The 144,179-nt window shown below is 39.8% G+C and overlaps 4 protein-coding genes across 6 annotated transcripts; 3 read left to right on the top strand and 1 right to left on the bottom strand.

Annotated features, from left to right (window-relative positions):
• The first annotated feature begins 45,393 nt into the window (after window positions 1–45,393).
• LOC127446269 (cytosolic iron-sulfur assembly component 2B-like) lies at window positions 45,394–46,979 on the top strand. Its single transcript, XM_051707043.1, has 5 exons — window positions 45,394–45,708; window positions 45,870–45,947; window positions 46,072–46,197; window positions 46,289–46,334; window positions 46,437–46,979. The coding sequence occupies exons 1-5, from the start codon at window positions 45,580–45,582 to the stop codon at window positions 46,535–46,537; spliced, it is 480 nt and encodes a 159-aa protein (XP_051563003.1). The 5' UTR covers window positions 45,394–45,579; the 3' UTR covers window positions 46,538–46,979.
• Window positions 46,980–48,010: 1,031 nt separating this feature from the next.
• LOC127446226 (uncharacterized) lies at window positions 48,011–51,739 on the bottom strand. 2 transcript variants are annotated; one of them, XM_051706975.1, is made up of 2 exons: window positions 51,641–51,739; window positions 48,011–50,562 (listed from the first exon to the last, which is right to left on the bottom strand). In XM_051706975.1, exon 2 carries the CDS (start codon window positions 50,520–50,522, stop codon window positions 49,719–49,721), a length of 804 nt encoding a protein of 267 aa, XP_051562935.1. In that variant the 5' UTR covers window positions 50,523–50,562; window positions 51,641–51,739; the 3' UTR covers window positions 48,011–49,718. The 2 variants fall into 2 exon arrangements, with proteins under 2 accessions (XP_051562935.1, XP_051562944.1); XM_051706984.1 differs by having other exon boundaries at window positions 48,011–50,645; window positions 51,641–51,736.
• LOC127446191 (GTP-binding protein RAD-like) lies at window positions 51,401–54,203 on the top strand. Of its 2 annotated transcripts, none has more exons than XM_051706930.1 (5): window positions 51,401–51,550; window positions 51,652–52,023; window positions 52,460–52,533; window positions 52,720–52,924; window positions 53,162–54,203. In XM_051706930.1, exons 2-5 carry the CDS (start codon window positions 51,666–51,668, stop codon window positions 53,437–53,439), a joined length of 915 nt encoding a protein of 304 aa, XP_051562890.1. In that variant the 5' UTR covers window positions 51,401–51,550; window positions 51,652–51,665; the 3' UTR covers window positions 53,440–54,203. The 2 variants fall into 2 exon arrangements, with proteins under 2 accessions (XP_051562890.1, XP_051562882.1); XM_051706922.1 differs by having other exon boundaries at window positions 51,447–51,550; window positions 51,656–52,023.
• A 9,027-nt stretch (window positions 54,204–63,230) lies between these two features.
• On the top strand, window positions 63,231–122,430 carry LOC127446113 (cadherin-17-like). The gene is made up of 15 exons (XM_051706782.1): window positions 63,231–63,316; window positions 63,621–63,750; window positions 64,712–64,870; window positions 78,448–78,644; window positions 85,373–85,498; window positions 86,959–87,109; window positions 87,214–87,426; window positions 88,150–88,226; window positions 99,920–100,111; window positions 104,210–104,451; window positions 107,132–107,262; window positions 110,434–110,673; window positions 120,474–120,590; window positions 121,775–121,891; window positions 121,985–122,430. The coding sequence occupies exons 1-15, from the start codon at window positions 63,296–63,298 to the stop codon at window positions 122,083–122,085; spliced, it is 2,214 nt and encodes a 737-aa protein (XP_051562742.1). The 5' UTR covers window positions 63,231–63,295; the 3' UTR covers window positions 122,086–122,430.
• Window positions 122,431–144,179: the final 21,749 nt, after the last annotated feature.

Here is a 144,179-nt window from a genome sequence, read left to right as displayed (position 1 = left end):
CATGGTTGCCGTGGCAATCCTGGGAGGAGTTTCTTTAGCATGTGGTTTTATTAGACATGTGATGAGTTAAGTTGGGGATTTCTGATCAACAACAAAGACCAACATGTTTCGTTGTGCGTCCCCTGATCTACCTCTGTTTTATAAGGCAGCTAAGATTTTCCAGATGCGACAAACTCAAACTTGCTGGCACTAGTGCGAATTTCTGTAGCTCAGGAGAATGTCAGTGTAGATTCTGGATTATTCTGCATAGAATTGGTCAATTTCTCTTATTTCTCTTCCTACAAAGTCCTACAATACTTTAAAGCTACTCTGCATTGCTGGTAAATGTCTTAAAATTATGCAGAAATTCATTCCATGCACAGTATCAGAGATACCATCTTAAAAAAAAAAAAAAAAAAAAAAAAAAAGGCTTAGACAGAGCCTGTTCACAGATTCAAATTCAGCCAATAGGAAATGTTACTTGTGCAAATCTGTAGTTCTTTGCAAATGCACATCATCAAACTGTGTGAAGAATAAAAAAGAATCAAAATCTTGTGTGTATGTTAGTGATTTTTTTTACACAATGTGATACTTTTGCCATCCCAACTCTCAATAAAAGAAAGGCATATAGTTTTTCCAAGACCTGCCCTTTCCAAAATATGACTCTCAAAAGTGTGTGTGTGTGTGTGTGTGTGTGTGTGTGTACATGTTTATATTACACTGTGGGGACCAAATGTCCCCACAAGGATAATAAAACCTTTTATCTCCTACCTTGTGGGGCCCAGCCAGCAGTCCCCATGAGGGAAATGTCTTATTAAATATACTAAACGATGTTTTTTTGAAAAGGTAAAAAAGCAAAAAGTTTTCTGTGAGAGTTAGGTTTAGGGGTAGGGTTAGGGGATAGAAATTATCGTTAGATCTGTATAAAATCCATAAAATGCACGGAAGTCTATGGAGAGTCCCCACAATCAGTGTTGGGGAGTAACGGAATACATGTAACGGGAAAACGTATTTAAAATATAAAATATAAGTAACTGTATTCCACTACAGTTACAATTTAAATCATTGGTAATTAGAATACAGTTACATAAAAAACAAATTGATTACTGAAGAGATTACTTTGCATTTTATTGTCATTTGTTTCATTTAATATTTAGTTCTTTCAGATGGAAAACATTTATACATATAAATGGTGTGATCCAAAGTGCATTTGAACAGCGATGAAACACTTTCTTATGATGTGTTACATTCATACGAGCAGACATAAAGTTTGAAGTTTGGAGCAGAAGAAATAGAAATATACCTTGTGTAAATTGTCAGCTTTACGCTTAGCTAAAATGCTATTTCTAACCATTTTACGTGCATATGTTACCAGACATGATCATATTGTTTTATCAAGAAAATTCACGGATAATAATTTCTTTTTTTCTTGTAAGACCTTTGATATTAGGGCAAAAATCGTATTCTTGATAATAATTTTTATATTGTTTTCCTGTAAAAATATCTAAAAATCCTTAAAACAAGATCAATTTCATTGATCTTGTTTTAGAAACAACACTGCATAAGATATTTAGGTTTTTCAGAGAATGTATTTTTAACATGTGTATTTTGTCTTACTGTACTGGCAGAGTTTTTATAGTCAAAACAAGTGAAAAAATCTACCAGTGCTGAAGAAGTAATCCAAAGTATTTAGAATACGTTACTGACCTTGAGTAATCTAACGAAATATGTTACAAATTACATTTTACAGCATGTATTCTGTAATCTGTAGTGGAATACATTTAAAAAGTAACACTCCCAACCCTGCCCAATTATATAAAATCAAGTTTATGTGTGTATGACAATAAGAACTCCAGTCACACAGCTCAGCCAAAAGGAAAATGCTTCTTGCCAGTCTGTTTATGAACAAAGGCAGCTTGACTTTCACCACAAACCAACTGTCATCTCTGTATGTCCATTTTGCCATATGTCTGAAATCCTACAAAGATCTAAAGAAAAAAAAAAGACAGACTCTGGGGAGGAGCAAAGGGAGGCTCTGGATCCAGCCGAGATCAAGGCAATCAATGGCTGACCGGTTAGAGGGATTTAAACAAGGGAAGAAAATGTGTTCGGGTGTATAAATAATATATTTGGGAGTTTGTGAAGAATCCTGGTTCTGTGAAATGAAGAGAGTATAGGCACACTTAAAAGATACACAGACACAAAGCCTGTTTATACACAACATTGTACTGTGTCCCTATGTTGTTGTTTTGGTATAGTGTTAATGCTGTGAGTACTGTAAACAATTTTTAGTTGGGTACATGAGGGTAATCCTCAATATACTAAACCAGCAGAGATTTATGCATACATTTAATTAGAGTCCTTCTAATTAAATGCATGAATAATGGTCCACACATTCCCATGCATATGCAAGCATCATGTACTTAACAACCATTTTCAGGTTATGATTTTCTTTTTTCACGTTTGTGTTTTCCTGCGTGATTCCCAAAGACAAAATGCCCTTCATCTTCAATCAGGCTAAAACTCCTTTAAAAATATTTCAAACATACTGGCAGTGATGTGCCATTTTTATTTATTTTTTTATGGAATTTACTGTAGACATATAGCCACATTTAATATATTGCCTAAAAATATTTATTTCTCTGACATATCCACATAATCCACATAGACACAAGACCATACATAAAATGTGCCTCACCAAATCTCGTTTCTCACCTTTATGCACATTAAAATTACACACTGCCACATACAATAGTCACACATGAAGTGGAGATTCGCCTTATATCAAAAGGCATTTTTAATGATGAGAGGAAAATATTACAGATTGGGTTTTCTGTGCCCAGCCAGCTGAACTGCAGTATTAACTGGCTGAGGCTGCCTCTCTGCCTGTCTGGCCTCAACCCAGTGATTCGGCCTGTCAACCCTGCTGGAGAAAGACCCAAAAACACAGTGACATCTCCGCTGCCAACAACACCCTCAGCACTTTCCCTGAGAAGCCCCACATCAAACACATCTCAGTCCAAACTGTGGGTGGCATACAGCATATTTGGCACACTGTCACAACTGTCTCAAAGTACATCATTCAAGCTTGAATGTCAAAAAAAAAAAAAAAAAAAAAAGTTTTTAGAAAAGATTAAAAATACAGTCCTTTGTATTTGTATTTTTTTATGGCATTTATCTTTCATAACTCTGTATGTTTTAATATCAACAAAAATTCATGACAGTGTCAATAGTCTTGTTTGAGATGCCAAATGCCCCACATTTAATATTCCAAAAGGCTGCAGTCATTGGAGCGAAATAAGTGCTGTCAAGTCTGAAAGTTCTCACTTCAAAGAATCAGTTTTCTTGTCCCTAAAAATGCATATTCTGCAGAGGAGAGTGTTTTTATATGAACTGCAGCAGTGCTCATTTCATCATATCATATATAAGATGAACAATCTATTAATGTACAAATCAAACTCACTCAGAATGCTGACAATTTCTTTTCCACCCATCATTTTTTATTATACCTATGTACAGTATGTGGTTACAGACAAATCATACAGAACAGTGAAATCGCTCACAGAAACTTCTCCTCTGTCTTGCCTGCACTTGACTTCATTATCTCAAAGGAGACAGGTTACGTGAGCTCCACTGACACCCTCTTCACTCCTATTGGTTGTCGCTCCCAAAAGTCATTCCTTATTTGCATAAAGTGAAACTTTTCTAAACTTTGTCAAGTCGCTGAAAATGTCCACATCTAGTCGCTCATGGTGATGGAAGTTGGCAGCTCTCACTGAAAATAAAGCATGAATTAGTCGCTTTGTCACAGGAAGTCGCTGCATGTGTGTACGTGGCTTTAGATATTTTAGAAATATGATAACAATCATATACTGTATATCCATAAAGACATCGCACTCTCAGAGTGTTTGGAATGTTACACATAATACATACACATAAAGACATTATATTAGGCTTTAAAAAACAAACATTTTAGGCTAGAACAAAACATCACATTTGTTTAAAAAAATGAGCATTAAGCTAGTGTAGTCAGCAAGTTGTTTCCCAATAAGACAAGATACAATCACACCATGCGTACAGTAGCTGCCAACTCTCTAAGCCCGTGTGGCAAGCTTATAGTGGCGCACAAGCGAGCTAAAGAAATTGAAATCTCAAGAACTTACTCCTGATCCAACAGAACTTGGGAAACGGGAGTCAAACTCTCGTCCTAATTATAAAACCTAACAAAAGAATGCGGAGACGACCCTCCTGCCACCATACAAATGTCTTTCAAAGACACACCTCTAGCCAATGTCCAAGAGGATGCCATGCTCCTCGTAGAATGGGCTCAAATGCCCAGAGGCGAAGGCAAACAACGTGCCTTGTAAGCACTCGAGATTGCACCCACAATCCAATGAGACAGTCACTGCTTGGACACTGAAACACTCCTGTTGTGGCCACCAAAGCATACAAACAACTGCTCTGACTTACGTTATTGGCTAGTAAGGTCAACATAAATCTGCAGAGCCCGTACTGGGCACAGCATATGCAAACTTTTCTGCTCTTCCGACTCAAATGGTAGGACTGCAAATTAAAAATCTGCAAGCAAAAGGAAGTAGAGATCACTTTAGGCAAATAGCCCAAATGAGGTCTCAGTACAAACTTAGGTAAAATTGACGCAAATTCCATATACAAGGGATTGATCGACAGGGCATACAAATCACCAACCCTCTTAAATGATGCAAATGCTAATAACAGGGCAATTCTAAGAGTCAGAAATGTATCAAATACTGATGCTAAAGGCTCAAACGGAGCAGCCAAGAGCGACTCTAACACCACAGATAAATTCCATAAAGGGACGCGAACGGGATGAAAAGGTCTAAGCCTTAATGCTCTGCGCATAAAACGAGAGACAAGAAGATGTCTTCCAATAGAACCTCCATTCACCAGCTTATTTTGATTCGCTATAGAGGCTACATACACTTTAATCATTGCTAGGGTAACCCCGGCCCCAAAACGCTCTCGCCAAAAAATCCAGCACTGAACCAACTGGGCAGTGGACTGGATCCTCACTCCGCGCTGTGCACAAAGAGGCTAAAATACATAATTTACACATATATACCCTTCTTGTTGATGGCGCTCTAGCATTTAAGATGGTATCAACTACCACAGGGAATAAACCATCATTCAAAAGAGGGGCCAAACCCACAATTTCCATAACTCAGGCCGGGGGTGACAAATGCTGCCAAATTTGTTCTACAATCTGTGGGTGTAATGTCCATTCTCCAGGAATCAGAACCTGTCTGGACATGAGACTCGCCCCCAAATTCAACCAGCCCGGAACATGTACTGCTCCTAGAGACAGCACACTGTCCCGTGCCCACACAAGAATGCGACATGCCAGCCTAAGCATGGCACGAGAGCGCACCCCTCCCTGACTGTTGATGTAAGCCACCACCATCCTGTTATCCAACCGGATGAGGACGTGACTGCCCCGAATTTCCAGAAGAAAAAACATCAAAGCCAAAAGCAACGCTAGCATCTCCAGACAGTTTATGTGCCAATTCAGCCTTTGACCCATCCATACTCCTTGATCAGGACAGTTCTCACACACAGCGCCCCAACCCAAAGAGGAGGCATCTGCTGTTATCACTTAGCAGCAACACACCTGTCCCAACGGAACACCCATCTGCAGAAAGTGGTTCCATTTCCATGGTAACAGAGCTTGGTAGCACCCATGCGTCACTCTGAAGGGACAAAACGTATGCATCAGTGGTTGAAGTCCCTTTACGGAGCTCACCCAACACAGAAAAGGTATCACATGCAACATTCCCAGGGGAATGACAGCAGATGCCACAATCAAAAGCCCCAAAAGCCAATGAAACGTTCTCACAGGGAAAATGAACATTGAACATCGCTAGACACTTGCGTAATGACAGAACATGAGTCGGAGACAGGCACGCCTGCATTGTCCGCAAGTCTAGCTCCACCTCGAGAAACAGAGTCTGTTGCCTCGGCAACAAGATACTCATGTCTAGGTGAACTCACAGCCCTTGACTGCTTAAGTGACTGAGAAAGACATCTTGATGTTGGGCAGCCAAACTCTCTGAGTGAGCTAACACCAAACAATCTTTGAGATAAATCAAAATGTGAATGCCATGATGCCTCAATGGCATCAATGCTGCATCCATACATTTTGTGAACGTACGAGGTGCTAACGCAAGTCCGTAAAGAAGGACGCAAAATTGGTATGCTTTGCCCCCAAAAGCAAACCTGGGAACACGCCTGCCTTGGCGTAATATGAATGTGGATATAAGCATCCTTAAAATCTTTTGTCACACACCAGTCCCTCGGCTGCACTTGTGACAGTATGTTGTAAGAAAAAAAATGCATTCTCTCTGGTTCGGATAACCCAGTTGGGAGTGCCTTGTAACTGCTGCCAAGCTGTAACATGGGCAGACAGAGGAATTAATGCATGATTCTCTATTGCAGTGCAATGAGTAACCACTAGATGGCGCTCTTGGCTTACCTTTGGCAGCCACCTTGCAACCAGCGACACAGTGGAGGGAAGCCCTCGTGCCTCCATCATTGTGGCTGATTGAATGGGGTTTAACAATTTCAAACTTAATTGTATTTCGACATAATGATTGTCTTCCTGTGCTTACAGCAGGAATGCTTACAGAAAAAAAATCTCTTTCCTGGTGTTTTGAATGGAAAAGAGTGTATGAACACTGGGGAATTTGTGCTTCCTTGTGCTTATTGTACATAGAATTCTGATATGATTGTCCCGAAACACTTGGCCATGGGGATAGAGGCTGAATTCGATCAGGCTATTATAAAAAGAGGTCACTCTGAATGTATTTACAGAAGAAGATGCCAGATAAACCATCTTCCCTAGCATAGAGCGGGAAAGAATATGCAAACATGGAGGGAACTGAGTGCAAGCAGGTTTGCCACAATGGCCCCAGCATTTATTATGTGGGGAACATTGCATGACATTTATGAAAGTTTGATTTGTGAACACTTGAGCTTATTATACATTGAATTCCATTGTGCCAGTGTTGGCTGCTCAGATTGTGTCCGAGAAGCCAGAGCAGCAAAGATACAGCCAATTACACCCCCTAGCTTCTAAGGTTTTAAACACTGGATTCTTTGTTTGAAGTGGAACAGTGAAACTCCAAGACTCAGACAACATGGGTTACAAGAATACACATTTTATTTAAATAAAAGTAAAAAGCATAAAAATGGTCCTTGCAAGACCTTTTCTTAAAACCCAAATTCAATTTCATCAATGACAGTTCAGTCCATTAACGACATTAGACAGTTTGCCACACCAACGCACACACAGGGCTAAAGTCACTCCAGCGATATCAATGGCGTCGCCAATTTGGAAACCAGTAAGCAGTGCCACCTCCTTGCAGCTGAGGAGACAAGAGAGGAGAGAGAGAGAGAGAGAGAGAGAGAGAGAGAGGGGAGAAGGCAACCAGGATCCCAGATACAACAGTCACTTCAAACTAATAAAAAGATTCCACCTTAAAGGTTAAAGGCTGTAAGATGGCTTTAAACATTCCCATACAGTATCAGCTAGCATAGACTTGTAAACAGTAGCTCTGATGTCATCACTTCCACCCATCTAGTATCCAAACACCACCAAATGATTAATGTCGTACTCACACTTTGCCTGGGCAGCTCCCTTGTCACCACCCAGTATAAGCAAGCAGAATGTAGCCTTGGTGGTAAAGGTATTACACAGCATCGTCTGCTTATGTACGCTGATAACACCACTTCCTGCTAGTGTTTGCTGGTAGTGCCGCTTTCTCTGCTCCCTCTATAACTCGTGATCGCCAGTTACTTCACCCCCTCATAGAACAGTCTTGTGTTACCGTAGCCGTTACAGCAGCGTCAAACACTCGTATCCACGATGTTGGTATCAGAAGCAGGCTCTTTTTATACTCGCCCATTCTCTGTTGTCCCGCAAACATACACACACATTTCCTCAACAGGTGCTTTTTTTTGTCATTACCAATTTTTATTGATACATACTCAAATTAACACAAAGAGCACATGAAAACATGGAATCAACTTTTATCAATATATTTTAACATTTTCATACATGTCACCCAGTGTAGCAACTCCCTTCTCAATTCATTCTGTCCAGCAGAAAGGGGACTTGTTAATGCACAATTTAGGGTTTAAAAAAATACTTGCGGCAACGTTCAGGTAAATGGCTGAATTGAACACGCATGAAACTTTTGTCCACACTAAATGCATGTACGAGATAATGGGATGTGTCTTTACTTCTCCAGGCAGCTTGGTAGAAAGACTTTGCAATGGCAAGATAGGGGCAAGGACCTCCTGTTCAATAAAGAGCCAGGGAGGGGCTCTCTCAAGTGGAAGTGACCATTGTGCCAAATGTCTGACACCAAAAGCATAATAGTAAAACAAAATCTTGGGTAGACCTAACCCACCTTTGTCAACTGGCCTGTGTAACTTATTAAAATGCATCCAAGGACTTTTACCATTCCAGATAAAGGATTTAGCTATACTATCAAATTGTTTAAAATAAAAGAGGGGAACTTTAATGGGGAAAGACTGTAGCAGGTAGTTGAATTCTGGAATACAATTTATATTTATAACATTAACCTTCCCAGTCATAGATAAAAGTAGTGAAGCCCACCTGTCCACATTGCTCGAAAACCTTTTAATTAAAGGGTCAAAATTAACTTTTACTAAATCACATAAATTTGCTGGGAATAAATAATGCCCAAATACTTAATGCCCTGTTTGGGCCACTGGAAGGTGTCCACCTGAAAAGCCGTTACCGGGCAGTACACTGTCATAGCCAAAGCTTCGGATTTAGACAAATTAACTCTGTATCCCGAGAATTTAGAAAAGGAATTAATAATTCTGTGGAGGCAAGGCATATATGTAGTAGGGTCGGAGACGAGTAATAAAATATCATCTGCGAAAAGCAAAAGTTTATGCACCACACCTCCCGCCACCACCCATGGAAAATCATCCTTCTTTCTTTTCTTTCTTTAATGGTTCCAGGGCAAGACAGAACAATAATGAGGCTAGAGGGCAACCCTACCAAAATAATCTGAAATTAATCCATTTGTTTGTGCCACCGCTACTGGGTGTCTATAAAATAACTTAATCCAACCAATAAGAGTATTCCCGAACCATACATTTCCAAAATCTTAAAAAAACAATCCCATTCTACCATATCAAATGCCTTTTTGGTGTCAAGTGAGATGGCAGCGACCGGAGTCTGATCATTCGCCACTGACTACATGATATTGATGAAACGCCTAATGTTACCAGAAGAGCTACGTCCCCAAATAAACCCACCTGATCTATATGTATAAGAGATGTCATAACTTTACTTAATTGGTTAGCCAAAATTTTGGACAATAGTTTAATGTCTAGCTGGATCAGGGAAATTGGATGGTAGCTCTTACACTCGCATGGATCTTTGTCCTTTTTAAGAATCAGACTGATCCGGCTTGCGTTATGGTTGGCGGAAGCTTTACATTCTTTAATGATTCCGTATAAACTTCTAGCAAAAGTGGAGCCAGTTCTGTAGCATAAGATCTAAAATATTCAGCGGCAAAGCCCCGGAGGCCCGGAGCCTTGCCTGTAGTCAAGGCCTTCATTACCTCGCCAAGCTCCTCCAAGGTTATCTCAGAATCAAGAGAATGTTTTGCTCAGCCGTCAGTTTAGGAAGTTCTTATGGTTCCACAAAGTTTCTAATATCCTTATCAGTAGACGAAGACGTGGAACTATAATGATCAAGATAGAATTCTTTAAAAGCATTATTAATATCAATGGCCAAGGTAAATATTTTACCACCAGCAGATTTCACTGAGGAAATGGTAGAAAAAGATTCTCTCTGTTTTATACATCTAGCCAGAAGTTTTCCTGCCTTGTCCCCCGACTCAAAGTATGACTGTCTTGCCCTGAATAGCCAAAACTCCAACTTCCGTGACAAAATATTAGTATATCTGTATTTCAATCAGGTCAATTCTCTGAGGCGATCAGATGACATTCGGTGCTTCAGCTCTGCACTTTTAATATTCCCTTCCAACTCCACGAGTTCTCGTGCTTTGGATTCTTTGGTGAATGAGGCATACTGTATGATCCGGCCCCTAAGAACCGCCTTAAGTGCCTCCCAATCCATGCCCACAGAGGGTACTGAGGACCAGTTGGTCTCCATATAAACATTGATTTCAGCCATTAACATTTGTTGGAATTCAGGATTTTGCAAAAGGGATACATTAAAGCAGCAACTATATGATTTCACTTCTAAACTCACCAGGGCATGATCCGAGACTAAAATGTTTCATATTGAGCAATCAACAACAGATGAAATGAGGGACTTAGATATATAAAATAAAATCTATTCTAGAATAAATCTTATGGACTGATGAAAAAAATGTATAGTCCCTACCAAATCAAAAGTCTCCAAATATTTGTAAGACCAAGATTTTTACACATCCTGTGAAGAGTCAATGTTGCTCTAGGGGGCTTGCACATTTTTGCTTCACTATGATCAAGGACTGAGTCCATCAAAAGATTAAAGTCTCCTCCCAATATTATATCATGAGGGGTACCAGCGGCTTGCAACATCCCTTCAAGATCTATAAAAAAGCCCTGATCATCAACGTTAGGTGTGTAAATATTAGCCAAAATAAGACTTTGCCCCTGAATTTTTGCTAAAACAATAATGACTCTTCCTAATTTATCTGTTTGAGACATTTGAATTGTAGATGCTTACTTATCAGTGTAATGACTCCCCTGCTCTTACTCGAGCCAGCAGTAAAGAAAACATGTCCACCCCATACCTTCCCAAATTTTTCAGCTTCCTGCGGGGAAAGATGCGTTTCTTGAAGAAACAATATATCATATTTCTTAGAGAATTAACCTTTCTTCTATTTATGGGGTGCCCCAACCCATTCAGATTCCACGTGGAGAGAGACAGTCTGCTCATATTAACACTTGACATTTTGACATATGAGAAAAAATAGACTGTGTGTCAAAAACAAAATTATAAAAGACTACATTCCAACATTAGTGCAACAATCAAATCTTGAACTTCCCCCAGAACCAAACGAACAGACAAAAGAAAAACATGTTCATTAACCCCGCGTCCATCCCTCTAAACACAAACACTCTATGTACGCCTACAAGAGCCCCCTCGACAACTTTGCCATGGGATTGCTCAAGTCCGGATTTCTATAAAAATTTTGTGAGACAGTTACATAACAAAGATAATCTATAAAACAAACTCCAGCCAATAACCACAAAGAATGTGTAGTTTCATCCAAATAACTGTCCTCCACAAAACAAGCTCCAGCCACTAGGCGGAACCAGCAAAAAAAAAAAAAAAAAGGCGCTCATTTTCCTTGGACAGTCAAACGAATGTTCAGTGAGCCGGCCCATTCGGCTGCAACATTAGTGCAACAAATGACCTAATCACTCCAATGTCTTGCAAGAAATACTCCACAAAACAAACTCCAGCCAATAGGATGCATAAGCACAAAGAATGTGCAGATTCATCCATAGCACTGTCCCAAAGAAGTGTTACTACACAAAACAAACTCCAGCCGCTAGGCGGAATCAGCACAAAAAGATACAAAAAAGGCGCTCAGTTTCCTCGGACAGTCAAGTGAATGTTCAGTGAGTCAGTCCATTTGGCTACAACGTGAGTACCACAAAATAACTTACTCAATCCATTGACTTTATGAAGGATATTGCTTGCTGTGGGCATGTAAATGTTTTGCGGCCATCCTTAGCATCTATTCTTAATTTGGCCGGGAACATCAGTGCAAAAGCGACCTTCCGTTGATGTAAGAGTTTCTTGCATTCCTTGAATCAATCACATTTCTCTCGTCGAATTCGCAAAGTCTGGGAACAAGAAAATGTAGTGGTTCTTCCAAGAAAGCCTTCCTTTACTCCTCGCCTCCCGTAACATGAGATCTTTAACGGATGATCTCAGAAATTTGGCCAGAATTGATCGGGGCATGTCTCCCTCAGCGGATCGCCGAGCCGGAACCCTGTGAGCTCACTCGATTTCCAGCTTATGGCCTGTTATGTCGAGCAGACTCAGAAAGAGCTGTCCAGGAATTTCACCATATCTTGACCCTCTTCGGCCTCAGGAATTACAACAATACGGACGTTATTCTGCCGGCTACAGTTCTCCAAGATTAGCAGATAATTCCCTCTCCGATGACTCCAGATTATTGATCCGTTTCTCGACATCCCCCACTCTTGTAACCACCTCAGTGAATTTCGTCTCCATGGCAGTGATTGATCGGTGTATTACAGCAAGATCCTCCAAGTCAGCAACAACCTTCATCAGCATTGCCGACATGTTCAACAATTCTCGCCGAATTTCCCTCACTTCTTCTGCCAAATCGGCTCCCTGTCTTGCGGCCTGCTGCTCAGGGGCGTCAGCTTGAGCACATAAGTGTCTTTTAATGTCTCCAGAGCTCGAGGGTTTTTAATTCTTTGACATATTGTCTTCCTAGAACAGTTACGGAACAGGGTGTATCGAATCTCACCGGTTTATGACATGAAAAGTATTCAAACTAGCAAAGTGCGCAGAGTTCACGTCCGAACCTCGCATGGCATCACGTGACTCTACCCCTCAACAGGTGCTTTAAATTATCCAGTCCCTGCCTACTGGAATTCAGGTCAATGTTCTCATTTGTCCATCCATGTTTAAGTGAAGCATTTGATTAATTAGCAACTATATGAACAGGGAAACAGCTAGAGAAAATATACAAAAGAAACACCACAAACAACAGTACACAGCAAACAGGTTTGTCACAACGACCCCAGCATTTATTATGGGGGAATAGCGTGTGACATTTATGAGTGTGTGATTCATGAATACTTGTGCTTATTATACATAAAATTCTGTTATGCCTGTCCCTTGGCCATGGGGACAGAGGACGAAATCAATTAGGCAAATCTAAAAAATGGGTCATTCTGAATGTATTTACAGCAGAGAATGCCAGATAGTCCATCTTTCCTAGCATTAGAAAGGGGAAGAATTTGTGAACATGGGAAATAAATCAACATTATTCATATTTTTTTAATTCGCTCCCCAGCGTAAGTCAGAGGGGAAAACTGAACCATAACCTACCTTTAATAGGCACATTTTTAAACCAAATTGTCTCCATAGACTAATTTTGATACCATTTGGACTCCATAGGAGAATTTTGCTACCAATTTATAAATTATGTCCCAGTGGTTTCTTAAGCAGGAAATATAATCCAATCCATACATAAATTATGACATGTTTGGTTCTCCATACACAAATCATGACCTACTCGATCATCCATACACGCTAAATCTCGAATGTCCAATGTGTATCAAACGGCAGACTCGCACGAGGAGAAGCAAGAGCGTGACCGATGGAGAACTCAAAATACAACTCCTTAACAATGGAAAGACTGCAAAATCCGTGAGTACAGAACTAACACGTCTTAAAAGGAGCGAGGAGCGCGAATTATGTGCCGTCATTGAACAACGACATAGATAGCATATGCATCTCTTCACCTGTCAAAGAAAAGATGGCCGCGCAACCATTTGAGTTTCACACATTTGTCATCTCCTGATGCGACCCAGGGAGAATTATAATGCCGACTAAGCACCCTGCGCTTCGGTTCACAATATTGTAATGGAGAAAAATGCTCTTTTGTTTAGCCTCTTAAGTCCTCGGGCTTGAAGCACCAATCATGTTGGAGCTCGTCTGCCAGGCAACTGCGCTCCAGAAAGAAAGACTGGGGCCAGGCCACGTGCCTCATTACATTTCTGTGAACTATCTAGGTTGACAAAATAGAACAAATTAGGCATTTTTAAACAAGTGGCTACCGTTTCCATCATTCCCGTGATGAAACACCTCCAAACCAGCGTTTTGCCTAGTTCGCCACCATTAATCATCACGCAGGCCGTTTTCCATCAAGGAATGGCCTGCGAGACACGTAACGGCGGCGAACTAGGCCGCGCATCAGATAAAGAAGCATGTCTCACTGGGGAGAATGGTGCATCCGTCCAGAGGGAGAGAGAAACACAAGGAAAAGTCTGATGCCCATCCTCAATCCTTCTTCATCTGACAAGAGCCGGAGCCTCAAAGCTCATATGGCTCCTTTCAGAGACCGCATGGTTTGACAGAGCCTCGATGAATTGCCATCGGGCCTGTTTAACAATGCGGTTGAATCCGCACATGACCTGCTCATTTCCAATGAAGTCCACACATGTTGTCACTCAAAAGGGAGAACTTAGTCCTCGCTTCGGCATGAGTCGCTAATAACCAACACTGGCAAATTTGTGCACTGAAGTAAGTAAATCTGACAAAATGGTGCCAAGCATTCGCCTATATGGATTCTGTGACGCGGCTCCCTATGGGCGTTGCTTCAGAGCCATCAGCCAATAAAATGGTGTGATTGTATACAGGCTCCAGACCATGTGATTCACTGACATAGTCCCATTTGTGTAATTATACAATCGTTGATGTTTCATTGAAAGGGAACTGCAGCTGCCTCCCTCTCGCAAAATTATTTTGACATATGTCTTCATGACATTTCATCAAGTCAGACAGCATTTCTAACCTGCAGGTAATCACCGGTTATCAGTTTTGCACAGAACTTGCTCATCTCCAACGAGCCTTAATATTCAGTGGAGGAACATTGTGAATCATCATGCTATGAGTTTGTTTTGATGGACACAAGCAAGTTAAAACCAAAGACAAAGCACAAGACAAAAGCAAGACACAGCAGTCTACATCCCAATCTACATACCTACATAGGGGCCAGTTAGACAGAACACGTTCATGCACGAGATGCTGAGAAAATATCGTGTTAAGGTTCGGTCAAGTTTAGTTTCGCACAATGAAACTCAGCAGGCGTAAAAAGCGTAGGTGGATGTTAAGTGCGTGTGAAACCAGCAAAAAATGAATTGTCAAGCAGCCTCTTTTTAATGCTGCACTTTATACTCTGTGAGAGTGAAGCTAAAAAAACTTGGCACAAAAATGATATCCTTGTCCATTGTGAAGATTCAGTATAGTTGTGTACGAAGCACCGCCCACACAGAGGTCACTGCCAGCTAAGCAACTTCCTACTGATCAGCGCGGCAAATTCGCCTGTCAGAGTTGAACAATCTTGAACTCCATGCAAAATACGTGAGGGGAAATTCTTCGCCTGTCATAGTTCAACAATCTTGAACTCCATGCGAAATACGTGAGGGGAAATTCTTCGCCTGTCAGAGTTCAACAATCTTGAACTCCATGCGAAATACGTGAGGGGAAATTCTTTGCCACCAGAAGTCCATCGCGCAAAATTTACAATCACACAAAATGACATTGAGATGACTGTATTTCTCTCACAAAATTTTGCAGTGTGACCACGTCTTTAGAAAAAACAACTGAAGAAAACACAGAGAGACAAAAAACCTCTGTGTGAACTCTGTCTGAAAAGGTGCATGTCAGTTTATGTTTTAATCGCCTTTCTGACTAGATTGAACAATAACTCCCTTTTTCCTCTGAAATTAACTTTGTGAATGCGAAATCCCTCTTGACATGGATAAAAGTTATGACTTTGGAGCAGGGGTGTAAAGTAACTAATTACAAATACTCACGTTACTGTAATTAAGTAGTTTTTCCCATAAATTGTACTTTAAGTAGTTTTAAAATGGTATACTTTTACTTTTTACTGTATACTGTATACTTAGTACATTTTAAGTGCTGTAACTATACTTTTATGTGCTATTTTCCTACCGTCTGTGTTCGCTACTTCCCTGTCCTGATTTTATTTTTATCTATCAACATGATTGGCTACGAGATTCTCGTGACTCCCATCAAATCAAATCACACGTAAAACACTTGAATGGCAGCTGCAGATCTGGCGTCAACTGTTATGGATGCCTCAAGCACAGTTTACACCTGAACATCACAGCCGCACCTGAAAAGGTTTTTCACAGTGAAAAAGGCCAATTGCTTGACTGTGTCATGTGAGTTTAGCTTGCTCAAGCCAGATATCAGCATTAATTCTGCCTCTAATTTGAAGAAACGTATCACTGAGATTATTGGGTTGATGTGAGAGATTAAGGCAATGTTATCAATAGGGCTGGGCGATAAAACAATCTTGATGTTTATCTGAAAAAAAAGTCCTCGATATCGATGATAAACTTTTGAGTAATTTTCTATACTATGTTCTACATCTAGAACAGCAGTGTTCATTACACCAATCGTGATAGCAAGACAACCACTGACTGATTGATCTAGATCAAATATAAAATTTACTTTTTATTTCCTGACATCTGTAGCTGCGTGCTGTTTGATTGACAGGTGGCTAATGTTTGAGCGCTAATGCGGATAAACGGTTAAATACACTTTATAATTCCGCCAATGCCCGTCTTGGTGAGGCATTAATGTAAACGCAGTCGGTTTGGTCTAAAGTGAACGTAAGCAGTGGGACAAAAAGCGTATTTGCATCGAAATGTCAGACTTGAAGTGTACATGTAACCGAATTGAGCACTGTCTAGTAGGCTATGTCATATAAAGGCTATTAATCAAACAACAATAACAAAGAAATGAGAAAATCACTCGCTACTTTTGGCTGAATAACTTGAGTAGCTTTGAAAGTATTAATGTAATAGAATAAAACAGTGACATTTTTAATAATATTGTTAGTTTTTTTTTTTAATAATACCGACCCCTGATGTAGAGATTGTGTTAATTTGTATAATAAATTACCAGGAAAGTAGAGATGATAAAATAATTTATAATTATGCTTAGCCTTTATCAAGTTTTTTCTAATGCCAGATAGAAAAGTATCAACCAGGCAGAACATTCCACCAGCCACAAAACTGTGCATCATGCATTAGAATGAGATCACAACTATTTCTGGGCTTAAAAGATACAAGAACTAAATCAATGTGGAACATTGTATCTCAAAAGGAGGACAATGTGGCCCCCCATGTGCTACTTAAAGAAATGGTTCACTCAAAAAGGAAAATTCTCTTATCATTTACTCACCCTCATGCCATCCCAGATGTGTATGACTCTCTTTCTTCAGAACACAATTTAAGATTTTCAGAAGAATATTTCCGCTCTGTAGGTCCATACAATACAAGTGAATGGATGCCAAAATGTTACACTCCAAAAAGCAAAATAAGGCAGCACAAAAGTAATCCATATGACTCCAGTGGTTAAATCCATGTCTTCAGAAGTGATATGATAGGTGTGGGTGAGAAAAAGATCAATATTTAAGTCAGTTTTTGCTAGAAATTCTTCTCCCTGCCCAGTAGATGGCAATATGCATGAAGAATGTGAATCACCAAAAATAAAAGAAGAAGAAAGCGGAAGTTAAAATGGAGATTGACTGAGCAGGGAGGAGAATTTATAGTAAAAATTGACTTAAATATTGATCTGTTTCTCACTCAACCTATCATATCATATCTTTTGTGTGTGTGTGTTTTTTTTTTTTTTTTTTTTTGCATTCCTTGCATTGTTTTAAACATGTTTTTGTAAATTACGGTATGTGTGCTACAGTTTTAAATTGCAGCATCGAGTTTTTATTATAAAGGGGCATAGCTTTCGCAACTCAGTACTCAATACTCACTACTCATGAGTACTTTTAAATGAGCTACTCTTTTACTCTTACTTGAGTAGCTTTTAGAACAAGTACTTTTACTCTACTCAAACTACACTTTTTAAAAAGTAGCAATACTTTTACTTGAGTATTATTTTTCAGTATTCTTTCCACCCCTGCTTTGGAGTCATTACTCATGTTCCTGAAAGAAGTATGTCTGGAATGTATTCATTCTACTCACATGCATACTTAAAGAACAAATTGTTTTACTGTCTGAGAAGTGGGTCCTTCTACAAAAACAATACATACTCTGACAGTACGCAATTTCGGACATAGGGAGAGAAAACAGAACATAAATTGCTTCTACCTGAGGGTGGTGCCAAAGCAAATGAATGACTGTCTGTCCTGCTGCTCAAAAATGATTTGAAAATTAAAATGATGGATATTTAACGAAAAGGAGTAGTTGCAGTAATATTAACAATTTTATTTGAGTATTCCGTGCCTTTGGTTTGTCCCCTTTGAAGAAGTCCTTAGCTTGCTTATATGGATAGTTCGTCCATGCAGGACATCTGTAAAATAAAAAAAATACAAACATATTGGATAATTGGATAATCTGTTTATGTGTAGTTGTTATTATGCTATTTGTATTTTTTTTTTTTTTTTTTTTTGTGTTATTAACAATTTTATTGATTCCATATAACACGTAAAACAAACAAACAAACAAAAAATAACAGAATATTTGGAATCACATTATACAAATTTACAATCCTTCCCCCCGAACATTATCCCCCCCACCCCCCACCCAACTCAAACAGATACCCCAGTGGTCAAATGCCAATTGACAAAGACACACAAACAGACAATAAAACAGCAGAAAATATTTAGAAACACACACACACACACACACATATATATATATATATATATATATATATATATATATATATATATATATATATAAACAAACATAAAAAGTATACGTTCAAAATCAAAAAACAGTCTACAACACACACATTTAAAATAACACGTCTCCCTTCACTGCCCCTCCCCGAGAGCCTTCTGAAAAGGTTAAATAGCTGCCCCATTTCTTATTGAATAAATCCATGTTGCCTAGCCTTCTATGTGACAAATTTTCAAATGTCGCTACCCTGCCCATATCCGCATACCATTCACGAAACGAGGGCACTCCAGCCGACTTCCATCCTCTAAGGATGACCTGTCTGCCTATCATAACACCGGCCAGGATCCATTCTTCATGTACTAATCCCCTACATCAATGACCGCCCCATCACTTAAAATACAGAGTCTGGGGCTAAATGAGATTTGAGTACCTAATACGTAACACATAAAACTCTGAACCCTCAACCAGAATTCTTGTATCTTAACACACCATCAAAAAACATGGGTTGTGTCCCCATCTTCTGATTGGCATCACCAGCAGGTGAGTGTGTCTTTAAGACCCAGCCTATGCAATCTATAGGGGGTCCAATAGAATCGATGTAAAATCTTAAATTGCATAAGGCGCACCCTTGCATCTCTAGATGTAGACTTGATGTGTTTTAGAATCCTAGCCCACACTCCCTCCTCCAATACCAAAATTAGATCTTTCTCCCATAATCTCTTGAGTGAAGTTGAAGCTCCGTCCCCCACAATCTGAATTAGCAGGGAGTAATACACTGATGCCTCATGGCCTTTTCCAAATGCAGTAATCACCACTTCCAGAGTATCTGCCGCTTTAGGGGTTGTATGCTACCCTCAAAAATAGTACAGAGCAGGTGGCACAGCGGTAAACACCTAAAGAACTGAGATCTGGGAATCCTGAAATGTTGAACCATATTTTCAAAAAGATCTCAACACTCCACTCTCATATAGGTCACTGAATGTAGTAACCTCTCTCACGATCCACTCTGACCAGCAGAAAGGGGACTTATTAATACATAATTTTGGATTCTGCCATATGCTCGAGGCAACATTTAAATAAATGTCCGACACAAATAAATGTCTGGACACTTTTGTCCATACCGAGTGCAAATGCGAGATAATGGGGTGTAGCTTAACTTCTCAGATTAATTCAATAGATAGGCTTTGCAATGGCGAAATAGGGGCAAGAACTTCCTGTTCAATACAAAACCAGGGAGGGGTTCTCTCAGGTGGAAGCAACCAATGAGCCAAATGTCTGAGACCAAATGCATAATAATAAAACAAAATCTTGGGTAGGCCTAGCCCACCTCAATTGGCCTATGTAACTTATTGAAATGTAAACTGGGACGCTTACCATTCCAAATGAAGGACTTCGCTATGCTATCAAATTGCTTGAAATAAGAGAGGGGGACATCTACAGGGAGAGATTGTAGCAGGTAGTTGAATTTTGGAATACAATTCATTTTAATAACATTAACCTTCCCAATCATAGATAAATGTAATGAAGCCCACCTGTCCACATCACTCGAAAAACTTTTTATTAAGGGGTCAAAATTTACTCTAATTAAATCAAACAATTTTGCTGGGAATAAAATACCCAAATACTTAATGCCCTGTTTAAGCCACCGGAAGGCCCCGGCTGAAAATCCATTACTTGGCAGTACGCTGTCAGAGACAAAGCTTCGGATTTAGACCAACTGACTCTGTATCCTGAGAACTTAGAAAAAGGAATTAATAATTCTGTGGAGGCAAGGCATAGATCTAGTGGGGTCGGAGACAAATAATAAAATATCATCTGCGTAAAGCAAAAGCTTATGCGCCATACCTCCCACCACCACCCTTGGAAAATCATCTTCCTTTCTTATCGCGGCTGAAAATAATCTGAAATTAATCCATTTGTTTGTACCACTGCTAGCGGGTGTCTATAAAGTAACTTAATCCATCCAATAAAAGTATTCCCGAACCCGTATATTTCCAAAATCTTAAAAAGATAATCCCATTCTTCGATATCAAACACCTTTTCGGCATCAAGTGAGATAGCAGCGACCAGAGCCTGATCATTTGCCACTGACCACATGATATTGATGAAACACCTAATGTTATCAGAAGAGCTACAACCCTGAATAAACCCCACCTGATCTATATGTATAAGAGATGTCATAACTTTACTTAATCAGTTAGCCAAAATTTTGACTATATTTTTACATCTTGCTGGATCAGGGAAATTGGACGGTAACTCACTTGGATCTTTGTCCTTTTTAAGAATCAGACTGATCCGGGCTTGTGTCATGGTTGGCGGAAGCTTTCCATTCTTTAATGATTCCATATAAACTTCTAACAAAAGTGGCGAATGTAGAAGAAATTAAGCGGCAAAGCCATCTGGCCCCAGAGCCTTGCCTGTAGGTAAGGCCTTAATTACCTCGCCAAGCTCCTCCAAGGTTATCTCAGAATCAAGATAAATTTTTTGCTCAGTCGTCAGTTTAGGGCATTCTAATGGTTCCACAAAGTTTCTAATATCTTCATCAGTAGACGAAGACGTGGAACTATAGGGATCAAGATAGAATTCTTTAAAAGAATTATTAATATCAATGGCCGAGGTAAATATTTTACCACCAGCAGATTTCACTGAGGGAATGGTAGAAAAAGACTCTCTTTGCTTTATATATATATAGCCAGAAGCTTCCCTGCTTTGTCCCCTGACTCCAAGTATGACTGTCTTGCCCTGAATAGCCAAAACTCCACCTTCCACCACAAAATAGTATTATATCTGTATTTCAATTGATTCAATTCTCTGAGGCCATCAGACGACATTCGGCACTTCAGCTCTGCTTCGGCACTTTTAATACTCCCTTCCAACTCCATGCGTTCTCGTGCTTTGGATTTTTTGGTGAATGAGGCATACTGTATGATCTGCTGGTTCTTAGGGGCCAGATCATACAGTATGCCTCATTCACCAAAAAATCCAAAGCAGGAGAACTCGTCGAGTTGGCGTGGCTTCAGCCACGCCCACAGAGGATACTGAGGACCAGTTGACCTCCATATAAACATTGATTTCAGCCTTTAACATTTGTTGGAATTCAGGATTTTGAAAAATGGATACAATAAAGCGGCAACTGTATAATTTAATTTTCTCCGTATGTGGCAACACCTCTAAACTCACCAGGGCATGATCTCAGACTAAGATGTTTCCAATTGAGCAATTCACAACAGATGAAATGAGGGACTTAGATATAAAATTTTTTTTAAAAAAAATCTATTCTAGAATAAATCTTATGGACTGATGAAAAAAATGTATAGTCCCTACCAGATGGGTTCAAATGTCTCCAAATATCTGTAAGACCAAGATTTTTACGCATCCTGTGAAGCATCAATGTTGCTCTAGGGGGCTTACACACTTTTGCTTCACTATGATAAAGGACTGAGTCATCAAAAGATTAAAGTCTCCTCCCAATATTATATCATGAGGGGTGCCAGCGGCTTGCAACATCCCTTCAAGATCTATAAAAAAGCCCTGATCATCAGCGTTAGGTGTGTAAATATTAGCCAAAATCAACATTTGCCCCTGAATTTCTGCTAAAACAATAATGACTCTTCCTAAATTATCTTTAAACTGTTTGAGACATTTGAATTGTAGATGTTTACTTATCAGTGTAATGACTCCCCTGCTCTTACTTGAGCCAGCACTAAAGAAAACATGACCACCCCATATCTTCCCAAATTTTTCAGCTTTCTGCGGGGAAAGATGCATTTCTTGAAGAAACACTATATCATATTTCTTACGTTCAAGAAAAGAAATAGCCTTCCTTCTTTTTATGGGGTGCCCCAACCCATTTACATTCCATGTGGAGCAATATTAACATTTGACATATTAGAAAAAATAGATTGTGTGTCAAAAATAAAATGATAAAGACCACATTCCCCATTAGTGCAACAAACAACACCCGAACTTCCCCCAGAACAAAATAAAAAACAGAAAAAAGAAAACGTGCCCATTAACCCCGCGCACGACAGCACCAACCAGCGTCCATCTTTCTAAACTCATGCAGTCCATGTATGCCTACGAGAGCCCCCACGACAACTTTGCCATTGGATTGCTCAAGTCCTGTGCTTCTGTACAAATTTTGTGAGACAGAATTACACAACAGAAAATAATCTATAAAACAAACTCCAGCCGGTAGGCAGAATAAGCACACAAAACGTGTAGATCCATCCACATAACTGTCCCGAAGGTGTTTTCCTCCATAAAACAAACTCCAGCCGCTAGCGGAACCAGCACAAAAAAAAAAAAGAAAAAAAAAAAGTTCAACTTCCTCGGGCAGTCAAATGAATGTTCAGTGACAAGAGTGTAACAAACGCCCTTATCCCTCTAATGATTTGCAAGAAATATTCCACAAAACAAACTCTATCCAATAGGAGGCATAAGCAGAAAGAACATGCAGATTCATCCACAACATAGTCCCAAAGGAGTGTTATTCCACAAAACATACTCCAGCCACTAGGCAGAACCAGCACAAAAAGAAACAAAGAAGGCACCCAGTTTCCTCAGAGAGTCAAGTGAATGTTCAATGAGTCAGGTCCACTCGGCTGCATCACACAATGACTTAGTCCATTGAGTGGAACAGATGCCCTAATCATTCTAATGATTTGCAAGAAATATTCCACAAAACAAACTCCATCCAGACTGGAGGCATAAGTACAAAGAACATGCAGATACCTCCACAAACTATCCCAAAGGAGTGTTATTCCACAAAATAAACTCCAGCCACTAGGCGGAACCAATACAAAAAGAAATAAAGAAGGTGCCCAGCTTCCTCGGACGGTCAAGTGAATGTTCAGTGAGCCAGGTCCACTCGCTGTATCAAGAGCATCACACAATAATGTGTCATTGATCCTGACACAGACACTGACATTGCCCTAATCCCTCCAATGTCTGGCAAGAAATACTCCACAAAACAAACTCCAGCCAATAGGAGGCATAAGCACAAAGAATGTGCAGATTCATCCACAGCACTGTCCCAAAGGAGTGTTACTACACAAAACAAACTCCAGCCGCTAGGCGGAATCAGCACAAAAAGAAACAAAAAAGGTGCTCAGTTTCCTCGGATAGTCAAGTGAATGTTCAGTGAGTCGGTCCATTCAGCTACAATGTGAGTACCACAAAATAACTACTCAATCCATTGACTTTATGAAGGACATCGCTTGCTGTGGGCATGTAAATGTTTTGCGGCCATCCTTAGCATCTATTCTTAATTTGGCCAGGAACATCAGTGCAAACGCGACCTTTCGTTGATGTAAGAGTTTTTGCATTCCTTGAATCGATCACGTTTCTCTCTTGTCGAATTCGCAAAGTCTGGGAACAAGAAAATGTAGTTGTTCTTCCAAGAAAGCCTTCCTTTACTCCTCATCTCGCATAACATAAGATCTTTATCGGATGATCTCAGAAATTTGGCCAGAATTGATCAGGGCCTGTCTCCTTCAGTGGATCTCCGAGCTGGAACCCTGTTAGCTCGCTTGATTTCCAGATTATGGCTTATTATGTCGAGCAGACTCAGGAAGAGCTCGTCTAGGAATTTCACCATATCTCAGCCTTCTACAGTCTCAGGAATTCCAACAATTCAGATGTTCTTTCACCAATTACGATCCTCAAGGTCTTCCAATTTTTCCCAAATGTGTTGCAAATCCACCTTGGTCGCTAGCGGGTTAGCAGCTAATTCCCTCTCCGATGACTTCAAATAATCTATCCATTTCTCGACGTCCCCTATTCTTGTAACCAACTCAGTGAATTTTGTCTCCATGCCCGTGATCGATCGACAAATTACAGCAAGATCCTCCAAGTCCGCAACAACCTTCACCTGCATTGCCGACATGCTCGACAGTTGACGCTGAATCTCTCCCACCGCACTGTCCAAACTGATTCCCTGTTCTGCGGCCCTGTCAGGGGTGTCAGCTTGAGCACGTAAGTGTCTTTTAATGTCTCCAGAGCCTGAGGATTTTGAATTCTTTGACATATTGTCTTCACAGAACAGTTATGGATCAGGGTGTAGCGAATCACACAGGTTTATGACACAAAAAGTATTCAAATCTTGCAAAGTGCGCAGAGCTCGCTGTTCACACATCTGACCCTCGCATGGTGCCATGCGATGCCACCGCTATATTTATTTATTGAGTCAGTGGCATTACTTATTTAATCAGAACAGATACAAATCCTGTGACTGAGTCAGATACAAATAGTGTGTTCTAAAGAGTGTGCATCAAGTTGGCTACTCACTGACCAAGTCTTTAATCAAAGGTGTGGCTGAAGTACAGAATAAACGTGAATCTACTGCAAGACTGAATATAATGCCCTCTGAAAAAAACCTGCAGTCAACCCTAGCTCTCTGACAAAGCATGACCCAACAAATATCATCTAAAATCTCTGTAACAGGCGTTTGTAAGAAAAACTAAAAACAGAACAGCTGTGACATTGGTTAAGAGACTTTCTGACAAAATGGGATGGGGTGATATAGAGGAAAGGCATTTTGTTCATATTTTATTACAGCCTTCACACTAAATGGGTCAATACTGTTTGGTGAGTTTCTGTGTGGCACACATTTCTACACAAATCTACTTTCCTCACATGCTCACCAACCATGACAATGATATTGTATTAAATGTTTCCTACTTACTTATGACCTTATTTCAAACTGTATTTGTGTCTGTGTGTCCCATTTATTCCATCAGCTCTCATGATGTTAGATCATGGATGCTCATTCTTCATTCATCACAACCAGCCACTCAATGCTTTATGTGTAGCTTCTTAGCATTTTTTTTTTTTTTACCAACTATGTGTGTGTGTACATGTAGGTTCTTAAATGCATACTCTATTTCATGTGAATGTTGCATGAGACATTTAGAGGATGAGGAAGGATATCAGTATGTTGTTACATACGTCATCTCTAGCTTCTGTCCAGAAAGAACATTTAAAGGCAACTTGATCTATCTATTTAACAAAACATATCATAATCCTGAAAGAACACCCTAATGTCTGGTGACTGCACAGAGTGATGCAAGAAAATACAGTGAATCTAATTGTGGCATCGAGGAAAGAAATTTTGTTAGTTTTAATGGCACCTTAAATAATCCTCTTGTGTTCAACCAATGAAAGAAGAAAGGAAGAACGATGTCAGAGATTATCTGGCATCCCAATCGACAGGCTTAAAACCCAGTGCAAATGGATAAACTGAAGGTGTTAAGGCATGATGAAAGATTGCCCCCTTGTGGGGATATCAGATGTATGGCATCAGAATGTTTTCTGCTGTCTCTTTGCCCTTAGATAAATGGACATTATGGACATGCAGTAGCTAATGGTAAATAATAGATGTCTAATTTAATCTGCATTTATATAATGTCTTTGAGCTTCTTTTTACATCATCGCTTAGAGATCTCTAAAATTCAGGGCCTTTTTCGAGAGGAGCCATTTAGGTTTAATCGTTGACTCAGGACAGAATGAGTCTTTTGCTATTTGGAGAAGTTTGTCAGATGTATTAGCAGACCTTCTACTCTTTAATCACTCATTATATATTTGCTAGGGGAACTCATTGTTCATCTCCCCACACTTTATATGCAGCTTACCCTGCTCCATCCATCAACCTGCTTGTCAAAATGTTTCCATTTACATAAGCCTACATGTGATTTTAATTGCAGAGAAAGAGGAGCATGAGTTTAAACAGCTATTTAGATTTTAATAAATAGACAGCTTTAAATAAGTGCTGCTGTCGCCTGGTTTCACACTGAAGCTAAGCAGGGTTGAGTCTAGCCAGTATCTAATGGGAGACCTCCTGGGGAAAACAAAGCCCAGCTTTGGGTGCACACTCTGCAGTCTATTTGGGTCCTAATGCCCCAGTATATTATAGTGATAGGGACACTAAGCCACCGTTTTTCGGATGATATGTTAAACCGTGGTCCTGGCACTGTGTGGTCATTAAAAATCCCAGCACATCTCTCAAAAAGTTCTCTCAAAATATCTCTGATGAAGATCAAATCAAATGAAAATAATATTTTCATTGTAGGCTATCAGCTATTAACAATACAAATTACATAACAAACAGAGAAAATACTAGACACAGAAATAGAGCAAAAGTGAAAAGATAAAGTGAATCTGCAGCAACTGTAACACACCCAAGCCAATTATGCATAGAGTTTACCTTTGACCTTCACAGAAACAGACAGAAGCCAGCAGATGATAGGAATGCTAATCTCTTAACAGATCAGTGCAAAACAGTGTTGCCAGTTTCAGTGGCTGGAATAGGGCCTGCAATAAAATAACTTGTGTGGGTGATTCAACCTCTCAAGGCGAGACTGATTTTAAACTGTAGAATGCAACATTGAACAAGATTAAAATGTTTTATAATTTAATAATACATTCATTCTCAAAATGCCAAAGCTTCTAAGAACATCCACAGCAATTGTCTTTGTCTTTTTGATCCTTGAAGATGGACCAAAAAGTACATTCCTGGCTTAAAAATATTTCTTTTTAATGTGTGAAACAGCAGCTTTGTGTAACAGGCTAATGATAACAATAGGGAAAATATGTGTGGAAAATTAACATATGGTTATTTTAATCTCAGAATGCTGTTAGCACCAGTTTAACTTCAACAAAAGGACACACATTTAAAAGCAGCAAAATGCATTAATTGAGAACAAACGTGTGTGGACAAACATAGTAGTAGTCTGGGTTTTCCAATGGTTTGCGAGGGATGATTTGTAAGTACTTTCACACTTGTAAGTGAATTCTGGCAATGAGTACTGTCATTTAGGGAATTAAGTGATTTATGCTAGTCACTCTAATTGTATTGATATCTGAAGATTCATGCCCATATGCTGCATGGCTCAATGCTGATTGGTGCAGAAAATCGTTCCTTTTACACAATCATTTACATTGCTTTATTTAGTGATAAGGCTTAATTTGTGCTTGTTAGTGGTATATCTGGGAGCTGTATATGAATGCCTATTTACTTACCAGGTGAACACAAACAGTAAAATATATCAGTCAGTTTTTTTTAAGATTATAGAGACTGACAAGTCTCACATTCTATAGTGTACATGTTTGTTAAACAATTATGCCTAAAAAAAAATATAAAAAAATTAAAAAATGCCTTATTTCTAATTTCTTACATCATTATATGGAACTTAAACTAACAGTGTTTTATAGTACCACTGCACCTTGTGGCTTTCCCTCAAAATATAATACTTTATTTCCAGCCTGGATGAACTTCAGAACCTTGCCTACTATTGATGCCTCCTGCTTGAAATCAGATAACCCTGTTGATATTCAACTCCTATAAGCAAGTGAAATAAAACATGAAGCCATTTTTGAAAAAAATATTTAATAAAAACAATTTGATAAATTATAGCTAAATAAATGACACTAGATTACATCAGATACACTGTAAACCCGGATAAGTTCTACTAACTCATACATTTTGAGGCAAATGATTGCCTCTTCTTTTGTAAGTTTGAAAACTTAAAAGTCTTAAGTATTCATAACTTGTTTTTCTGATGAACTATGAATTAAAAAAATAATTATATTCTACTTAAAATAAGTATTTACTAATTTGATTATTTTAATTAACCACAACTCAAAATTTAAAGTCATACAAAAGGACCTTCTTAATGAATTCAAAAGTGTTGGTCATCTCTTTTGGATAACTAAGATTCAATGCATAGATCAGTCCAAAAGTAAAAATAAATGCATCTGAAAGCCTGGACAGGTGGGTGATGACTTCATTTTCAAGAACAGCAGAAACTCTGACCAGATTGTAGTGCATTAGAGCATCTGGGAGTTCTCGGACTGCTGTCAACAGGGCAACTGGTGAATCACCAACATCAGGCTCTTCAGAATCTTCAGCCTGAAATGCAAAAATGTGAAAATGGCAAAATAGCCCCACCGAGTAAAAATTGTTGGGCCAATAATCATGGATTTGCAATCCACATAGTCTTTTTTTATTGATGTCAGTTTGCAAAATTGTTTCTATTATGAAATAGCCGACATAATAATGGCAGTTTTAATCAACCACTGACAAGTGCTTTGGGACCTTTTTCTTAAAGATTTAAAATTGTGTGGAATAAGTCATTTTACTCTGCATGTTTTGAAAAATCCTGAGATATCTTTTCTCAGCAATAAAGGAAGTCCGTGCAGCACAGTGGTTCACTTTGTATGGACATCATGTTGATCCTATACATATTCAATCTAATGTTAAATACTGAACATATTGAAAATGAAAATATGAATTATCTAAATTCACACAGTTACCCAAATTCATAGTCTGTAGAACCTTCATAATGGTCAGAAAATAGGAGTGCTTGCTTCTAACAATCTATAGCATAATATTCTTTGGTGTCACCATGTTAAGTGGGCTAAGACATGACATGGTGTGTCGCATGTAATAAGAACACATGTCTATAAAAAGATTTGCAGAATGCAGAAATCTTAAAACAACACTGGAAAAGCTAGTTCCTATGCCGAGGACAGAGAGATACTGAGATTTATTTCTACAATGAGACATTAGATTACGCACCAATCAGAATGGAAAATTATTGACTTTTAAACCACAGAACAACACTGAACCACCAAGACCAAAATACCTTTATGTCATGAATCCGGAGAATCTCAGTAAGTGCATCTGATGTTTTTCCTGTCTTTGATGCCTTCTGACGAAATAAAGTCATCAGATGAAGACTGTGGCGGTCAAGTTCTGCATAAAAGGTGTTTGGTAGATTCTGGTTCGTAATGCATTGAAATTCAGCATACACCTGAAACAGAGGCAAAAACTAATTATATTCACAATGGATTAAAAAGACAATATTCAAAATTTAAAGACTACAGTTTTATACATATATTAAAATATACCTGTGATTCCATAAGAACAGCTGGCCAGCACCCAAGGATCTCTTTCACGGTTGCCTTAGTGGTAATGATCGCTTGCCTCCTTAATGCAAATGTCATTTGCATCTTCTTGTCAGTAAGTGGTAGATTTTTTTTCTGTTTTCTGAACTTCTTCTTCTTCAATGATTTCAAGCCTCTGCTGTTCAAGACTTAATGCATCATGTCCTTGGGGAAAGTCTTGTAAAAAATTTACCTTGGCACGTCTTGGTTTAAGTCTGATGGTGCATTTTCAGGATTGTTTTTGCTTTGTTTTTCAGCATTGACAGCAACATCCATGCAACCTGCCCTTCTCAATTTGTTTCGGTAGTTTCCCATCTTAAATTTGATATTTGTTTTCCATCCATACCATCCATTGTCTGAGCCAAGCTCTCTCAGACATGGGTGTTTGGTGACAAGAGCTTCTGCTGCTTTGGACAAGTCTTTATTGCTTGGGTAGGCTTTGAAATTGTAAATTGCAGCCGCAAGTTTTTCAAGGATGCCATGTTTCCGATCTCTGGTTAGCTGCAGCACTTTCCCATTTTTTTCAAATGCAGAATTTCCTTCTTTAAGCTTATGCTCTACCTCAGAGGCAAATATGGGCACTGGAAAGTTACCTTGAGGCCACCTTGAAAGGCGTTCAGGTGAGGAAATGTCTGATAATAACTCTGTGTCTGTGGTTGAAGTTGAACTTGTTCCTCCCTCAAAAAAAGTTTAAGGGTAGCTTTTTGTGGCAACTCTTCAACATTCACTAAAGATGTGAGTTGCCCGTCAAAATCAGGGTCTTCATACTGTATGCTGAAGTTCCCATCCAAATCCAGCTTGTCTTTCAAAACCCCTTTAAGGTCTTCTATGGATTCAGGACGAGTGGTGAGAGTGACCTTCCGTGTAGTTGTGGCATCAACAATGAGACGAAGTATAATCATCACTGATGAGGAAGAGGCTGCCATGTTTCTATGGAATGAAACGGTGATAAATACATACTGTTTTTTAGTTACATTTATAAGTTTAGTTACATAGTGTACTACATGTCAAAAAATTATAAATATAATTTTTATTTATTTTTTTTTATAAAAAAATAAAAAAATAAAATTTAAATCAGCATTTCACTGAAGTACTTGCGTTCAGAAAACTCAGCACTGCTTCAGCAGAATGTATCTCTTGGGGGTCAGCAGTAATTAGCCATCAATGAGGTAACCAACAAACGTGATTGTGTCATTCAAATCCGAAAGCTGAAAAACAGTAAGTCTCTCTGATGTTGGTGAAAGTTCATAAGAACGTAGATGTTCAACATACCATGATTCATATGAACTACAGAGCAATGAAAAAATGTCATTCACAAGATAGATTTGTGCAATCCTCCAGAACTGAAGCAGTCCAACACAAGCTCCTGCAGATACAAACATTCCAGGGACATAGTCAGTGCCATCTACAGTGACCCTAGATATAGTATAGATTTTGCTACTGGTTGTCTGTCTTTGAATGAATGCTTTTGCACTATCCGGAAGTGTTGAGACTAACACTGATGTGACACTTGATCCTTGTGTGTGTGGCTTGAAATATGATGGTGCACTGAGATGATATGCCATCATGTGCTGGTGTCTATTAGCGAGTGTCAGTGTAATGTTCTTGAAGTTCTGGGTGTCATGTACTACTCTTTTGAAGAATCTGTGTTTACCCTCGAACCGTATTGTGCAGAGATGCACTAAGGGCCCAAAACACCTTATAAGGTTTGGGTAGTGCTCAACATAGTGATGTTTAGGCCGGAAATGCAATTCAGGGAAAAACCTCAGATAAAACCTGTCTGTGGTCACCAATCTTACATTGCAAATGCTGTATTGTTTCATCTGTTAATGCAGGGGATACTGACAACTCAGTCTCTTTTAAATCCATTAAGACAGCCCATGTTTTATCTCCCTCTGAAACTTTGTTGCCCACCATCAAAGGAAGCAGTCTAAGCAAAGAAGCATTCTCATGCCCATTTCCTCCAACAGTTCCTTTTGTGGCAAAGTTTTTGGGTATGTGGTGTGGTTTGTCAGTTCTGTCTGTGTGTTCGTATGGAAATGATTAAATTTTGCGGTTTAAGAACTGTAAAGTTAAATACTTCAGACGAACCAGCTCTTGAAGGCAAATGCACAACTCTACTGGTACAATACCTTCCAAAAGGTTGTGGAGGATATCTGGAGGGAAGCCTGTGATGGTGTGGAAATTTGTAGTGTTTCACGCATAGCACAGTCACCTTTCACACCAAACTCACTGCTTGTTGAACTCTGTAAAACATCATGCACATGAATGTCATGACTGTCCTTTGTCCTCATGGGAAAATCCCCATCCATTTCACTTCTAAGCTGCATCTCATTTCTTGTGGCTAAACAGAACCTGCAAACATACTCAGCTCTGAAAGACTCTGTGAATCCAGCTAAAACATGTGCTGCAAGATTGTCTGCAGACACACAAAATACAGTGCCTCTGACATTCTGTTCTAATGACTCGATGAAAACGCCATCTTCCTCAAGAATTTGTAGGTCTTTTAACAGTGGTGAAAAGATGGCCTAAAAGCCATGCTTCCTAAGGTCCACCTCTTTGCACAACTGAGCTAACTGAATTGTGTGCAAGGCTGAGCGATACTTACTGGGAAGGTTGGCAAGCACCTAGTAAACGGCGCAAAGTTTGTGAATTTTTTTTTTTTTTTGGATGTTCCAAGTGGGTTTCCTATTTCTAGATCATCAATATATAGTTGGAGTGGCAGTCTAAACTCTTCCAATGAAAGCAATGTATTGTTTTGAAAATATGAACCATCAGCGCAGGAGCTGTATTGAGCAGGCACGCTAACAGACTCCTGTAGTTTGCAAAGAATGTCTGTGTTTTTGAAAAGCTCTTGAATCATTTTAAGAACTGGCACATACACCATTGTTTTTCCTGAGAGTACCAAGCCATACTGAATAAGCATTACCAAAGGGTAATTTTTCTTAATTAAGGTCTTTCTGCGCTTTGCAGTGGACGAATCAGAGCCTGCAGATGTGGCATTAACTAGAACACTGCAATCCATAACAGCTTCAGCTAGTTCATCAAGAACAGAACTAGAAACAACCAATTCATGTTTCTGAAGAGTGCCTTGTAGTGTCTCTTTTACAGTTGGCTTTGATAAAGAAAATATCTGAATCATTTGTTCAATGATTTCCTGCGAAGCTGAGTCTGAGACATGAAGGATGCTTGCATCTTCAAAAATAAAAAGGACAAATTCCATTTTAACGGACCTCTTAACTGGTCAACATCACACTCGGTCTCTCGAACTTCAGGGCTGTCATTACACAGACTAGACTCCTCTTCAGCAGTGCCAGGTCCTATAGCTAAAGATTGTTGTGGTAAATCTGATTCTGTAATGTAAAGTAGATCTTTATAATCTGAGAAAGTGTCAAATTTGTAGGTCTTACACTTATGGGCATTGAATGAGGAATACACATTTGTTCTAAAAAGACAATCCATGAAAGGCATTCAACCACCTCATGGTTTTTTAAATGTCCCCTCAGGTGTCTGAAGAGAGCAGTGTCTGAGAATGGCTGCTTCAAAGAACAAATGGGACAGGTGAAAACTTTATGCTCCTGAACCTGGTGTGTAGAATTACTAGTGTCTTCTGTATGTAAATGAGACAAATGGGTTTTCAGGCCATTAAATGAATGAAATGAACACATACAGTCTTTGTATAAACATGGCAACGGACTAACTTTTGAATAATGACTATGTTGCAAACGACAGTGTGTTAGGGTGTGTTTACACTTGTAGTTTGGTTCTCTTGGTCCAGACCAAAAAAGTAAATGATACATTTAGTCCTGGTTCACTTAGCGTTCACACTGGCATTTTTAACATCGATGTATATTTTGCGACGGAACTTGCCGAACATCCAAAACAATGCTGGCTGCTGGGCTAAATGCGCTCGTTGGATTTATATATGTATATACGGTGGTATTTTTACCAGCTGAGAACAAACGAAGAGCTAATAAAATGTGTAAAGGAGTCAAAACAGTGCCAGGAATTACTCTGTTGCACACACAAACGAAGATATGCTGCAAGGACGACTGACGGCGGTTCCGACGCCTGTACCGAACTATAATGGGCAACATAGCTCCTATGATGAGAAGAACCAGGTATGCTTGAGGTCAGTATTAGGCAAATTACTTACTGTTTTTGGTCAAAAGCACAAGGTCAGCAGCTCAATAACACAACTGCTTAAAATTGCCCCCGATGTGGTTGACATATGCTACCGTTGCCGAGTTGTCTGTCCGAACTAACACATGCTTGCCCTGGATCAACTGCCAAAACCTCCGCAGGGCGAGCAGAATTGCCAGCAACTCGAGGCAGTTGATGTGCCAACGTAGCCGCGGGCCCATCCATGAGCCGGCGGCTGCGTGCCCATTGCATACATCGCCCCAGCCCGTTTTGGAGGCATCTGACGTAACCACAATGCACCTGGAGACCTGCTCTAGGGGAACGCTTGCCCTTAGAAATGTGAGGTCGGTCCAAGGGCTGAAGAGGCAGTGACAGATCAGCATGATGGCCACGCGATGTGTCCCGCGGTGCCATGCCCATCTCGGGACTCGAGTCTGCAGCCAGTGCTGAAGCGGTCTCGTATGCATCAACCTGAGCGGAGTGGCCACCGCTGAGGATGCCATATGCCCCAGGAGCCTCTTAAACAGTTTCAGTGGAACCGCTGTCTTCAGTCTGAATGCCTTCAAACAGGTCAGCACCGACTGTGTGCGCTCGTTCATGAGGCACGCCATCAATGAGACTGAATCCAACTCCATGCCAAGAAAAGAGATGCTCTGAACCGGGAGGAGCTTGCTCTTTTCCCTGTTGATATGAAGCCCTAGTCGGCTGAGGTGCGAGAGCACCAGGTCCCTGTGAGCTAGGATTAGCCAATCATCGAGATAGTTGAGGATGCAATTGCCCACTTCCTTTAGCGGGGCAAGGGCTGCCTCTGTGACCTTCGTAAAGATGCTTGGGGACAAGAACAGGCCGAAAGGGAGGACCTTGTACTGATACGCCTGACCCTCGAATGCAAACTGCAGGAAGGGTCTGTGTCAAGGTAGAATCGAGACGTGGAAGTACAGGTCTACCGCCACAAACCAATCTTGGTGCTGGACGCTCGCTAGAATGCGTTTTTGCATCAGCATCTTGAACGGGAGTCTGTGTAAAGCCCGGTTCAGTACTCGCAGATCCAAGATTGGCCGCAACCCACCGCCTTTTTGCGGTACAATGATGTAACCCTTTCTTCATCTCGGCCTGAGGGACAGGCTCTATTGCATCCTTCCATAGGAGGGTAGCGATCTCCGCACGCAAGGTAGCAGCATTCTCGCCCTTCACCGAGGTGAAGTGGATGCCTGGGTGGATGCCTGGTGAACTGAATCACGTAGCCGAGTCGGACCGTCCGGATCAGCCATTGTGACGGGTTGGAGAGCGCAAGCCAGGCGTCCAAGCTCCGGGCAAGGGGGACCAAGGGGACAATCTAGACGGATGTACTGAGGGGTGGGGCCTCATGGCGGGGTGGAGCCTGAGGTGCCACGCTGTGTCTTGGCCGTGCTGAGTTCAGGGACATCGAAGCACTTACCTGGCTCCTTGTGACCATCCCCGGAACAGCCTGGGATGGGGGAGGAAGAGGCCTGTCCTCATGACCCGTGGAGACTGTCACATCGGGGGTGGATTTGTGCCACAGCTGGGCGCACAGGGGTGGGGAGACTGCCGCTGGAGCACCGAACCTGCAATAATGGAATGGTGGACGGTGGTTGTGATGACGGCCGTGCACACCGGGTATGTGACCCAGGGAACAAGCAAACCACTCTTGCTGAACTCTTGGGTACCGCAGCCACTTGGACATGTGGCAAAATTAAATTCAAAGGTAACAAAAGATTCTCCTCCTGGCCCTCAGGGGATGGAGTGATATGCTTAACAGCTCCAGAGCAGCGGGTTTTGTCGTCCCTGGGTCGCCCCACCATCGAGGGTAGTGAGAGTGGGGGAGTAAAAGCTGCATCCCACGACCTTGTCAGCTCCTTGTGCACTTCCGGGAAGAAAGGAACTGGGGCGGGGCATGGCTGTGAGCAGCATAACGAGCCCAGGAACCAATCATCGAGCCGCGAGGGTTCAGGGAAGAGTGGAGGGTTCCACTCTAGCCTGACGCTTACGGCAGCCCAGGAAAGCATGTCCATCATCTCCGCGTCAGCCTGTGACTGGGCGACTGCACCCAAAGGGAGGAGCCTAGCTGAGGCTTCCATGTCCGACTGGATGAGCCTGCTCTCCAATGCTGCGCTCGAGAGCTCATCACCTTCGTGGGCTCCGAATAAGAGGTCGAACTCGCCATGAGACGAGCCGGCGGACTCATCTGGAAGCCCAATCGGGGCAGACGAGCGTGCTGGGGAATGGGAGGTCCATGGGGGGATACCCGGCGGAGGTGGTCCCATTGGGGTCCCCAAATCTCCCCCAGTGCTAGCCGCGCTGGCCTCATACCCGTGGGTAGAAGGACCGAGGTGGGGAGCCTCTGGGATGGCTTGCTTTCTTACTGAGGCAAGCCATGACCGCATCGTTGCCATGGACATGTTCTCACAATGAGTACATGACCCATCCACGAATGCTGTCTCCGTGTGGGCAGTGCCCAGACACGAAAGACAGTAATCGTGGCCGTCAGAAGGCGATATATAACAACCGCAACCAGGAATAACACACAAACGGAAAGGCAGCTTTTAAAAGACGCGTCTTTAAAAAGACGTTCCGTGTGTGCCACTCTTTTAGAGAAATATACTTTTTTAGAGAAATATACTCTTTTATTTCTGCCGAAGTGCCCAGGGGCGTTCTCTGCAGTGCACCAGTGCAGAGGGGGAAGAAGCTGCTGAAATGCGGCATCAGATCCAGCAGAGGTGAATTCAGCTCAGTGAGCATGGACCGTTTGGCTCCGAAGAGAAAATCTGAATGAGTGGTTGTATACCAGCTCCTTTTATACCTGTCTGGGGGAGTGGTATGCAAATACCACTTGCCAATTTTCATTGGCCTTTTATCAAAGACCAGAGGTGTTTCGGGCTCCCAAGAGTCACCCCTAGTGTCACTACATCGACACAACTTTGAGTGAGTGACAGATAGGGAACCAAAAATCACAGGACTTAATGACTACAGACCTGTCGCCCTGACGTCTGTGGTCATGAAGTCATTTGAGATACTGGTGTTGGCCCACCTGAAGGACATCACTGGACCCTTTCTAGATCCCCTTCAATTTGCTTATCGAGCAAACAGTTCTGTGGATGATACAGTCAACATGGGATTGCCTGATATCCAGCAACATCTGGACAGACCAGGGACATATGCAAGGATCCTTTTTGTGGACTTCAGTTTGGCTTTCAACACCATCATCCCAGCTATTCTCCGGACTAAATTGCACCAACTCTCTGTTCCCACGTCCATCTGTCAGTGGATCACCAGCTTTCTGACGGACAGGCAGCAACTTGTGAGACAGGGTAAATTTACTTCCAGCACCTGTACAATCAGCACTGGTGCCCCCCAGGGATGTGCATTCTCCCCACTGCTCTTCTCCCTCTACACCAATGACTGCATCGCCAAGAACCCCTCTGTCAAGCTCCTGAAGTTTGTAGATGACACCACTGTCATCGGCCTCATCCGAGATGACGATGAGTCTGCATACAGAAGGGAGGTTAAACAGCTGGCTCTCTGGTGCAGTTAAAACAACCTTGAGCTGAACACGCTCAAAACGGTGGAGATGATTGTGGACTTTAGGAGGAACACCCCAACACTGACCCCCTCACCATTCTAAACAGCAGTGGAGTCATTCAGGTTCCTGGGCACTACCATCTCACAGGACCTGAAGTGGGAGACCCACATTGACTCCATTGCGAAAAAGGTCAAGCAGAGGTTGTACTTCCTTTGCCAGTTGTGTAAGTTCAACCTGCCACAGGTGCTGCTGATACAGTTCTACTCAGCAGTCACTGAGTCTGTCCTCTGCACTTCTATAACTGTCTGGTTTGGTTCAGATATGAAATCGGATATCAGAAGACTACAAAGGACAGTTTGGACTGCTGAGAGGATAATTGGCTGCCCCCTGCCCTCCCTTCAAGAACTGTACACTTCCAAAGTGAGGAAAAAGGCTGGAAAAATCACTCTGGACCCCACTCACCCTGCCCACTACCTTTTTGAACTGTTGCCTTCTGGCCGACGCTTCAGAGCTCTGTGCACCAGAACCGTCAGGCACAGGAACAGTTTTTTTCCCCCAGGCTATCCATCTCATGAACAGTTAAAACTGCCCAATTGAGCAATAATTAATGTGCAATACACAGCTTAGTCTTTTTATATTATCCAACACATACAACCTCTTCTGCCATTACATTCCCTTGCACTGTATATAACCGATTTGTATTTAGATTTGTACTATGTATGTGTATGTATGATATATATATATATATATTTGTATACATGTATATGTGTATGTATATATATATATGTGTGTGTGTGTGTGTGTGTGTATGTGTGTATATATATATATATATATATATATATATATATATATATATATATATATATATATAGTCTAATGTGTATTCTATATATACTTTTTTCTTTTCTATATTTATTTATTTGTTATTTAATTTTTAATTATTTTTTTAAAAGTCTTGTTGCTGTTTTGTATTGTTGTGTACTCGAAGCTCCTGTCACCAAGACAAATTCCTTGTATGTGTAAGCATACTTGGCAATAAAGCTCATTCTGATTCTGATTCTGATTTACATACAGTATGTAAATTAATTGGTGTAAAGAGTTACGGCAATTCTTTAAAGGTGTAGAACCATATGTTTTTTTTTTTGTTTGTTTGTTTGTTTGTTTGTTTTTTAATTGAACTAATGATTTAACAATTAGTATTTAACTACTAATCATTTAGCTATCACTTACTGAACTTTTCAAACATTCAGACAGTGGGGGATTTCTATTTATTTTTTATTTTGTTTTGAAATTAAACTGCATTACTGAACAATGACAAAGTCCAAAATTATCCTAGCAATAGCAACCAGGGGTAGGCAGCGGTGTAGTGTTGTGGATGTTTTTTTATTATTATTATTATTATTATTATTTGTTTTTTAACATGGATCTATATGCCTTATAATGCCTCACATGGAGCTGTTTTGGCGATACGTAATAAATCTTTTTTTTTTTTTTTTTTTTTTTTACATACCTGTTGTGTGAAGCTGAACCATCAGTGTGTATTAACTGTGCCAGAGTTACTGTGTCACAATGATGTTTTGACAGTGACACCTCATCTTTTCATCACTTATTTATTATAGATCAGGGGTTCATATCCATTCCATTCTCTCTCTCTCTCTCTCTCTCTCTCTCTCTCTCTCTCTCTCTCTCTCTCTCTGTCTCTCTTTCTCTCTCTCTCGCCCTGCTAGATCATTTCTCAATGCACTTCAATCGCTGTAGGCTGACTTTTCTTTTCTTTTCTAAATGGAGAGCATGTATGTGAATTGAGGTTGAGATTGTTGCAACAAATACCAACAACATGTAAGCTTGTCAGTCATTCGACTTACAGAACATCCATATACACATAAGTCCACCCCCTAATGGCATGCAGGTCAGTCATATTACTTGAAACACAGCGGGGTGCTAGAACACAGAGAAAAATGAGACATCATTCATGATAGAGCTGATGTTTTTTGTGTCGCCAGATGTGGAAGAATGCCGCTAAAGCAGACTACAATTCGCTAAAATTGTCGCTAGTCGCTAGATGGCTCTTTTACTCGCTAAGGGAGTCAAAAAGTCGCTAAATCTAGCGACAAAGTCACTAAATGATGTGAGTGATTTCAAATTATTTTAGCATGAGAATAACAACAGTGGGACACTAAGAACCATATGAAATAAAGTGGTATGTGTCCTTGGTTCTCATACAGACAGGCATCTGACTGAACAAATGGTATCGCCACTAGAGCTAGGCCGATATATCGGTTTTACCAATTAATCGGTGCCGTTAGTTGCTTTTTGGAACTATCGGCTATCTGTAAAAATCTATCCCAATAGTTTTATTGTGTCTCCAACTGCATATCTTGTGAAAAATATAATAATAAACCTTATCCCTCATTAAACCTTATCGGTGAAATATATAGCTTAAATTTGTAAATGCTTTAATATAGAGTGCTGTAACGGAGCCAAGTCCCCATTTCAAAATAAGAGTCCCTTGATCATGTTAATAGTTAAAATTCCCACATTATGCAGCAAATCTTTATTTTTTGTTTTGGTTATTATTGGGATTTTGGTTGCACAATATACAGCATCTGGCATATTATTAATTTTGGACTCTTGTAGCATCTATGTCCGTGCCCGTCATAGGACGTAAAGACTAAGATTTTTAATTTTTCTTTACATTAAATTAAACGATTTTTAAAACTATTGGCCGATTAACTAGTTATCAGCCTTTTCCACCACCTTAGTTATCGTATTGGGAAAATCCACTATCGGTCAACTTCTAATCGCCACACCATTTGGGTGCTCACACCTGGAACAACATCAGGCAATTAGGTGTGAGATTGTTATTTACAAAAAAGTTTCACAAACTGGTAAAAAGGTTTAGAGTTTAGGATGTCCATTGTTCAGTCTGACTTCAGCAACTTTATTTCAAGAATGATGCATATCCTGAATTTTTTTTCCTTACAAATCTTTGTACAGCACTTGTTTATTTATTTATTTATTTATTTGTGTGTGTGTGTGTGTGTGTGTGTGTGTGTGTGTGTGTGTGTGTTCTGTTGAGAACCTGTCAAAATGTAATGTAATGCTTTTTACTGTAGGATGGGGCAGTTAAAAACTATATTAGACTCAATAGCTAACCCACAGCTAGTGAGTGAGTTTGGCAAAGTTTTATTTCTAGGGAGGGGCTGTTTAAAACTAATTTTCAGGGAGAGGATGAGAATTGGTAAGCATGGGGGTGGGGGGTTAAACATCTATATGACTCCTTTAAAGATTTGATTTAGTCAACTGTATTGCAAACTTTATTTAGGCCTACTTGCTTTGTTTCCCCTCTAATGGCCAGTTGCATAAATATAGCCATTAACTTAAGACTGCATCTTACAATTAGTCTGACTAACTAATGACGCCAGAGAAAGCCTATTGCAGTAAACAAGCTCACAGCTGTCTTAAGTAAGACATTCTAACACACATTGCATTCTAGGAAAAGTAAAACACTGAACAACTTTTAAGATGACCACAGTGGGCGCTCAACACAGTTTTCATTTTATGTTGCCTTGGAAAATAACTGTCAGCTGAGCTGGGGGTTAAGGGCTAAAAAGGGCTTACGTTGAGACTTTATAGAGGACTTGCCCTGCGTCTGAATATCCATCCATCTCCCTAGTATATATGCCAAAAACATTATGCCAATGGAGTAGTAGTCCAAATCCTCAGTATTCATGAAGCAGTTAACAAGAAATACCTGTATGACCTACTATTTCTAGCGAGATTCTAAAGTGCAAATCGACTGGACACTTTACGATCCCACAATCCCACGGGAGCTGAGGAGACGTCACAATCAAAACTTTGGATTTAAAAGAATGACAGTAAACCGCAAGTCGTGCGGCTCTCAAGTGTTAGCGCTGTATATACCAAGAAAGTTGTACCTTGTGCTTAAATGGTGCTTGTTAAGCAAAACCAGGGTAGATTATTTTCACAGTTGTTGTTCATACTATTTGCATGCATACATAAAAGAATGTACGTTTTACCGGCCGAGAAGTGCATCCTTAATCAAATACAGTAGCCTAAATGTGACAGTATGCAATTCCAGATGCAGGGTTAGACTTCTATGATAGAAACAAAATTCCTTCTTTTTTTAAATCCCTAATTTTGTTCAGTAGAATTGATTTTGAAGCATTGTATTCTAATAAGCAAATATTTTCAGTTAAGGAAAACTAATGTTAGCCTAGAGGTATGCAGTCTTACATTTAGACCAATCTAAGTTTTATTGTAACTGACTGAAAAAAATTAAGACCAGTCTTTTTAGACAACTGACTTGTAAGACTAGTCGAGAACAGATTTATGCAAGTGGCAGGTGTCTAAAAAACTGTATAACATGCTTTTAGATTTTATTTGTATAACTAAACTGCATTGTTTAAGAAAATATGTTTGTAGATTTGAAATGGTGAAAAGCCTGGAGAACAGTGAATACATTTTGTCAATAAAAAAATAAAAAAATAATAATAAAAAAATACATACAAACTAATATGTTTAAATGTATGTAAGCTCCAAACCATTTTTTTACTTCACTTTAAACAGTATTGAATTTTTTATACAGTGTGTGCATATATTTATATATATATATATAATATTAGGGCTGTCATGTTTATGAAATTTGGCTGACGATTAATTGTCAAACAAATAATTGTGATTATGACGATTAATTGTATTTTTAGGGCTTTCACGATTAATTGTCATATAAATCATCATATTTCTTAAGGTGCATGTGTGCTTCATTCACCTTAAGAAGTCATTTTTACATATTTAACTTCAAATATATAAATCAAATAATAAAATACGGATATATGATTTCCTTTTAAGGCTTTATAAACTTATGAATGACATGAAAATTATGTTTTAAATATCAAAATATTTCTTAATACTTAAAATATGTCTCTCTTTTTGGTCAACTTTAGTTTTTGTCAACTTTACATTTACTGTTTTTTTTAACAAATTTTATATTATATTTTTATTTTTAAAAAATAAAGATTTATTTATATATATTATATTATATTATATGATGCTATATTATATTATGCAATTGTAAAATAATTCTGTCATAATTTCTTCACTTTCAAACGTTATTTTAATGCTTCTTGGTTAAACCCACGAGCCTTTATTTCTTATGAAGCAAAACATTTGACATTTCATTTGATCAGTTTATCTCTCCACAGAAATAGAGTAAGCGTGCATCTAAAATGTGATTGGAATTTAAAGTGCACAATAATTGAGGTTATCTCAAATAACCGCTGTTAGATCAAATAATCGCGATCAGACGATTGTTTAATAATCGCGACAGGCCAAATATATATGTAACCTACAGTATATGTAAAGTCAAAAAGGCTATTAGAGTATGTAATATTGATAATAAGTATGATATTGAGACAGGGCCAAATGCTTATTTAAAATGCAATTAAAAAGGTGCATTTAAATGTATTTATTATGTACTATTTTATTGTTACTTTCAATTACATTTTAAACAAGAATTAAATACATAATTTATTAATGCACAATTTTATTGTTAAATGTAATTACATTTTTAAACATTAATTAAATAAATTTAAATGTGTCTATTTATTTGTCCATTTATATATTGGTTTATTCACGTTTTTATTTTTAAATTTTTTTAATCAATGCTTTACTCGTCTGCCAAAATAATGTAATATGTTTGAATTAGGCTATATGAATTATTAAATATTGTATTTATAATAATTTCATAATTTAAATATTTGTTATATATATTTATGTTTATTTAATCATTATACTGTGAATGTAATTATTTTATTGGGGGCCTTTCTCTGCAAATATTGATATATGCAATTAACTGTAATTAATAACTAATCGACACATCATGTAATTAATTGGTTGCCCTATAATATACTGTATATAGCCTAGTCCAGCAGCATAGCTAGACCCTGGCTGATAGGGCTGAAGTCCCGGATCTTTTGTTAAAAAAATAAATAAATAAAGTAAGGCTCAATGTTCATTATATCAGGGTACAAAAGCAACAAGGCAGGCTGCAATTCTGGCTTCAAATGTAAATTAATTCCGATCAGTGAGCCCAACTTGCATTAACTGACGGTTCGCACTTTGACTTTTACCTGATGTCCGTGCTGAAGTTCGTCAGACATGTTATGAATGCCTTGTGTGGGAGCTTTCTCTCACGGGAGTGGAGCTTTTCTGTATCGGAGACACTGAGGTTTTATTATGCAAGCCTTATTTCTTAATATATAATCTATAAACCTAATTTCTAATCTTAGTTTTTAACAATCCACACACCAAGTAGATTTTAATGCATGCACCAGTCAATTTGTTCGGTTATTCGGGTTTAGTCGGGAGTCAGTAGGCTATACGGGAATAAAGAATGTTTATTGCAACTGAACTCAAAATAGCAGAACAGTGAGCTATAAGCCTAAATAGCACAATACAAAGTACCTCAAAGCTCACGTGGGTTGCCAGGTTGAGGACATGCAACAGGAACGAGCAAACTGACAATGGCAAGTGACGAGCCTTACACTGTAAATTGATCAGCTAATGTATACGTTTTTATTGTTTGCAAATTATAAACCAGGTCATGTGGATTTTTTTATAACTCTGTCAGTGTTAGCTATGTATTGCTGGCTTCCATGGCTGAAGTGCACTGTGTTTGCCCGTTAACTTGTATCAAATCTGCCAACCCGGGTTGTCGAAATACTGTTGGGAAATGGGCACTGGGCGTGATCACACAGGCCAAAACACAAACAGAAATTCCGGCCCTGAACGGACATTTCAAAGTAGAATATACTGGCTGTAGCATTGTTTTTGCAGAAGCCAGTGTTTCTTAAATCTCTGATAACATATAATGATAATTTTATGCTTTAGTACAGTAAATACAGTACTGTGCAAAAGTCTTAGGCACATAAGATATTTCACAAAAACATTTGTCTTAAGATGGTTATTTACATCTTCAGCTTTATTAAGTCAAAATGAAATATACATTTTAGACTCCCTAACATTCCTTTTGCAAACAGAATAGAAGAGCATGGAGCCCTGCAACAGATTCCATGTCCAGGTGTACCTAGGAGAAATGGTGCTGTTTTGAAGGCAAAAGTGGTAACACAAAATATTGATTTAGGTTTTTTTTTTTTTTCCCCCACTGGTCTTTATATGATGTTAATTTATAAATGAAAACTATTCATGTCATTATTTTTGAAGAAATCCTCACTAGGCAAAATCGCCTTAAAGTGTTACATCAATCTACTGCCCCCCCCCCAGCTACCACTGGGGGGCAGTGGTAGCTCAGCAGTTAAGGCTCTGGGTTACTGATCAGAAGGTCAGGGGTTCAAGCCCCAGCACCACCAAGATGCCACTGTTGGGCCCTTGAGCAAGGCCCTTGACCCTATTTGCTCCAGGGGTGCTGTATCATGGCTGACTCTGCACTCTGACCCCAGCCTAGCTGGGATATGTGAAAAGAAGAATTTCACTGTATATGTGCAAAATGTATAATGTGTGATAAATAAAGAAAATTATTATTATTTTATAATTATTATTAATTATTATTATTATGTCACTCAAAGTCCATGCATTATGATGTAACAAGAGCAAATTGATCCAAATTCCATGACACAGTAATAGTAGCCTAATGGCATCATCTTTTAAATTTGGCTGCCTAACGAGGCAAAGTTCAGACCTACTGATGCATCATTTTTAAAACATGTATCTTAGTCGATATGGAGGACGAAACCGGAAGGTATAATAGGCCTAAATACATAAATTAAAAATTACATGGTAAATGTACTATATAAATAACATACTCTAGCATATTGCATGAAGAAAAAATAAATAAGGAACAACATACAGAAATAAATGAATGATTTAAGTAGGCTCATAGAAATATATAATTAAAATAAACTTTCAATTTTTCACTTCCTAACCATTTATTTATGTTTTATGTTGTATTATTTTTGCATTGATGGGTGCATTTATTTAATTATTAATGTATGAATTTATTTAATAATCGTAAATATCATCGCATTTTATTTATTTATTTCAGGGTTCGAACTCTATGCATTAGTTGCACCTTTTCACTCTGTTTTTGGGTTGTTTTCTATTAATATATTTTACCATTTGAACCATGTAAATTAGGTAGTTAAATGTTACATTCCCTTTGTATTGTTCTTGTTTACGCAACAATACAATTAAATAAATAAATAATACTTGCTTTTTATTTCCTTTGTATGAATGTTGAAACTTTTATTTTGAAAAGCTGCCATACTGTTTCCGGGTGTTTGCATGCGATCCTGCAAATGTTTGCCCACATCTTGCTTTGTAGATTAAACGGCGTATGTAACAATATATCGATATCTCATAGTAGTGTGTTTTGTGTCACTCTTAATATTTTATCGTAGAGGAAGTGTTGTAAGACGAGTTCTCTTTTCAGCTGATTGTTTTGAGTTTAGTATATAATGTCAGGGGGAACTCGACTAGAAAACGCCAATCCTCTGATATTTCAGCGATCAGGAGAAAGACTCCTAACTGCCACTGATGAAGATGAGGATATTGCTGACCCCATCGATGACAGGGAGATCTTCGATATCCTTCCACGACATTTCACTTAACTCACTTGTTATTCAGCTGCCTTGACAAGTCAGCATTGTTGTAAGATTTATCTGTCATGTTTACAGAGTTACACCTAGCAAAGAAGTTCAAACTAATTTTGCGCGCATTGGGTCACACCTTAACCAAATGATAACATCTGATCAGATCAATCAATGATCCTGAGCACCCATTGTCCCTCGAAGAGCTGAATGTCGTGGAACAAATGCGCGTTAATGTGAGTCGAATTAAAACAAGAACTTGTGTGAGAATAACAGAAAAATACTCTGACAGTAAATGTTTTAATAATAATGTTGATTAATATCTACCTATCTGTCTATCATATTGTGTTTTCCGAGTAGGTGAATGATCAGGAGAGCACAGTGTCTGTGGAGTTTACACCTACTATCCCACACTGCAGTATGGCCACACTCATTGGCTTGTCCATCAAAGTCAAGCTTCTGCGCTCCCTACCTGATAGATTTAAGGTAAGCGTAGGGAGAGTCTTTTGAAGCAAAACACATTTATAGGCCTTGCTTGTCTCATCTAAGTCATTTGTAATTGTCTTTTTGTTGCTAGATTGATGTTCACATCACACCCGGCACTCATGCCTCAGAGGATGCAGGTAAATGTTCAAAATTACGGCAGGTTTAAGGATAAGTTAACGTTTCCATTTTTAAACTAAAAAGTGCATTTGGCCAAATGTTGTGGTTCTTCTCAATTTCAGTTAACAAGCAGCTTGCAGACAAAGAGAGAGTGGCAGCAGCTCTGGAGAACTCTCAGCTGCTGGAGGTGGTCAACCAGTGCCTGTCTTCTAGAATCATGTGATTTTTTTTTATTTTTTTTTTTTTTTTATTGTGGGTGGGGGTCAGTTGTCTGGCTTTATTTTTTCTTCATTTATTATTGTAATACTCAACAATACAAGATCAGTAAGCCTTATTAGTACTTATTAAGTGAGAGTGTGTTTTTAATCTCAAGGTTTGCTCATTGCTCTAATGGAGTATTCTGGAAGCATCCAAGTTGATTTACAACAGGTGGCTGGAAAAGGAGGAATAGGGAAGTTCTGTTTTTCTGTTTGAGTTTTCATAAATACAGAATGAAAAGTATCCTGTAATTATGCGAAATATTTGTGAATATGGATTTTTTTTTTTTTTTTTTTTTAACGACACCTTTATATTGACACAGCATTCTTATAGAAAATAGTTGAATGTTCCTTTGGAATGAAAGATAATTTGTACAATACAACAGAAATAAAAAAAAGTTGCCACTGTTTTTTTGTGTTTGCACATTATTTTTCACCTGTACATTTCATAATAGAGGCTGGGCAACTGTAAATAACTGTGCTTTGTTTAGCTATTATTTACCAACTTTTGTCTGTTACTAAACTTATACTCCGTGTTAATGCAATCTGTGAGAAAAAATGTGAAGTTTACTTGGTGTTACTGCGCATCAAATTTAAACAGACTAGCGTTTCATAAAAACTCTTATATTTTAAGTTATGAATAAACCTATTATTTTATAAAGGCTGTTTAGTACTCGATGGTCTAAGTAAAAGGCAAAAGACAGTCAAATACTGATTCTATTATAAGCATAATAGGTTGCAAAGTCTATTTAAATTACACTTACTTGGCTTTCAAGACACAAAAGTGTTTTCACTGCCATGCATTAAAAATGCATGATAGATACAATTTCATGTAATGGAACACTTATTAAATAAAGCCTTTTTTTATATAAATTACAAGACTGGCTAATGTTGCAAATGTTTTTCTTGGGTCTAGTCATGAAAATAAATACCAAACTCTCAAATAAAATAGCATTAATTTATGATTATTTATTAAACATTTTTGCTTGTGGTAAATTTAAATATAAATACAACGTTGCATTGAATGAAAGTACATTTGTCAAGTCACATCTGCACAACAAATAAATGGTGTATTGTCTTAAAATAGAGCAAATGCATTAGTTTGTAGAATTTTTTTTCTTTCTATTTTTAGTGTTGTTAATTAATATTTTCTACCAAACATCCATATTATATGTGCAGTGTATACAAGTCTAAGCAAGTGCCCTGATTTCAGTAATACACTAAATTGTGAATTAATTGAAATATTATACCTCAAGATAAATATCAGAACAACAGACATTTCTAAAATACTTGATCTTAGATTGTTATTCCTGATAGAATGAAAACAGGACTCTTTAAATATATATATATATATATATATATATATATATATATATATATATTAAATTATTATTTATTTTTTTATTTTATTTTATTTTAATAATTTAAGAACAGAAAACTCTACAAAGTTGGATCAAACTAAATGCTCTCTACCTAGTGGTTGTTTAAATAAGATGCCTTTTGCCTCTGCTGAAGTTTCTGTTATTTGAATACACGGTTCTGATAAATGATAAAAAGCATATCTTGACTGCAATATAGTATATTAAATTATCTTCTGGCCATGCTCAGGATGCCAAGAGCATGGTTATACCTACATGACTTATTGTTCTGTAAAGAGTTTCTTCACGATTTACCAGTTATATTACAGACCTTGGCATAATGGCTGAATTTTGGCTACAGCAGGATTGAAAGATTTTATAACCTTGGCAAGTCATTGCAATAAACAAACCTCCTGAAATCAGCTCAGTGTGGGTACAAAAGTTACAATATGTGGCGCCTGCTTGCCAAAAATGTTAAACTTTATTCTAAAGACAAAAAAACATCAATTAATTTAACAACTGGTTAGACATAAAGAAACTGTTGTGCAATAGAATACAGCCGTAGAATAGTATAGAATTTGTATTATCACACGAAGGGGCAGTGGAAATTGTTGTAGTTACAACTTAAAGACATACACAATAAAGTGTGTGAATGTGAAAATGTGCATTACTGTGTGCAAAGAACATTCAATACACACTAGAGTAGGGCAGACCAAGCACAGTTGGAACACTTCTTGATTTTTGCTGTACTGAACAAATACAGAGCAGAATAGACATGCCATTTTTTAACATGATATACCTTTATCTGTCTACTGCTAAAAAATAAATAAATGCCAGAAACCTGCATACATTGTTCATATTTTCTGCAATTTGTGTTTGAAGACAAGGAGCGCTTTTGTTTCAGTTGTACCCATGTTGGGTACAGTTGAAACACTCACCCGTAATGCTCTAAATTAGCATAACCAACTCATTTTAAATGTAAAAATGCCTTAAAAAATATACCATTCTACAAAAATATTTTATTCAAGGCAATGTAAACAACTGTTACAACTGATAATTTGCTATTCAATATCAGAACAAGAGTTAAATAACCCACAGTTCATCAGAAAAACACTGAACAATTAGGACTGAGAATTAAAATGTAATAATCTCTAAAACACTGAACAACAATTTATAAAAGTTAATCACAAAAATATTGAACGACTAAAAACCAATTCATCTGTAAAACCACAAAAACAAAAATAACATTCACTCATTAATTCAGTAACTTCACACATTCACTTACTCAGTCACATCAGTTACTAACAGTGGTGGCAGATGTAGTTGTGGCCTTCATCAGTGCATTCCACATGTGACCACATGCCATATTTAGAGCACGAAACCCATTTCTCTCCTGGCCTGGACCTCGAGTACCATTCATTACAGACAAGACATTGAGTGTCTTCTGTACTTTTTTTCCCTCCCTTCTTTTGTTCTGGAAGGACATTCTGTTTCACTTTTTGTGCTGCCTTTTTTTTTTTCCTCTTCAAGCACTTCCTACACAGGAGTGTCAGTGAGAATTTCACTGATCCTTGTCCTCCATTGCCAGCCATCAGCCCTCCGGGGACCAGCTTTTGGGTATGGCCACAGGAGAAAATTCTGGAACCTGTTCTTGCTGAACAACAAATCACACACTTATTTACAAACATTTACAAACACTTCTAAAAGTCGAAACAATGTATTTATCTAATCTCAGTGATGACTTCCTCTTCTTGCAGTGACAGAGGGACCAAAGTTAGGGTTACTACCTCTAAGCCCTCTGAGTCAAGAGTTGTTGTTTTTTTTGGGGCACAGGAAGGGCCATGGAGGAGACATGATGCACTGTAGATGCAGCAGTGGATGGCCTGATGGGAGATGCAGCAGGAGCATCAGATGCAGGACCAGGAGAGGGTCTGTCAGTCACTGAAGCTGGGAGAAAGTTGTTTTCACTGAAGGTTTCTCTGTTAAATGGCCCTGTGCAACGGAATCCCTGCTGCACATTTTGAGGCAACGCTGCCAGTAGCAAGATGTTGTTCACCATCTCTGGCAGGTCGTAGATAGTTATGGTTGTCCCTGGATGCTTCCTGTGCCACTTGTCCATCTCACTCTTCAAATGCTTTTTCAGCAGCCCATGAACTGTTCTGTCTAGTGGTTGGAGGTGGTGTGTAAAATGGGGTTGAAAAGACAAAAGAACTACCCCATTTTGCCAACAGAAATTGATTGCTTCGATGGACACAAGGGAGGAGTGGTTGTCCAAGATGAGCAGGACTTTAATGTCTTCTGTTGCCCGGGTATGGTGGACAGAATGCTGGAGGAAGTCAACAAAGTCCAGCTCCTGCATCCAGCCACTCCCGTTGGCTGTGCCAGTTGATCCCACTGAACTATCTCTGATAAAATGAGGCAGGTACTTTATCCGGGGGAAGACAAAGTGGGGAGGGATAATGTTACTAAGGGCATTGCCAGCTAATGCCATGGTAACGAGTGTCCCCCTCTCTGCTGATGTCATGCTCCTGACTCTTCTCTCCCCCTTAATGGCAACAATCCTTCCAAGATTCTGTACTGTTGTGATGCCCATCTCATCCACATTCCATACATCTTTTCCTTCAAACCCATGCCTGGAAAGGACAATGGCCAACTTGTTGAAAAAGGTTTTCTCGTTTGTTGGATTGAAGCTTGCGGCCCTTGAAAAGCCTGTAGCCTGAGGTATACAATACAGCATGCAATATACTATGTGCATATGCAAATATGTGTGCAATAGGATGATATGATATGAGCTGTTAGGTGAACAACAATAATATAAAGGGTTATGGGCAGAGGTTTGATAATGCACCTGCTGGTAAATGCTTGTGCCTGACAATTTTATCTTCTAACACCAGATGGCAACATTGAACTACCCATAAATATCCTACCTATAAAAGCTGCTACACCAATATTACAAGAGGTAATTAATGTTGCCCTTGAGAATAACAGGATACTGTTTTAAACAAAATGCCACATATAGGGCCTACTACAATGAAGAGAAAATCTGATAACGGAGACTAAAATTATGATGCTGAAAATTTGGACGAAAAGCAAAAACAAAACAGGGCTAGCTTAATCTCTTTATGTGACACATTTGAATTAATTTTAAGCAGTAAAGGAATGACTGAAAAAAATATTTAAACTCTAATTTCATGAAATTTAGGCAACATGAAAATAAAGGCTGAACATGAGTACTGTACCTTCTTGCTTCATTTAGATTCTACCTACAGTAGGTACAACTGTCCATGTATTACATGTGTAGGGGGAGGGAAGACCCTCTCTACTGGACGCCATAGCAGAATTGTGAATCACTCCTGTAATGTAGCGCACTGGATTCCGTCCCCTCCCTCTCCTTGATCTCTGTTTCTACTATATAGACTTGAGAGACGTGATTCTCTGAGGCAAGCCCTCCCTCGGTGTGACGTCACTGACTCTAAGGCGCCATAAATAAGGGGGATCCGTCTCATCATAGATCAGAACAGCGAAACTCTCAGCTGAAGAGTAACGGAGTTAAACGAAAGGATTTTTCAGCACTGGAATTTTGACAATTTTGAAGAGAAGACAAAATAGCCGCAATCATATGTAAGTACCATTTCGACATGTTCTTATGTGAAGAAAGTGACATTATAAACACTGTAGGAGACAAGTGTTATTATAATATAGGCTACTTACGTTTTACACAGACAGGTTTGGAGTCATGACTTTGAACAAAGGAGACACGTTGAGGAACATGGATAAAAGAAGAGGCAGCATGCCGTTTCCCGTCCATTTGCAGAACTTGCACAGAAGAAGTATGCCGGTGGACGACCGAGAACTGCGCTCAACGATGCCCGGTGATAAGACGGGCGAGCTCTCCAACCTCATGCGCTTCAGTCCCGGAGAGCAGCACGGGAGCAGCTGTGTGTCCGACTCCTCCGACTCGGTCATCTCTTCCGGCAGTGATTCAGAGGGGCAGGTCTACAAGGTGGTTCTCCTTGGCGAACACGGCGTTGGGAAATCGAGTTTGGCGAGAATATTTGGTGAAGTGGAAGACAGTAATGACTGCGAGGAAACAGGTATTTTATTATTATTATTATTATTATTATTATTATTATTATTATTATTATTACTTCGGTTTTCAAAGTGAATCCCCCACACCTGTTAGTTTAGAATACGCAAACAGCGAAAGGGGTCGTTCACACCGAAAACGTTTTGATCTTTAAAAAAGTTTGACGCAGCGCAACGAACAGAACAGAACGCAGGTGTTTCGAGAAGCGTTTTTGAAAGTTGACGGTAAGCGTTTATGACGACATATAAAAACAATTGAAAAACACCGCAGACCTTCTGTGTGAACGGCCACTAAGACAAGCTGGTAGAAGTGCATCGATAAGATTTTCTCTTCAGTCACAATCATTTCTACATTGATTATTTAAGGAGATCTAACATAAATTCTACAGGCAGAGTTTTGTGATAGGGTTTTGCAAGCTCTTATATATTGCACCTTCATTTCAGGAAACACATATGACAGATCACTTGTTGTTGATGATGAGGAGACGTCAATCCTTCTGTATGACATATGGGAGCAGGTAAGCAGTGGACATGAATGTGTAATATTTCATCATTCTAATTCTAATATTTCATAATAAAAAAATCATAATTTCATAATTACAAGGCTTATTTTAAAAGTCTTTTCTATATATGAAACCCTGCATTAAAATTCTAAAATTGGAATGGTGATGTTAGTGTACTAACAATCCAGTTTAATCCAATAGGATAACAGCCAGTGGCTGAAAGATCAGTGCATGCGTATGGGAGACGCCTATGTCATCGTGTACTCGGTGACAGACAAGTCCAGCTTTGAGAAGGCTTCAGAGCTACGAATCCAACTGCGCAGAGCTCGGCAGTCAGAAAACATCCCCATCATCCTGGTGGGAAACAAGAGTGACCTGGTGCGCTCCAGAGAAGTGTCCGTGGATGGTAAGATTCCACCCTCTTTCTGCTCTATTTAAAACTATGGCAGGTAGAAACAAAGATTTTGAAATACATTTGCAACCCTTAGTTGGCTGCTCTATAGATTGTAGATGTTTTGGATAAACAAGGAATTGGCCTTCTCCTGAGCTTTGAGGAACAGCCAGAAGACATTGTGATGACGACACAGAAGTGTCTATTTCTCACCTGCATCTGTATCTCTCTGTTCTTTCCTCCTCTCTCTAGAGGGCAGTGCCTGTGCCGTAGTGTTTGACTGCAAGTTCATAGAGACCTCCGCCTCCTTGCATCACAATGTGCGTGACCTTTTTGAGGGCATTGTTCGGCAAATTCGTCTACGCAAGGACAGCAAGGAGGAGAACGCCCGCCGCATGGCCAACTGCAAGCGGCGTGAGAGCATCAGCAAGAAGGCCAAACGTTTCCTGGGCCGAATGGTGGCCCGCAAGAACAAGAAGATGGCTTTTAGACAGAAGTCCAAATCCTGTCATGACCTGACTGTCCTCTGAAAAAAATGGACTACCATGCCCTCTCAACCCCATGACCAGAAGCTGTGTTTTTAATGTTAATATAAGGACTATTTAGCTGTACAGACACGTATTAACTTGTTTTTTAAACTGAAAAAAGAGATTTATATAAAACAAATCTGACAAAATCATGTTGATTATGTTGATTAGCTTTTTCATGTTATGTCTATTTTTTTCTGTTTTGCTGCCTTAACATGGATACTCCAATTCTATCCATGTAAATAGATGGTATATCCACAAAGTCACTATGTTCCCTTTTGAGAACTATGGCAAAGTCTAAATAATTTGGTTATTTTTCTTGTGTGTGCTATAGCTGTTCTGAGTTGTAGGATTTGTTGTATGCACCTCTCATGTGTGCATGTCTAGGAGATGAGCACAAGCATTTTTCTTGTTGAAATGACATATGGAATCAAACTTTACTTGAAACTGAGAGCGCAGGTTCGTAACTCAGCCAAGACACCGAACTAGAAGGTTTTGGGGGGATGGGGCAAGAGGCAATATAAATGGGGAGAGTTTCAATATAAGAAGTCTGATATATGATATATATGATGATGATATATATATATATTTGATATATTCAGTTATTCTGACATATATGCTCCATGGGCAAATGAAGGACATAGAAGCAATAAATGATGTGTTGTGATCTGTTTTTAAAAATGTTTAATGCCATTTAATATTATTGAGTTGTTAATTTTGTTACATGTTTACATTGGTTTTATAATAAAATAATGTTTTAAAAAATGTTCACTTGGTGTTGTCTCTACTACAAACAAAATACACTTTTAAACACCTCTTTGAAGTTGCAATACCATGTAATTTATTACCCCATACATATGCAAGTTTGCCAGGGACTCGAGAGTCAGTTGTAGAATTGGAGGAAACAAGGTAGTTAAAGGTTTTCTGAGCCAAATTAAGAAAGCTAATCATTAATCAAATAGAAAGCAGATGCGATGCTCCTCTAACACTTGAAACTATTCTCACTTTGCTCACTGGAAGTGTGGATGGGAGGTAAGAGCTGCTTTTGTATCACTACATGAGAAAAGACTGATAGGATGAGGGTAGTAAAAAGAAAAACTTTGAAATCTTTTGCATTAGTATTATTTTACAATTATAGCTTGTTAAAGCATGGTAATTGCATGTGACTGATTTTAGCATAATGATGTTTCTTTTTTCAAATAAGCTAATATGTTGGGTTTGTTTTTTCAGACTGAATGTGTTTATTTTACTCTGTATATGGTGTTACATTTCAATCAGTTTATTTTAATGTAACTAATTTTTGTTTTTTACATGAAGATTTTAGGCTCAAATTTCAATTAATGTATAGCCGAAAGTGAATTTTAGATCCTTGTAACTGGAAATTAATTTCTTTAAAATTTTCACTATATTCTTAAACACACTTTTGCCTTCAAATCATTTCAATGGTCCTATGGTGTGACATGAATTTTTGAAAGAACAAATATTCTCTATATTTCAATTAATTTAAGGCAATGAAAACTGCATGCATAATCATAAAAATAATTAACAAAATGCTGTTTAAAATAGTGGTAACACTTTAAAATAAGGTTCCATTCGTGAATAAGTACTTTTACCACATTTACTAATCTTTGTTAATGATACTTAATAAAAAATACAAATGTGCATTACTAGTTTGTTAGTTCAGAGTGCATTAACTAATGTTAAGAAAAACAACTTTTGATTTTAAAAATGTGTAAGAATGTTGAAAATAAACTTAATTAAGTTTAATAAATGCTGTAAAAGTATTGTTAATTGTTAATGTTAACTAATGTTAACAAATGGAACCTTATTGTAAAGTGTTGCCTAAATAGTGGAACCATATTGGTAAGTGTTGCCTAAATAGTTTTAGATGTACAGGAGTATAAATGTATGTATGTCAATACCCACAAGGTGTATACTTATTTATCTTTTTTCTGTAGTCACTGATCGTTGGATGCAGACACAAAATGTATCTTAATGATTTGAAAATCTGACCTGCAGAATCTTCTTGTTTTTTTTGTTTTTTTAAAGCTTTCTCTTAAAAAACAAAACTTTTGATCCTGTAGTCATCCTTGTACAAGCTTTAAGGCATTTTCATAATAGCACTTGTGCTTCCACGTAATTTGACACTTGACGTGATGTTACATTAATGAGCTGTGTTCACTGCTAAAATGTTGAGTTGATCATTAACTGTTAGGGGAAGTAGTCTAATGACACGCTTGATAATTATGGTCAGCTCATTACTTTCTCTCTTAAAATTGACATAAAATTCACAAGTGACAATTTCTATGTTATGCTCTTTTGTTCTTGTGTGTTCTCCTCCCTTCTGTTTTTGCTTCAATATTTTGAGATAATTTTGTGTCTTAGGCATGAAGGCCACTCTTTGCTCAATGGAATATCTAAGCACCTGGTTTATTGCACTGAGTGTAAGTTCTCTTTGTTGCCCTTTTTGTCTGGAATATCACAATGTTTATCCTTCACTATAACTGAACTTCTGCAAATAATTGCTTTCTATTTTAGGTGGTGTCTCAGAATATTTTGCTTTCTGAGACTGCTCATCTTAAGATTGGTGTTCCAGAAAACTATGATGGCATTTTCCCATGGTACCTTACCAAGGTGAGCTGTATCTCTAAGGGGGGCAAAATTATTTAGGATAGTTTACAAACTAAATCATATGTTGGGTACAATTTACCTGAGGAGTTGAAATAAATTACTGTGATTTTCATTTCTCCATGGTAAAATATATAATTTCCTAATAATTAACAATAGCCTAACAAATAAAGTTCACAAGGTTACAGGGTATAGGACAATGGGACTGAGAAAAGTTGTATTTTTAATTTAGATTTAAAGGTAAATATTTACGATGATATAAGAATCAGTGAAAGATTAGGTGTCATAAACAGGTAATCCAGAAACTGAGGACCTGAGATGTATACGCCGTATACGTAGAGTGGCTCAGACAGATAAAGAGGGGCAGGGCCATGAAGGTTAAAGGAATATTCTGGGTTCAATACATGTTAAGCTCAATCGACAGCTTTTGTGGTATAATGCTGATTACCACAAAATTTAATTTCAAATCGTCCCTCTGTTTTTCAATCGAGGTTACAGTGAGACACTTACAATGGAAGTGAATGGGATTAAATTGTGAGTTGTAAATTGAGTTTAAAGGCAGAAATGAGATTATGTGAAGCTTATAATTTTATTAAAGAACCTACATTAATTTGTCTGTTAAAGCTTGTGTAAAATGTGAGCTATAAAGGCCATTTTAGGGTTTACAGTGTTGTGTCGTCATGACAACGAAGTTCCAAAATTACATATTACTTTACACAGAAAAAAGTGAATAAGAAATTTTATCTAAAATCATGCTAAAGGGATAATTCAACCAAAAGTGAAATTTCTCTCATCATTCACTCAACAGCATGCCATCTAAGATGTGTATGACTTTCTTTCATCTGGAGAACACAAACAAAGATTTTTAATAATATTTCAGCTCTTTTGGCCCACATAATGCAAGTGAATGAGTACCAAAACGTTTAAGCTTTAAAATGCACATAAAGGCAGCATAAAAGTAATCCATAAGACTACAACTGTTAAATCTACACTGCCTGGCCAAAAAAAAAAAGCTGCATACTCTAATATTTAGTTGGACCATCTTTAGCTTTGATTACGGCACGCATTCGTCGTGACATTGTTTCGACAACCTTATGCAACGTCACAACTTGTATTTCCATCCAGAGTTGCATTAATTTTTTGGCCGAGATCTTGTATTGATGACAGAAAAGTCTAACCACTCCGTAAAGTCTTCTCCAGCACATCTTAAAGACTTTCAATGGGGTTAAGGTCAGGACTCTGTGGTGGACAATTCATGTGTGAAAATGATTCCTCATGCTCCCTGAACCACTCTTTCACAATTTGAGCCTGATGAATCTTGGCATTGTCATCCTAGAATATGCCCATGCCGTCAGGGAAATAAAAATCCATTGATGGGATAACCTGGTCATTCAGTACATTCAGGTAGTCAGCTGACTTCATTTTATTGCTGCATAATGTTGCTGAGCCTAGACCTGAACAATTGAAGCAACACCAGATCATAACACTGTACTGTGGGCACTATGCATGATGGGTGCATCGCTTCATGCGCTTTCCTTCTTACCCTGGCGAACCCATTGCTTTGGAATAGGATAAATCTGAACTCATCAGGCCACATTTTCTTTTCCATTGCTCCACAGTCCAATCTTTATGCTCCCTATCAAATTGAAGTTGTTTTTTCCGATTAGCCTCACTAACAAGTGGCTTTCTTGTGGCCACACAGCTGTTTAGTCCCAATCCTGTAAGTTCTCGTTGCATTGTGCATGTGGAAATGCGTTTATTTTCACAATTAAACATAGCCGTGAGTTGTACTGTCAATTTTTTACAATGTGACTTCACCAAGCATTTTAGTGATCTCAGATCACAATCATTCAAGATTTTTTCTGACCACATTTCTTCTGCGAAGCTGACGGTTCACCACTATCCTTCCAGGTTTTAATAATGCACTGGACAGTTCTTACCACAATTCCAGTGATTTCAGCAATCTCCTTAGTAGTTTTCTTTGCTTGATGCAGGCCAATAATTTGCCTCTTCTAAAACACACTAACATATTATCCACGACCACGGGACACATCTTCCGACATGGTTGTTTAAGAAATGAGAAGCAACACACTTTATAAGTTAGGGTTAAAAGAATTGTTGCCAGCTGAAACATATTAATCACTGCAATAATGATCCAATCATAGGCTTTTAAGTATCTGCTTATTTAAATCCAAACAGCAATTTTTTTTTTTATTTTTTTTTTTGGCCAGGCAGTGTATATCTTCAGAAGCAAAATTATAGATGTGGGTGAGAAAGAGATCAGTATGAAAGTCCTGTTTTAATATAAATTATCCTACCTGCCCAGTAGGTGGTGATATGCATGAAAAATGTGAATTGCCAAAAATGAAAAAAGAAGAATTTGAAAGTGAAAGTGGAGATTTATAGTAAAAAAAAAAAGAATATTGATCTGTTACTCACACACACACATCATATTGCTTCTAAAAATATAGATTTAACTACTGGAGTCTTAAGGATTACTTTTATGTTGACTTTATTTACTTTTTGAGCTTCAAAATGTTTGTACCCATTCACTTGCATTGTGAGGAACTACAGAGCTGAATTATTCTTCTAAAATCTTGGTTTGTGTTCAGCAGAACAAAGAAAGTCATACTGTGGCTATACTTTTGAAACAGTATTTTAACGTTTACAGATTTGCACAATTCCCTTCCATTGTGAGTACCTCAATGTAACCCAGACTTTTGCATTCTTTCTTTTAAATAAAGGAGGGACAAGTCAAATAACATTTTTGTGGGAATCAACATTATGCCACAAATTCTGTCGATTGAGCTTAAATTGTAGAATCCTGAATATTCCTTCCGGGTTTAAGAGGAGTGTTTCGCACTGAATACAGGATAATTACTGTTTTGCTAATTTGTCTAGCAATGGTTTTGTTGGATAGGCTGATGAAAAGGGCATTGCAGTAACAAGACAGGAGATTATCAAGGAATGTAAAAAAATGTCAGGGTCTTTTATGTGTATTGTGGTACAGAGGTGTTCAATGTTTCAGAAATGAAAAAATGCACTCTAGACCAGAGAACTGATGTAAACTTAAAAATGGAAAGATGGTTCAAATGTGATGCCAAGGTTCTAAACAGTTTGGTAGACTAAGAATTTACACCCTGACTTAATAGGGTGCACACTGCCAGCTCTTTCCTGTGATTTCCCATGGACTTGCATAAAGATCCTTCAGTGAAAGAAAATGTTGTACATGTTATTTATAGAGTGAATACAGGAGGAATGTAAAACAGACCGTCCTTGTGCTGTGTTGTGAATGGCCACTAAACTCAGAGAAATGTATTAATGACTGTTCCTAAGAGCAATATACTGTAGAGAAATGACTGAAAAGGATGAGACCTTGAACATGCCATTCAATAAGCCCCATTTCCCACTCCTCAGAGCACTCAGAACTCAAGGTATAATTATGAGCTGGCATTAACGCACCATCCAATCGTCACCAACTAAATATGGAGCTCCTGTACAATGTCTTATTTCAAAACCTATGTCAGACATCTTTATCAGATGTCGTTTAGTAATAGCCTGGGTGCTCTCCAAAACTTTTCACTATGACACTGTAATTGGCGATATTTCTGAAAAACTGTTTGGGTCCTAGTGCTTCTCGCTCACCATTTTCTGCATTTGACACCATGCTATCAAAACAGTCCCTGTAGTCTCTAAATCAAGTAAAATGGCCTACATGTAAGTGGGTGATTAATTACCCACCCCCTGTGTTATCACTGAAGGACAAATGATGGCTACATAATATTTGTTTAGGCTTACAAAAATAAGTGACAAATGAGGTCTGACTCAATCATGTAACTTTTTTACCCCTCAGCTGACTGGTTAAGGCTGCAGGCTCCCTGGATAGATTAATACATTTGTTGCTAGCTTTTTGCCTCAGTCAATCAAAACAACCAAGCATGGGTTTAAAAGAGCATGTTGTCCAGATATTCTGTGCTGGCGAGTAGGCAGTATTTGTCAGATTGAACAGGCAGGAGAAGGGCAAGCTATCAAGTGGCACGCGAATCATTCAATCAAAAGCTACCTTTCTCACTCATTTGCATGCTATTCTAAATATGCAATGCAAGCACAGAAAAAATATGCAGAGCTACATTCCGAGAACCAAATTAAATTAAACTAGTAAATCTTACTGTTCAGACCAAAGAGAATTGTTATCATGACACAGGCTGTTCAAGGTTGTGTGCTATTTGGGATGTGACCATAAACACACTATACCCAATATTGGACATGCCAGTATTGAACACAAGCATTTACACAGTGGAGCCTCATATCCATCTTAATTCAGCATCACCATGTACATCAGTGTCAACCACAGAGCCACATAACTGCTGTCAACAGCAGCAGCCTCTTCAGCGTTAATTACACATTTGGAGAACAGGCAAGCCAGTCATAGAACACCATTCCTGTCTCACTGACAGATCCTTCAAAGCCACCAGTGCTGCTCACCACCAGTACCATGTCTTGTAATGCTGTATGTCAAAAACTGAAGAGTAAAAATTGTTTTAAAAAATGTTAAAAAGAACTTCAACTTTTAAAAACGTATCTTGAGAAACCTGCGTTCTGTTATGTTCATTGCCCTTCATCTAGCTTTTTTCAGTGCAAGAACGCATTTGGTCTGAACGGCAGCAGTGAAGCACTGCCTACTCACCTGTCAATCAACATCTGAGCCAAAACAAGAGTGTTAATCCTGTTTGAAAAGGAAAAATCGTTGAATAAAAACATTCAGAGAAAAAAATACATGTACATGCACAAGAACTTCTTTGGTATGCCTGATATCAACATGCCATGACAGAAAGAGATTTGAGGTACACTCACCATAAAAAAACTGAGAATTCTGCTTCAAAAATCACATGGACCAGTAGTCGCGACCCTAATGTGTTGTAGGTCTGTTCTGATGGGGTCATGGACAGTAAACAAACCATATAATCTTGCATAGTTTGGATAGTATTATAAACAGGCTTATTAACTTATAAAAGAGAGGAGAAAATACTTAGGCTACCATCAGTTGTTATTGAAGTCAAAGCCTGTGATGTGTCCAATTTTGATGCAAATTCACCTGTTACCTGGTAATATTGATAATACATTATTTGGCCCAATGTTTGTTCCATGCGTTCGACTGGTATGTCACTCTTCTGCAGTGTATGCCTTTGCAAATTATTTGCTATTCATGCCATGTTAATTCTGCATAATGTTGGGCCTAAGCAGGTCTTGGTAATATTAATATCATACACTGTATAATATAATATATTTTCAATGATATTAAGGATACACTGTAAACCCAAATAAGTTAGCAGAACTCAAAAAATTTGAGGTAATCAGTTACAGTTAATAAATTACAAGTTTAAGTAAGCAGAACTGTCAGATTTTGATTTTGTACTACTCATGCATGTTGATTTTTTTCTTAACTTGAGATATTGAATAAGCTAACTCATGCATTTTAATGGTACTTTAAATTGAACTCTTTGGCTGAACTTAAAATCACCATGTAGGCTCAACTTAATAATGTCAAGTAGAGGGAACCTAGCTAGCTAGTACTAGCTAGAACAAACTAGTACAGTGAAAGTGATGGGAAGATCGGATCATTTTACTTTCTTGGATCTTTGTGTTTCGTTCAGTAAAATGAACAAATCTTTTTTCAAGTCATTTCGTTAATTTGAGCAAAATTAAATTAAAATGTTACATTTTCAATAGCCAAATACCCTCCAACACGTCTACATATGCAAACTTTGATTACAGTCCCAATAAGGAACAATGATAATGCAGCCAAGGACAAATTATGAGAAACAGAAAGATTAGTTCACCTCTGGATGGAACCTTCTTGTCCGAGTCGTTCGTTCTTTTGTCACGTGACAGCCGTATATGCTATGCATTGCTCACATAGGAAACAGAAATTATTAGTTCACCTCTCGAGTCATCTGGTCCGAGTCATTCGTTCTTTTGTCACGTGACAGCCGTATACGCTATGCAGGCTATAATCAAAGTTTGCATATGTAGATGTGTTGGAGAGTATTTGGCTATTGAAAATGTAACATTTTAATTTAATTTTGCTCAAATGTACGAAATGACTTGAATAAAGATTTGTTCATTTTGCTGAACGAAACACAAAGATCCAAGAAAGTAAAATGATCCAATCTTCCCATCACTAGTTAGCATGCTGAATGCATGCTAATTAGATAAACCATGCTTTGATTAGCATAACAATTGCTCAACAAGTATATCAATATACTGTAGAACAGTCTAATTTTGTACCCGCCCTCAAGCTAATCTCAAGCTCCACTATTCACCATAATGGTTACCCCCAAAAACTTTAATATGACAGAAACTCTTCTAAACAACACAACAAAACATTACTTAAATAACAAAACATTATTAAAACATTATTAAACATTCATCTTGCACAAAGACACACTATATAACACTTCATTTTAACATTAACTCTCCCTGTCGAGTGCCATGTAAAGCATGCTGGGAAATAAAAATCCCCTTCCCAGTTTCAGTTAAATTTAAGTTCCTGTAAATTTAAAGAGACAAGTTCAATGAACTCAAAACATTAAACAATTCAGGTTACTTAAAAGGTGTAAGTTTCATGAACTCAAAAGAAAGAGAAAGTTATAAATACTCATCAAGGTTAATTTATTTGAACTAATTTGTATGATTTGTTTTTTCCCTACTCAAAACAATAAATTATTTTGAGCATTAGGATTTACAGTTTAAGGATAATTCTGTTTGCTTTCATACATTAAAAAGTTTTGGTATTGTGATGGGTCGCCACTTAATGTTAAATCAATGTAAATCTGAGAACAACTGCCTTGCTTGGACCACAGTGCTTTTGCAATATGTTATATTCTATATGTTATATTCTAACCAAGACTCTCAGCACTCCTTGCTGAGAGCAACATTGACAAATTAGAAATAGAGAGTTCTTTTTAAAGTATAGTAGCTTTTTAAAAATATATTCATTTTGAATTTACAGTTGCCTGATCTCCCCCTTACCTACTCTGATCTGACTGTGAGTGGTGATGATGAAGGGATATTTGGGGTAGAGTCAGGCTTCTTGTACGCCCTCAAACCTCTGGACAGAGAGAAGCAGCCATCCTACTCCTTGCAGGTACAAAATCAGTAATGGGGTTCTCTTTCCAATAGCTAATTCTAATTTTTTCTTTTCAGTCTTTCATCTGTCACACAATGACAAATGCATCTGTTTTCCTTGAAGGTCAGTATTTCACAATGTTTATTAAATGTGAATTTATTCCATATTAAAAAGACGTGTTTGTGAACATCAATTCTTGCAGCAGTTCTTTGTAAAACACAAATTGGCAAGTCTTTTCTGGCGAATGAAATAGTATACAAATCCAGGCTGGTACATTTTCAGCATGTACAAAAACATGCTCAAAACTTTAAGAAGCAGCCAAAAATACTTAAAAAGCTATGATGAAAATTGCAGGCAGTAATGCAAAATAAAGGACAAGGTTTTGAGCTGCTTGCGTGCTTTAACCTGGCAGCACATATTTCCCCAGGTGTCCTTCACAAGGTCCATGCACACTCAGAGCTTTACCGTGGAGGTGTGCGTCATCGATAAGAATGACAACGTGCCAGTGTTCTTGGTGGAGAGCATGAGAGGCAGCGTGCAGCTGGGGCTTCTCAAAGGTGGGTGGGGAGAGATCAGCAGGCATACATGAGAGAGCTTCCATTGCTTAATGCTCAACCTAATTGCACTGACTTGTTCTTCCATTTTACAGCAGTGAGAGACTAAATGAGATTAACTGTTTGTACATTTGAATGTCATACATTTCCTACTTCAGGCCATAAATTAGATAGTATTAGCAGAATGAGTTAGAAATAGATTAGTGGGTAGTACTGAAAAGTAGCTTTTTTCTTTTTTACTTTCTGTGAAGATACACGTGAGAACAAGCTTTTACATCTATTGAACAAGAGGACAAGCTGTTGTACCTGTTTGTGCTCAGATGCATCACTGTGATGATGCATGAAAAAGAAATGTCCTTTTTTAGTGCTAGCCTTTGTGTGTTGAAGTTCTTAAAGGTTGCTCATAAACTACAGCTGAAAAAAGCATTTTTTCTCAGAAAAGCTGTTTGCTAGCAGATACTGGGGTGAATGACAAGGCAGTGAAAAATGCTGTTGTCATTAATGTCTAGAGATTACTCATCTCCCTTGAATTAAAGTATTATTAGACCATCGCATTAAAGAGACTCATGTGCTCTCACTTCAGAGGGCGCACAAAGTTAACACTGGTTCAACATCTTTTATCAATGTATCATAGTGAATTAATCGTCTGATGTTGAACTGCATGTCGATATATATATTTTTTTTAATACAGAACACCATTTACCTCTACTGAAGGTCAGACTAGTTGTGAGATTGTGAATTGTTTTGCAATCAGTTGATTGCAATCAAATATTAAGACTGTAACAATTAAAGCAAGATTTGCTCCTAGGTGAGAATTGCCATCAATGTAGTAGGCTATTTTCCCTTTGTAATACTTGTAAAGGGTATTCCCAGAATTCATCAAGCTAAATATGTCATATTCAGAGAGTTCAGTACATTGTGAAATAACTCCAATCTAAGCCAATCATGTGTGTGATTGTCACAGGAATCCAGTTCATGCAGGTGGAAGCACTGGACCGAGATGACCGTAATACCGCCCATGCAGACCTGCGCTTCAGTCTTCTGGACCAAATCCCCCGCATCCCTGCCAGCCACATGTTCTCCATAGATGCCATCACTGGAGAAGTGTCGCTAACAGAGGATGGTAATAATCAGAACTTCTTAACTTAATCTTCGACTGTGATTTGGAGTCAAGTGGCTATTGGATTGAGTAGTTTCATTCATCACAGCCATCTCATTAGATTGGATATATTTGGGTCTTTTCTGCATTAAATGCATAAATCTGTCTGCACGTTCTTCTCATTTTCTCCAAACAGTCAAATCTTGAAAACGATGCATTTGTGGGCACTTCCTATCTCCTTTTCTCATCCATCACTCCTTTCAGCCCCCTTCCACCATGAAATCAGCAAATGATTATCTATCATTCACTCAGCTAGTATAACATGCTCTGCTTATTGCACTGTTAACACAGCTGTTAACAACATTGCCCTTTTGTTTTTTTTTAAACATGCCCACTAAATGAAAATTATTTTGAACCAGGGCCAGAGCTCAGAGAGCCAGAAAAGCAAGCCATTTAATTTGAATGAGTCATCAAGACCCTGAGCATCAGGTCAGATCAGCCCAGTCTGGGTCCATGTGCAAATGTGATCAGAACAGCCTGGCATTAGCTCATACAGAGGCTTACAATAATATGCTCAGAGAATGTTTGTGCACCATGTTTGTTTGAGGTGCTTTCCTGTGGCAGAACAATGAATGGACAATGCAGACAATTAATGGTTTTGTAGCTCCCAGGGTGATAAGCATTGTGTTAAACCCACCATTAGAAATAAACTGCAATGGTTAAGTAATAAACAAAACCTGTGGCTATTTACAGTTTAGCTACCATTACTGAAAGGTTTGTTTGGCAGGTTTTATATAGTCATACATGTATTATACTTGCATGATGCTTTTCCTAAATAGTGTACTTTTTTGTGTGAGGCATTGTTTCTGTGTTTGGAAAACATCCTGGTTACTTTCGTAACCTCCGTTCCCTGATGGAGGGAACGAGACGTTGTGTCGATGTAGTGACACTAGGGGTCACTCTTGGGAGCCACAAAGACCTCTGCTTTTTTTGAAAAAAGGCCAATGAGAATTGGCGAGTGGAATTTGCATGCCACTCCCCCAGACATATGGGTATAAAAGGAGCTGGTATGCAACCACTCATTCAGCATTTGTGCTGAGGAGCCGAGACCAGGTCCTGGCCATTTCAGCGGGTAGTTCAGCGTTGTGGCAAGAGGGACACAACGTCTCTTTCCCTCCATCAGGGAACAGAGGTTATGAAAATAACCAGGACGTTCCCTATCTGTCACTCACTCAACGTTGTGTCAATGTAGTGACACTAGGGGTCCCTATACAAAACGCCACAACTAGCTGAACTGTGTTACGTGAACTGGCGGTGTGTGATGGGCAGACCGATGTGTGCCTTGTAGCTAGCACACCGGGCCGTCACGTAACCTCCCCCAATGCTCTTATGAGCATCGAACGGTCCATCAGGTACAAGTCGACTGCCCAACTATAGGGACAGGCTAGCCCAGCTGAGGCCTCTTTCCCTCTCTTTTCTCCCAAAAAGAGTGGAATTTGTTAACTGATTGGGAGCCATAAGTGTCTGCGTCGGGGGGTGTCCCTCCCAAGGGGAAGACACCGCGGAGACCACACCCCACCCAAAAGGGGGGGGGGGAGCATTTTGAGTGGAACACGTCACATGGTCTTACTGAGTCTTGTCGGAAGTATGTCATGTGGAGAGATCCCATGGTAGGTCCTAACCGAAGTTTCTACAGAGCATGGCGACCGGGGGCAGAGGGGCCTCTGCCCAAGGAAGATGCAGTTTGCCGACAGGGAAACGATTTTGCGGAAGATATCACATGGGGTCGCCTTCGGGGAACCAGCACATGTGGAGCATCTACCTCAGTACAGGGGCTCATTAGCGCACATACTGGGCTGGTCAGCAAGTTTCTCCGCAAACTCAACTGACAGAGGGCTAAGGAGGAAAGTCATCCAGGGATCACAGTCTGTGAACACGACTGAGAGTAAAAAGCGCACATCTTCACCTCAAGGGAGGGGAAAGGCGCTATGCGCAAGTGGTACACCCGGCCTGTTGTCCCGGAACATACCTGCTCGTGCCTGCCAAAACACGGGACGAGACCGGCTCAACCCGGAGATTGTAGAACCTCGTAAAGGTGTTGGGTGTTGCCCAGCCCGATGTTCTGCAGATGTCTGCCAAAGAGGCGCCACTGGCCAGGGCCCAGGAGGCCGCCACACTCCTGGTGGAATGGGCTCGTAACCCCACAGGGGGTGGCACATCCTGAGCCTGATATGCCATCGCGATGGCGTCAATGACCCAGTGGGCAATCCTCTGTTTGGAGACAGCGCTCCCTTTTCGCTGTCCACCAAAGCAGACAAAGAGCTGCTCGGAGCTTCTAAGGCTCTGCGTGCGATCCAAATAAATGCGTAAAGCTCGCACCGGACACAGCAACGCCAAGGCTGGGTCTGCCTCCTCCTGAGGCAGCGCTTGCAGGTTCACCACCTGATCCCTAAAAGGGGTCATGGGAACCTTGGGCACATTTTAGCCCGGTCGGGGTCTCAGGATCACGTGAGAGTAACCCGGACCGAACTCCAGGCACGATTCGCTGACAGAGTCCCCTTCCCTTTTGATGGAAGTGAGTGCAGTCAGGAGGGCAGTCTTCAAAGAGAGTGCCTTAAGCTCAGCTGACTCCAAGGGCTCAAAGGGAGCTACCTGTAGACACCGAAGGACTACAGAGATGTCCCACAAGGGGACGAGGCGCGGTCTGGAGGGATTCAACCTCCTAGCGCCTCTCAGGAACCTGATGATCAAGTCGTGCTTCCCCAAGTACTTACCATCTACTGCATCATGATGAGCTGAAATAGTGGCTACATACACTTTCAGGGTGGAGGGGAACAGCCACCCCTCCAGCCTCTCCTGCAGGAAGGAAAGCACCGATCTGACTGCGCATCTCTGGGGGTCTTCGCGTCGGGAAGAACACCACTTAGTGAACAGACACCACTTAAAGGCATACAGGCGCCTCGTAGAGGGAGCCCTAGCCTGAGTGATTGTGTCTACCGCCGTGGATGGTAGGCCACTTAGGTCTTCTGTGTCCCGTCCAGGGGCCAGACGTGGAGATTCCAGAGGTCTGGTCGTGGGTTCCAGATGGTGCTCCGTCCCTGAGAAAGAAGAGCCTTCCTCAGGCGAATTCGCCGGGGGGCTGTCTTGAGGAGTGTGAGATCTGAGAACCACGTCTTGGTGGGCCAGTAGGGTGCTACTAGGATGATCTGCTCCTCGTCCTCCCTGACCTTGCACAGGGTCTATGCAAGTAGGCTCACTGGGGGAAACGTGTATTTGCATATTCCAGGGGGCCAGCTGTGTGCTAGCGCATCTATACGAGGGGTGCCTTGGTCAGGGCGTACCAAAGCAGGCAGTGGGAGGATTCCCGGGAAGCAAACAGGTCTACCTGTGCTCAACCGAATCGACTCCAAATCAGCTGGACCACCTGAGGGTGGAGTCTCCACTCTCCCCTGAGGGTAACCTGACATGCCAGCTCATCCGCTGTGGTGTTGAGGTCACCCGGGATGTGAGTGGCTCGTAGCGACTTGAGGCGCTGCTGACTCCAGAGGAGGAGACGGCAGGCGAGTTGTGACATGCATCAGGAGCATAGACCGCCTTGGCGGTTGATGTATGCTACCATAGCTGTGTTGTCCGTCCGGACCAACACGTGCTTGCCCTGGATCAACGGCAGAAACTTCCACAGGGCGAGCAGTACTGCCAACAATTCTAGGCAGTTGATGTGCCAACGCAGCCACGGGCCAGTCCAGGAGCCGGCAGCTGTGTGCCTGTTGCATACGGCACCCCAGCCCGTCTTGGAGGCATCTGTTGTAACCATGATGCGCCTGGAGATCTGCTCTCGGGCAACCCCTGCCCGTAGAAATGCAAGGTCGGTCCAACGGCTGAAGAGGCGGCGACAAATCGGCGTGATGGCCACGTGATGTGTCCCGCAGCACCATGCCCATCTCGGGACTCGAGTCTGAAGCCAGTGCTTAAGTGGTCTCATATGCATCAACCCGAGGATGCCATATGCCCCAGGAGCCTCTGAAAAAGTTTCAGTGGAACCGCTGTCCTCCGTCTGAACGCCTTCAGACAGTTCAGCACCGACTGCGCGCGTTCACTCCCCAGAGTGAGCTAGGATTAGCCAGTCCTTGAGATAGTTGAGGATGCAAATGCCCACTTCCCTTAGCGAGGCAAGGGCTGCCTCTGCGACCTTCGTGAAGACACGAGGGGACAAGGACAGGCCGAAGGGGAGGACCTTGTACTGGTATGCCTGGCCTTCAAAGGCAAACCGCAGGAAGGGTCTGTGTCTAGGTAAGACCGAGATATGGAAGTACGTATCCTTCAGGTCTACCGCCGTGAACCAATCTTGATGCCGGACGCTCGCTAGAATGCATTTTTGCATCAGCATCTTGAACGGGAGTCTGTGCAGAGCCCGGTTCAGTACTCGCAGGTCCAGGATTGGTCGCAACCCACCGCCTTTTTTCGGTACGATGAAGTAAGGGCTGTAGAACCCTTTCTTCATCTCAGCTGGAGGGACAGGCTTTATCGTGCCCTTGCGCAGAAGGGCAGCGATCTTCGCACCCAAGGTAGCCGAGGTGAAGCGGACGCCGCTGAACCTGGGCGGGCGCCTGCCGAACTGAATCACAAAGCCGAGTCGGACAGTCCGCATCAGCCATCGCGATGGGTTGGAAAGTGTGAGCCACGCGCCCAAACTCCGGGCGAGGGGGACCAAGGGAATGATCACGTTGGACGTACCGGCGGGTGGGGACTCGTGGCACAGCTCAAGGTGCCACGTCGAGGGGATTCGAGCCCTGTGGCCATGCTGAGTCCAGGGACATCGAAGCACTTACCTGGCTCCTGCCGCCCACCATAAGATTGGCCGAGGAAGGGGGAGGAGGAGTCTCGTCCCCGTAGTCCACCTGACCCAATCCCGTGTGGGCGTGTTTGTGCCACAGCTGGGTGCACAGGGGCGGGGGGACCACCGCTGGAGCTCCATACCTGCAAAGATGGGATGGTGGATGGTGGTCATGATGACAGCCGTGCGCACCAGACATGTGACCCATGGAACAAGAAAACCGCTCTTTTGTTGAATTTTTTGGTACCGCAGCCTCTTGGACGGAGTTGGTGTTGTTGTTGCAGGAGGACACCCTTGACGATGAGTTGTATGGCCTCCGTCTGCTGCTTCACCGCCGAGAACTTCTCGGCAAAGTCCTCGACGGTGTCGCCAAATAGGCCAACCTGGGAGATGGGGGCGTCAAGGAACCGTTCCTTGTCAGCCTCTCGTATCTCAACCAAGTTGAGCCAAAGGTGGTGCTCCTGGACCACCAGGGTGGACATCGCCTGCCCGAGAGACCGCACCATGACCTTCATCGCCCGGAGAGCAAGATCGGTCACCGAGCGCAGTTCCTGCATCAATCCCGGGTCAGAACTACCCTCGTGCAGTTCTTTTAGCACCTTGGCTTGGTGTACTTGCAGGAGAGCCATGGCGTGCAGGGTGGAGGTGGCTTGTCCAGCGTCACTGAAGGCCTTAGCCGTCAGGGACAACGTAAACCTACAGGCCCTGGACGGGAGCTTCAGGCGCCCGCGCCAGGTGGCGGCACTCTGCGGACACAAGTGCACCGCGAGTGCCTTATACACCTGGAGGACCACCGAATACCCCGTGGCCGCTCCACCATCGAGGGTAGTGAGAGCGGAGGAGCTGAAAGACTGGGACCGGGCAGTAAAAGGTGCCTCCCACGATCTTGTCAGCTCCTCATGCACTTCCGGGAAGAAAGGAACGGGGGCGGGGCGTGGCCGTGGGCGGTGCCCCGAGCCCAGGAACCAATCATTGAGCCATGAGGGTTCAGGGGAGAGTGGAGGGTTCCACTCTAGCCCGATGCCTGCGGCCGCCCGGGAAAGCATGTCCATCATTTCCGCATCGGCCTGGGACTGGGTGACCATTCCTGAAGGATGAAGCCCAATCGAAGCCTCTGCGTCTGACTGGACGAGCCCGCTCTCCGATGCTGCGCTCGATAGCTCATCTTCTTCCCGGGCTCCGAACGAGAGGTCAAACTCACCCTGAGATGAGCCAGCGATCTCGTCCGAGCGCCTGACCAGGGCAAGCGAGCGTGCTGGGGAATGGGAGGTCCGTGGGGGTTTACCTGGCGGAGGTGCTCCCATTGAGGTCCCCAAATCGCCCCCAGTGCTAACCGGCACAGCCTCATACCCGTAGGTAGAAGGACTGAGGCGGGGAGCCGCTGGGGTTGCTTGCTTTCTTATGAATGCAAGCCGCGACCACAATGTTGCCATGGTCATGTTCTCGCAATGAGGACAAGACCCATCCACGAACGATGTCTCTGCGTGGGCAGTGCCCAGACATGTAAGACAGTGATCGTGGCTATCAGAAGCGGAGAGATAACGACCGCAACCAGGAATAACACACAAACGGAAAGTCATCTTTAAAAAGACGTTCCGTGTGTGCCGCTCTTTTAGAAAGAAAATATACTCTTTTTAGAATATACTCTTTTAGTTTTTCTGCCAAAGTTCCCAGGGGCATTCTCTGCACTCCACGGGTGCAGAGGGGGAGAAGCCGCTAAAATTCGCCGTGGAATCCAGCAGATGAGGTCAATGAACTTTGCGGATGAATTCAGCTTCAATGAATAGAACCACTCGGCTCCGAAGAGAAAATCTGAATGAGTGGTTGCATATCAACTCCTTTTATACCCGTATGTCCGGGGGAGTGGCATGCAAATTCCACTCGCCAATTCTCATTGGCCTTTTTTCAAAAAAAGCAGAGGTGTTTGGGGCTCCCAAGAGTGAACCCTAGTGTCACTACATCGACACAATGTCGAGTGAGTGACAGAGAGGGAACTTGATAAGCAGTTTTTTTTGTTTTGTTTTTTTTTTTTGGTGAAAATTCTGTTATCATTTACTCACCCTCAAGTTGTTCCAAATCCATACGATTTTTTTCTTCCGTGGAACACTAAAGGCCATTGCACACTTAAAGCATGCTTCTTCATTCTTTGCTTAGAGCCAAAAAGAAGTTTGAAACAGTTGAGCAACGGCATACTGTCCCTTACAAAAAATGTAGAGTTCTGCGAAGCTTGCTGCAAACTTGCTGCAAACTCACCATCATTTCACCACTCATTATTTTCACATGCAAATGAGCTTGCAATTCACCACAAACATTTGCCAGAAATTTTCTGCTCTTCATCAGTAGTGGTGAAACTGCAACAAACATTTGGCGACAATGAAGAGTTTGTGGTAACTCTTGAATTTTTGTAAGGGGTTTTCAAACATTCAGACACCTGCCAAGCTGCTTGGGGAGGCATATAGAAGTACATCTAAATAGGAGTACGCACAAGACTACATGTTAAACATCAACTAATATGACATAAAAATGTGTTATCAGTGACTGCATGTCTCATTCTATGAGAATAATTCACACACGATAAGTAAATTAATGAAGATTTAAAGTGATATACAGTATCTATGTGTCACGGGAGCCAGCTGGTACAGTTGTGCTCAAAAGTTTGCATACCCTGGCAGAAACTGTGAAATTTTGGCATTGATTTTGAAAATATGACTGATCATTTATTTAAGGATAGTGATCATATGAAGCCATTTATCATCACATAGTTGTTTGGCTCCTTTTTAAATCATAATGGTAACAGAAATCACTCAAATGGTTCTGATCAAAAGTTTACATACCCTTGAATGTTTGGCCTTGTTACAGACACACAAGATGACACACACAGGTTTAAATGGCAATTAAAGTTTAATTTCCCACACCTGTGGCTTTTTAAATTGCAATTAGTGTGCTCCTTGAAACAACCACACCGTCTTTTTACAGAGCAGCCTGTATTTCTCCTGAGGTTACCTGTGGGTTTTTCTTTGTATCCCGAACAATTCTTCTGGCAGTTGTGGCTGAAATCTTTCTTGGTCTGCCTGACCTTGGCTTGGTTTCAAGAGATCTCCGAATTTTCCACTTCTTAATAAGTGACTGAACAGTACTGACTGGCATTTTCAAGGCTTTGGATATCTTTTTATATCCTTTTCCATCTTTATAAAGTTCCATTACCTTGTTACACAGGTCTTTTGACAGTTCTTTTCTGCTCCCCATGGCTCAGTATCTAGCCTGCTCAGTGCATCCATGTGAGAGCTAACAAACTTATTGACTATTTATATACAGACACTAATTGCTAATTTAAAAAGCCACAAGTGTGAGAAATTAAACTTTAAACGTGTGTGTCACCTTGTGTGTCTGTAACATGGCCAAACATTCAAGGGTATGTAAACTTTTGATCAGGGCCATTTGGGTGATTTCTGTTATCATTATGATTTAAAAAGGAGCCAAACAACTATGTGATAATAAATGGCTTCATATGATCACTAGCCTTAAATAAAAGACAGTTTTTTTGCATGATCAGTCATATTTTCAAAATCAATGCCAAAATTTCACAATTTCTGCCAGGATATGCAAACTTTTGAGCACAACTATACGTGATAGCTGTGCGGTATGTGTAAACCTAACTCTCCTGGTCTCAAGAGGTGCACTAGCAACTGATGCTGGAGGCTGTAGCCTTGATCCTCCTCTTTACCGTGCCTGCCTCCCATGTCGGCTGACGCCAGTTCGAATTCCACTTGGAGCAGGTTGAGCAGGACCAGTTACAGTGGTGCTGTGTCCAAGATGGGAGTGAGGTTTAGGGGAGTGAGTATAAAGGGAGCCAGCTGGTACGTGATAGCTGTGCAGCATGTGTAAACCTCACTCCCCTGGCCTCAAGAGGCACACTAGTGACTGATGATAGAGGCTGTAGCCTTTAGCCTTCTCGTTTGTGCATCCGCCTCCCATGTGGGCTGACGCTGGTTCGAATCCCGCTCACAGCATGTCGAGCAGGACCGGTTACATGTGCAATATACAGTATGTACTGTATATGCAGTAGATAATGTGTAAATGGTAATGTTTACCTTGTGCATTCATGGTGCTAATGCACTAACATGCTGTTATTGTAATTTATGATGACACTGATACTACTGCAAATATAAGTGTATAAAAGAGTGTTAATGGTCAGAATACAGGCAAAAGAATGACAATTGGCATTTCTTATTTTGGGTAGAGGTGTGATTGGCTTTCGGCAACAGATGGCACAGGAATGGGCACTTAAGAGTATTTGATAGATCTCATTCCTGTTGTAGACTAATTAAACAAAAATAAATGAATCGCATGACATGTTATTGGAAAATGTCTCAACACAAACAATCATAGAGAAGTACTGTAGGTAAATTTGCATCAGCTCACTAATAACTGCACGCCGGTGTGTTCATTTTGAATGATCCTAAAGGGAAAGTTCACCCAAAAAGGAAAATTCTATCATCATTTACTAACCCCCATGCTATCCCAGATGTGTAAAACTTTCTTTCTTCTGCAGAACACAAAGATTTATAGAAAGAATATCTCAGCTCTGTTGGTCCTCACAATGCAAGTGAATGGTGACCAGAACTCAGAAGGTCCAAACAGCACATAAAGGCATCATAAAAGTAATCCATATGGCTCCAGTGGTTGAATTAATGTCTTCAGAAGGAATATGATAGGTGAGGGTGAGAAATAGATAAAAGGATAAGTCCTTTTTTAGTATAAATCTCCTCCTTTGACCATCCCTAACCAGTAGGTGGCTGAATGTGAAAGTCAAAGTCACCTCCACACGAGAATGTGGAAGTGAATGTGAAAGTGTAGACTTACTGTAAAAAAAAGACATAAGTATGATTTGTTTCTCACCCACATGGCGAGCTGTTACGAACCACTGAAACAAACTAAAAAATACATTCTTTTAGCCAGATTTTGGTCTAAATGACACCCGTTCATTCTTCGATTTTGTGGGAAGTGTGAAGGGGCCTTAAAGCAAATCCAAAATCCAAATCCAAATCACTTTATTGTCACACAGCCATATACACAAGTGCAATGGTGTGTGAAATTCTTGGGTGCAGTTCCGATCAACAGTGATGAGACATATACCAATTTACAATAACATCAAATTAACACAACGCAATTTAAACATCTGTTATACATAATTACACTCAACTTAAAACATCAAATTAACACAACACAATTTAAACATCTGTTATACATAATTACACAACTTAAAACATCAAATTAACACAACACAATTTAAACATCTGTTATACACATAATTACACTCAACAATATACAAATAATAACATACACTGTACAGTATACAATATGCTGTTTTTTTTTTTTTTTTACTATATAGATACTATATAGATACACATTATTCAATAAAAATTAAAATATATATATAAAAAAAGTATGTATATATATATATATATATATATATATATATATATATATATATATATATATATATAGAATGTACAGTATTGTACTGTATTGACATTCAGGCTGTCGGTTGATAGTCAGTTGTTAAGAGAGACATAATATAATAATAGTAATATAATTTATGACAGACCGGTGTGAGATAAAAGAGTAATAAAGTGCAGGGCTGATGTATTTTGATCGTGGGAGATCAAGAGTTCAGAAGTCTGATTGCTTGGGTGAAGAAGCTATCATGGAGTCGGCTGGTGCAGGTCCTGATGCTGCGATACCGCCTGCCTGATGGTAGCAGTGAGAACAGCCCATGGCTCGGGTGGCTGGAGTCTCTGATGATCCTCCGAGCTTTTTTCACACACCGCCTTGTATATATTTCCTGGAGGGAGGGAAGCTCACCTCCGATGATGTGTCTGGCAGTTCGCACCACCCTTCGCAGTGCTTTGCAGTTGTGGGTGGTGCTATTGCCGTACCAGGCGGAGATACAGCCAGTCAGGATGCTCTCCACAGTGCAGGTGTAGAACCGTGTGAGGATGTGGCGGTTCATTCCAAACTTCCTCAGCCGTCTCAGGAAGAAGAGGCGCTGATGAGCCTTCTTCACAACAACTTCAGTGTGGACGGACCATGTGAGTTCCTCAGTGATGTGGACACCCAGGAACTTGAAGCTGCTGACTCTCTCCACTGGTGCTCCATTGATGGTGATTGGACTGTGTTCTCTGTCTTTTCTTCTGAAGTCCACCACAAGCTCCTTTGTCTTACTGACGTTGATGGAGAGGTTGTGCTCCTGACACCAGTGTGTCAGAGTGTGTACCTCCTCTCTGTAGGCTGTTTCATCATTGTCAGTGATCAGACCTACCACCGTCGTGTCATCAGCAAACTTAATGATGGCATTGGAGTTATGTGTTGCCACACAGTCATGTGTGTACAGGGAATACAGTAGTGGGCTGAGAACACAGCCCTGCGGGGCTCCAGTGTTGAGGGTCAGTGATGAGGAGATGTTGCTGCCTATTCTAACCATCTGGCGTCTGCTTGACAGGAAGTCCAGGATCCAGCTGCACAGCGAGCTGTTTAAGCCCAGAGCCCGGAGTTTCTCATCTAGCTTGGAGGGCACTATGGTGTTGAATGCTGAGCTGTAGTCTACAAACAACATTCTCACATAAGTGTTCTTTTTTTCCAGGTGGGAGAGAGCAGTGTGTATTGTAGATGCAATGGCATCATCAGTGGAGCGGTTGTTGCGGTAAGCAAACTGCAGCGGGTCAAGATTGAGTGGTAATACAGAGCAGATGTAATCTCTGATTAGTCTCTCAAAACATTTGCTGATGATGGGGGTCAGAGCAACAGGACGCCAGTCATTTAAACAAGTTATTTTCGATTGTTTTGGAACAGGCACAATGGTGGATGTTTTAAAGCATGTGGGGACTACAGACAAAGAGAGGGAAAGGTTGAAAATGTCCGTAAAAACACCAGCCAGCTGGTTCGCGCACACTCTGATGACGCGGCCCGGAATGCCGTCTGGACCCACGGCTTTGCGGATATTCACCCGTCGGAAGGATCGGGTTACATCCGCTACAGAGACGGAGAGTGAACTAACCTCTGTAGCTTCGGCCGTGAGAGCTCTCTCCGCGAGGGCGGTGTTATTTCCCTCGAAACGAGAATAAAAAGTATTTAGCTCATCCGGTAGAGAGGCAGCGGTGTTCATGGCGGAGTTTTTATTCCTTTTAAAGTCCGTGATGATGTTAATTCCCTGCCACATGCTTCTAGAGTTGGTGGTGTTAAACTGTCCTTCAATCTTGCTCCTGTACTGGCGTTTTGCTGTTTTGATAGTTTTTCGGAGGGCATAACTGGCTTGTTTATGCTCCTCCGCGTTCCCGGAATTAAAAGCGGAGGTCTGCACATTAAGTGCCACGCGAACATCGCTATTGATCCACGGCTTCTGATTCGGATAGATTCGCACAGTTCTGGTCGGAATCACTTCCTCTACGCACGTTCTGATGAAACATATTACGCTATCAGCGTAAAGCTCGATGTCGTCATCAGAGGCGGACCGGAACATCTCCCAGTCCGTGCGATCAAAACAGTCTTGTAGCGTAGAGTCTGATTGGTCCGACCAGCACTGGATCGTTCTGAGGGTGGGTGCTTCCTGTTTCAATTTCTGCCTGTAAGCGGGCAGAAGCAGAATGGAAGAGTGGTCCGATTTGCCAAATGGTGGGCGGGGGAGGGATTTGTAGCCATCCCGGAACGGAGAGTAGCAATGGCCCAAAACCCGGTCCCCTCGTGTGTTGAAACTAATGTGCTGGTGATATTTTGGTGCGACTGATTTTAAACTGGCTTTATTAAAGTCCCCGGTCACAATGAACGCGGCCTCAGGGTGCGCGGTTTCCTGCTCACTTATACTCCCATACAGTTCCTTGAGTGCCCGGTCTGTGTCGGCTTGTGGTGGGATGTACACAGCAGTGATAATGACCGCTGTGAATTCCCTCGGTAGCCAGAATGGTCGACACAGAAGCATAAGAAATTCCAGATCAGGAGAACAGAAAGACTTGATGGAATGTACGTTCCTCTGATCACACCAGGATTTGTTGATCATAAAACATACACCACCTCCTCTAGTTTTACCTGAGAGGTCTTTCGCTCTGTCCGCTCGGAGCATGGAGAACCCCGCGGGTTCAATGGCTGAGTCTGGAATCTCCGCAGACATCCAAGTTTCCGTAAGGCAGATAATGCAGCAGTCCCTCGTCTCTCGTTGGAAAGAGATCCGCGCTTTCAGCTCGCAGAGCTTGTTATCCAGAGACTGAACATTTGCCAGTAGAATAGTGGGTAGCGGGGGTCGATTTGCGCGGCGTCTTACTCTGATGAGAACGCTGGCTCTGTTTCCCCTTTTCCTCCTGCGTTTCCGCGGCCGTGCTGCCCAGACAAAGGGCTCCGCTTGCGTGTTTGTAAACAGCGGGTCGGCATTGAGGAATGTGAAGTCCGGTTTACGGTGTGAGATCGCTGAACCAATGTCCAAAAGTGTTTGTCTGTCGTAGACAATAAGGCAGACAACATCCAAGACAAAAAACATAAGAATTGTAAACAAAACAAACAAACCATTGCTATGTTGTGTCGGAGCTCGCAACGCAGCAGCCATACTCGGCGCCATCTTGAGTCCGAAAAGCATCAACATTCTTAAAAGTTACTCCCTTTGTGTTTCACAGATGAAAGTGATATGGGTTTGAAATGACATGAGGGTGAGTAAATGATGACAGAATTTTACTTTCTGGGTGAACTTACCATTCAAATTAACCATCTGTCTGGTATCCAGGTGCCTCAACTCTAGATCCAGAGATGTGCGGTCGCTACAAGCTTTCAGTGATGGTGCAAGACATGGCCGGCAAAGCCAATGCTTTCTTTTCCACTGGAACAGTGTTAGTGGAGGTGACTGGGAACACATGGGCCTCACCTGACCCAGTCAGACTGCAGGAGAATCTGCCTGGACCATACCCTATCCCAATCTCACAGGTACGGACATATGACGGAAGCAGAGCACTCTAGATACACTTAGAGCATGAGATAGATCTTGTGTTTATTTCACATGCATATTGTAGCGCAGGAGAGTCTGTTTTTATCTTGCTTTCATAATCTTCAATTGCCAGTGCAATGACATCTCCTTTTACACGTGGCTTTCATCATGACCTTTTTGTTTTGTTCAGATTTTATGATTTTAGTCATGACTCTGATACTCTCACGATAGTGGAAATGAGACATCTACTTTGGGGCACTAGGGATGTGCCCTAAACCAAATATCTTATTCTGAAAGGCACGAATAATGACTTCAAAATGGATAACTAATTCTATGGAATTTGTGATGTCCCGATACAATTTTGTTTTAGAACAAGTGCGAGTTCCGATACTTCATTTTTGGTACTCACCGATACCGAGTCCAATACCTGTTTTTTTTTTTTTCTTTTCTTTTTTTTTCTGAGCTCCATATCAATGTTTATTTCAGTTTTATCATCAAAACGGTGTTTAAATAAATGAATTCATTAAAACTTTAATCAAATGAAAATATAACAATTAATTTTCAATATAATATTGTATTATTTTTTTATCATATAAAGTGTTTATATACAGAACCTCACAGCACAATCCAAAACACAACATTGGAGTTATATTTTGTCAAATAAACATAACATTTCTTTTAGAATTTTATTGCTGCATAACAGAGCATCACAGATGTTAAATACTGAAGTATAATACAATTACTACTGATTTATTATTAGTAGTAGTAGTAGTAGTAGTAATAGTATTAAAATGAATATTACATAACTTTACAGTAGTGACATATTTCTGTCATACTTTTTTCCTATAAATGTGATTATTTAACCGCATAAGGCTGCTATTTAATTAAATAAGTATGTACTCTGTATGTGCCTCGCACTACAACATGAATTTGCACTCTGTTGACTGTCATCTGCTACAAACAATGCGCAATGCTCATGACGGTGTAGGATGAGCTTTAACATTCCACACATTCACAAGCACTCACATTTGAATTACATCCAAACTATATATTTATCTCATTAAATCTCGCAGCTTTTGCAGTTAAATAATCTCACTAGGACATAACATGATTTTAATTTATGGGCTGAATGTTTACGTAATGACATTCGTACATCAGATGGTATTGGTTTTGTTATCGGAGCATTTTTACAAGTACCAGTATTGGTATCGGGACATCCCTATACGTAATAGTAGAAAGAAATTTCTTGATTATCCAACAAGAAAAAAGCTAAGTTTTAAATAAATATATATAACATTACAACACAATGTCAAGTCTGTGAAGCCAGTATGACTAAAGTGTAAACTCTGATGAAAACGAAAATGCGCACAGTGTGATTTCAAGTTCAGATTGGATGGCTGCATTGCAGTCTCCGTTTATTGTGCATGTCTTAGATCTGAGCTTGTCAAGAGTAACATTAACTAAGATAATATATATCATGCACATTTTCCATTTTCGAAATGTCTTTGTGAAATGTTTAAAACCTTACAAGCGAGATATACAAGAACATGCTTCTGTGTTTTACTTGCTCCTTAAGCAGGCAGCACACAGTGTGTGGGGGAGGGATGAAGTTTCTGACAAAAATAGTGATTTCTTTCTAAAACAAAACAAATGCAGTAACAGAGTTCTTGCGGATTCTTAAAAAGTCTTAAAATATCTTAAATTCAGTTTTCCTAAATTTAAGGTCAGAAAAATTCTTAAATATCTTAAATGATATGACAAAAGTCTTAATTATCATTTAAAGAGGTCTTAAATTTGGAGGTGGAAAGACAGGAATCGTGATATGGCGTAATGCGAGTATCAAATTTCAAAAGAATATGATTTATTATACAAGTGCATGCACTGCATCCTTCAAAGTGAAAACGTGGCACTGTTGTATTTGCTCCAAGCACGCGGGGGCTTGTGAGTGTTTCCTGCTGTTGCAGAGCAGTTCGCAATCATTAGGCCATATCAGAAATTTATGACAAGCAATCACTAATGATCAACTGTTGATGATGATATAGTGTTGATGAAATATATCAGTGTTTACTTTTAATGTTTATATTGTAATATGCTGTAGATCATTGTAGGCGTGCACATTTTATATCCCTTATTTGTTTGAATGAGCAGCTGGAAGCAGTGAAGCACATACATTTCAAAATAAGAGTCCCCGGTATATTTCAGCCTTTAAAGTTAAAAGTTCAGCACTATGAATCAAATCATTTTTTTGTTTTTTATTTTTTATTTTTTTCTATAAACGATAAAGATCATTTATAGAAGGTGTAGAAGACAAACATTTGTGAAATGCTTAAAAACAGACAACAATATGTGTAATGGAGATTTGTGTTTGTAGAATGCTCTTTAATTATAGTCAGAAGTTGTTCATGGTTTGTGCCAAAAGCTCATCTGTAATTATTTTTAACCCTCCTTTTTCTCCTCTCTCTCCTTTGTGGATACATCCTACACACACCAGCGCATTTCCACCCACCAAACATGCCTGGATAACAAACAGTGCTCTCCTTTGCCTTCTTCTGTACCATAGTATTGGTTATGATTTAATCAGTTTTATAATTGTTTGGTCCAAAGTTTGACCCTTAAGATCACAATCTTTGAATCAGTCTAGCTAAGTTCACAAACAGAGATAAAATCTACTATAATCCTATTTCATACATTGCATCATATTACAATTAAAATACTTAACATCAAAGAACTCTTGATGTAAGAGAAACAGATAAGGAACAATAATGTGTGCATCAGTACATGTGTGGTGTTTCTGGAATTTCTTTTTTTATGGGAAAAGCCTTTTTCCACCCACTCCTGATGTGTGCTGTGATGGACATGTGGGTGGTTGGAGTCACACTGGTTATGAAACAAATTATTGGTCATAAAGGACTCAGACTCTGTGTCGTGCATCTCTTTTCTGTCTCTCATAGCAACACCACAGGCACGAGTCTGCTGCACTCTCCTCATTTCAACCATATTTCTTCTTCTTCTTTTTTTTTTTTTTAAAAAAGGCATACAAAATAAACCTAAACATTTTTTTTCTTAATCCTCTCATCTCCACTTTCCTAAAAAAGAACACTTCTGGTATTTCATATAAAGAGCTTAATTTGTTCATAATGCTTAGTGGATGAGTTTGGCATGTGATGTCTGCTTTGTTTGTTTGTTCTCACTCAAATCCACCAAGTACAGAGGTAGAATTCAGGAGAATTTACCACACTGCTTTGGAGCTGAATCTCTTCAATCTCTTCTCTTCTCTTCTCTTTTTTATTTTTTTTTTTTAAATTCATGAAGCATGTTGTACTCCTGTTTAAAATAATCCCTTATATTGCTGGTTATCATTGATACTGTAGATTAATTTATTTGATCAGTGATGTTTTTTTTTAAAGGATAGTTAACTTAAAAATGAAAATTCTGTCATAATTTCCTCATGTTGTTACAAACTTGTATGACTTTCTTTCTTCCTTGGAACACAAAAGGTAATATTAGGCAGAATCTGTCACCATTCACCATTGTAGGGAAAGAAAATGCAGAATGAAAGTGAATGGGGAATGAGACTAAAACTGCATAACATCTTTTGTGTTCCATGGAAGAAAAAAAGTCATACAGGTTTGGAACAACATAAACTTGAGTAAATGATGACATATTATTTATTTATTTATTTATTTTGTGAACTATCACTTTAAGATATTACATGAAGATGTGTTTTATAAATCTCTTGCTCAGAGAGCACTCCTAAACATTCTTTTACATTTCAAACATGTTAATCTGCATCTCTTCAATGAATGGACTACAAAAGCAACATTCTCTTTATCAATGGAATGCATTCTCAACATCAAACTGTTAACAATCATTCTTGTCAATTCACCACAGCACTAAACATCCAAGACATAAACTGACTCAGTCCTAAGAAGATTTTATCACGCCTATCAAAACAAACCCTGGAAACTAAATAGATGACATCACCTTAGTTTGTGCTCACCATTTTTAGAACAGCAGGACACAAATTAATCTCTTCAAAGCTCTGCTCCTTTGAAGGTTCTTAACAGTGTGGGCAGGTCATTTTTAGAGAGGCCCGCTGTTGTATACAAAGCGCTTGAGTTTGAAGAGTCATTTCCATGACAAAGGGCTGGAGGACAAAGTATTAAGGAGATACACGTGTCCCCCCTCACTCTCCCAACTCCAGGGTCCTCTCCTTCTTTGGTGCTATTCCACACCTTTTCCAGGACAGTTTGCATAATTTATTGCAGCAGAGTGGAAAATCCCATCGCAAGGGCAGCTGGATTGTTTTGGCACTTATCAGCCAACTCTCAGCATTGCCGAAACATGCATGGTTTTGCCTTAAACATCTCTTTATTGTTTAAGTCTGGTATCCAGTCTAGTTGTATGGTGCTCTAACAAATGCCTTGTGAACATTGCACGAGGAAAAGTCTTTTTTTTTTTTGCTTTTAAGATACTTGGTTGATATGCTCAAGTTCCATTCCAGTTCATCTACTGCTGATGTCTTCTATGGTACTGATTAGTTATATTGTTGTAGGTGAACAGTATATGTGTTAGGAATTAAATTAAACTGTCCGTATGTCTATTTATAATGGAATTAGTCATGTTCGACAACCATTATCAGTAAGATAAAAGACAAATGATTAGATTATTTGTCTGAATAAAATTCTCCACCATTAAAATTGTAATACAATGTCTTGTTGTATCTGCTCACAATTTCTATTGTAAGGAATTAGCTTTAATAAGGGAATTGTGATTAATTTACTTATTGGAGTAATATTGTTTTCATGGCTTACTGAAAATAATATCACAAATATTTTAGGTATAGCTTTAGGGCTGGATCTTTGAAAAAATCAGGTGATGAAATTATTTATCAAAATATACCACAGTCAAATTATCCTTGAATACAAACAAGACTTTATTGCTAATCTAAACATATAAACGAATCTAACATATACAAACATGAAACAAGTTGGTGAGTAAAGTGAACAGAGTGACTTGGATAGAAATTATCTATACAGAGAAAAGGAACTTTATGGAGTCTGTAGACAATGCCTTAAGAGACATCGATACTTCTTTGAGTCTAAATTGATGTGCAATCGGATAACCCAAAATATTTAAATAATTGACCAGCACTTTCAGCAAAAGTCTGGAGATTTACTTGCGTGTCGTTGCATTTCCTTGCATTGCTTGGTTCTTTGGCTCTTTGTAGAAAGTTCGGGTGGTTCCATCGATGTTTTGAACATCTATTAAGATCGTGAATAGTTGTTGTCTGTTGCATCGATGGATGATGAGGGCTTTGAAGCGAGGCCTTCCGCAGGGAGAACCGTCATGTGTGTGTGTCGTAGTGCAGAGAAGAGAAGGGCTTCCTCTGAGTTTTACTCCAAGCCTTCCTGGACTTCTACATTGCACGAAGGCTGCAAGCCATGTGGGCAAGAGCACGGAGGAAGAGGAAGTGGAGCGCGGAGCAAGAGAAGAACTCAGAACTTGAACTCAGTACTCAAACTCTACTGGGGGTTGTTCAAGCTTGCCTTTTTAACCCATTCAGTTTGTTCACACCCTAAAGAGGCTCTAAGCCAATCAGAGGCTGCTTTTCAGAGTCACATGGTCAACTTGTCTGTCAAAGTTGATTTACAATCCTTTGTGTAAAGGATTCTTAAAAATTCCCGCTCTAAATAGTACATGCTGTAACCATAGATTTTATGTCTTGAATACAACTGAATATATCAGAAATGTATTAACATAAACATTCCTGAAATGCAGAAAGAATCTCAACGATAGTAAACATGAGGTGTTTTATCCTGAATAGTTACCATTCTTAATAAAAATGACATGAATAACACAAGACTAAAGATTATAATAATCGATTTGTCAGTTATAAGTGATTACATATCACTACACCTATTTTAAAAGGTACATCAGTCTATAATCAATAATTTGTCAGTTATAAAAGTGATCACAGGTCATAACGTCATTTTCAGAATGATTTAGCAAGGCTAGGTATTGTGTACATTTAGAGGGTTAACTCTGTGAAGTACTGTGACTTTGTGTGAAATGTTCCTGGATTAAGATGAGATGTCTTCATATTAGAACCATGCAAACACAAGGGTCTTTAGCTCTGTGTCTTTGTAATGAGTCTTTTAGCATGTGACAGGAAAAGTCTCATTTTAAGTGTTCCTGTGTTACTAAATGAATGAAACAAAGGGACTTATTTTTTAGCTGCTGTTTGCAGAATACTGATCAGAGAAGATGTCTCATGAATAATTTGGAGCCTAGAAAATTGGTTATTGTTCAGAATAAAGAGTCATAGAAATGCCGTGGTTTTTTTCATTGTAATTCAGGAGGGTCTGTGTTTAACTCTGTGTCTTTTATTGCCCATCACCTTTGAAGCGGTGGGGGTACTCTCTAGAAGAATGGTCCTCCAGTCATGCGAACAATTTATTACCATGAGTGTTTTCAAGTATGTGCTATCTGGACAAGTCTCTTTTGTTCATTTAATTTGCCAGATGTGTTTCATCTCATTTAGCTGGGCCATGCCAGACTTTAGAGAGCCATTTTGTCAGCACTTAGTTTTATGGCTCTGAGGAATTTCCGGTGCTCTAGGCCATTCTGTTGGTGAAATTCTGGTGAAATTCTGTTTTAATTCTTCTTAATTTCTTTCTGCCGGGCTACTCCGATCCTACATTGTGTATTTTGTGTGTCTTTGCAGGTTAAGTGGAGTGGCAGCCCAGTGGAGTACAGTCTTGAGGGAGAGTTTCCAGAAATGCTCTTTACTATCAACAGGGAAGGAGTAATTTACCTGAATGCTCCTCTGGACAGAGAAACACAAGACCAGGTGAACTATAAATACCTCAGATGTACAGTTCTAATTGTGCTAAACTCTGTCTGAATATGGTAAAAACATAATGAATTAACTTTCTTCAATAAGAAACTCTGATGTCTTCAATAATTTAACTATTACGTACTTGGGGGTTTCCCTTTTGAAAAATTTGGTTCTATAAAAGAAGGGTAAGTGTGAGAAATGAAAAAGTATAAAATCTGAAATTATGTGTTTTGTTTTTGTTTTGGCTTTGTTTTTGTTTTGTTTTGTTTTTGTTTTTGTTTTTTTTTGTTTTTTTGTTTAGTTTATACTCAAAGCCATTATATTATCAGCCAATTATATCAGCCTGTTCTCCCTACAAAATGCACTTCACTTCCACTCAGATGAATTGTTTGGTGAAATCAGCTGTGAATGGAAGTTCTAAATAGACCAACAGATCACAAAACAATGCACTTACATTCCATTCCCAAACAAGAGCCAACCATTAACATTATCAATAATTATTTCATATATAACAACACCTGCTGTGGAATAGTGTTTAAAGGTAAACTGAATTATAAGGATTATAAGCGTTTCACTAATACTGAATACTTTAATAGGCAGGTGTTTATAACTCAGTGGCTTTTCCCAGCTAGTGCTCTGCATAAATGTCTGGTAAATGGTCAGTTTAATGACTAAGTACTGGGTAACATGGCTTGAGGCAACAAGGGCAAATGAGGCAGCTTTACAGACATGGTGTTTGTTCCCCTTTTGTCACTGCTGTAACCTTAGAGAAAGTTCATCACATTAGCCCACTACAACTGCTGAACTATTTGGTGTGACAGTGCAATGTCCTGATGTGAATGTGAGGGTTTGTAGTCATCCATGTCATTGTACATTGTCTGGTCAAATTTGGTCCAACTTCATAAAAAGGTGCAAAGGAGTTTGGCATCCATCTTCATTAGTAGTACAGGGGAATCCTAGTCATTTGACACTATCACACTGCAATGTCACATGATTTTATGTTACTTCACACATCCAGGTTTGTAATTCCCATGTCATCATTACAGTGTAAATAGGTCTACTTGATGAAGGTTCCCCACCAAGTAGACCTATGTACACTGCTACATCATTAGACTTGAGAAGATATCTAGTAAGATGACTTGTGAGATGAAGCTATTTTTTGAGTGACATAAGAACTTCAAATTTAAAAGTTCAATGAATTTCAGTGTCCTAATTGAGTAAATTGAAGGCTATGCTTTGATGAACAACCTATAAACACAGACAGAAACATATTTCTGCCCTATTTTGGCAGTTATTCTGTATGTAGTATAAAGTGGATTTGAAGGAGCATGTGTTCTCTTCAGCCGGTACTCTTCGGATAACTATTGTATTAATTACAACATCAACAGACAGAGTGGCATACTAATATATTTCTTAGTAAGTAACAATTCACAAGAATTATTGAAACCACCACCCACTTGTTTTTCTCTTAGTTTCATATTAATATAGTGGTGGAGAGGCCTGATGGCAGAGAGATTGCTAAGCCTGTAGAGCTGAGAGTGATGGTAGGGGACACCAATGACAACAGGCCAACTTTCCCACAGATGCAGTACCATACTGTGGTCAAGGAGCTTGCAACTAAAGGTTACACATAAAAAAAAAAGATATATGTTCAATTTACCATCTTGTTTTTGTGCTGCAATCTACATTTGGAGAGTTTCTTGAATGTAATGATCTTCTGCTCACAGGTACAGAAATTCTCACAGTCCAAGCAGCTGACAATGATGATCCGAAAACAGATAATGTGCGGATATTTTATCGGCTGGTTGGACAGATGCCTGAGACTCCACGTAATTTGTACCGTGTGGACCGGGACTCAGGAGTGATTACAGTGCAGGCGGACAGCATGGAGGGCACTGCCCCACAGTACACGCTCACCATCACAGCAGAGGATGCTAAAGGTTGATTCATCCCCAATATCTCTTTAGGCAATCAATGCAAAATTAGTCTAGTACAAAAGCACAACATAATTAAGTAATCTATAGCAGTCATTTTGTGCAATTTTCTCTGATTGGTTTGTCTGATTAGTGAGTCATTTTTTTCTGATTTCACATTCATTCTATATATAAAACACATGAGTTAGGGTGAATTAGGGTAGACTTCTTTTTTTTTTTTTTTTTTTTGCTTTCAACTTCTGCAATTTACTGTGATTTTCACCCTAACACTTCAAACCAACAAATGAGGCTTTATAACATGACAACCCCTAGAATATAGTAATGTTCACATAGACTTGCTTCAGGTAAAGCAAGAAATGTACAGTACACATAGCTTTGGTGTCCCAGATTACCCTGATACATTCTAGTTGCAATTATGCAGTATGATGCAGCTAAAATGTGTTTGAAATACTGTAATTGGTCTCAGTCAGTTTATAGACCCAACTTAAAGATTTTAAAATGTCACTTCTTTCCCACACACAGTGTGAATAGTGTGTCAACTGACATCTCGCTACCATGTTTAATATGTTATGTAGAATCTGACATGCACGTTGTCAGACGAGCATATGAGAGATTGCAGGAAATTTCATGTCCCCTTACAGTAATGGCTGTTGCCAGGAACTTGGAAGGTATTGCCACAATATTGTGATTTCAGTAGGTAATCAGTATGTTCTCTGACTTGTTCCTTAGGGCTGAACAGCTCTTGCACCGTCATAGTCAAAGTTCTGGATGAAAACAACAACCCACCAATCTTTTCCCATCATGAGGTATGATATGTGCATGAGTATGTGCAATTCTTTATGCAGCTCTCTTTCTGTTGTTCTATTGTTGTTCTATTTGGATGCTGCTGATATCCCCCAGTCTTTCATTCTCTCTTTGTTTTAGTTTATCTCTCTTTCCCTTTTCCTTTTCCTTTCCCTTTCTCTCTCTCTCTCTCTCTCTCTCTCTCTCTCTCTCTCTCTCTCTCTCTCTCTCTCTCTCTCTATCTATCTATCTATCTATCTATCTGTGGGTGTGTGTTAAAGAGCTTTGTGCTAGTAAATGTGATTTACAGAGACAGATGAGCTAAAGAGCTTCCAGGGGAATCTATGCTTTAGTCTCAGGCTTATCGAAGGAAAACAATTTTGCTGTGATTTTTTAATGTGATTTTTTTATTTTGTTTGTGTTTTTTAGTTATTTCTTTTTACAGATTTGAGCACTCCAAATGGACAGCATTTATGGTGATAGTTGGATATTCAAAAAACAAACCCATTCCTTACAAATCTTTGCAGCATTTCAACAGTAATGATCTTAGATCTTCCATTCCTTACACACTAAGTGATATCCATTTACTGATTTCTTTATTTTTATTTATGACACATATGGAAAGCAGCACATGGAAGAAACTGACATGGTGATGGGAGGTCTTTGTGCATATAGATTTCCACCGTTTACCAGAGGGAAGTAAGGTGAAGAGAAGATGCCCAGGATGTGATGGGTCTGAAGCAATCTTGAGAGCTCTATTTGAGGTTCTGAGGGTAAAGAGGTCCTCGGCTGATAGTAGGTTACAGCCGGTGATCTTGCTGGCAGAGCATATTATCTGCTGTATTATTGTCTTTGAGCAAGCAGAGGCTGAAGGGAACCAGACTGTGATATATGAGGTCAGGATGCTCTCAATGACTGTTCTGTAAAACTAAACCAAGATGGTAGATGAAAGGTTTAGCTTTTTCAGTTGCCTTAGAAAGAACATTCTCTGTTTGGCTTTCCTGATTATGGCAGTGATGTTTTTGTCCCATTTGAGAGAATCAGATATGATGGTCCCTAGAAATGTAAGTGACTTAACAGTTTCCACAACCGAGACATTTATGACCAATGGCAAGTGATTATTTTGACTTTCCTAAAGTCAATCCTCATTTCTACTGTTTTTTGTGTGTTCAGACAGATTGTTTCTAGAACACCATTCTGTCATCTGAGCAACCTCCTTTCTATAGGTGGACTCATCGTTCTTGGTGATGAGGCCAACTATAATGGTGCCATCTGCAAACTTGATAAGCTTGATGGAGGAGTCACTGATGGTGAAGTCGTTTGTATACAATGAGTACAAAAAGGGAGACAAAACACAGCCTTTTGGTTGTGATTAGGGGTGTAATGAGATATGGGCCTACTCGAACAGTCTGCTTTCTGCATGTTAGAAAATTAAAGACCAATTGGCAATGGGAAGAAGGGATATTGAGGTGAATTATTTTGTGATAGAGTAATTTAGGATCTATGGTATTAAAGGCTGAGCTGAAATCCACAAACAGAATCTGTGCATAACAGTTGGGCTTGTCCAGATGTTCGAGGATGTAATGCAGACACAGATTAATGGCATCGTCCACTGAGCGATTTGCCCTGTATGCAAATTGGAAGAGGTCAAGAAGGCTGACTGTGGTGGATTTCAGATGGGCCAGTATCAGGTGTCCAAATTATTTCAGTACTAAGGATGTCAGCGCCACTGGTCTGTAATCATTTGGTCCTGTGATTCTGACCTTCTTTGGCACTGGGACTATTGTAGATGATTTGAAGCATGCAGGTACTTTATGGATATTTAGAGAGTGATTGAATATGTCAGTAAACACAGGTACTTTTTTTTCTGAGCGGGGGTCATTGTCATGCTGTTATCTTTCTTCCGACATGGTTTTATACTACTCATCCCTGGATTTATGGCATTTGAATTCCTCTGCCTGCTTGACAGCTGGAGTTTACAACTATTGTGCTGCTCCTGGAATTGCGTGTCACCCCCGGTATGTCCATCGAGGGTCACGCCAACATCCCTGCAGATTACCAGCTGATTCCCCTGACAACCATCACATACCGGCCATCTGGTCTACAAGCCGTCAGCCTCCGAGTGGTGAAAGTGATGTGAAGCGAGGTGTCAGTTTCTTGCTGAAACACATTTTTTATTTCACTGCAAAATGCAGATGTCACCACTATTAAGATGGCCCTTATAAATGCACGATAAATATGGAACAAGTCTTTTATTCTGAATGACATTTTTTATATCTTGCTCTCTGGACTTTTTATTCATCACCGAGACCTGGCTAAATCCTGGCGAACAAATGGCCCTGGAGGATCTAACACCACCAGGCTGTGACTTTTTTAATTCTCCATGGACTTCAGGGTGAGGAGGTGGTGTTGCCACTATTTTTAGAAACTCTTTTAGATCCAGAACACTACCTATGGACATGTATTCTAGTTTTGAGGTCCAGTTATTAAAGATTGACTTCTTGGGTCCTGCTTTCTGTGCACTTGTGTACAGACCTCCCAGATTTAATAAGGACTTCATCCAACAATTTTCAGACTTTCTCTCTGGACTGGTGTCTTATGGTGATAGACCCCTGATTCTTAGGGATTTTAATATTCACACATGCTGTCCATCAAAACCTCTGGTAAATGAATTTCTTTACCTCACTGAGTCTTTAAATAATGTCACTGGTCCTACTCACAATATGGGTCATACATTATATCTTGTGTTATCTTATAGTATCTCTGTATCTAACTTAGAGGTCTTAGACATTGGCATTTCTGACCATTATCCAATAGTGCTCGAGTCTGTCTGTCCTTGTCCTCTCCCTACTATTTCTCAGCCCTTACGTCACTCCTGGACTATTCATTCGTCTACTGACAATCTTTTTTTTCAGAATTGTATCTATCGCATTTCACAGATGATGTATCAGCTGGACATGACACTGAATCATTGGTTGAAGCTTTCAATAAATCTTGTACTTTTACTCTTGATAATGTCACTCTGCTTAAGCCAAGGAGAGTTAAGGGTGTTTCACAGCCTTGACTAAATGACGTCACCCACGCTCTCAGACAAGAGTGTAGAAAAGCAGAGCACAAGTGGAAAAAAGAAAAGCTTCAGGTCTCTTTTGACATTTTAAAGGTATGTTTAACAAACTATCAAAGAGCAGTAAAGGAAGCGAAAGCTATGTTTGTCTCTAAAGTAATCTCTGATAACACAAATCGACCAAAAGTATTGTTTAATACAATCGATTCTGTTTTAAACCCTACTAGAAATGCTTTTCTGGATGCCACCTGTGAGACATTTAAAAAAAAAATTTACTCACAAAATTGAGCATGTGATATTGTGCCTTCACAATTTGATCAACCTATAATACCTTCCCCGTCCAGCTCCCTGACTCACTTTCAACCAGTTACAGATGTAGTCCAGTTAGCAGATGTAGTCTCCAAGATTAAGTGTTCCAGTTACAAGCTGGATATTCTTTCTCCACGCCATCTTAAAGAAGTTTCCATGACTATCAGTTCCAGTGTGACAGCTATAAATAACAGCTCCTTAGCAAAGGAGTTGTTCCAAGCAGTTTTAAACATGCAATTCTACATCCTTTGTTAAAAAGAGAGAGAGAGAGTTCTTTATTCATAACTCTACTCCTATCTAAATACATTTAACATTTTAGAAACATTTCAGTCTGGCTTCAGACGCTTGCACAGCACTGAAACTGCATTGTTGAAGGTCACTTATGATATTGTTCTCTCCATGGATTCAGGTTCACCTGTTGTATTAGTTTTATTAGATCTCAGTGCCGCATTTGATACTATCGACCATACTATTCTTCTCAGTCGTCTTGAGTGTATGGTTGGCATCCAGTGTATGGTCCTCCAGTGGTTTGCCTCGTATCTAAAAGTACGAAAGTTTTTTGTAAAATTAGCGAAGTTTTCCTCTACGTCGGCTCAGTTATCGTGTGGTGTCCCTCAAGGGTCGATTTTAGGACCCTTACTCTTTTTTTCCTGTACACTACCGGTCAAAAGTTTTGAAACACTTACTCCTTCTTTATAATAATTTTTTTTTTTTTTTTTTTCACATTTTAGAATAATAGTAAAGTCATTAAAACTATGGAATAACATAAATGGAACTATGGGAATTATGTTGTGACTAAACAAAATCCAAAATAAATCAAAACTGTGTTATATTTTAGCATCTTCAAAGTAGTCACCCTTTGCCTAGAATTTTCAGAAATGTACTCTTGACATTTTCTCAACCAACTTCTTGAGGTATCACCCTGGGATGCTTTTTAAACAGTATTGAAGGAGTTCCCATCTATATGCTGGGCACTTATTGGCTGCTTTTCTTTATTATTTGGTCAAGTCATCAATTTTTTTTTAATTAAATTTTAGATTTATAATGAAATAAATTAATACGGTGGCACAATTATATGATAAGAAACTAATTTCAAACATTTAATCATATGACTTCAGATCAAAATATTTTTAAGAACATGAGAAACATTTCGGTCAAGTTTTTCAACCGGTAGTGTATATGCTTTCTCTGAGATCTATTTTCCAGGAGTACAGCATATCTTATCACTGTTATGCTGACAATTCTCAATTTTATTTCCTAGTGAGTGTAGATAAGAAGTGTTCATTTGATAACGCCCTAAATTGCTTCAAAGATATTAAACATTGGCTGGCAAACAATATTTTACAATTAACTGAAAGCAAAACCGAAGTTCTGATTTTAGGTTCCTACATGTCTTCCTTACCTGGCCTGGTTGCCCAGTTAGGTCCTCTGTTGTCAAATGTACATGATCATGTAAGGAGTCTTGGAGTGATTTTAGATGCCTAGTTACTATACAATAAGCAGATCAGTGCTGTTGCCAAGGGTAGCTTTTTCCACCTGAGATCTATCGCTAAAGTAAAACATTTTCTTTCTCATAAAGACCTGGAAATTGTGATCCACTAACTAATTTCATCAAGGGTAGACTATTGTAACTCATTGTGTATTGGTCTCCCTCAAACTGCATTATCATGCCTACAGATGGTTCAAAAGGCAGCAGCTAGGCTTTTAACAGGGTCAAGAAAGAGGGATCACATTTCCCCTGTTTTAGTGTCTCTACACTGGCTTCCCGTGAAATTCAGGGTCAGTTTTAAAATTCTGCTTTATGTCTACAAGGCACTATATGGACTTGCACCCCAATATATCAGTGACCTTCTCCTTCCGTACTCCCCTACCAGAGCACTCAGATCTTCTGATCAGCTTCTTTTGAGGGTCCCTCATTGTCGCTATAGATCTAATGGCAATCGTGCCTTTTCTGTGGTAGGTCCTAATCTCAGTAACAGTCTCCCTTTCCATGTGAGGTCAGCTTCTTCATTGGCCATTTTTAAATCTTCTTTGAAAATGTATTTTTATTCTGTAGCTTTTGAATAGGCCCTTGAATAGGTTGAACTGGGTAAATACATGATGCTGTATTTAAAGATATTTATTTATTTATTTTATTATGTTTTATGTGCATGTATGTGTGTGTATGTATATACACAGTCTAATTTGCCCCGCCACGGTCTCATAATGAACCGAAAACATTTTTACACTTCTCATCTAAAATATTTTTGCACTTCTCAGTATCAAAATAAAGTCAGTCAGCTCCAGTCAGTTCAGTCAGCTCCTCACCCGCTGCTGTAAACACACGCGCTCACACACACTCACAGATATATGCACTGGAGTATTCCTGGATCCGTCTAACGTTATTTGGTTGAGGAGGACGACAAATCTCTGAGGTAAGTAACGTTAACTAACATTAAATGTATCCACTGCATTTATAAACTACTCCACACACAATTTATCATCATCAGTGTACAAGAGCAAACAGATAATATTACTGCCGAAGTTAGAATCATGATTAGGGTCCTCTTTTTCTGACCTTAAAAAAGCATCCGGTTGGGATTTCTAAATTTGCTAAAATGTCCGGGATTTGGCTTTAGTTGCATTATGATGTGCATCTGGTCTAATACTTCATTGTGTGTGCGCGCATATTTGCATTGCTTTAACCCCTCTTTGTAAGTCCCGCCTGCAAGAGGCTTGCAGCAACTGTTGGCCAAATTCCTGCCTGTCAATCTCTCCGCAAACGCGCAAAGCGCTGTTGTGTTCGGCATCAAACAGCTTGACAGTAGCAGCAAATGACAGCTGAGTGGAAACAATGCCCAAACGAAAGTGCAAATTTACATAAGATTTGCACAAAAAATTCCCATTCTTTCATCCAGGTCGAGATCCGTGGGAAGCAGAATGTATGACATGTAAAGCTGGCACTTACGTGTCTGTTGCTAATAAAGGTGCAAGTGATTTAGAAGCACACATTAGCTCTGCGAAGCATAAAGGGTCAGCAAAAGGTGAAAGTTCATCAGGTAAATTAACGGACTACTTTTTGCAACCAGGTAAAATTGTTATCACATTGCTTCATTTTCCATGGCCATTCAAAATAATACTAATAGTAAATGAAGGTACATTCATGGCATCAAATATTTTATTTTAGTACATCAACATTCAAAAGAATGTTGGAAATTTTTATTTATTTATATACATTTATGTTATGCTAATAGAGTGTCTTTTTCACTGTATTAAAGTTTGCATTCATAGTAACACTGTTTTGAACCCTATTATTTCACCCCACCCCAATCACCCCAATATCTGCCACTATTTGAACTGGGGTGTAAATAGCATATACCATTATTTGTAATATCCAGGGTGCAAATACTATGTGCCTTTTTACATACAATCATGTGTGCCAGCTGAGGAGTTGTTACCTAGGCTACTGTGTTAAAATGGATAACTTTGAAGCCCGTCTCTCAGAAATTGTGCAGAAGTATACTTTTTATCTGATTCGCAGCACAAACTCCAAAAAGACAGTGTGGCCACGATAAATGCGTGGAGAGAGTTTTGAGTTCCCTATCTGTCACTCACTCTACGTTGTGTCAATAGGGGTCACTCTTGGGAGCCCGAGACACCTCTGGTCTTTGATAAAAGGCCAGTGAAAATTGGCGAGTGGTATTTGATCCAAGGAGAGAAAAACCTTCATTATTGACATTACTTCCATGGCTGGAACAGTACATTAAACATAGTGACCGTTAACAAACTAATTTTAAAATGACGTTGGGCGTAGGATAAACACCGGCTTCATTCATCTAGGGTACAGTTCGGCTTCATCTAAACTAAAAATCAGGCTTACGTCTTTCAAGTATATAAACTTAAGAATTGGTTTGTAAAAATACATAACACTCATAATACATATAATGTATTTTGCTTGTGCTTAATGTATCTTGCCGTGCAACTTCATACCACATTTTTACATAACTTTTTGGAAGAATTTCTCATCCTGAGGTGATGTTCTAAAAATGACCACTTACTAATTTGTCTATTTATGGTACATGAGATCATTCACTTGTGCAAAAGAGCCCTGAGTGCTTTTCTTATGTCATCATCTTTGTTCATTGATGCGGCTCTGCTGAATATTAAACAGTGAGTGATTCGCTGACTGAAGTGAGGGATTTAGAGCAGATGCAGAGCGGATGCAGGATGGAGGCAGGCAGTGGTTTCTGATTTCTGGAAAATACCCTGCATGTTTCCGCCCACATGTTGTGAATAATACAAGAGATGTATGTGGGTGCAGACAGAGCGCTCCTGTGTAGATGGAGGGCAGGCAACAGTGGAGAGGTACAAAAAAACCCATTCTGGCTTGAATTCAGCAAGTATATTTAGAGCCTCTTAAAAGAAGTAGAAGACACAGATAGTGGATATGTACACTGTTCTGCATTCTAGAAACATCCATGAAGTTCACCGATCTGGCTGTGTGCATTTGGAAAGATTCATTTTCATGATATATTCTCCAATTTAGTTGACAGTGAAATTTATTTTCTAGGATGCAGTTAAAACTTTTTAAGATGGATGACATTTGGGTGAACGCTGCTGTACTCACAGAGATGAACAGCAGTGTTTGCAGGAAAACACACATATACTTTCTACTCTCCTCAGAGACGCTGCTCAGAAATACAGCTAATATAGAGTTTTGCCCTGCAGTTTCCTCTCGAGCTTCCTCTATTTATGTCATATTCCTTCTGTCTATGAAGGTGGAAATGATCATTAGTTCAGTATGTCATGGGTCAGAATGCTGACACTGCTTGGTGGGCAGATCAGACTTAGAATGAACAACACCTCCAAAGAAACAGCTAGAAATGGACACAGAAAAGGTCAACAAAACCATAATCTGTTGTGTAGATGGAGATATCTCTCCTCTATGATCTTTTTTGTGGCCATAAACTAAAGAACACATTAGCCAACCCATTGTTGGCAAACCTGCATGTGCAACATGATTCACATGCAGATAGTGTTTCTGATTGGATATAATATTGTGAGCCATTTAATTCTGCAAGAAGAAAAGTATTTATCTGGTGCAAGATCAGTGAATATTTAATTACGGTGACATGAGACTATTATGATGGCAACATAAAACTGAATATAAATACAACATACATTAATACTACTGCAAATGTAACTTACACTAAAATAAACATTGAACATAAATACATGTATCATAAATACAACTTAAAATCTAGACACTAGAAAACAACTATTTAAAAATATAGCTGCAAGCAGCTATAACAAGCCCAAGCACCACTGGTCCATATCCACCCAGTTTTCAGAAAACAATGCAAGGTGTACACATGTATTTGACATGATTTTAAACAATTTTGAAGCAATTTGGGTAAATATAAGAGGACTATTTTAAAGTCTATTGTAAGAGCCACACTTTCTGCTACCAGGTGATGGCACTATGACTGTGACCCAAAATAGTCAAATCCATGTGATTAGCCCCCAAGACTAAACATACTTCTCAATTTTGATCTAAATCACACATTGCGCACAGAAGATATGAGACACTTCCTGTTTCCCATTTTTCGCCATTAATTAAATACCTCACCATGGCAATATTATCGATATATCAAAATCTGTTTGCAATTTAGCATCTTCAGTGTCTTGGCATAATGTTGTCTAAATGTGGTGACAGTCTCATGAATAACCTAGGAGGAGTATTTAAAAGTTCAGAGACTGCAATATTCAAAACATTCAAAATGGCTGACTTCCTGTTGGGCGGAGCTAATGACTATTATTATGAATGTTGTCCGGCTTGGTGAGAACTATATATCTACCAAGTTTGGTGACTGTAGGTGAAAATGGGGGTGCTACAGAGGCCGTCTTACATGTCTATTTTAAAGAGGACACTACAGAGCACCCCCTGCACCCCACCCCCCACCCCAACCCCGCAACTTTGCCCAGCCCTAATGGCAGACGACTCTGATGTGTGAGCAAAATTTCAAGAGTTTTCACGCATGTTAAGTCATAATAATAATCCTTAGAAGAACAATAGGGTCACCACACTTTCAGGGCTTGGGCCCTAATAAGTGAGTCAAAAACACTGAGATAAACAGCATAGAGCCAATATGGTAATACTTTACATTAAGGTTCCCTTTGTAAAGGGTTTATAAAGGCATTAATTAATGACTAATAACTTATCTACAAATGCTTTACAAATAATGTATATGCAGATTTAACAACATGAATAAAAAGGGTGACTTTCATGTGATACTTGTCAGGTAGTGAGCCAGTTTAAACTCACATTTTATAAATGCTTAATAAAGCTACTTTAATACTTATTTTAATCGAAATCATTCAGTGTCATAATTCATGATTTCTGTCATGATGCAGCAAAAGTAGACTACTATAGTGATATTAAAAGGAGATATATTTGTGTTTTTTCACTTTCCTTGTCACTTTGATGTCAAAATTAATGGTGCTACTCCAAGTGGTGTTTTACCAACAGTTTTCTGCAAAAACTTTCAATAGTATAACATCAGGTCGTGATGCTTTTCTATAGCAATTTATAATCTTTCTGATTCTCTCTTGTTTATCAAAAAATCTTGTTTCCATTTCAATCATTAAGTGTACCTTGCAACACTTTAATATAATTTTGATGTTTTATCAATCTAAGTAACCTCAAAAAGTGTACCTTAATGCAAAATGGACAAGTGCAAACCATTTATTAATGAGTTACCGACATTAGTAAGCTATGAAAGTGAGCATTTATGTAAAGTGGACAATTAAGAAACATTTATGAAAACAGTTTCCAACTACTGCACTCCATTTGTTAATAAGTGACTTTTAATGCTTCAAGATAATAATTTATCATACATATTATACCATTCATAAATGAACATACATCATGTAATATAGTCTTTATTATAGCAAATAAACAGTACAATTAATTAATTGATTAATTAATTGAATAATCACAATTAATCACGTATATAAATATTTGCTGAGAAAGCCCCTCACATAACAAAAAATAAATAAATAATGATGAAATAATTATACATAGTTATATTTAAATAATTACAAATAAAATATATTTTAAAAATAATAATTCAGATAATTAAAATGCATTCAATTATTGTGGCAGACAAGTAAAGCATTGATAAGACAATAAAATAATTGGCATTAGAATCCAATATATTGTTTATTTTCATATTATTGAGCATAAGCCAATCATTGGCCTACAGTTCACAGCAATCCATTTTACAATTTAATTATTCAGTCAATCTGAGGTTTATTATGAGGACTTGTCTAAGGACGTGTCAGTGTATACCTGCGTCAGTCAGAAGCTTTTGTCAAGTTAAACATAGTTTGAAACTTAGAAGAACACATCTTAATATCCCTGCATTTGGATTTGCGCTCCATCACGCTGTGTTTGAACGCAAGAACACGACCGTCCTGGGGTGCTTCTCATTTCTGAAATTGTGCATCCTCATTTCCTTTCCTTCCTTCCTTTCCTTGTTTCCTTGCTCCACCCTCTTAGGAAACAAGCAAAGGATGGACGGAATATATATATATATATATATATATATATATATATATATATATATATATATATATATATATATATATATATATATATATTCCGTCCATCCAGTGTATATATATATATATATATATATACTGTCATGAATCAGCAGTGATGCAGAGACTAAGAGAGGCTTGTGACCCAAGTGCAGAGATTCAAAAACAAGGAATTTATTTATATACAAAAAATAAATAAAAAAGCAAACTAAAACACCCACAAGGGGGAAAAAACAAACATAAACTACCCCGTAGGGGAAACAGACAATCCAGGCTGGGGCAGAGAAAAATGGGACACAGAGCCGACCGGACTGAGCTGGGACGAAACAGGACCGACATAGGGGAAAAAACTAGATGAACTGGCACTGGACAGCACACACCAGGAGGATAAAATAGGGAGAGAAATCAAGTGGGTTAACTAGGGACAGGTAAGGCAAATGAACTAATAATAAGCAAACAAGGAGGCGGGGTATGACGCAAGAGAGAGACACGTGCTCTCACAAGACAACAAAATACCCGAATGGCATGAGTGCACATCGCCAAGTCAATAAGGCAGTATACGCTCATGCCAACCGACAAACAAGATGAGAGAATGCGTAGCAACGCTAAACAAGGTTTTGTCTCATTCTTTCTCTCCCTTGCCTGTACTCTTTCATCACCCTCACCATCCCACCTGTCTGCTGTCCCCCACTCACCTCGTGTTTTATCTAATTATACTAAATTTTGAATGATACTCCTCTTAATGATTTCTTTATTCTCCAGTATGGACCCTTCCACCTGACTGAGGATTCTCCAGTGGGCACCACAGTAACAATAGTGTCGGCATGGGATGCAGATGAGTGGGGTGGAGACAGCTGGCAGGTGGACTACAGGCTTGAGTCTGGGAATGAGGAGGAGGTTTTTACTCTAGTGACAGACAGACAGACCAATGAAGCTGCTCTCATCCTGGATAAGGTACTGTTTCTGTCTCTTCTATGACTACTACTCCCAGCTTTTAGATTATTGCCCATCAAAAGTTTGGACACATATTATTTACAAATGTGGAAAATAGTAATAATAAAAAATGAGTAGGCATATCTAGACTTTTGTTTGGTTGTATACTGTACATTAAGCTATCTTCCACAGATTGAAAACACACACATTAGACCCAACAAGCATTTGGACACTTAAGACACTCTTACAAATGTATGAAATTCATTGAATTAAATAACAAAACATCAATCTGAATTAGCATTCATTTTAAAGAAATGTAGCTACAGTTTTGAAGCAAATCCAAAGTTAATATTATGTATTACACATATGGTTATTCTGTCAGGGCACTTGGAAACTTGACTTCATCCATCCACCAAACACTACCTTGGGACCAGCTGGATAAAAGTAATAGTAAAAAAATTTCAGAAAAGAGTGGCCCAGAATGTGGCTAAATAAAAAATTTAGTTCTGAGAAAAGATCTAGCATCAATTGTTTGCAGATGCCACTTGGTTTAATCTATTTTTTAAACTGGGGGTCAAACTGGAAAATCTAAGAAAAAAGAACAGATTTGTACAAAATGTAATTTTTGGGTTGTCAAAGTTAATGCGTTAAGAATGCTTAACACCACTATTTTTAAAAATGTCGTTTACCTAATTTGACATTAGAACTATTTTATTCTGCTTTCTGAAGACCGTTTGGAACTTTTGCAGCACCACACATACACAGCGGTTATCCAGCTATACCTCCTATATATCAGTAAAAACTTAAATCTTAATTTTTCATTAAATCAAATCACTGTGATTCACAAATTTAAAACAAATTAATTTGCAGTCTTGTATGGTGGAATTTAACTATCATCAAAGCTCAACATCATAGAACCCCTCATAGAACCCTCTGTTTCATCATAGAACCTGACTGTTCTGCAATAGACCTGTCTCATCCATCACAAACCCTTGTACTGCATCATAGAAGCATTCTGTTTCATCATAGAACCCCTCTTTTCCATTATAGAACCCCTTTTACTCCATCATAGAACCCTATGTTATGTTTCATCATAGAACCGGTCTGTTCTGCAATAGACCTACCATTTTTTTTAATCATAGAACCCCATATATATTCCATCACACAACCCACTGTTTCATCACTGAATTTTCCGTTCTGCAATTGATCTATCTTTTCCATTATTAAACCCTATAATTTCATCATAGAAGCATTCTGTTCCATCATATAACCCCTCAATTACTTATTGAATCTATTTGAATCTATATTGACCTAACATTTAGCAATAAAAAAAAATCTAATCTGCAAATAGTTTTGTGATTTTTCTTTTCATCTGTCCTGCCTTGTTATCTTTCTAAAGAGTTTTTCATCACCACTGTTTATTTTAGCTTGCTCACTGGTTAAATGACAATATTCTCTATAAGCTTTCCTTTAATTTCCCCTGCAAATTTATACATTTACTGTAACCCTGCTCTAATATTTGAATAGAAATATTTTCCAGGTAATATTTTAATTATCTGTAGTAACTGAAATAATTCTTTTAAGTTAAATGCTTAATAAAATCTAATAATTTTGTTTTTGGAAACAACATTGTTTCATTGTAGCATAATATTTTAGAAAGAGGGTCTCTCGCAAGGGTATAATCATATTTGGGAGTCCTTGAAAAAAATAAATAAATAAACTTAATACAGTTTTACTATAAATGTTTCTTAAGTGTGTGAATATTTTTTTTGGGGGGGGGTCCCATCGCATGCAAACAAACAGATAAGTAATTCTTTAGCAACCCATTCAGCCAGGGCTCAAGGCCTGATCTGTGACCAACATTCTCGTTAGGTTATGCAGTTGTTCCTCGACTGGGTCATCACAAACCCATGATTAGTGTCATTGATTCTCCTTGATATTTGACTCCTTGTCTTTGATTGACAACCATTCAATAGTGTTACAGTTGACAACAGTTTGGTCAGCTTCTGGCATTTTTTTCTGTAATAGCTTTTCATCAGATTGCAAGCTGGGAGGCTATGACATTTATTCTGAGGGTTTATGAATCCTGATATTTACTGAAGGAACCACCTGTTTGGCATTATGTATCTCTGTTCTCTGTATACACACAAAAAGAATTCCCTCCACACAACTGTTGTTACTGGGTGGCTTAGTAATTAAGTAATTGTATTCTTAATTAACAGTGGCTAATTACACTGTGTCATGCTTGCACCATGGACAATCCAGCCTTGAGGCCAGATGTATTCTGTATATTTCAGTTCCCCAGTAGAAGGACTGTTTTTAGTAAACAACAGTGACAAATGTAATTTTCTGTTGCCTTGAAACTTGTTAGAATGGTGGGCTGATGTTGTTACAGTTGTCAGGAGCTATAAACAATCTTTTTGTTTTAGATTTTATGCAGGGGATGATTGGCTGAGGAATTGAGGATAGTTCATTTCTTGTGCAGGGCAACAGGTATGCTGAACCCATACAACTGTGTGGAGCATGGGAAAGGCACAAAGCTTTCTGTTATGTTTACAGAAGTACATTATTTTAAAAGGAATTCAGAGTCTGATCAGAATGCTGGCTTCTTGTAAAGATACAAGTGAATTTAATGACTTGATCAATTAAAATAATTGAATTTGGAGTTAATATTGCAATGCTGCACAGCAATGCTGTTCACTTCCAGCCAGTGGCATTAGTCATTTTCGCTCTCCCTCTCCCTGTCTCTTTGTCTCTCTCTGTATCTTGATCACTGAATTAGGCCAGTGTATTTTTTTATGTCTGGCAACATAAACACTGATTTAGCATGGGCATCAATTCTCAATATTGTTAGGGATGATTTTTGCTGTTTTTGATTTTTCAACAAACATAAATCATAAACTTTAAAACTTAAGACCCAGTTCTGGCATTGCAACTAGTGATACTAATAAAAAAATATTAATATGTAATGAATATGAGCTCAATAAGGTCTTTTATGGTCATAGTAAACCACAGATTGGTTTAGGTGCATTTGTGACAATGTGGTTTGAATTTGTATTAACACATCTTGCATCTAATAAATTACTTCAAAACATTATGTCCAGAAGCTCATTAAAGCATTATGAAAAACTATTATTATGTGACACTGTTGTGCTATCTGTTCAGCTACTATGATCCTGAATGAAAAAACATACACATGCTGTTTGAATGACGCATGTAAATGCTTAATTTGTAAATTACTTCTGCCTAGCTATGAGGTTTGCAGCAGAATTAGAATTTGTAAAGCAATGTGGTTGCAAAACGTAAGAAAAATAATGAACTGTAACTGAAGCAAAACTGTCAATGAATGTCATATTAATGTTTATCACTATGTGTTCCTGGCAGCAGTCTGTCATATTAGTCCAGACAGATAAATAGAGCAACAACTTCCAGTATCAGTGGCTTGCCTCAACAACTGACATGTAAAGACGTGTTGAGAATTAACTTAAATGAGATAGTTTTGAATTAAATCAAATCACAGACAATTCAAAAAATATGTTAAAATCAAGTTAATTACAATTATTGGTGACAGGGCATTTTGACATTGGTAAGGACATGTCCTCACTGTCCACTCCCAAATCGACACCTATATGCATTCTGTTACCTTTTGTATTACAGCAACAGCTTTGTGTTCCTGGAAGACAGCCTAGTGTGTGACATACAGGCAGAGTATCGTCAGTATGTTGTGCACATCTAGAGCAACATCTGGCCTTCAGTCTGATGAATGACATCAGAGCACACATTGGGTCACTGAGAACCTAAATCATCCAGATTTAAACTCCTCTTACCTTCAGAAATGTAGTTTGACGCATTGTGATGACTAGTGAGACACTCACAGATTGTGTAATTTTGTCCAGGACTCTGATATACTAGTATATATCACTTATTAAGAGAACACTCTGTATTTTTTCCTTTATTGTTTTATTTGGTTAATTACAGCATACCATTATCTTCTCTTGAAATAATCCCATAAGCATGCAAAAGAAAAAGAAAAAAAAAAAAAGCTTGTGCTTATCAAAGGCCACACTAAACTGTATAAGTAATGTATTAACAGTGTATTTTCTGGTAATTTGTGTGTAGGTGCTGGACTTTGAGCGGGAGAGTGAGTACATTCTGGTACTTTGTGCTCAGAATCCAGTTGCTCTGGTGCGAGGCAGGTATGGACCAGCATCCACAGCGACTGTCACTATTTTCATAGATGACATCAACGAAGGTCCCGTTTTGTCTAAAAGCCACTATGAAGTCACCGTCAGAGAAGGGGAGGAACCAGGACGTGTTATTGCCACAATCAGGGGTTATGACCCTGACTCTCATCCAATCAGGCAAGCTGAGGTTTCACTCATTTATATCCATTCCACCAAATCACAATACAAATGATACTGTATCTAAACAGTGGTTCACTCCCTCCAACAATTATTCCGTAACTCCTCTTCCAGCTTCCCCATTTTTCTCCATTGTTATGTTTAGGAGCAGCCAGAGAGGGGCTTGTAGGAAAGATTGATTGTAAACTAAATTTTATGGTCAAGCCTTTCTGTTACAAACAACAAGTCAGACCTTATCCCTAAATCACATAAAGTAAACAAATTCTAAAGAAACGTGAAATTCTGATGCAAGTTATTAAGAGAAGAGAAAAGAATCAGTATTTCACAGTGCCTGTGTTATGCATAATAGAGGTGCTAATACTTAAGGCAAGGGATTTGAACAAGCCCCTAACATGAGTATAAAATAATTCTCATCCTGCACCGTTTGTGCTACAGACATAAATCAGTGGCGATGTTTTAAGACTACATGGGAAGCATGGCTTCCCCTAACATTTAAATCACGAGTTTAAAACATTTACAAATAATCTATATAAATACAATTTTCCTCTTTGTGCATTTTATTATCTTAGCAAATAAAAGTGTAAAATACTGCACATCACAATTGCAATGTTCATTCAAATAATGAAATCTGAGTTTTTTTCTACATAAATATGTCCATAGAAGACAGCGGACATGTAGCCCATAAAGCCATATTGAAGCCATGCTTCAAAATCAGAATTATTCAAATTAACTGTGCAAAAGATCGATGTGGATACTACAAGTGGCTCTAAACATGGCATCTTGGGTCTTGCCTGGACGATGTGCTTGGGGTCTGTGGGAGCTTCGTGAGTGCTATTTGCAATAGATATGCATCTGACTGCTTATTGGATATTGGGCTTTCAATCAATGTATTTTTCTGAAAGTCGAGCTTCTCTGTAAGATGATTGGATGAGCCTGTAAATGGGCATGGCTTCGCTACAATAGCCCATAAAATTAAATGGTCATGTACGTGATTGACAGCATATGAAATGAAAAATCACCACTGTCAGGCGTAGTGTTTGATGACATGGAGATACACACACAGACAAAGATGTTTTAAGCTTAGTTAATTATTTTCTTTAAGAACTTTCCGTCTGAGTTATAGTTTGAGCAACTTTGGTGAGCAATGTTGCAGACACCAAAAATAATAATCTGTGCTTCCCCACTTTTGAAAAGTATAAGCAACCACTGACATGATTGAAACTTTAAATTGTGCAGCTTGTTCAGAATAGGTATGTTTTAAGCAATCAGACTTAACATTTTCACCTTGTGGATGATAAAATGGGAAAAAAAAAAATATCCCACATACACTATATTGCCAAAAGTATTCGCTCACCCATCCAAATAATTGAATTCAGGTGTTCCAATCACTTTCATGGCCACAGGTGTATAAAATGAAGCACCTAGGCATGCAGACTGCTTCTACAAACATTTGTGAAAGAATGGGCCGCTCTCAGGAGCTCAGTGAATTCCAGTGTGGTACTGTGATAGGATGCCACCTGTGCAACAAGTCCAGTCGTGAAATTTCCTCGCTACTAAATATTCCACAGTCAACTGTCAGTGGTATTACAACAAAGTGGAAGCGATTGGGAATGACAGCAACTCAGCCACGAAGTGGTAGGCCACGTAAAATGACAGAGCGGGGTCAGCGGATGCTGAGGCGCATAGTGCACAGAGGTCGCCAACTTTCTGCAGAGTCAATCGCTACAGACCTCCAAAGTTCATGTGGCCTTCAGATTAGCTCAAGAACAGTGTGTAGAGAGCTTCATGGAATGGGTTTCCATGGCCGAGCAGCTGCATCCAAGCCATACATCACCAAGTGCAATGCAAAGCGTCGGACGCAGTGGTGTAAAGCACGCCGCCACTGGACTCTAGAGCAGTGGAGACGTGTTCTCTGGAGTGACGAATCACGCTTCTCCATCTGGCAATCTGATGGACGAGTCTGGGTTTGGCAGTTGCCAGGAGAACAGTACTTGTCTGACTGCATTGTGCCAACTGTGAAGTTTGGTGGAGGGGGGATTATGGTGTGGGGTTGTTTTTCAGGAGCTGGGCTTGGCCCCTTACTTCCAGTGAAAGGAACTCTGAATGCTTCAGCATACCAAGAGATTTTGGACAATTCCATGCTCCCAACTTTGTGGGAACAGTTTGGGGATGGCCCCTTCCTGTTCCAACATGACTGCGCACCAGTGCACGAAGCAAGGTCCATAAAGACATGGATGAGTGAGTTTGGTGTGGAAGAACTTGACTGGCCTGCACAGAGTCCTGACCTCAACCCGACAGAGCACCTTTGGGTTGAATTAGAGTGAAGACTGCGAACCAGGCCTTCTCGTCCAACATTAGTGTCTGACCTCACAAATGCGCTTCTGGAAGAATGGTCAAAAATTCCCATAAACACACTCCTAAACCTTGTGGAAAGCCTTCCCAGAAGAGTTGAAGCTGTTATAGCTGCAAAGGGTGGGCCGACATCATATTAAACCCTATGGATTAAGAATGGGATGTCACTTAAGTTCATATGCGTCTAAAGGCAGATGAGCGAATACTTTTGGCAATATAGTGTATCTAGAGACCAGAATAGCATAGACACATTGAGTTGGGCTCTTTTGACTTGGGCCAATAATTAACCACCTGATTTATAATGAACTCTCGCTTTTATTTTCATCAGGTATTCACTGAGAGGAGACACTAAGAAATATTTCTCCATTGGGAAGTATTCTGGAGAGCTAAAGACAGTCCAGGCTTTGGACAGAGAGGAGAACAGCACCTACACCATGGAGGTGGTGGCTGAAGATGGGCGTAAGAGATGTTTTACCTCCTCATCATACAGTGCATTCAATGTGGAGGGCTGTCAATACATGTTGTTTGAATAAATATGCCCATCAAACTGAAGTTATTATACAGAGCAATACAAGAAAAACTAAATTACAGAGAGGGTGAGGCTATCAATGTGAGACATCTGGGAAAATTGTTCTCTTTTTTTCCAAATCATCAGTGCTACCAAGACACTTGACATTTCAAAATTCAGTGACAGGTTTTGTTAAGTATCAAACCTCATTGAAAATTCTGGGCCACATCCACACACAGTGAGAGAAATTTTACATATTGTAACTAGCAGTGAATGAGTCACCAGCTGAAGTGTTGGGGGTAGTGAGGGAATGGGCAGATGTGTATCTGTGTGTGGTATTGAATTTTACATCATTCCTCTGCACTCTGAAGATAGGAAGCAGATCAAAGACTTGAGGTGTGAAGGTGAGTTCACCCTTCTTTTACCTTCTGCTCTCATCAGGGCGCTCAGATGAGAAATCAGTCCAATCCAGAATGCTCAGTCACATATGTTTACGGATGCAAAAGGGGGGAGAGAGATGAGACGAGAACAAGGTGTGACTCACAACCCCCGTCATACGTGGTCTTGAGTGTTAGAGGAGGGTCGAAAATAAGAGGAGAGAGAAATGAAGAAACTATAGATGAAAGAGAAAAAAATAATTCATATACTTCTGTATCTGAGAGCTCCTGACCTTCAAGTAATAGTGTTTTGCTGTGGACTGCAGAGAGAGAGATAAAAACAAGAGAATTACTGTACTGTGGGAATGAAATTATGCATGACATTTATTTATTTATTTTATTTTTTATTTTTTTATTTTTTTTATTCATCATATTTGCTTGATTGGATATTTCAAAAACATTTCAAAAACAATGATTTGGTAATTTAATTTGGATAGCAAATGATATATTTACAATTATTTATTGAGAAAAAAAAAATGCAAGTTAGTATCTGAAGATCTGAAATTATCAGGATAAAAAAGGTAGAGAATTTTGTATACATTCTCCTATACAGTTCTTCAATTGTGTGATGTTTGATGGCTTTTTTACATGTACTGCCTGCTTCAAGTGACCTTATAGCATTTTAATAAGGTTAAGGTCTGGCCTTCAACTCGGCCAGTAACCCTCCATTTCTTCTTCAATGATCCATTCATTTGGTCGCAGTCAGTACCTGATTTTAAAGGATTGGTTCACCTAAAAATGAAAATTCTTTCAAAATTCACTCACCCTCATGTCATCCCAGATGTGTATGACTATCTTTCTTCAGCAGAACACAAATTAAGATTTTTAGAAGAATATTTCAGCTCTGTAGGTCCATAAAATGTAAGTGAATGGGTGGCAAATTTTCTAATGTCAACGCGTCGAGGTCACGCGTTGACAAGTTCATGAAATATGAAAAAAAAATGGAAGCGCAGTGTTCTGTCAACAGAGGAGCATAGATAATCATGCATAGATGCATCATTCGGCTGGTTTGGATACGTCAACATCGGTTTGAATGCAAGTGAGTAAGTGGAGCAGATGCCTCAGACTGAGCTCCTTGCTCAGACTGCTGCAGCAGCTGCTTTTGTGTCAAAACAGTATTGTGGTCCATAGAAACAGCTGCTAATAAGGGATTGTAACAAGGAAGGACACCAGGAACTGGATTCATCAAACACAGGTAGGGAACTTTTAATTGACCACTTCTCTGGTTTACAGCTTCACAATAACACATCAGCTTCACACTAACACATCAGCTTCACACTAACACATCAGCTTCACACTAACTCATCAGCTTCACACTAACTCATCAGCTTCACAGTAAGGCTCTTGACCAAGTCTCTCTCTCTCGATCTGGCACTGGCATGGTCCTTTTATGCTGCTCTCCCCAATCTCACTACAATTAGAGACAGGTGTTAGTCATAATTTGGCTCAGGTGTATGCACCCTTACTGCTCTCCCTCTCCCGACGGACGCTCGACCACACCCCCGCTGCCACAGGGATCTACATATGAATATCTATGCAGAGGAGGCTTTCACACTTACACTTGAAGTGAAAATTTTTAGTAAAAAAAAAAAAGTTTTAAATATTGATCTATTTCTTACAAACACCTAGTGTTTCGCTTCAGAATACATTAATAAATGAAGTTACTGTTTACAAACAAACGCTCCACCCTGCCCTTTCCTGGTTCTTTTGGTTGCCCGGAAAAGAACCGCTGTCTATGGGCACTTCGCTCAAATGGGGTTAGAACGCCCCGTTTCCCACAGAATATTGGAGAGTGGGGCTTCTTTAAATTTCCACCAGATTGTTGCATCAGGAAAAACACAGGATTTTACATAAATGATGATAATTCATGGGTCACCTTCATTGTTATCACGTCTGCTCTATTAGAGCCAATTGACCCGCAGCAGCTGTTGTTTGATATTAACTTTTTTACGAAGAAATTACGTAAACTCTGATTGTAAACTGCTTTTTTTAATTTCCAATGTGCTGTCACTGTGACAGATATGAGGTCAAATATGATCCATATATGATATAACAAGAGGAACAGATCCTGTCTCCACCACCACAGCGCATGTACACAGCCTTTAATTCAGTCTCTGCCCAATATTTAGCATCAGGTTAATGTCTGCTTTAAAACATCTACATGTGCCTTGAAGAGATTGGAGATGCAGCCTGAAAGAGGAACAGTCATTTTATCCAGCTTTACTGCACCATCAGTCAGTGCAGAACAATAAGTCCACTGAGCACTGGCTAGAGTTTCATCTTTCTTTCTAAATGTCAATAATGCATGGCTCTATCCACAATATTAAGAGGCTTTTGTGGTTTGGCACATGTGAGTTTTTTTGGTTGTAAACACCCTCCAAACTTTCCACACGCACTATAAAATACAGTTCAAGAACACTGTAAAAAAATAAAAATAAATAATATATATATATATATATATATATATATATATATATATATATATATATATATATGGTCAAAATATTTAAAAATATTATTTAATATGACTAAATCAACCAACAATACATGAAGTTAGACCAAGGAAAGTAATTTTTATTGGTTAGATCAAGTAATAACCCCTTATTGGAACAACTGCATGTTACCACTTTTAACAGTAAAGAAAATGTCACAATGCTGTTTTGCGCTGCCAATTTTGTCTTCCAGGTAATTCCTCCTTGTCAGCCTCCACACTGGTGACGGTGCATATTCTGGATGTGAATGATAATAGTCCAGTTCTGGTGGGTGATTACTCCTGGAAGTACCTTTGCACACCACGCTGGGATGATCAAGCTCTTGTTCTGGCTTCTCGGGACAGCGATGGCCCCCAGCATGGAGGAAGACTCAACTTCTCCCTTCGCAGTGATGCCAGCGTCCGCTGCAACTGGAAGCTCACTCCAATCAATGGTCTGTCTGTTCATTTACATTTATGCACTTGGCAGACTTTTAGCAACTTACAAGGTTGTTCAAAAGTCTAAGTCCCTGTGTGAAATGTTTTTTTATTTTTCTAATTCAACTTGTATTATCAGCATAACAGTTTGAGTGAAAATTTGAATTTAAAAATTAACATTTGAGAATTTAGCATTTGCTGTTTAACCATTTTGCTTTAATGACAGCATACATTTGAGCTGGCATGGACTCCACAAATTTGTGCAAAACCTGATGATTTTATTCCAGAATTATTTGAGAATGTTCTAAAGAGCATCTTTTGTGCTTCAGTGCAAACAAGGTAATCTGTCCTTTGCACAAAAGAGGTAAAGGAATAGTTCTCCCAAAAATGAAAATTCTCTCATCATTTACTCAACCTAATGCCATACCAAATGTGTATGACTGTCTTTCTTCAGCAGAACACAAATGAAGATATTTGGATGAATATTTCAGCTGTGTAGGTCCATAAAATCCAAGTGAAAGGGTGCCAAATTTTTTAAGCTCCAAAAATCACATAAAGCCATTGGATTCATTAATGTCTTCAGAAGCTAAACGCTAGGTGTGTAAGGAATAGATCAATATTTAAAACTTTTTTTTAAACCAAAAATTCACAAGGGTCAAGGTTACACAGTCTCTCGCATGATATAAGCGCATTGGCAATTTCATACGAGAACCGACTTGTGAAATACAAAAAGTACGGAAGCGCAGTGTTGTTTACAACAGAGTATATTCATATATACACTGTAGATGCCTCATTTGGCTGGTTTGGATATGTGAATGGAGGAGATGCCTCAGAATGAGATCCTTGCTCAGACTGCTGCATTAGCTGCTTTTGTGTGGAAACAGTATAGCGGTCTATGGGAACAGCTGCTAATAAGGTACAGTGCATCCGGAAAGTATTCACAGCGCTTCACTTTTTCCACATTTTGTTATGTTACAGCCTTATTCCAAAATGGATTAATTTAATTATTTTCCTCAAAATTATACAAACAATATCCCATAATGACAATGTGAAAGAAGTTTGTTTGAAATCTTTGCAAATTTATTAAAAAAAAAAAAATAATAAAAAATGAAAAAAAAAAAAAAACACATGTACATAAGTATTCACAGCCTTTGCTCAATACTTTGTTGAAGCACCTTTGGCACCAATTACAGCCTCAAGTCTTTTTGAGTATGATGCTACAAGCTTGGCACACCTATTTTTGGGCAGTTTCTCGCATTCTTCTTTGCAGGACCTCTCAAGCTCCATCAGGTTGGATGGGGAGCGTCGGTGCACAGCCATTTTCAGATCTCTCCAGAGATGTTCAATCGAGTTCAAGTCTGGACTCTGGCTGGGCTACTCAAGGACATTCACAGAGTTGTCCCGGAGCCACTCCTTTGTTATCTTGGCTGTGTGCTTAGGGTCGTTGTCCTGTTGGAAGATGAACCTTCGCCCTAGTCTGAGGTCCAGAGCGCTCTGGAGCAGGTTTTCATCAAGGATGTCTCTGTACATTGCTGCATTCATCTTTCCCTCGATCCTGACTAGTCTGCCACCACCATGCTTCACTGTAGGGATGGTATTGGCCAGGTGATGAGCAGTGCCTGGTTTCCTCCAGGCATGACGCTGGCCATTCAGGCCAAAGAGTTCAATCTTTGTTTCTCATGGTCTGAGAGTCCTTCAGGTGCCTTTTGGCAAACTCCAGGTGGGCTGTCATGTGCCTTTTACCGAGGAGTGGCTTCCGTTTGGCAACTCTACCATACAGGCCTGATTGGTGGAGTGCTGCAGAGATGGTTGTTCTTCTGGAAGGTTCTCCTCTCTCCACAGAGAAATGCTGGAGCTCTGTCAGAGTGACCATCGGGTTCTTGGTCACCTCCCTGACTAAGGCCCTTCTCCCCCGATCGCTCAGTTTGGCCAGGCGGCCAGATCTAGGAAGAGTCCTGGTGGTTCCAAACTTCTTCCATTTACGGATGATGGAGGCCACTGTGCTCATTGGGACCTTCAATGCTGCAGAAATTTTTCTGTACCCTTCCCCTGATCTGTGCCTTGATACAATCCTGTCTCGGAGGTCTACAGACAATTCCTTGGACTTCATGGCTTGGTTTGTGCTCTGACATGCACTGTTAACTGTGGGACCTTATATAGACAGGTGTGTGCCTTTCCAAATCATGTCCAATCAACTGAATTTATCACAGGTGGACTCCAATCAAGTTGTAGAAACATCTCAAGGATGATCAGTGGAAACAGGATGCACCTGAGCTCAATTTTGAGTGTCATGGCAAAGGCTGTGAATACTTATGTACATGTGATTTTTTTCGTTTTTTATTTTTAATAAATTTGCAAAGATTTCAAACAAACTTCTTTCACGTTGTCATTATGGGGTATTGTTTGTAGAATTTTGAGGAAAATAATGAATTTAATCCATTTTGGAATAAGGCTGTAACATAATAAAATGTGGAAAAAGTGAAGCGCTGTGAATACTTTCCGGATGCACTGTATCTGCGTATGAATATCTATGCAGAGGTGGCTTTTGCACTTACGTCACAGGAGAGGCAGTTTGAACTCCACCCTCATCAACAAGTAAAAACTTTTTTACTTTTTTTAGTAAAAAAGTTTTAAATCTTGATCTCTTTCTTACACACAGCTAGCGTTTCGCTTCAGAAGACATTAATTCACTGGAGTCAAATGGATTTCTTTTATGATAGTAATATGTGCTTTTTGGCGCTTCAAAAATATTGCACCCATTCACTTGTATTTTATGGACCTACAGAGCTGAAATATTCTTCCAATCATCTTTGTGTTCTGCTGAAGAAAGAAAGTCATACACATCTGGGATGACATGAGGGTGAGTAAATGATGAGAAAAGTTTCATTTTTGGGTGAACTATTCCTTTAACATGGTCAATGTCACAATTTTTCCTTTTGATTCATGGCCTGCAAATAGTGCATTATCTATAAATATTCTTTATTTTACTTCATAACATTTTTGTTTGTGTTTTAAATTTGACAAAATCCTAAAACGTTTTTCATTTCAAGGTTTAAATTAGATTCTGAATAACACATTTTCGATGTGGAATCAGAATTTCAAACTTCACTCTACAGTACATTGCATTCAAGGTATACGTTTATCAGCATGTGTTTTCCCTGGAAATCGAAGCCATGACCTTGGCATTGCTAGCGCCATGCTGTACCTGTTGAGCTATTCCTAATTAGTGCTTTCACAATTGGCCTCTATCTACCTGCTGGGGAATGGGAGGTCCGCGGGGGGACACCCGGCGGAGACAATCCCATTGGGGTCCCCAAATCACCCCCACTGCTAGCCGCGCTGGCCTCATACCCATAGGTAGAAGGACAGAGGCGGGGAGCCGCTGGGGTGCACTGCAGAGAATGCAACGACCGCAACGTTGCCATGGTCATGTTCTCGCAGTGAGAACATGAACCATTCACAAATGCAGCCTCCATGTGGGTCATGCCCAGACACGAAAGACAGCGATTCTGACCATCTGAAGTTGAGAGATAACGACCGCAACCAGGAATAACACACAATCGGAAAGGCATCTTTAAAAAGATGCGTCTTTAAAAAGACGTTCCGTGTGTGCGCTCTTTTAGAGAAATATATACACTTTTAGAGGGGAAAAAAGCTCTTTCAGAAAATATACTCCCAGGGGCATTCTCTGCAGTGCACCAGTGCAGAGGAGGGAGAAATGCACCGTCAGATCCAGCAGAGGTGAATGAACAGTAGTATTCAGCTCAATGAGCATGACCGTTCGGCTCTGAAGAGAAAATTCTGAATGAATGGTTGCATACCAGCTCCTTTTATACCCGTATGTCCGGGGGAGTGGCATGCAAATACCACTCGCCAATTTTCATTGGCCTTTTATCAAAGACCAGAGGTGTCTCGGGCTCCCAAGAGTGACCCCTAGTGTCACTACATCGACACAACATCGAGTGAGTGACAGATTGGGAACCAAAGTGACACATTTCAGGGAAAAAAATAAATAAAATTAGAATAACCTAACTGCATAAGTGTGCACATCCCTGAACTAATACTTAGTTGAAGCACCCTTTGATTTTATTACAGCACTTATTCTGTTTGGATAAGGATAATGACTTTTTATGACTTTGATATTTACCCACTCTTCTTTGCAAAAACATACCAGAACTGTCAAATTGCGAGGACATCTCCTGTGTACGGCCCTTTTCAGGTTCCCCCACAGAATTTCTATAGGATTCAGGCCTGAGCTCTGGCTGGGCCATTCCAAAACATTAATCTTTTTTTGCTGAAGCCATTCTTATGTTGATTTGGATGTGTGCTTCGGAACATTCTCATGCTGAAAGGTGAAAGATCTCTTCATTTTCAGCTTTCTAGCAGACACCAGAATGTTCTGTGCCAAAACTGACTGGTACTTGGAGCTATTCATAATTCTCTCCACCTTCACTAAAGCCCCAGTTCCAGCTGAAGAATAGCAGCCCAAAAGCATGATGCTGCCACCACCATGCTTCACTGTGGGTATGGTGTTCTTTTGCTGATGTGCTGTGTTGTTTTTGCGCCAAGCATACCTTTTACAATTTTGGGCAAAAAGTTCAATCTTGGTCTCATCAGACAATAACACATTTATCCACATGGTTTTGGGAGACTGGATATATATGTTTTTTTCATCAGAAAAGGCTTGCGTCTTGCCACCCTGCCCCATAGCCCAGACAGATGAAGAATATGGGAGATAGTTGTCACATGTAGGGAGTAACCAGTACTTGCCAGAAAGAGCTGCAGCTCCTTTAATGTTGCTGTAGGCCTCTTGACAGCCTCCCTGACCAGTTTCTCTTTGTCTTCATCAATTATGTAGGGATATCCTGTTCTTGATAATGTCACTGTTGTGCCATACTTTCTCCACTTGTTGGTGACTGTCTTCACTGTGTTCCATGGTATATCTAATGCCTTGGAAAAAAATTAGTAGCCCTCACCTGAGCGATACCTTTCAACAATGAGATCCCGTTGATGCTTTGTAAGCTCTTTGTGGCCCATGGCTGTTGTAGATGCCAAGAAGATGTCATAAAATCCTACAAGAACATCTGAGATTTATTGGAGTCACTTCAGGTGAAGACAGGTGCATACTATTTCACATGAGCTTGACGATTGGTTGATTCTGAACACAGACACATACCCAATTATAAAAGGGTGTGCACACTTATGCAGTTAAGTTATTCTAAGTTTTTTTTTTTTCTCTGAATGTGTCACTTTGGTTTTCAGTGTCATTGCATAGGCTGTAATTTTTATATTAAAGCTGCAAAAAGTCTTATATGATTTATCTTTGTTTCATTTTTTACAACACAAAAACCTGCTGTTTTAACAGGGGTGTATAGACTTTTTATATTCACTGTATTTATTAAACTTGGGGGTTGGGTGTCAGAAATTTGCACCTTCAGAGTTCTGAGGAGAATGTGTTGTGCTTTGAACCCAAATCAGGAAAGTTTCCCTTCCTGCAGCTGTGTTTCTGTGTCTACCTGAAGCTACAATGAAAAGTGAGACATGTCCAGCCACAGGCAGAGAAAGCAGCCTTAAAGATTTGTTATGGATTGAAGGGGTACCATGTTTATGCACTGCATGCCACTGCATTTTGATGACCTAAACGAGATCCCTATTGGGGGGAGGTGGAGTGGGGGGTCGCGTCGGCCTCTTCATTGGTGCCCTCCAGCTGGTGGAGCCCTAGGCAACCACCTAGTTTGCCTACACCTAGAAATGACCCTGGTATGAGGTGACAAAAATCTGCCCTGCCACACAATAACTAAGTGACCTGTCTCTAAAGATCTGTTTAGGATGTCATTCATTTCATACACATAAGTTAGAGGAGCATTGATCAAGTTACAAATTCCATAATGGTCCCAAATCTCCTATAATCACAATAACACTGATATGCCTGGTTATAATGACCTCCTCTGGCAGTGACGTCAAGGTGGATAAAATTGGAGATTTGAAAAGAACAATCTTTCCTGTGGCTAAAATGCCTATTTAGATTGAGACCTCATCTGGATTGGGTATAATGCTTGCCAACTGGTGAATCACACAGTACATGTCTGGGGAAAGGCGTGTACAAAGAAGGAAATTGCCCACTATGTCTAGTGTCTTCATATGGATCTGTGTTGGATGTTATGAGCGTTATGGCTCTGTTCCCTTTAGGCATCATTAATGTGCCAAGCTGATGTCAGTGAGCAGGTTGACTTAGTTGTAGTGTCTGAGTCACTGTACAGATCACCATCAAATAGAACTGTCTTTTTTCCTTTTCTACTTTTCCTTCACTCTCTTTCTCACCCCTACCCCCACCCCCCTTTTCCCCCCATCTACCTTAACCTGCTCTTGAAAGCACAGGGAGGGATGACATAGTATGGTGTCTGAAGTTCCCAATTTATATCTCACCCTGAACATGTGTCTCAGCAGGTTTGCTCTGTGTGTCTCCTCATGAAATAAGAGCATATCCTCCTCTTTGTATGTCTGATGGAGATATATAACATCTTAGACTCCCACCTGGCAAACAGAATCAATAGGAACACCAGTTTTTCGCTCAACACCGGTGTGGTTTCTTTTCTTGTAGTCTCTTTAATTGGAAATCCTTCATACAGTATATGTTTAATAATTATGCTTCTGTGGTTGATGTAGTTGTGATCAAGTTATTGCAATCAAAATTAGATGTAATTCAATAATGGCAATCAAGGTAAAGTGTAAAACAAATAATGTTTTACAAAGCAGGATTTCCTCCTTTAATTCAATTACTGTGCAAACCTAATTAAGTCCATTATAACCATAAGAACCAAAGTGAGTAAAACCATTATAATCTGTTTGTGTTTTCCTTTGCTTCTGACTCATGTCAATATACAGTATGTGCATTAAAAGTAATCTACATAAACAAACTTAAAATAGCTAATCTCACAACCGGAATAGCTGCTCAACCACAGCTTACATGAATATACTGTAATGTACTGTGTTTTCAGCATGTCTTTAGTATTCATATTTCTATGTAAAGTGTGGTTCTATGTATTTTTTATTTTTTTCATCCTTTGGATAAACACTGATACAACACCAATTTATGATATAGCTTTGATATTGTGTCTGACTATTTATGGGATAGTTCATCCAAAAATGAAAATTCTCTCATCATTTATTCACCCTCATGCCATCCCAGATGTGTATGCCTTTTTTTCCATCTGCAGAACACAAATGAAGATTTTCTGAAAAAATGATTTCAGCTCTGTAGGTCCATATGCAATGCAAGTATATATGGGTACCAAAATTTTGAAGCTCCAAAAAGCACATAAAGGCATCATAAAAGTAATCCATATGTCTCCAGTGTTTTAATCCATATCTTAAGAAGTGATATGATAGGTGTGTGTGAGAAACAGATGAATATTTAAGTCATTTTTTTACTATAAATTGTTCTCCCTGCCCAGTAGGGGGCAGTATGCATGAAGAATGTGAATCACCAAAAACACAAGAAGAGTGTGAAAATTATCTGTTTCTCATTCACACCTATCATATCGCTTCTGAAGACATTGATTTAACCACTGGAGTCTTATGGATTACTTTTATGCTGATTTATGTGATTTTTTGAGGTTCAAAATGTTGGCACCCATTCACTTGCATTGTATGGACCAAAAGAGCTGAGAAATTCTTCTAAAAATCTTAATTTGAGTTCAGCAGATGAAAGAAAGTCACACACATCTGGGATGGCATAAGGGTGAGTAAATGACAAGACCATTTTTGGGGTGAACTATCCCTTTAAACTCAGCGGTGCACAAAGTTCCCAGCAAATCCCAATCTGATCAATATTAAGAGGATTTGTAAAGATTCGTATGTCTTTAAAGTTGTACATGCATAAAAGGGTTTACGTTTTAGATGCTGTTGATACATTAATATTGTACTTTTTTCATAAAAATTTATTTGTGCACCTTCTGTAGAAATATCCTCGAATAAGTAAAAAATAACCCATGTGATTTGGCATGGCTATATTATGCAATACTTAATTAATACTACATTTCTTTGAATTGTTGCATCAGAATTATTTTGGTTTTGGAGGCTATGGGAAACGTATTGGTCACCTCTGACAAGAGTTACCTGCAGGAGATATGCCTGTTCTAGTTTAGTTCTGGTGTCATTGTGATCCTTTTGTCCCCTGTTGACTAGGACATCAAAGGACATTGGTGTCAAAGGAAAGTAGTGGGGCTTCTTGAACCACAGATAACACTGAGCAGATACAGATAACAACCCCTAGTTTACTGGACTGAGCTCTTGGTTCTGCGTCAAAGCCAAACCCTGATTAAGCTGGTCATGAGTTTTTCCCATTACTTAACAGTACCCAACAAAAACAAATCTTGCAAACTGTTTGACCTGATGTTGGCTTAATCAAGGATCAATATAAATAATAATAATTAGTAAGAACAATAATGTTGTACTTAATGACTAATAAAACAAATCTACTTATAGATAGTTATCACTAAATAAGATGCAATATTGCTAATCAAGGCAGAAAACTAAGTATAACATATAATGACTGATTAAGAGCAAAACCCCTAAAAGAAGTACACTGTAAATGTGGTAACATGAAAGTGTTGCGTTAAGGATCTATTTCTATGTTTCTGACTGAATGATGTGACACTGTTTTTTTTATTTATTTATTTATTTATTTATTTATTTTTTTTAATCATCTATCAGTCAACTCTAGAACACATGCGCATTAGCTATACAAGCCAGGAAAATTGCGTTTTTAGCGTAATATGAGGTACAGAATCACAATTTATGATTCCAGTATTGTCAGATTTTATTGCTGATTTGAAATATGTACTTTGATTGTAATCTTGACCAACTGTTTTTGAGATTTTGGTCTTTCCCCATTAAATTAGATAGGAGCTGCACTGTCATAACTGAAAATAGCCTACCGAGCGTGTTCCAAAGATGGCCGCCAGTGGACTGACTTGCTAGAAAGACTTTGTTAATCTTTTATTGTTATTTCTTTAAAAAATAAGCATGGAGAACTGTTTTGTTTTAAAATATGATTAATGTCAGGCGGTGTAACAAATATTCTGTTCTGTAATACGAAAAACAAACAAACCATGAAACAGAGTGAACCCCTTTTAGACCCCAATGACTTTGTTAAAAAAAAAAAAATCACATAGTTTGACGATTTTATGAACATATTTTTATGAATTTATGAATTGGTTCAGTTCAAATAGTAGCCCAAGAAAAAAAAAAACGACTTAATATACTTGACTCAACAATTAATTGCACTAAACACTTAATTACAGAAAAAACAATAACAATATGTAAGTACAAGCAGCTTTACAAAATAATGTCACAGCAAAAACATGTAGTTGATTAGTATTTATCAGTAATTATTATATAAATGCACAGTAAAATGAACATGAACTGTTAAATTAAGTGTGACCAAGATTTCTATAATTTCTACAATTTCTATAATTTTCTATAATTTCTAAAGAAATAGAAATAAGTAAGGCTATAATTGTGAGCCTTACTTGTTTCTATTTCTACTTCTATTTCTTATTTCTGTTGGCGTAACCTAATGAATTCAGGTTTATTTATTTGTGTTAAATATAAAATGTTATTTTAATTAAATCAGTTAATTTAGATGCTACCACATGAAGCACAATTTTTACCTGGCAAAACATTTTTTTTTTTTTTTTTTCAGTTTAGTTTTCCATTGTTTTTGTTGTTCTACTTGTTTTTTTGTTTTGTTTTTTTATAGATACTGTATGTATTTCCTCCACAGAAATGTAAATGGATGTCATTGTTTCCACAGACACTCACACCAACCTATCTTTAAATGTCCCATACCTGCCTCCAGAGGTTTATATTGTTCCTTTCACCATCTCAGACAGCAGCTCTCCTCCCAGAAGCACATTCATCCATCTGCCAGGTAACACACATGGACCAACTGAATGAAAAGAGAGCATGTTTGTAACAACTGAGATGTACTGCACTGCCGTCATTTGATTACATTCATACATTGTATTGCTTAGAGTGGTTTATGAAAGTGAATATTAAATGGGCCCAGTCGGAAGCTGTAATATCATAGTAGGTCACAAATGGCATTTTTACATTTAGATCGCTCACAATGTTCTCCAACACATAAAAATGCAGGACAAATTTAACCACATTTAAATAATAAAAGAGGGAGTCACGTCATTGCTGTTATTTTAAATAGTACAAAAATAAGCTTAATGACTTTTGGTCAAATGATTTTTGTAAAACAATATAGGCATGGCAAGTTTATTTATATAGCACATTTCATACACATTGGCAATTCAGAGTGCTTTACATAAAGGAAAATTCAAGATACATAAAAATACATTTTAAAACCAATTAAAGGAATATTCTGTGTTCAAAACAAGTTCAATCGACAGCGTTTGTGGCATAATATTGATTACCACAAAAATTATTATTGACTTGCCCCTCTTTTTCTTTTAAAAATAAAATAAAATCTGGGATAAAGTGAGATCAAATAGAAATAGCTTCTTAACAATTGCACATTACCACTTTTTACAATTTACAATTTACAGTATCTGTATGTCATTCAATTATATACCATTTTCTAATATTATATGTTACTGGACAAAATGCAAAGTGTATGTTAGTATTTACACCAGGGTGAAAATTGCATCTGCTTAACGAATATTGCTTTATAGGCATAGGTGTAAGACCTAGCAGTAGTGTAATATGGTCTTAAATACCTTATGGGTAAAATAGAGAAAGAGAGAAGGTAAATGATTGATAGTGAAGTGGAAGCCTGTGTGTGTGTCTCTGTGTATGTTTTTATGTCTGCTTGGACATTAACTCACATGCATTGGCTTTATACTGTACTTGCTTTTCTGAAATGTTGTGTTCACACAGTCCCAGTGATGCATGGCTTGGCCACAGGTGCATGGCTTCTCTCTCTCTCTCTTCCTGTCACTGTCTCACTTTGTCTGACTAGTTTCCCACGAGACCTCACCAAAGCTATTACCTTCAGCTAGTGGTCCATAAATATGTATTTCCATTGCTGTAACCATTGCCCGTCTAATGCATTTAAACAGAGCTGAAAAGTCATTGTCTCTCTCACAGTGACAGTTTGCCCATGCAACGTGAGGGGGAACTGTAGAACGGCAGCAAAACAGCTTCAGGGAATGCCCACTATTCAATCAGCAATAGGCATTCTGCTGGGAACTCTGGGTGTTATAGGTGAGATGTGTGCACAGCTTCATTCAAACCATCCTGAAATGATTAGAAAAGGAAGTAGGCAACACAATTTGCTTTTTATGTTCCTGTTTACAGGCGTTATACTGATTGTTACATTTGTGAGACTGTCCTACCAGAATCCTACACAACCAAACAAAGCCTGCCAAGAAAGAGAGCCACTTAATGTATCTCTGTAATTCTTTCTAGACCACTTGATCACTGTATTCTTAAAGGTAACCATCAACTTATTGAGGGATTTCTCTTAGTTTAAATATTAAATGCTTTATATATTTAGCTGACTTTTGATACAGCATGTTTTTGGTATTAGTGGTTTTAGTGAAAAGTGAAAATGTCTAAGAGCAGTATTTAAGTATCAGTTTTTTAGAATACCACTGAGATATGGTTTAAAGAGGCATACATAACTTCTGTCTACATAATATATTTTTATGTTATTTATTTGTTTTTAATGTAGTTACCTCATCAATTTTGCAATTATAGACTTATATTTAGTGGTGATTTAATTATTTGGATAGATAATTACATTTTCCCCCCCTCTCTGCATTGTATGATCAATTTTAATCAACTGCAATAAAGACAATGAGAAAACAAGCTCTATTTGGTATCTATCTATCTATCTATCTATCTATCTATCTATCTATCTGTCATCTGTCTGTATGTCTGTACTGTAAATAAATATATATATTAGAGCTGTCGAAGTTAACGCGTTAAAAACCGGAGAACCCCGCTCTAGACTCATTCCCCTCTTCACTTTATCACCCTCCTTTCTACCATTCTAATATCCCATACTCCAGAACTGTTCCCTGCACGAGGCTATCTCTGCAAGTGAACCCGGTCCCGAATCCTTTCTCATTCTCACCTCACCATGCAGCCCCGATAACCATGAAGCAAGCGCTTCTTCAAACTTCTACTCATCTCTAGACTATATGGTAAGGACTCAGGATGGCGCAGAGTATGGCTGCTGCGTTGCGAGCTCCGACACAACATGGTAGTGTTTTGTTTGTTTTGTTCAAAATTCTTATGTTTTTTGTCTTGGATGTTGTCTGCCTTATTGTCTACGACAGACAAACACTTTTAGACATTGGTTCAGCAATTTCACACCGTAAACCGGACTTCAAATTCCTCAATGCCGACCTGTTGTTTACAAACACGCAAGCGGAGCCCTTTGTCTGGGCAGTCCAGACGCGGAAACGCAGGAGGAAAAGGGGAAGCAGAGCCGGCGTTCTCATCAGAGTAAGACGCCGTGCAAATCGACCCCCGCTACCCAGTATTCTACTGGCAAATGTTCAGTCTCTGGATAACAAGCTCTGCGAGCTGAAAGCGCGGATCTCTTTCCAACGAGAGACGAGGGATTGCTGCATTATCTGCCTAACAGAAACTTGGATGTCTGCGGAGATTCCAGACTCAGCCATTGAACCCACGGGGTTCTCTGTGCACTGAGCGGACAGAGCGAAAGACCTCTCAGGTAAAAGCAGAGGTGGTGGTGTATGTTTTATGATCAACAAATCCTGGTGTGATCAGAGGAACGTACATTCTATCAAGTCTTTCTGCTCTCCTGATCTGGAATTTCTCATGCTTCTGTGTCGACCATTCTGGCTACTGAGGGAATTTACAGCGGTCATTATCACTGCTGTGTACATTCCCCCACAAGCCAACACAGACCGGGCAATCAAGAAACTGTATGGGAGTATAAGTGAGCAGGAAACCGCACACCCTGAGGCCACGTTCATTGTGACCGGGGACTTTAATAAAGCCAGTTTCAAATCAGTCGCACCAAAATACCACCAGCACATTAGTTTCAACACACGAGGGGACCGGGTTTTGGACCATTGCTACTCTCCCTTCCAGGATGGCTACAAATCCCTCCCCCGCCCACCATTTGGCAAATTGGACCACTCTTCCATTCTGCTTCTGCCCGCTTACAGGCAGAAATTGAAACAGGAAGCACCCACCCTCAGAACGATCCAGTGCTGGTCGGACCAATCAGACTCTACACTACAGGACTGTTTTGATCACATGGACTGGGAGATGTTCTGGTCCGCCTCTGATGACGACATCGAGCTTTATGCTGATAGCATAATGTGTTTCATCAAAAAGTGTGTGGAGGATGTCGTTCCGACCAGAACAACACAGATCTATCCGAACCAGAAGCCATGGATAAAATATTCCGCCATGAACACCGCTGCCTCTCTCCCGGATGAGCTAAATACTTTTTATGCTCGTTTTGAGGGAAATAACACCGCTCTCGTGGCCGAAGCTACAGAGGTTAGGTCACTCTCCGTCTCTGTAGCGGATGTAACCTGATCCTTCCGATGGGTGAATATCCGCAAAGCCGCAGGTCCAGACGGCATTCCGGGCTGTGTCATCAGAGCGTGCGTGAACCAGCTGGCTGGTGTTTTTACAGACATTTTCAACCTTTCCCTCTCTTTGTCTGTAGTCCCCACATGCTTTAAAACATCCACCATTGTGCCTGTTCCAAAGCAATCAAAAATAACTTGCTTAAATGACAGGCGTCCTGTTGTTCTGACCCCCATCATCAGCAAATGCTTTGAGAGACTAATCAGAGATTACATCTGCTCTGTGCTGCCTCTCTCTCTAGACCCACTGCAGTTTGCTTACTGCAACAACCGCTCCACTGATGATGCCATTGCATCTACAATACACACTGCTCTCTCCCACCTGGAAAAAAAGAACACTTATGTGAGAATGCTGTTTGTAGACTACAGCTCAGCATTCAACACCATAGTGCCCTCCAAGCTAGATGAGAAACTCCGGGTTCTGGTCTTAAACAGCTTGCTGTGCAGCTGGATCCTGGACTTCCTGTCAAGCAGATGCCAGGTGGTTAGAATAGGCAGCAACATTTCCTCATCACTGACCCTCAACACTGGAGCCCCACAGGGCTGTGTTCTCAGCCCACTCTTGTATTCCTTGTACACACATGACTGTGTGGCAACACATAGCTCAAATGCCATCATTAAGTTTGCTGATGACACGACGGTGGTAGGTCTGATCACTGACAATGATGAAACAGCCTACAGAGAGGAGGTGCACACTCTGACACACTGGTGTCAGGAGCACAACCTCTCCCTCAACGTCAGTAAGACAAAGGAGCTTGTGGTGGACTTCAGAAGAAAAGACAGAGAACACAGTCCCATCACCATCAATGGAGCACCAGTGGAGAGAGTCAGCAGCTTCAAGTTCCTGGGTGTCCACATCACTGAGGAACTCACATGGTCCATCCACACTTAAGTCGTTGTGAAGAAGGCTCATCAGTGCCTCTTCTTCCTGAGACGGCTGAGGAAGTTTGGAATGAACTGCCAAATCCTCACATGGTTCTACACATGCACTGTAGAGAGCATCCTGACTGGCTGCATCTCCGCCTGGTATGGCAATAGCACAGCTCACAACCGCAAAGCACTGCGAAGGGTGGTGCGAACTGCCAGGCACATCATCGGAGGTGAGCTTCCCTCCCTCCAGGACATATATACCAGGCGGTGTGGGAAAAAAGCTCAGAGGATCATCAGAGACTCCAGCCACCCGAGCCATGGGCTGTTCTCACTGCTACCATCAGGCAGGTGGTATCGCAGCATCAGGACTCACACCAGCCGACTCCATGATGGCTTCTTCCCCCAAGCAATCAGACTTTTGAACTCTTGATCTCTCACGATCAAAATACATCAGCACTGCACTTTATTACTCTTGTATCTCACACCGGACTGTCATAAATTATATTATTATTATATTATATTCTCTCTTTACAACTTACTGTCAACCGACAGCCTGAATGTCAATACAGTACAATACAACCTACTGTAAATTCTATATATACTATATATATATTTTTTATTGAATAATGTGTATCTATATTGTGTGTATTGTATACTGTACAGTGTATGTTATTATTTGTATATTGTGTTGTGTGTAATTATATGTATATTAGACTTTAAAGTGTGTTGTGTTAATTTGATGTTATTGTAAATTGGTATATGTCCTCGTCAAAACAAGACGAGTCACCCCATGCCAATCATACTGAGTTAATGGAATTACTCGCATCACGTTGGAGAACAATCTACACACTCCAAACCATACGCTTAAGTTAAATAAATATCAGACTACGGTATTCATCTTGGTACTTAGTTTCAGGTGCCTTCTCATTTCATGTCAAACCACAACTTTAAATGACGTTGTACGTATGCATATGTAAGCATGTTTCCTGACATTGCTTCAGATATGTTCCAGACATTTAATCTAGCAAACAATTAAGTTTAAGGCATATACAGATGCTACGTTTACCATGACTCCCTCAACAAGCATTGTACAAGTGTGTTCGCAGGTGTCTGGCAACACCTAATCATGGGGAAATTTGAAATTTCTTCCTAGAATTGCTTTTACAGGGGATCCCCTTTTTCGATCCTTGCTAAACTATTAGTCTGTTACCCCAATCGCCAGCACCATTTAATGCTAGGCGTTTCTGCAAATGCTTGTTTTACATAGTACTGTTTACATTATCCATAAATGTGTTATTATACATAAACCAATCCCTCAAGGAATCAGCAAGTAGCGGTAGCCCTGCTTCAGTTATTCCAACAATGTACACCCACTATCAGAGTGCTGGGCTAGGCCGTTATCTCAGCAGATCACAGATACCTGCCCAACCTCGAGCCCCGGCTAACCGCAACGATTAGCTGCGGCCAATGCAATCCAAGTCCGACCGCTTTAGGCTCCTTTGGCCATATTCACTAACAGCTCTAACCAACCCTCTGCACCCTCAGCATTTTACCATGCTTCAGCTGAAGCCCCTTCGTCTATGCCTCACCGCTGTCGTAACAAGTCCCGACATTGCAACTACAAGTCCCTTTCTCCTCTAACTCACACATACCACCCCGGTACCTCACCACAAACCCTCTCCTCGGGCAGTGCGCTCAAGCTTGGTGACATCGCAACCGCAGCGCCCCTACCATTGGTTCAATACATCCCTAAGCTGCGTGACTAAACCTCCCACGACACTGCAAACAGTGCCAATACGCTGTCCAAGCGCCGCAACTGTGGCTTCTTCCGGGCCATGCGACAAACTCCCACTACACTGCAAAACAGCGAAATGCGCGGGTCACATGCTGCAACCACGGCACGTCTTTCAGGCTATGTGTCCAAGCATCCATGGCTCCATAACCCATGTTATGCCACTCATTCCAAACAAACCATTACCCACCTAATGATTGACAACAACCAGGCTGTTTTAGGTCCTCCCTAAACAGTTCACAATAAGCCTGCATCTGCGTAAACTTTTAACACGAAAACACGGGCTCTTCCTGTTAAAAGCCATGTGATCCCACGCTTGAGGACTCTGCCCATTCGTTCGCATAGGGAGTTCTTTTAAATGCAGCTTATATCACTTTCGCTAGAATCAAGTGTTCTACCGTCGAATGCCGTGTGGGCCCACACCTGTGGATTCAACCGCTCACAGCTCTGAGCGAGCTCAGTAAAATACAGCATAAACCATCCTCACATAAATCGTATGCTCTCCACCGAACGCATACAGTCCCATCCGTTCGAACACAGGAGGACCCCCATTTGAATGCAGGCTGGGCTTACCCATCCAAATCGCCATGCAAACCGTACGTCAATAGGATGCAGGATATGTAGCAGAGTAAATCATTTGCAGGAATTAAATCAACAAAATTGGACATTGTTTACATTTTCAACCTGCCGAATTCCACCCAGCTCTCCCAAATTAAATCCCCTCTCGAACAGCTTTTCGTTGATGACAAAAATTAAGCCGTTTCCTGATTCTAGTTCCAAAAACACCTGAAATCCGTCCTGCTCAAATCCAGCATCTCAGCAAAACTATACTCAAGCCATTTCTTCCGCATTGATGCCGCAACCACAGCAGCCCACAAATGCCTGCCTGAGCACCAAATATGCTTAATGGGCTACTGGTCATCTGACACATATCTCAGCTATATCCGTACCAACCGTCTCCACATCAGAAAGGCACAACAAGCCCTCATTAGCTAATCACAATACGTTTATAATCAGGATCAGGGGGACACTTGCTTCATCCTTGTCAGTTCGGGAGCCCCTCCTTCTCAAATCACCGTAAGGGCCGGCCTTAACCCTCTGGGGTCAACGGACGCGCTGGAATATCCTGCTGGATTTTTTCCGCATAACATCGGAAACAACTTAAAATACTCTGTCATTATTGGGCATACAGATAAGTGTAAGACATCATTAGAAACTATAAAGGGTCTACTATTATTTGTGCACACTCACAATAACAACAAAACCTTGTGCTTTTGTAAAATAAAGAAAATAAACAGGGTGCGATTTCAGCTGTCTCTGTCTCCGCGAGCATCTTTCTGAAACACATCACGAAAATGAAGTGAAACTCCACGAATACTTATCACACAAACATGAAACATATGTCTAAAAAAAGCTTAAAATGTCTACTTTTAAATACAACAATTCAAATTTTAAACAAATATTCTCCTGCAATGTAATCTGTATGAAACAAAGCAATGTACAGTTTCTCCTGGCTCAGCTCATTATCCCTAAAGAGATCACACCCACCAGCAGAGCATGCTATTCATACGGTAATGTGCTGATTCGATCAGTGAAAATGGTAAACACCCCCAACAATGCCTTAAAAAGCATCAAGTTCATTCACTTTTATGCGCGTTTGGAAGATGGCATGCTACACAGGTGAGGAAGCTCTACAGATGGTACTGGATAGTGAGGAAGAGTTCACATTTTCCTCAGAAGAAGAGCGGGACTCCGACGATGAACGTTTACATTTTGAAGAGCGACTTGATCCAGCCGAGGATACAATTCCGGATGAGTAAGTCTTTACTTACATTAGTTGAAATGCTATTTTATATAAACATGGACATATTTTACTAGTTGGACTATTTCAAGACTTGCCAGAAAATATTCAAAGTATTGAAATTTGAAACATGTCCTAATAGGCAAGTTTTAGTTACATTTAAATGTTGTTTCGGCTAAACCAGGTATTTAAATTGTATGCTGTATGATATGAATATAATATGTAATATGATATAAAAAATAACATGAATGTTTAGATTATATTTTAACTAGTGTTTATGCTGCCTCATTATCATCAATGAAGCTTGTGCTTGCAAAATATCTGTACGGGTGTAAATGTGTAAAATGTGCTGTAAATATGTCCATATTAATTAAATCAGAATATTAGAATGATTTCTGAAGGATCATGTGACACTGAAGACTGCAGTAATGATGCTGAAAATTCAGCTTTGATCACAGGAATAAATAGCATTTTACAATATATTCAAATAGAAAAGTTATTTTAAATTGTAAAAATATTTCACAATATCACTGTTTTTGCTGTATTATGGATCAAATAAATGCAGCTTTGGTGAGCAGAAGAGACTTCTTTTAAAAACATAAAACAATCTTACTGATCTAAAACTTTTAAATGGTAGTGTAGGTCTAAATTAAAGTCTTTATGTAAAGAAAATGTAGAGTCAGATTACTTCTTTTAACTTAAACTTTTTTTTTTTTGTGAATAAGCTACAAACATCCAAACAGTCTTTGTCTCCTCAGGTGTGAATCACATCAGTATTCATGATCATCCATGCCTCCTCGCATATAGCCTTTCTAACACTAAAAGTGTCTTGCAAAAGTTAAATGACTATATTGTTTTGTACGAATGAGTGATCATTCAGCGGCGGTCTCCCCACCCCTGCTGTGGCACAGATCCGCCCCCGATGTGATGGTCTCCACGGGTCATGAGGACAGGCCTCTTCCTCCCCCATCCCAGGCTGTTCCGGGGGTGGTCACAAGGAGCCAGGTAAGTGCTTCGATGTCCCTGAACTCAGCACGGCCACGACACGACATGGCACCTCAGGCTCCACCCCGCCGTGAGGCCCCACCCACCGGTACGTCCGACAAGATTGTCCACTTGGTCCCCCTCGTCCGGAGCTTGGACGCATGGCTTGCGCTTTCCAACCCATCGCGATGACTGGTCCAGACCATCCGACTCAGCTACGCAATTCAGTTCTCCAGGCATCCGCCCAGATTCAGCGGCGTCCACTTCACCTCGGTGAAGGGCGAGAACGCCGCTACCTTGCGTGCGGAAATCGCTACCCTCCTATGGAAGGGTGCGATAGAGCCTGTCCCTCCGACTGAGATGAAGAAGGGGTTTTACAGCCCCTACTTCACTGTACCAAAGAAAGGCGGTGGGCTGTGGCAAATCTTGGACCTGCGAGTACTAAACTGGGCTTTACACAGACTCCCGTTCAAGATGCTGACGCAAACAGACGCTTCCAAAATGGGCTGGGGCGTTGTATGCAATGGACACGCAGCCACCGGCTCCTGAACGGGCCCGCGGCTGTGTTGGCACATCATCTGCCTCGAGTTGTTGGCAGTTCTGCTCGCCCTGCGGAGGTTTTGGCCGTTGATCCAGGGCAAGCAAGTGTTAGTTCAGACAGACAACACGGCAACGGTGGCATACATCAACCGTCAAGGCGGTTTACACTCCCGTTGTATGTCACAACTCGCCCGCCATCTCCTCCTCTGGAGTCAGCAGCACCTCAAGTCGCTGCGAGCCACTCACATCCCAGGCGACATCAACACATCAGCGGACGCGCTGTCACGACAGGTTACCCTCAGGGGAGAGTGGAGACTCCACCCTCAGGTGGACCAGCTGATTTGGAGTCGATTCGGGCAGGTACAGGTAGACCTGTTCGCTTCCCAAGAATCCTCCCACTGCTCGATCTGGTACGCCCTGACCGAGGCACCTCTCGGTATAGACGCGCTGGCACACAGCTGGCCCCCTGGACTATGCAAATATGCATTTCCCCCAGTGAGCCTACTTGCACAGACCCTGTGCAAGGTCAGGGAGGATGAGGAGCAGGTCGTCCTGGTAGCACCCTACTGGCCCACCCAGACGTGGTTCTCGGACCTCATGCTCCTCACAACAGCCCTCCCCTGGTGAATTCCCCTGAGGAAGGACCTTCTTTCTCAGGGGCGGGGCACCATCTGGCACCCGTGACCAGACCTCTGGACTCTCCATGTCTGGCCCCTGGATGGGACATGGAAGACTTAAGTGGCCTACCACCCGCGGTGGTAGACACGATCACTCAGGCTAGGGCCCCCTCTATGAGGCGCCTGTATGACTTGAAGTAGCGTCTGTTTGCTAAGTGGTGTTCTTCCCGATGCGAAGACCCCCAGAGATGCGCAGTCAGATCAGTACTTTCCTTCCTCCAGGAGAGGTTGGAAGGGCGGCTGTCCCTCTCCACCTTGAAGGTGAATGTAGCCTCTATAGCGGCACACCACGACACAGTGGATGGTAAGTCCTTAGGGAAACACGACCTGATCATCAGGTTCCCAAGAGGCGCCAGGAGGTTGAATCCCTTCAGACTGCGCCTCATTCCCTCGTGGGACCTCTCTGTAGTTCTTTAGGGTCTACAGGGAGCCCTCTTTGAGCCCCTGCAGTCAGCTGAGCTTAAGTCACTCTCTTTGAAGACTGCTCTCCTGACTGCGCTCACTTCCATCAAGAGGGTAGGAGACCTGCAAGCGTTCTCTGTCAGCAAAACGTGCCTGGAGTTCGGTCTGGGCTACTCTCACGAGATCCTGAGATCCCAGCCCTGATGTTGCTGTGTCCAGTGCCGGCTTTACGCATCTATTTGGATCACAGCCAGAGCTTTAGAGTCTCTGAGCAGCTCTTTGTCTGCTTTGGTGGACAGCGGAAAGGAAGCACTGTCTCCAAGCAGAGGATCACCCACTGGCTCATTGACGCCATAGCAATGGCATATCACGCTCTGGACGTGCCACCCCCGGCAGGGCTACAAGCATACCAGGAGTTTGGCGGCCTCCTGGGCCTTGACCATTGGCGCCTCTCTAACAGACATTTGCAGAGCAGCAAGCTGGGCAACACCCAATACGTTTGCGAAGTTCTAAAATCTCCGGGTGGATCCAGTTTCGTCCCGTGTAGTGGCAGGCACAAGCAGGTAATTCTGAGACAGCTGGCCGGGTGTATCACTTGCGCATAGTGCCTTTCACCTCCCCTGAGCTGAAGACGTGCGCTGTTGACTCTCAGTAGTGTTCACAAACTGTGTTCCCTGGATGACATCCTCCGAGCCCTGTGGCAGACTAAGCCCTGTACTGGGGTAGGTGCTCCGCATGTGTTGGTTCCCCATAGGTAACCCCATGCGACATATATCTTCCACTAATTCGTTTCCCTGTTGGTAAACTGCATCTTCCTTTGGGAAGAGGCGCCTCTGCCCCAGTCACCATGTTTGTAGAAACTTCTCCCCCATAGGGTAGGACCTACCATGGGACTTCTCCAAATGACATACTTCCGACAAAGCTCGGCAAGACCATGTGACATATTTCCATTCAAAATACCCCCCACCCCCTCTCTCTGGGTGGGGTGTGGTCTCCGCGGTGTCCTCCCCTTGGGAGTGACACCCCCCCCCCGACTTAGACCTGGTGGCCCCAGTCGGTTAACAAATTTCACTCTTTTTTTTGGGGAGAGAAAAAAAAAGAGAGGATAAGAGGTCACGACTGGGCTAGCCTGTCTCTATCTTTTGGGCAGTTGACTTGTCCCCAAAGGGCCGTTCATCACTCATAACAGCGTTGGGGGAGGTTATGTGTCGGCCTGGTGCGCTGTATGCCCATCACACACCGCCAGTTCACATAACACAGTTCAGCCAGTTGTGGTGTTTCATATAGGGACCCCTAGTGTCACTACATCGACACAACGAGACGTTGTGTCCCTCCTGCCACAACGCTGGACTACCTGCTGAAATGGCCGGGACCTTGTCTCGGCTCCTCAGCACAAAACCTGAATGAGTGGTTGCATACCAGCTCCTTTTATACCCGTATGTTCGGGGGAGTGGTATGGAAATACCACTCGCCAATTTTCATTGGCCTTTTTTCAAAGACCAGAGGTGTTTCGGGCTCCCAAGAGTGACCCCTAGTGTCACTACATCGACTCAACGTCTCGTTCCCTCCATCAGGGAACGGAGGTTACGCAAGTAACCAGGATGATCTACTCACCTGTTAATCAACAAATGCACTAAAGGAAGAGTTTTAAATTGGCACGCAAGACAGGAATAACGCAGGCTGCTTTTGAACTTCGCAAACAAATAATGTTTGAATTTATCTGACATTTCCAGCTTACGGAAACCCTGCTGCGCACAGTCTTCAAGGTTCTGTCACAGTGTCTCTGCATAATAGTGCGTTTGATAGTGCACTAGCCACTGTAGAACTGCAGAAGATTCTGGAACCCTGCAGGTCATTAGCCCATTTAATCCCACCGAATGGGGTGAAAGGGGTCTAAAAGGAGTTATTGATGTATTTTACACAGAGTTGTCAATTGTAAATGACAGTGCAGACATTTTTTTTCGCATGAGTGGTGCAAATAGTCACATGACCAGAACTATTTAATTCCACTGTGCTCCTCTAAACATTATGTCTGTTAAAACACCATAAATGAAGCAAATATGTCCTGTCATAATACACATACAACTAATTATATATATATATATATATATATATATATATATATATATATATATATATATATATATATATATATATATATATATATATATATCATATATACAGTATATACACACACACATCATATACTGTATCTATCTATATAAAGAAGGAAATATTGACCGAGACAAAGAGTAAAAGAGAGCTTAACCTCATTCGGGTTCAAGCGCTATTGCGCTTGCCGTTCTTTTCAGGTCATTTTGGTTTTTAAACCATTTTAGAGATGGAGATTAATCGTCCCATCCTTGGGATAATAACCAGGCTCCACCGAAACACTCATTCACATACATTTAGTGAGACAGTGAAGATTATGCACAATCCCTTCTAGCTGGCCTTCTGTTTATGGATGACAACAGTGAACGTGACCCAGATGACCTTACAAGTATGCTATATATAGGCATGCAACATTCCAAAAATAGCCAAACTGCTGAGTGACACCAAACAGCAGCCTTCCCGCTATGATTTTAAATGAAGCCTGTCTGGCAATGAATATATAGCATGCACTATTAAATTCTGTTTGTGTCCTTTCCCTCAGGTGCTTTTTTAAAACGTTGTTAACCTCAGCAAAAAATCATGTCACATTACCTCATGCGCTTCCTGTCATATTGGTGTTGATTCTTGCCATGAGGCAATAATTCACAGACAGCCTTCCTGTGTACAGTGTAATCTCTCAGGATTTCATTTATGAGTATTTGGCTAAGCTTGCTCATTCATTCAAATGTTCCAGCGGAGTTTGGCGGAAACACAGAACTGTGCTATCTAAAAATAATATGCTGATTATTTACCTTCAAGCAGAGTTCCCGATAAAGAATTTTCAAGACGTTCCCCAAAGTAGTCTCAAAATACAATATGTACGCAAATACGAAAATGAACACATTGCTTTTGGAACTGTCAACACATTATTTTGCTAACAAATACACCATGAGGGCTGTGAACAGTCATGGTTATGTGTATTTTTGAAGGGCAAAAGCCCAAAAGCATATTTACAAAATGTCCCAGTCTTTCGTAGGTCAGGCCTAAAATAATACTGTGTAAATGTCATTTCTCTAGCCTTTTTTTAGTTCTCTTAGGATCAAAACAGTACAGCTGGCTAACAGACCAGCTATGGGCAGTTTTGCCTCCTAATTAAACCCACAACCAGCTGTTACTCTGAGCCTTTGCTTGTAACCTCTGTCAAACTTATGTATATTTTGTGGTGGAAGAGAGGGAAATATCTGTCTTTCTGTATAGGTCTTGTGGTGATTTGTGAATTGTCTCAGTCAGCTGAAAGCTCTGCTACTATTTCTTGCCAGGAAGCGTGCAGCTGTGAATCATCAGTAAACTTGTATCAGAGTGATGAAGCACCCATGATGCTGTTTGATTGCTGAAAAGGACTTTGTGGAAAATAATCGTCATTTCCAGTCAAGGTCCTGTGTATGATCCAGGGGTGTCATTTTGACTAATATCAGTAGTGATAGTCCAGTATTAGAGCTTTTGTTTATCTTACAAGGGGACACATGTTCAAATCCTGAAAGAAGATGTTAGGCAGAATGTTAGTCTCAGTCACCATTCACTTTTATTGCATCTTTTGTCCATACAATGAAAGTAAATGGTGACTGAGGCTAACATTCTGCGTTACATCTCCTTCTGTGTTTCGCACGGGATATATGGGTTTGGAACAACATGAGTGAGAGTAAATTATGAATTCCTCTTTCAGTTAGGCTGTCCCCTGCACTCCACACCACTTTCCCATAGAGCGTAAAGGTTCACAGCACATTTGCAGCTCTTATCATTCATTGCAGACTCCAGAGCAAGGGCTGGTGACCTGAAAGCGATGCCACAGTGGGCAAGGTGGCAGGCCCGCATGACGATTGGCCATTCTTGCTCTTTCAGCAACACTGATCCCACACAAACACAGCTGTGTGCAGTGTACACACACCTGGGCAGAACTCAACATCAGCAGCGCTCTGAAGCATTCTATTTATAATCCTATTTAATCTATCCAAAATGAGCTAAGTGTTCGCCTGCCTGATTAATTTAATAGGACCATAGCCACTTAGCATCTCACCACTTCTCCCTTTCAACCTGTCTTGTTTACCACAGCCGAGATTGGAGAAGGCAAGTGAAGGTTAGCCATCTAAATCATAGAGGCCTCCTTCAACCAGAAAACCTGTAATTGCTTTGATCTGATGCATATTTAATCTGCTCACTGAGTGATGCTATCTCCACTAGAGCTTTGTGAAGAGGGACAAGCATGAAATCCAATTTAGACTGTGATTCAGATTCAGATCACCTTAGCACCCTGCAGCAGATGTTCACGAGACATATTTTTCCTGCCGTTTATAAAGTAGAATACAGTGTGTTACTCTTTAGCATTTACATTTGTATTATCCTATAATGGTGTTATTCTTTGGAAATACTTTGTGAGTTACCATTGTTTGCTTCACCCACACACTGTCTCAGACACTGGGTTGTCACATGTGTTGTAAATACAAAATTGTTGTGGGTCTAATCCATGACTGAATGTAACTTTTGTTTTATTTAACAGTATTTAGAGCTTAAGTGTAAAAAACTGTCACTGGCATTGCCAAACAGAGTGGAGCGCAAGAGTCAAGTTCTGAAAGAAAGAAAATCCCATTCAAATTCTCCATAGACTAATTGATTTTTAATGATAACTTATAAACCCTTAAAGACCAAGGTTGTAATTCATTGGTAAAGGCTTCTGCTAAAGCCATTAGTCCACTTTAATTCAACTTGATTTTTTTTTTAAATTTGAGTTTAGTTGTGGAATTTCTGGTTAAAAACTGCACTCCTAAAGAGAAAGATCCACCAATCACAGAGATGTGGCAAACAAACCATGCCAAAAGAGCTCCCCACTCCATGATACATAGTGACACAATCGATTTTCTACACTCTCAAACTATTTACTTTATATATTTGTATAAGAATATTTTGCAATAAAATTAAAATGTACTCTTTCTATACTTATAATCAATTTAAAATCAATAGATTTATATATTTCCATTGTCATTCGCAATGCTTAATGGGATCGTAGTTCATACCCTCATGAAAGACTTAAAGTATGCAGTCTTGTCCCCAGAGTCAGTGCCAGGATGAAATATGGGGGGGGGGGGGGGGGGGGGGGATTTCATATTGAATTTCAGAGGGGGCCACAGTTTGAGAAAGATAAACACTCACAGTTGGGAGTAAAGAGCAGTCCTCCCTTTGATTGGTGAATGTCCATAAAGCGCAGCTTCCACGCGTCAACTTATTTTGCGCTCCGCAATAACGGTGAATCTCGTTATATTCAATTCATTCTTGTCATTGGCAGGACCATGCACAGGGCCTCCACAGTCTTCACTGATCCTGGAAACTTTCATCTTGACCAACAGAGCATATTGTGAAAACTAAATATAAAAAATACTCACCTGATGAACTTCAGTGATTGAGTAAAATAAATAGATCGTAATACGCAAAATTATTGCAAAACTACATATAATTGTGTTATTAATTAGGTTAAATGTGTATAACATTCCCAGCAAGGTAAAATACAAATGTTTATAAAGTTACGCACATACTGTATATAATGAAGTTACACTGATGAGCAGCACTATAAGGTCACATTTCAGAAACTCGCACGGACAGCAACTCAAAAAGAACTTAAAACGTGGCAATGTACATTTATGTTAAGTGCAGTTTTAGGAAATGCACGTAAAAAAAATAATGAACGTTTGTAAAATTGCTCATCGAAAACGTTCTTAACTTTACTTCCGTTTTGTGACGTATTTCCAAGTGAAACAGCCTATCAAACAAGAAATAAATGTAGGACAGGGATTTGAGTTTATCCATTGGTTGTTGATTGGATTATGAAAATATTGGCATTGCATAGCGGAACGGAGGCAGATATGAATGCGACTTTGCAGTGGACACACACACCCCTACCACCGTGCTGCTCGAGTTAGAGCCGGTTATCGGTGAAACTGAGCAGCGATCTCAACACATTTATGATCAAACTGACAACATAAATTCACGAGCACATCGAGGTCTTTACTTACAAAGAGGCTGTAGCCATTGAAAAACAAGTGAGTAAAAGAAAACCATATTTTAATGTTTTGAATCACAATACACAAAATATAAAGGAAAAAACACTTACTCATGCTGTGCATCCCAAGATAAATGCATTCAAAAATATAAATAAACTCCAGAGGCATCCGAAGCATTGTATTCATTAGTGATCATCTCAGAAATTCAGGCATGAAATGTCTAAAACACAACGTGAACTCACCATTATTCTCCCTCATTCTAAATGTAAATTCAAACAAGCTGACCCGTAACCAAGGAAGTTTGGGTTAAAGAACGATAGTTTTAAAGGAAAACAGATGAAAATACAGCTTGCCATCTTCACCAACATGCAGTTGACGATTTGTTCAACTCTACAGTTGGGGCAGGGTTTAAGCAGACTAAATGATTGGAAAAGTCCTGCAAACATCACCAGAGAGAAGTCTGTCATTTCACCGGAAGATCGAGTTAATGCATTTTTATTAAAGATTACGAGGTCCAAAATTAAAATTAAAATAAAACATATGCATGGATGAATCATTCACAATAAGATCAATAACATGCATTTAGAAAATAGATAGGGTGAATTTTCATTTCATGCTGACTTTAAGATCAATCGTTATTGAGAAATGGGGCCCAGATCAGTCCAGAGCCTTTTGCAATACAGTTTTGCAGGCAGTCAAAATTCAAAAAGCACCATATAACTAGCCTATCTAATCCTTCACAGCAGTTAGTTTAGTTCACCAAATCACACCCACATATCAGACTAACCAGAAATAATGCTATGCAACCGCTATGACCTATAGTCCTTAACACACATTTGTAATGTATTCTTACTGTTACTTGAACACTTGAATTCCATGCGTCCCGCCTTGAGAATCTCTACAAATTTGTTACAAATGTTGTTACGTTCAACTCTTTATCTAATGAAATCAGAAATTAGCCACTGATGACACTGACAGCATCAAGATCTTTCCTTTCTGAGTGAAAAGGTTTTTTTAAATCATATTTGGGCAGCCTTTTTACAACAATTCCCTTTTAGCTCTGAAATTTACGTCGCCTCTTTTCCCTTGTAACGAAGACGAGCAGTTAATATTAGCCATTTTATTTGAATATTCTTTTGTCTTTATCTAAAAATAAAATTAGATAAACAATTTAAACTAAAAATCAGGAAAATCAAAGGCAAAGAGGATTGATACTGCGTACATTTTAGGCTAAATATAATAAACAAATATAATTTAATTTACACAACTTCTGCTGGTGTGGACTTCGCTACAGAGTGATAAAGAGCTCAAGTTCAAACACTCAGTGATTTCTTTCTTGTTTTTAGGGGAAAGAAACTGCATGTCAGTGTATAAAGACTGTATGCACATGGGGCACATCTTATTTTGTGATTTGATTATCTGAACCCTTTGTACTGTACGGCGCTACTATCATCCATTCTCCTTTTTATTTATTTATTTATTTTTGTTTTTATATTAAAGAGATTTTTTCATGGGCAGACTGTTAATTCTAAGCAGGATAGTTTTATGTTTGAAGTTTGTTGTATATTCACCTAGGGTGCGTAAAGGACCGTCAGAAAAGTCCACCTATAGTGGGCTCTATTGTGCCGATACTTCACAGACTCAAGATGACCGTTTTTTATTTACAGTGCCTCACCTGAGTGTGTAGATGACATGAAGCGATGATCTGAGGTTACTTTGAGTTATTATGACAGCCAACAACAGCACAAGTTGAGCCTGAAATAAATTTTTACTCTTAAATGGTCATTGTTTTCTGCCTTGATCGCTCGTTTTGGTAGATTTTATTGTGCGCCTCGAGACCAGAAACAGAAAACAGGCAATTCGAATTTGGTAAAAACTACCAAAACTGCCCAGTGATTGCTCAGGAAAACTGTGGATTGCAAAAAATAATGATTGTTTTCAAACAGGTTTCCCAAACTCCCCCATCTTCCATTGGTTAGGATGATTCTAAGGGCCCAGGATAAACATGGGGCCCAGCATAACCCCCAAGTCTTTCCCTGCATAATTTTGTGATAAATGGATACTTCGCACTGGTTAGCTAAAATGAAGACTGCTCTTACCTGATTATAAAACATGATCTAGTGTGTGGGATTCCCCTCAAGATGTTCAGTGGTTTGTCCCAAAAGCGTTTTGTTTTTTTAGCGCAAAAATGTACTTCCCATTTGTACAGCGCGCACGAGTCTCACACATCCTCATGCTGGATGCACCATAAACCAGTCTTTACTGGATCATGTCAGAGATTATTTAGCAGAGATGTGCCACTTCTGTTAAAATGAATAGGAGAAATTGGAACGCTCATCCAAGGAGCTCTGAGCGCCTAATGGTCAAAGGATGTGGAGAGGAAGTCTCGCCTTACAGATAAAAGAGCCAATCACCCGTCAATCAATTCTAGAATGTGCATTTGCATTAGCTATAAAAGTCAGGAAAATTTTGTTTTTTTAGTGTAATATGGGGTAAAAAAAAAAAATTATGATTCCAGTACTCTGATTTTATTGCTGATTTGAAATATTTACTTTGATCGTAATCTTGACCAACCATTTTTGAGATTTTGGTCTTTCTCCATTCAAGTAGATAGGAGCTGCACTGTCATGACTGGAAATAGCCTCCCGAGAGCGTACCAAAGATGGCCGCCAGTGAACTGACTTGCTAGAAAGACTTTGATCGTGCGGAGTGCTAAACAGCGCAACATAGATGCCAAAACTTGAATTAAACCAAGAATTTTCTACTTTGAAGCACTATATGGAGAATGTAAAACATCTCATAAGACCAGACAGATCTGACATTATAAACAGCGCTGACTAGGAAAAGACGAGAAAACATAGTGTGTGCCATTACTGTAGCATCACCAACTGTAGTAACAGGCGATTTGACAGTTGAAGGGGAAGGAGAAATCTACTTATTACGTATGTATGTATGTATGTATATTTTTAAATACTGATTTAAGTAATCTCTTGGAATATTTGAAGGCAAGCAAAACTAGATTCCCCCCTTAACCTTAGTTCACCTCTTGAGTCTTCTGGTCCGAGTCATTCGTTGTTTTGTCACGTGACAACCGTATATGCTATGCATTGACAAAAGAACAAACGACTCGGATAAGAAGATTCCAGAAGTGAACTAATCTTTCTGTTTCTCATTCTCATTTCTCATTCTGTTTGGCTGCATTATAATTTTTTCCTTATTGGGACTATAATCAAAGTTTGTGTAAGTAGACGTGCTGGGGGGGGGGGGGGGGGGGGGGTTTGGCTATTGAAAATGTAACATTTTAATTTAATTCTGCTTAAATGCTTAAATGAACAAAATGAACGAAATGACTTGAATAAAGATTTGTTCATTTTGCTGAACGAGACTCAAAGAAAGTCAGTAAAATGATCCGATCTTCCCATCACCACAGTTCTGAATTTAGCAGGTCATTACTAGTACTGCTTACTATAGGATGTGTACTGGGTCATAATCCTAAATCTGAGTCAAACTGTTTTGTGTAATATTATAGTGAGCTAAAGATGACTCTACCTTTACAATAAATTAATAAGGAAAATTGTTGTTTCAACTACAGAAAGATGACCATTCTCTGTCCACAAGATCATTAGTAGGCCTACATGTAGTGCAAGGACATTTTAAAGGAATATTTCAGAAGCTCGATTGACAGCCTTTGTGGCATAATATTTATTACCACAAAAAAAAACAAAAAAAAAACATTTGCCTTGTCCCAAACCTCTGGGTTACAGTGAGGCACTTACAATGGAAGCGTACAGTATGTGGCCAATCCATAAACATTAAAAATTCCAGAAATGAAGCAAAACATGGCAAAGAAGTCAAAATCCTTGTGCTCTGAAGACATTAAAAGACACTTACGTGCTCAAGCTGAAACCTCTGATGGGCCTGCGGACCAGGGACTCGATTTGAATGGTACGGCAGGAGAAACCCAGCATCAACTGTCCAACGTGTTTGTGATGCTGACGAAAGTTGTTGCTGACTTGGAAGATCTCGCTGTAATACGTCAATCGATTACGGCGATGGAAACAAAAATTCTGAGTTGGTTACAAGAGTGGCAGATGTTGAGAATCGGATTGATTATCTGGAGTAATAGGAAAAGGAAATATCCGTTAATCTGCCAGTGACCAAAATAGATGTGGAAAGCATTTTGGAAAAATTGGAAGATTTGGAAAATAGGAGCCGATGAAATAACGTATGGATTGTTGGAATTCCCGAGCATGAGGAAGGCAGAGATATGATGAAATTCCTAAATGAGTTCGTCCGAGTCTGCTCGACATAACAGGCCACAAGCTGGAAATCGAGCGAGCTCACAGAGTCCCGGCTCGCAGATCTGCTGAGGGGGACAGGCCCTGATCAATTCTGGCCAAATTTCTGAGATCATCCAATAAAGATCTTGTGTTGCGTGAGGTGAGGAGCAAAGGAAAGCTTTCTTGGAAGAATCACAACATTTTCTTGTTCCAGGAATTTGCAAAATCGACAAGAGAGAAACGTGATCGATTCAAGGAACGTAAGAAACTCTTACATCAACGGAAGATCGCTTTTTTGCCCTGATGTTTCCGGCCAAACTGAGAATAGACACAAAGGATGGCCGCAAAGTATTTACGTGTCCCAAGCAAGCACTGTCCTTCATAGAAACAATGGGGGAGTAAGCCATTTGGTGTTTTTCATGTAGCTCCAGAGTGGATTAACTCACTGTTCTTACTCTGGCTGTCTGAGGAAGCTGGGTGCCATTTTTGTTTCGGTTTGTGTTTGTTCCGCGTAGCGGCTGGAGTTTGTTTTGTGGAATAACACTCCTTCAAGAAACTTTTGCATGGACGGAAGATCGCTTTTACACTGAAGTTCCCGGCCAGATTGAGAATGAATATTAAGGATTACCGCAAAATATCTACATGCCCATACAAAGGATGTCTTTTATAAAATTGACTGACTGAGTAAGTCATGGTGTATTTTTTTATGCGGCCTCCTAGTGAATTTGACTCTTGATCATCCGAGGAACCGGGATGCCTGTTTTTTTTTCTATTTGTGCTGGTTCCGCCTAGCAGCTGGAGTTTGTTTCGTGGAATAACACTGCTTCAGGCAGTTGTGGATGAATCTGTTCGTTCTTTGTGCTAATGCTTCCTGTTGGCTGGAGTTTGTTTTATGTAGTATTTTTGCAGGACATTGGAATGATTACGTCATCTGCTGCACTCATAAACAGCTGGCACACTGAATACTTGTTTGTCTGTCTGAGGAAACGGAACCGTTTTATATCGGCTGGAATCTGTTTCGTGGAGGAACACACCTTCAAGACAGTTCTGTGAATGAATCTACACGTTCTTTGTGTTTATTCTGCCTATCGACTGGGGGTTTTTTCACAAAGTATTTTCTGTTATGTAATTTTGCCTCACAAAATTTGTGCAGAAGCACCGGACTTGAGCAATCCGATGGCAAAGTTGTCGTGGGGGCTCTCGTAGGCGTACATGGACCTTTTGAGTTTAGAGGGATTGATGCTGGTTTGGCGCTGTCATGCGTGGGGTTAATGCACACGTTTTTCTTTTTTCTGTTTGTTTGGTTCGGGGGGGGGGGGAGTTCGGAGTTTGATTGTTGCAACAATGTGAATGTGGTCTTAATAATCTTGTTTTTGACACACAATTTATTTTTTCTATTATATCAATATGTCAAAAGTTAATATGAGTGGATTGTCTCTCTCCTCATGGAATGTGAATGGGTTATGGGCACCCCATAAAAAGAAGGAAGGTTATTTCTTTTCTTAAGCATAAGAAATGTGATATAGTGTTTCTTCAAGAAACACATCTTTCCTCATAGGAAGCTGAAAAATTTGGGAAGATATGGGGTGGGCATGTCTTTAGTGCTGGCTCAAGTAAGAGCAGGGGTGTCATTACATTGATAAATAAACATCTACAATTCAAATCTCTCAAACAGATTAAAGATAAATTAGGGAGAATCATTATTGTTTTAGCAGAAATTCAGGGGCAAAGGTTGGTTTTGGCTAATATTTATGCACCTAATGTTGATGATCAGGGCTTGTTTATTGATCTTGAAGGGCTGTTGCAAGCCACTGGCACCCCTCATAATATAATATTGGGAGGAAACTTTAATCTTTTGATGGACTCAGTCCTTGATCATAGTGAAGCAAAAGTGTGTAAGCCCCCTAGAGCAACACTGATGCTTCACAGGATGTGCAAAGATTTTGGTCTTGCAGATATTTGGTAACTTTTGAACCCATCTGGTAGGGACTATAAATTTTTTTCATCAGTCCATATGATTTATTTTAGAATATATATATATATATATATATATATATATATATATATATATATATATATATAAAATATCTAAGTCCCTCATTTCATCTGTTGTTGATTGCTCAGTTGGAAACACCTTAGTCTCAGATCACGCCCTGGTGAGTTTAGATGGAGAACAAAAATCATATAGATGGCACTTTAATGTATCCCTTTTGCAAAATCCTGATTTCCAACAAATGTTAAAAACTGAAATCAGTGTTTATATGGAGACCAACTTGTCCTCAGTATCTTCTGTGGGCGTGGATTGGGAGGCACTTAAGGCAGTTCTCAGGGGTCGAATCATACAGTATGCCTCATTTACCAAAAAATCCAAAGCACGAGAACTCGTGGAGTTGGAAGGGAATATTAAAAGTGCAGAGGCAGAGCTGAAGC

The sequence above is a fragment of the Myxocyprinus asiaticus genome, chromosome 1 (genome assembly GCF_019703515.2).
Source record: "Myxocyprinus asiaticus isolate MX2 ecotype Aquarium Trade chromosome 1, UBuf_Myxa_2, whole genome shotgun sequence".
Classification (NCBI taxonomy): Eukaryota; Metazoa; Chordata; class Actinopteri; order Cypriniformes; family Catostomidae; genus Myxocyprinus; species Myxocyprinus asiaticus.
This window is presented reverse-complemented; position numbering and strand designations above follow the sequence as displayed.

Bases quoted from the DNA above. Each gene is read 5' to 3' on its own strand.
- LOC127446269 (XM_051707043.1), top strand. From the start codon at position 45,580: ATGTCAGGGGGAACTCGACTAGAAAACGCCAATCCTCTGATATTTCAG. The intron at 45,948-46,071 runs GTGAGTCGAATT...TTTTCCGAGTAG, and splicing joins TGGAACAAATGCGCGTTAAT to GTGAATGATCAGGAGAGCAC. The intron at 46,335-46,436 runs GTAAATGTTCAA...TCTCAATTTCAG, and splicing joins TCATGCCTCAGAGGATGCAG to TTAACAAGCAGCTTGCAGAC.
- LOC127446226 (XM_051706975.1), bottom strand. From the start codon at position 50,522: ATGGGCATCACAACAGTACAGAATCTTGGAAGGATTGTTGCCATTAAG.
- LOC127446191 (XM_051706922.1), top strand. The intron at 52,024-52,459 runs GTATTTTATTAT...CCTTCATTTCAG, and splicing joins TAATGACTGCGAGGAAACAG to GAAACACATATGACAGATCA. The intron at 52,534-52,719 runs GTAAGCAGTGGA...TTAATCCAATAG, and splicing joins TGTATGACATATGGGAGCAG to GATAACAGCCAGTGGCTGAA.
- LOC127446113 (XM_051706782.1), top strand. From the start codon at position 63,296: ATGCATCTGTTTTCCTTGAAG. The intron at 64,871-78,447 runs GTAATAATCAGA...TCTGGTATCCAG, and splicing joins AGTGTCGCTAACAGAGGATG to GTGCCTCAACTCTAGATCCA. The intron at 120,591-121,774 runs GTAACACACATG...TCTCTCTCACAG, and splicing joins CACATTCATCCATCTGCCAG to TGACAGTTTGCCCATGCAAC.